Source organism: Gavia stellata, chromosome 11, assembly GCF_030936135.1.
Source record: "Gavia stellata isolate bGavSte3 chromosome 11, bGavSte3.hap2, whole genome shotgun sequence".
In the NCBI taxonomy this organism is placed as follows: Eukaryota; Metazoa; Chordata; class Aves; order Gaviiformes; family Gaviidae; genus Gavia; species Gavia stellata.
In genome coordinates this window covers 10,539,169-10,643,532 of record NC_082604.1, presented here as the reverse complement: position 1 = coordinate 10,643,532, position 104,364 = coordinate 10,539,169, and the positions used below count along the sequence as shown (strand labels likewise).

General features: G+C 42.4%; 2 protein-coding genes across 3 annotated transcripts; both read left to right on the top strand.

The window, feature by feature from the left end:
* The first annotated feature begins 2,694 nt into the window (after positions 1–2,694).
* Positions 2,695–60,276, top strand: CUL3 (cullin 3). Of its 2 annotated transcripts, XM_059822373.1 has the most exons (16): positions 2,695–2,788; positions 22,164–22,361; positions 29,687–29,800; positions 36,841–37,001; positions 38,251–38,365; positions 39,670–39,898; positions 41,516–41,661; positions 44,089–44,265; positions 45,339–45,509; positions 46,968–47,075; positions 50,444–50,568; positions 50,908–51,004; positions 52,043–52,177; positions 57,243–57,429; positions 58,967–59,112; positions 59,795–60,276. In XM_059822373.1, exons 1-16 carry the CDS (start codon positions 2,723–2,725, stop codon positions 59,924–59,926), a joined length of 2,307 nt encoding a protein of 768 aa, XP_059678356.1. In that variant the 5' UTR covers positions 2,695–2,722; the 3' UTR covers positions 59,927–60,276. The 2 variants fall into 2 exon arrangements, with proteins under 2 accessions (XP_059678356.1, XP_059678357.1); XM_059822374.1 differs by lacking the exon at positions 22,164–22,361.
* Positions 60,277–75,675: 15,399 nt separating this feature from the next.
* Positions 75,676–80,390, top strand: FAM124B (family with sequence similarity 124 member B). The gene is made up of 2 exons (XM_009819301.2): positions 75,676–76,420; positions 79,466–80,390. The coding sequence occupies exons 1-2, from the start codon at positions 75,692–75,694 to the stop codon at positions 80,090–80,092; spliced, it is 1,356 nt and encodes a 451-aa protein (XP_009817603.1). The 5' UTR covers positions 75,676–75,691; the 3' UTR covers positions 80,093–80,390.
* Positions 80,391–104,364: the final 23,974 nt, after the last annotated feature.

Sequence of the window (104,364 nt, the reverse complement as noted above, 5' to 3'; positions counted from 1 at the left end):
ACAGACCTCAGACATGAAGGGAGGAGCTATGGGTGAATTTCTATACAGCAAATATCCCCACTGGGTCATAAATCTGCACAAAAAGAACGCTCAGGCTGCAAATTCAGCTTTTAGTAATAAAGTTAGAACTAGCAATTATGCTGGTATTATGCTAGTGTTTTGCAGCTGTAAGCTCACAGTGTAAAATAAAGCTACCTGACATGAGAATTGAGATCACTTGGTAGGAGAGTAATTTTATTTTTTGTTGAGCATACTGTGCCGGACCGAACAGCAACTAAGAGTGAGTCAGCAATTTTCCAACTTTTAGATAAAAATGTGCATTAGTAGCAACTTAGATGAAGAGAAGGCAAGAGGCTGGTGGTCCAGGGCTGCCGTAAGTATAAAGTCAGTATCAGAGGAAGCGCAAAAGCAGTAATTAGAGAAGTTAAGCTAGAGCTATCTGCAGTAATGGATACAGTAAAAGTTGTTCTTTTTCTTCTTTCTTGAAAGAAGAAATGCCAGTTCCTCAAAAACAGTCTGTGGGGAAAGTTTTGGTTTTTGAAAATAGCACTAAATTTGGTGAAAAGGACTCTTGTAACATTTTCAAAATTAAAACTGTGTTTCAGTATAAAGTTACTTTTTACTTTAGTTCTGCAAACTGTTTTTACAAGAGTCAAATCTAAACCTTTTCAAACAACTTAAACTTAACTGTCATGAAATGAAAAAAATCCCTATTAACATAAGAGGTTGCCCTCATTTGGCAAAGGAAGTACTTAGGAGGAGAAATAAGATTGAAATTATATTGAAACAATGTGGAAGCCATATTCTTCATATTAACAAATGGCAATCTTTCCCTTCTCATCTCATCTTTGTTTCATCTGCATTTTGACTATACTGTAATTTTGAAAAGGACTGGTTTGCATTGCACAGTCATGTTGCAAGCATTGTTTATTGTGTCGCTGTTATATAACATCTTCTCTAGGCGTATATACTTAATTCTGATCCGGAGATTAAAAAAATATGTCATACATGAACATGCATAGTTGGTTGTATGGAAGCGGTTGTAACAAATGCAAAGAGACAAAACCGGTGAAATTACTCTTGCAGAAGGTAAACTAGCTCAGAGAAGGTATGTTGCTTCTGTGCCCTGAGGACATGTGCTGTGCAGAGGCACCTGTAGGAAAACAGTAGTGACGGAGGTGAGTGGAGCTGGATGCAAAACGGACATCACAAGATGCCCTGGTATTCAGAGTCCAGTTTGAGAGTCACCTGAAAGAAATTCTCTTCCCGGCTATGCCACATACTTCCTCTGGGGGATCTTGAGCAAGGCATGTTTTGACCCAGATTTCCATTTCATCCACTAACTTTTCAGTTAGTCCCCTGGCAACTGGGACCTAGATTTTTTCTGGCTGACCAGCCTGACTTTCAGAGGTACTACACTACTACTAACTTACAGAATCTGACATTTTCAAAACATTTTACAGCAACTGCCCTTTCCTGAATGACCTATACTTAACTCTGGGCTCATGCGAGTGTTGCCTCAGGTGGCACCCTCATCTCTCCGGCATGCATTGCGACAAAAACACAAGACATAAATAAAAAAGCCTTGCACCATGCCATGCTGTGAGCCTCCGCAGAGGGATATGCCTACCGGTGACATGATTCAGAGGGGCAGAATTGGCATCCGGGCAACTTCCAAGGGTAAGGAAGAGGAAAAGGAAGAAACTGCCTTTGCTGTCTTAGGTGTGCACAGCAAGGTTAATACCAGGTAGCCAAAACACGGGGTAGGTGCTGTCGGGCTGGGGACAGGGCCAGGGCGATGCCCCGTTTTCCACAGGCCGGTGAGGCTGCAGCAGCGCTCCCGCCGCACTTAACGCTGCGAGGCCCGCTCGCGCTTGCCTGTATGGCTGCCAAAACCTGCACTTTGACATAATGAAACATCTGCCACAAGCCCGAGAAGTGGGATATCGACGGGGCGGGAAACCCTGCCAAAAAAACCCCAAATAAAGCCAGCCGTGGCCCGCACCACGCGCCCTGCGCACAGGCCCGCGGCCCACAGCAGCCCCGCCGCCCCCGACCGGACGTGCCGCCCGCCTGGCTTCGCCCCGCCCCGCGTCGCTCTCCGCCAATCAGCGGCGGCCTCTCCTCCCGCGCGCATTGCCCGCCCTCCCCTCTCCGCCCGCCGCGACGGTGACAGCTCGGAGCCGCCTGGCCCCGCCCGCCGCAGAGGGGGCTGACCGGTCGTCTCGCGAGAGCGGCCGAAGCCTCGCGAGAGCGGCGAGGCAACCCCCGCCTCACCCCCCGCAGGCGGCGCTCCGCCCCGCGGCCCTCCCGCCGCCACCGCCCCCGCCCGCCGCCGCGGCCGGATCTGTCTCTCGCTGGCTGCTGGCTGGGCGGTGGGAAGGGAAGGGAGAGGAAGGGGGGGTGCTCGGCCCTGCGCACTGAGCGATGTTTGTCCGCCATCGCGGCGGAGGAGGAGGGTGAAGGAAGCGCCGCCGCCGGAGCGAGGGGCCTGCGCCGCCGCCTCGCCCCTCGCCGCCGCCTCCCTCGCCGCTCCCCCCCTCGGGCCGGCCCGGCCCGGCCTTCCCGCCCTCCGCGCAGCCCCGGGGGCCGCAGCCTGGAGTGAAGGTCGCCAGCGGCCTCCCCCGCCCGGCCCCCGGTCCCGCTCCCGGGGTCTGCCGCCCCGCCGCGCGTCCCCCGGCGCCCCTCCGGACGGGAGGCGCTGCCGCCGCCGGGCCCGAAGATGTCGAACCTGAGCAAGGGGACGGGCAGCCGGAAGGACACCAAGATGCGGATCCGAGCCTTCCCTGTGAGTACCGGGCCTAGGCCGGGCTGAGCGGCTGCGCCAGGCCCCGGCCTCCGCCTGCCCGCAGGCCCCGCGGCCTCGCCGCCCTGTCAGCCGCGCCGTGTGCGCGGAGCGGCGAGCCGGGCCGGCCCCGGGCAGAGGCGGCCTCGGAGCGGGCCGCGGGTGCGAGCGGTGCGGGGTGAGCTGTCAGGTGGCCGGCGACCTCGGGCACCCCCCGTGCGAGTTGCGGGGCGGGATGGACGTGCGGGAGCTGCATCTCGGGGGAGCAGTGCTACCTGCCGCACGGCGAGTGGGAGGTGGAGGAACTGGTCCCCGCGGTTATCCTCTCCCTCATCAGTCAAGCAAATCAATTATGAAAATCCACGTACGGCATTGGGGAGGGGGGCCTGCTTTCTTTGTTTTCAAGGAAAAGGCCTCAAAGAAGGAGTCGAAGATTATACGCCTACATCAACAAAATTAGTTAACCCCGGAAGGGGGGGGGGGGCAGTATTTATTTATGTCTTCTGGAGAGTTTCCTCCTGGTGAATTTATTTCACCTCTGGTGCATAAAAGAGGCTGTAAGTCGTGTGATTATAAGATTTAGGTGGCACAATGCCAGCTGTTCAGAAGATGTTACTGTAAACATCTAGGCATAGGTAACTTTCATGCATGTTCAGTAGAGCCATGAGCATGCCATCCCTTTGAGTTACAGAGGGCAGTGAGCCAGATTATTAATTTACACTGCCATAAAGCTTGCTTGTTTTGACAGTTGGTTCAATTAAAGCTTACAACAGAGTAACAACTACAGTGCTATTAATGGTGTTGAGGAACGAGAGAAATAGAAAAGCTTCAGTATGCCAGAGGATGGCCAGGAAGTGTGTGTGTTCACCGGTGTGTACGTTAAATAGAAGATACTTGGTTGAGTCACTGGCTTTTAAAGTTTAGCACTAACTGTTTGATGCTACGTCTGATCCCAGTAGGCAGTAGTGTAGAACTAATGCGCCTTGCCTTTATAGAGAAACTGGACATACCTGTTTATCTTATTTCACTGGCAAGGAATATATCAATATATTTGCTTCATCAAAACTCTCACTGATGAAATTAGAGAATTCTTTATAGTCTCAGCAGCTGGCTTAATCATAGCAATCTGATTTATACTGTTTTCCTTTTACTCTTTCCTCTACTTTTAATCATTGACTGTTGCGTTTAGTGGTAAAAGTCAAAATAAAAAAATGAGCTATGAAATTATTAATTTTTGCTGATGAAAGTTTTTTGATCTTCAAATTGCATTTATTTCTTTAAACAGCCTTTTTCAAGAATGTCAATTTTGTTAGGACATGTTGGATTATAGGAGTAAAGAAAAAGACTTACTGCAATGTGGCCAGGGCTTTACTAACAAGTAGTAGGAAAACCTGTACAAAAATAAACCATGACAAAAACAATAGATATGTTTTATAACAAACTACACAAAAAAATAGCAGTCTTTTAATTTGATAAACAGATTTATGTATTCAAACCATCAATATGTAGATATGGGTCAGCCAACAAAGGCAGACTTACCAATGGGGTAAACTTTAGTTTTTGTTTTACGTTTTTCACCACTTTTGTAAATAAGCATATGAAATTAGTTTGGGGGGTGAAGAAGGCTCTTACAGAGCCCTGCTCTTACATAAAGTTAAACGGTGTCATCAGGTTTTTTTTCTTCTGAAACTGTTTTTGCTAGCATTGTCTTTCTTTTCAGCTGCTCTTAAAGAATGTCTAGGTTAAAAGTTTAAAAAAAAAAAACAACTCCCTAAAATAATTCAATAAGTAAATAGGCATCAAGGCCTACAGATCCCAAATGTTTGGTGACATCTGTTGACGGCAATTTTTCAGGTGTTTCCTTCAACAGATTTTCTTTCCTAAGACATTTTGTTGACGGTCCTGTTGATAAAGCATTTATAGAAAAGAAGCGTATACTGATTGAGAGATTTGGAGGGGTTTCTTTTTCATAACTGCAGAAGGCAATAGCCGTAGTTCATGTAAAAATCTTAACGCAAATTTTGTGGAGGCCTAAGTGGTTGTATAGCTTTGGTCCTGCAACTAGTGCCAGTGACTGCAGTGGGATTATTCATGTCAATGAGGTTGCATATTTGTGGGAGATAGAGTCTATATTTAGAAAGTGTACTATTCATACTTCAGCTACTGATCTTCACTCTTTTATCTCAAATTTGGTGGTTCTACTCTTCAGCTCTGAATTAAGAGTGCTTCCAGAGGTGACTTTTTAGGCTGCTTTGATTTGTCTTCTTATTGATCATCTTTCCTCAGCAGGTCTACCTGTTTTAGATTAGTTTGCTTCTTGCATGCAGGTAGCTATTTACTATTTTATTAAACTAGAAGTAGACAGATTGGAGAGGTACAGTTCTTGGAACATAGCAATGTTATGGTAACTCCCACCATGTACGTTCTGTCTCTTTAATATTTTCTGGGTTTCATAGTATTTTTTTTGTATTTGTTATTGTTATATTTTACAGTAGCTAAAGGAAAGGAGAAACAGTTAATTTGCAAAATATTACTACTCCAAAGTTTTCTTTTTCTACCTTTCTAGAAATTAAGTAGACCAAAACATTTGAAAACCACTAACGTTGTACTTAGAGATCTTAATGTTTTGGAATTAGTTTTAGTCTAGATTCTTTCATTATTATTTCTTGTAATTGGTGGGAGATTATCTGTCATCCCAAGTCCATTAATGTTTGCTGCTTCTGGGATGTGCTCTGATGTGCTTTTTCTTACCTCAAGGGTAATAACTTTGAGTATGGGATGTACTGTTTTGCTGAAGTGGGTTGTAGAGCAATCAAAAGTAGTTGAGGAAAATAGTTTTCTATACATTTAACCAATTTTTCTGTTCACAATAGAAAAAAATGCATTTCTTTTCCTAATTTAAAAACTAATTTACTAAAAAGAAGTTTCTTGTGTTCTCTTGTTGGGGTTGACCTAAAACCAGTGATAATCTTTGCATCAGAAGTAGTCCAGATGAGGATGCATTTTTTTTTTTGAGACTTCAGACTTGGGCATTTTTTTAAATCTAGATAGAGTAATAGAAATAAATTTTTTATGAAAGTTTACTGTATATTCAGTAGAACAAACTGATGAGGTTAAGCTTTTGCAGTTAAGTAACCTTATGTACTGCTGTAGAAGACTTCCATTGTGCTACTTTCAATAACCGCTTATGGTGCTTTTAACACCTTCATAATATATAGCTGTTGTATATTTGTATAAGGTCTATCCAGAGTAGTGTTAGAGTTAAAGCGAGAGGTGGAATAGTGTAAGAGGGCTTTTGAGTGAGTGTAGGTTCTTTTTTCTTAAGCAATCTTTAAAATTTCGTGTTTCAAAGTTGTACACACTGCAACAAATAGGAATATGTTGTGGTTGGACACTAAAAATAACAAAATAATTTCTGAAATGTCGAGCAATTGTAGTGATGTAAGTTGGATATAGTTTGTAAGTATTTTTTTCATTATTTGGAGGAGTGCAATAGTATTTTTGCTGAATACACAGTATGTGCATTATGTGAAAATGCAGATTTGATACTTTAACAAAACATGAATTAATTGCACCTGTTTTGGAGAAGTGTTGGGGGTTGTTTTCTTCCCTTCCCTGATTTAGTTTAAAGTACTCTCAGGGTCTCAAATTGGCTCTCATTGCTTAACTTTCAGTGACCCTGTTAATGCTGGCTAAAGGAATACTTTAAAAGCTCTCAAACAAGCTTGCAACAAATCTAATTTTAAGATGATTTAGTTGATGTGTGAAAAGTGGTGCCAAAGAATGCTAGATTTGCACTTAAAATTTTTGGAGAGCTGTGATGTCTATAATAGAGATCTAACATGCATAAATTATGTTTCCTGTAAGTGTATTTGAGCTGTTTTGTTGTGACTGTTTAGGTAGTGGAAAATAGTAGCCTTAAATGTGTTTTGATGGAAAAGTTGTACAAAGTAAAAAATGCACATTTCTTACAGAAATAAACAGTATGTGCGAATTCAGAAAGCATTTTGGGAATTCATTTCCAAAATTTATACAAGTACCGTCAAGCTGTGTTGCATGAACTTTTTTTGCAAGAACTCATCCTTCTTTCAATGCAATGTGTCAGTTGTCACCATAAAATTGGTTGGACAGGTCTTTCTGAAAACCAGCATGACCCGATGTAGGTTATTGGGTTTGATCTTTATAGTTGAGGGGGTTTTTTTAGTGCTTTTAATAATTTTCATTTCCTGCAGAGCGATCTTCCTGTTTAGAGCAAGGCTACAAAATAGTGTTTTGCCAGTTCTCAGAACTATTCTGGTGGATCAGTATTATATGGTTACGTTATGAATTCTGGAAAGCATTTAGAGAGGTCCTACAATGAGTCTTTCAAGTATGCGTATATATGTATGTGTGTGTGTATATGCATATATAAAAGAGGTTCACTGATTCATTTTATTTGAAATACTTGTGCCCAAGAAAATTCTCAATTCATCCAGTCTTGTCCAAAAAGGCAGACAGCCTTTTGTTTCAACCCCATTTAGCAATTGATGTTACTTATTCCTCAGAGAAAGTTCTGTAAACTTAGAAATAAATGGCTTCAACTCTTCCATGGGAAAGTATTAAGGCTCATATTTTCATTGCCATTGGTCCTTTCTCCTCAGATCTAACAGCCACTTGTTTTAGGCTTTGTATAGGCAGAAGGCTTTTTTTTTTTTCTCAGGGAATGCTGACTGCTTCTGTGGTTTGTTTTGAATCTTGGGGAATTGATGATGCAAGTTGAGATGAGGTTTGTTGAATCTGTGCTTCAACCTATAATGTGCAGGTGTATCAATTAAAAAAGTTGATGTAAATTTTGTCTTACTTGAGCATCTTACAGCAGATAGACCATAGAAAACACATTGAACTGCAGTTAAAATTTTAAGTGTTCAGATTATGTAAGCAGTATGTGTATTTCTGCTTTGGCTTATAACCTTTAGAGCATGCATGCTATATTGGTGAGTGAATGGAGGGACATGGAGGATGGGATGAGGATAGAATTGGAGGATGGTTTACTGCAGGCTTTTTCAGCTCTGATTAAAATAATGTAAACCCACTGAGTGCTGCAAGACCACCTAGTTAACTTAATATTTTACATGGTTGGCTCTGTGAATCTTGATTGCTTTGTATTCTCAAACAAATTTATAAGAGCATCTTAGCTATTAACCCATATAGTGTAACATATTAATGTTCACAACTAAAATTGTAGTAGGTTTAAAACAGATCACAAAACTAAAACACTGTTTACCTTATTCGAAGGAAAAATGTGTTGTTTTGGTGTAAATTACGGAAAAATATATAAATACTTGCTGTTCACTGGACAGTTAATCTTATGAAGGTCTTCCAGTTTTCATAGAATTTTCTTTAATGAGATGCTATGAGCAGACTGAATGCCATAATATTACATTTCAAATTTTTAAGAGATGATAACGCTATAATTTCAGGGTAGACTTTGAATAGTTGTAGGTGTTTTTTGTTTGTTTTGGGTTTTTGACATACTGTAGATATTATCTTTTAGTTGTGGTCTAACCTAATCTCATTAGAATTCCCGTGTTCTGTAGATGTTCAGGCTTCAGTTGCAAATTTTCTTGGTTTTCCTTGTTAATTGGGTCTTAAGTTCTGAGCAATCATCATTCCAGTTGGCCTGAGTTTTGAGTAAGTGCCTCTGCATGGCATTGGAAGGAGTACTGCTGTTTATGGATCTTGCCTGTATTTGAAATTAGCTTGATTTTTGTGCAAGAGTATAAAGTAACATCACTAGCATTCGGTTAAGATTTTTATACTGGCTAATTCAATCTGAGTTTTTTCAAATGGCTTGGTAGGTTTCTCCACCCCCTCATTCCTGTGTTGTATAGTAGTGCGTTATTAATTACTATTTTTCTCTGGTAGTGGTAGATAAAAGGGCTTTATAGGAGTTGCTATAAAACTGATCAAGAGTTTTTGGTATTCTACATGAAGAGTTATAATAATAGTAACATAAAATTACATTTTTCTAGAAAAAATGTTACCATTTTTCAAAACGTTTCTTTTTTTAATCTCTCTGGTCAGGTGTACAGGGCATAAGTGGCAACATTTCTCAGAATTTCAAGTATGTATGCTGAAGTCTTTGGCTTTGATCTGCAGGTCAGGTGGTCTTAGTGCAGGTCTTTTAAATTTTCATTACCACGACTGATCTGCAGTGTCTCATAATCTCTCTTTATGTGGTGAAAACACTTGTGATAGACTGGGACAGATTTTCTTAAGATAGTTTGATTGAGTCCATTCATAAAATGCACAGTGATTCTGTTACAGTCCAAAATGGGTTTTTGACCTTGTGTGTATGATCACTGGATGTTATATTTGGTTTCTAGTAGCTATACATGTGGAAAAACAACTCTTGAGAAGAAGTGAGCTCGTATTTCTGATTCTGAGCCAGTTTTTGTGGAAACAAAGAGTAGGAAATACTGTAGTAGAAAACTATAGCATGGCCCAACATACTTCTACAATACGATTATTTTATTTTTCTGAGGTTCAGTTAAAGCCAGTAGAATTTTTAAATCACTAATGATTCTTTTGTGAAGGTGCAAGTACTGGTATATCAGCAGAAGTAAATACTGTTACATGACTTAACAAAAGAACTTCCGTATCGCCGTTTTTAACATATGCATTTTAGGGAAGGAAGAATGTGCGTTTAATACCAGAGTACAGCAAGGAGGACAAAACTGTAATAAATATTTACATTTGGATGGTGCTTGCTGTGGAGTTGCCTAGATTCTTTAATTAGTTGTGCATAAAATTAGTGTTTGAGGCCTGAAACTGTCTTGCTTATAGTTTAAATAAGGTATAATAGTATGCAAAATGTACACAGATAACTTGCTTTATTTGTTTATGGTTATGGATGAGGTGCATTTGTGGAAATGCCAATTTTTGGTTTAATACTAATAAGAATAAACATAAATTAAGACAACAATAATTTAAATTACACAGGTGAATGATATAAAATTGGACTAGCTTATATCATAAAAAATTCATAACATTCATTTCTTATGCTACATGTAGTCTGAGTACAGGCTGTGTGTGTCTGTTTCTTACATTTTTGTGTGTGAAGAACCTTTATTGAAATAAATACTTAATTTTTACTTTTGCAGTACTTTAGTTTTTAAAGTATCGGTAGCATCTGAGTGGACCTATTGTTTTTTATATTATATAGGTGGATATAATTTCTATGTGTAGTTCTGGATTTGTTTTTTGGTTGCACTCATTTCAGTGTTAGTCTTGTTCTTCCAGGCACTGATGATTTGTGCATCCGATCATGGTGTATGCACTATACGGTGCAAAAATCCCCCAGAGAAAGGTTATTGTCAGCATGCAGCGGTATTGATTATCTGTAAATTGTACAAGTGATTTATAATGTGTATCTTCCTTCCCCTCCCCAAAGTAAGCTGAGGAAAAAAATTACCCTCTGGCCTCTGTTTACCATAAAATTTTATCTTTTATTTACTGTAAAAGTTCTCAAATCGTTATGCTGTTATCATTATGGAGGAGGAGTTGTCATCAAGCCTCTAAAGGCCCTTCACACACACACACACACACATATACCCCCCCTTCTTGCTTCATCCCCCTCAAATCGTTTGTTGTGTTCCTTGTTTTGAAATGGCTTCAGGAAATGTCTACAGTCTGTATAAATTGGTGTGTATTTCACAGATTTCTTCTTTAAATAGTGTTGATTTTTGAACAACTGTCAAATATTGAACTACTTGTAGGTTAATTGAAAAAACCCAGAAGTAATTCTTGTGGGATTTGCATTGAAGTTGAGTGGGCGAGGAATGGGCCATTTGTGGTTCGGGCAAGCTTTCTGAATCCAGGTCATTGAGGCTGGGAAGTTAATGAACTAATGGATTTTTTCACTTGGAGAGATGATACCCCTGAGGAGACTCGGTGCCTTCTACAGAAGGTATGGATGTGCAGAACAGCATTGCTCTTTCCCCTGACTGTTCTTAACTGGGATTGAGGCATGCAGCATCTCCGTTACGCTTTAAAGTCATTACAATGTTAATATTATACAAGTCATCAATGTAAAAGATTTGCCCAAAACCCCCGTGAATTTGCCTCTTATTAAATTAGTGCTATTTATTTCTACTTTGTAGTGTTGCAATGATGGTTTTTAATACAGAAGTATGATCGCATACTGAATCAAAGTTTTAAACCGTTTTGAAGTAGGTTAAAAAAAAAAAAAAGAAATATTTCTGTTGGTTTAGAGTTAGGAGTGATATGAGTAGCAGGCCGGGGTGTAATAGTGCTGCTTCTGCAGACAGTGGCCCGTTGTCTGTTACAGCAGTTTCAAGACAACCTACTGTACATTATCTGGAATGTTGCAGTCCCACAGCTGGGTTTTAAAGAGAGATGAAGAGAGTCAGGGACCTAAATACCATTGAAATTTGAGAGTTCCAGCAGTTTTTAATCCTTGTTAGTAAATCTTGTTAGATTATAGGTAAACAAACAACTTTCCTTTCTGCTCTTAAGTCTTTAGTAAATTGGAAGTAATTCCAGTGGAAGAGGAATGAGCCACCTTCCTTCTACTGCAGCCTAAGAGCCTACGCATGGCCAGCTGTCCCAAGTAAGCTGCTTTGAGGAAATTTGCAGTCAAACTTACTTTGTGGTAGTTTGCTTGTAGTCATATCGTCCTCAGGTTTTGAAAAGCATGTCCTTGGCTGTTCTAAGATTTTATTGCAGTGGAATGATAAATTACTTGAATGAAATTTTTAGGTTCTGGCCCTTGTTTGTAAATGGGGAAAGGCATGCCCAGTAGTTTACAAAATTTTGTGCCACTGTTTCCACTGTCTGTCATCTCACCTTTGACAAGAGCCTGTTTGACAGCTACGGACACACAGCTAAGCTCTTGAAGTGCAGAACTACCTGTCACTCCCTGCGCCTTCTAGACCTCCAGGATCCTGCTGACAGATGAGAGGGATGGATGATTCACTCCCAGAAATTCAGGTCTTCTTCATTCCATTTCTGCTGTTCTAATTAGGTTCAAATATTTTCTTTCAACACTAACTTTGTTTAGGATAGAAACCTTAAAGCTATTGTATTTCTTTCAGGAACGTATTTCCTGCTGTTACATAAGCCTTTCACAGTTTTTTTTCCAGAACTTTAATTTGAGGAAACTTGTCTTAGGATTGCTACTTCTGAAGTGAGTCAAGAGGACTCTGAACTTCTCATTAGTCTTCAAAATACTGATACTCATCTTTATTCTTTTGGGCAGGAGAGAGGAAGTAGGCAGATTTTTTTGATGTCAAAGCTCTGTATTTATTCCTTAATTTCATTCAGAATGGATTTTTTTTAAATTAAGTAATCTTGACCTGATATATTCTCTTTCCCCCACAAGTGTATTTGCACCTTAAGTAATCGATAGAACTACTGAAATAAGCCAAAAACTTACTTCATGTCTGAAAATGCTTGTTACCTTGCAAAGTTGAACATGAAAGATCAGACGTCTTGAAGTGTAAACTTAGATCTAGACTTCAGCTCTAACAGTTTCCGAATTAGTAAGAGAAGTTTCAGAAGCATAGACAGTTCGTCCTTACTATTGTTAGGTTAAAGAGTCCTTAGGAAATAAGTAGTTTCATTATAGGTGTTTTGTAATCCTCCTCCATTTTCAGGCAGTATAGTAATGAGTGCTGTAGAAATGTCATTGTTTTTAAAAGGACTTTGGTTAATAGTACAGGCAATGTTGCTATTTTGGCTGTATAAGCACTTCCATTCTATAGCAGCGACAACTACCTTTCGAACTAGAACTTCCTATATTTAGCCTCTTATCAATTCAGTTCTTCTAGAAGCTTGAACAAAACCAGTTAATTGTTATCTTTTAAATACAACTTTTTTAAAATTAGTTTCATAACCTGATGGCAGGTGGGCAGAAGCTTGCGCTGTGGCAGCGGGCAATTTACTCATTTCCAGATAATGCTATTCTGCTGTCCTCTTTGGGCAAAGCATGTAATTCTAGGATAAAGTCCCAGTGTAATTAGTAGCATCTTTGAAAGTTAATTTTGGTCTGTGTTCTTTGTTTTTCCCCAGTATCCAACCCTGCTGGAGGATAACATCCTTCAGTCCTTGCTGACTAAAGCATATGTGTGTTTCAAGGGGTTTGAGTCTTACGGAAAATAAATCGTAAGACAGATGAGTGCATAAGAAGCAGAGTTAAGTTTTGTATGAGTGATCTTAAATACAATATTTACTGACTTTGATTATCCTATGTTGTTACTTAACTTACTGACGTAGGTTTTTATACAGAACCTTAAAGACTGGTCTGTGTGAATCCATATATACTCCTAAGTGAATGAAAAATGAGGCTGGTGAGCTATCATTCATTTTTCACTGTCCGACTCAGACAGGTAATATTCTGCTTTTATCTATATTAATGAGAGTTCTGGTTTTATCTGTATTAATGAGAGTGACTGTTTGAAGGTGCATTTTGTAAGCTGAGCATCATAAATTGCAAATTGAACCCATAAGTTGATTTTTAGACAGTATAACATGGTTTGTGGACTACCCTTAACGGACCTACAGGAGAGGAAAAAAGATAGGTAAGCCTTGTCCACGGACTTAAATGTGTCATGTAAGAGTCTGCACCTCTAATAGAAAAATAGAAAGAATTGGCAAATCAGAGAGTCTCAGTGGTATTAGAGAGTAGTGAATACACATGGATCTTATTGTGAGTTAAATAGGTGCTGTTACATACTACGCTTCTGCTATTTACTGCTGACTAAATATGTTGTCTTTTACAGTTGGGATATGCTGTGAAACCGTTCTAAGAAAGACTGTTGGCCTTAGCCTTTGTGCATATGACACATTCTTATAGTTGCTCATTAATAGTTACAAACACTTAGTATGAGTTAAGTGTTGGGAAAGTGTGCAAAGGTCTGTAAATGAAAAGATGTCTATGTTCGCAGAATCAGCACTGTGTAATTTTGTATTTCAGTTTAGATTTAGTTGTCTGCCTCTCCAGATTGTCTCCATTGGTTTTGCATTTTTTTTTAAAAGGAATGAAACAAAAAGTTTTAGACTATCTTTTGCCTTGTGTTTATTCAGTAACTGATGGTTGCTCAAATTTACATAGTTCACAGTCATAGTTCAGATGAAACAGGTGTTTGGGATGAGTTGTTTTTTCTCATTTTTTGCCCTTTATTCCAGGATATTATGTTCCACAGATTTGTAAGACTGAAGTTGAGGAGGGGCATTTGGGAAAAATGAAGAAATTATATTGAATAAAAATTGAAATCTAGAATAACTGAGGTATGTTGACAGTTCAGGATTAGTCTCATTCTTCTGAATCGGTTCCTAAAATATGAAAGATAAATGAGTCTCTGATCTTTCTTTAAATTTGTTCTGTCTCCTAAACATGTCAAAACTGTTGCTGCAGTATGACACTTTCTATTAAAGACTTGCTTTAAACTTTTCATATAGAGTGTTAAATTGCTATTGTGTGGTGAAGCTCCTGTCAGGTCTATCTATAATGCGGACAAATGCTACCTTTTGAGAGGAGGAACAAATCTTTTTTTCCTGGGCCTTAGGTTTACTAGAAAAGGAAATTCTTGGATGATATTACAGTTTGCTGTAAAGCTTATCAAAACCAACCAGCCAAACCCCTTCCTCTTCAAGCCCCCACCCCAAAGCAGCACGCATTTTGTGATGAGACCAGCAGTGCTCTGAGACAATGTCTTGGAGGTAGACCAAATTTGTCAATCATTGCGCAGGAGGTACAACTCCATCTTTTAAGGAACAATCACTTTTTAATCTACTTACCTCTTCCGCTCTACGCTGGCAGAATAGCTTTTCATTGCTGCAGGACCCATTTAAGCAAAGTGGAGAAGGAGAGGGTTTTGCCTAAAATCCTGCAGTTCTTGGGTGTTTCAATTGACAAAGAGGATTCCCTTTTTTGACATAATTGCATGTTCTGTTTGCTTTGGCTGAGTAAAGCCTGACAGAGGTGGGAAGGAGAGGTGGATATTGCAATTCCTGCATTTCTACTACTGACTGAGTATTGTCGTGTAGCCCTGCCTATTCTACAGAGGCTCGAGCCTTTTTTGGGGTCATTCTGTAGCTGATTTTTCTCTTGGCCTTTGTGGGATTACTCTCAGCACTGGTTACTCAGCTCATCTTCTGAGTCTGGAATGGAATAGAGTGCAGGACATGAATATTGCTTGCAGGAGGAATCAGGAGAAGTTTAGTGTAGAGATTGCCCACCCAAACAAGGGTAAGGTTTGGGTGTCAAGGGATGAGTGAAGAACAAATCACAGATATTAAAAATGGTGTCAGTATTTAATGTTGTAGATGGTAACCGGCAGATGCCATAAGCAAACTATAGGCATAGATTACCCACAACCACGCACACCCTCTGAGGGAGTATAATAGTGTAGTAGGCATTTCCTGACACTCCTAGGAGATGTGGGTAACAACTGGAGATGACGATCCAGTATTGTTATAGGTCACATAGGAGCAAAAGCTTAGTTATTAGGACCAGTTTTGGTAGCGCATTGCTGTGACTTCCCTATGGCTCTTTCAGCAGACGGCCAAAGTGGAGTAATAGTCCAGATGCAGGAGAACACCAGTAGGTCAGGGTGCCCCTTACTTCTTCATGCTCCTTCTCTTACCTTCCAGTCATGTGTTTTGTGGTGTAACAGTCAACCTATTCAGATAACACTGTTGTGGAATTTTGTGCCTGGTGTTTTTGGTTGTTCAGGGTTTAGCTGTTTTCATTTGTGAGTGTGTGTTACAGAGTTGTTCGCTTCTTGACATACCGACGTTTCTTAGGCAGTGAGGTGTAGCCAATCAGCCTCTTCCAGATACACTCATTGCTACACGGTGGTGAAAACTTCAGAATTCAGAGAAGTGTGACTATTGAGCTCTCCATTTGTCATTAATAGGAGTACATTTTATCTGCTCTGTAGTTGAAGAATATGTAGTTCCAGATCTTAATATGCCATTTTTCAGAGATATTCTTGGAGCAAACACTAGACAATATATCTCTGTCATTGTAAATTCCTGTCTTCTAAATTAAGAGTATTGGAAGGGTTTATAAAAATTCAAGTAGTGATTAGGTTCTGAGGCAGGACATGTGCTGCTCTTGCCCTTTTCTGGATAACCTCAGCCAAGCTTCAACCAGAAGGAAGGATCCAGGCTAAGAATGCTGAGTTATTGTGTAACAGACTATTTAATACCATCTTGATGAATGACCCGCCTTGAAATGGAAGTGAAGACTGTTAGTCTTGACAGCCTCCCTTGTCTCTTGGACCGTGGGTCAGGACCCCTGTGGTGGCAGTTTTAGGTGGCAGCAGTCAGCTGCTGCTCGTTTTGTCTGCTGAGGGATAGGAAACGGGGGAGTGAGAACAGGCTGCAATTACTAGGTGCAAATGTTTACTCCCAGAGCTGCTAACTAACTTTAATTGTCGGTATCTGCTCACTTCCTTCAAGGTAGACAGTGTAAACACTTGGATTCTGTCATTTCAGTCGGTTCTAACTCCAGTGCTCTGGGGTATTAGACCTAAAGGATGTCATGGAAAGGAATGAGGCAGGTGATGGTTGCATTTTTTGAAGATTTTGAGAAACATTGCTCTGCAGTAATCAATTCCAGATTGATCTGTTTCACCTGGTAGTGTGTAGAATTGTGATAAACATTCTGTAGCTAGTCTGTAGAAAAACTGTGTAGTAATGTTTGTGACTTTTTAAAAGTAAAAATGTGCTCCAAGTGTGTTTACAGTCTGTTAAAAATTCTGAGAATTAATAATGGCCTGTTTGGTCTGAGATCTTTGTGAGAACTTTATAGAACTTGTCTAGAAACTTCTTCTGTAAGAAGCATGAGAAGCTGTGTCTAGTCACTAGTCTTGTGAGTACTAGTTCATGTGCCTCCTGTTTCTGCTGGTTGATAAACCTCTGTGGATGCTCCTGACGAGATTCTGTAGGACATCTATGACCTCTTCCTCACTTCTTTCTTAGTCTTCTTAAACAAGAGGTGGTTAAGTAGCTACTTCCAGTAAAAGTAAGCTGGTGTAAACTGTCAAGAATTCAGCAGGTTCTTAACAGTTTACTCCTTAACTGCCTTTCCTTACAATTCACAGCACTTCAAGCATGGTTATCTAAGAGGAGCGGGTTCTGTAGTGTTAAGGGCAAAATGGCCAATTGACAAGACTACGAAATGAAGTTGCGTTCAAAGGAAACAGTGTTGTAAAAGCTAAATTGTATAGAATGGAAATGACACCCCAAAGCATTTATTTCTATGCAAAGTAAGCTGGATTTCCAGCAGTAGATCTGTTTGTTCTGCATGAATCTGGGAGTTTTAGTGTTGTTCTTTGACTGTAGTTGGTATAAGCTAGGGAACAAGTGCCTGGTTCCACTGGTGACCACAAGCATTTTGTTGCTTACTTTTGTTATCCTGCGATGCATTTCAGTTGGAAGACTGGTACTGGCAATTTTAATAGGTCATACCTACTGAGGGAGCCCTGGTTTTCTGGCTTCCTCGGTGTACAGCTGTAATGTGTAGCACCAAATCACAGAATGGTTGAGGTTGGAAGGCACCTCTGGAGGTCATCTTGTCCAACCCTCCACTCAAGCAGGGTCACGCAGAGCCAGTTGCTCAGGACCATATCCAGGTGGCTTTTGAATATCTCAAAGGATGGAGACTCTGCAACCTCTCTGGGCAACCTGTGCCAGTGCTTGGTCACCCTCACAGTAAAGAAAGTTCTCCTGAAGTTCAGAGGGAATCCCCTGTGTTTCAGTTTGTGCCCATTGCCACTGGTCCTGTCTGGATATAATTTATATATGTTGATTTGGTCCCTCCGAGGGTTCTCCAAGCTAAACAGACCTGACTCTCTCAGCCTTTCCTCATACAAGAGGTGCTCCAGTCAGTTACCTTAGTGGCCCTTCACTGGACTCTCTCCAGTGTGTCAATGCGTCTCTTGTACTGGGGAGCCCAGAGCTGAACACAGTACTCCACATGTGTATCAGCAGTGTTGAGTAGAGCCCTCGACCTGCAGGCAACACTCCTTCAAATGCAGCCCAGAATACCATTAACCTTTTTTGCCTCAAGGGCCCATTGGCTTGTCATCATCTTGATGTCCACCAAGAGCCCCGGGTTCTTTTCTGCCAAGCTGCTTTCTAGCCATTTGGCCCCAGAGTGTATTAATGCATGGCGTTGTTCCTCCCCAGGGACAGCATGTTGCACTTCCCTTTGAACTACATGACTGGAAGGGAGATGATAATATTTCGTGTGAAGTTATACGTTAATACTGAAATTACTGGAGTTTAGCTGTTTGCCCCTTTTGATTTAAGGAATGCTGATAAAGTTATTCAAAAGAGGTGGTGTCTGTAGTGTTAGCTTTTAGGAGGGAGGCACTGAGAAGTATATTGAGGACTGTTAACTAGCTTTACCTGCTGCTGTCATGCTCTTCAGGTGATAATGGCAATAGATTGCTGACAGTGATTGTTTATTTGGTCTTGGAGATTTTAATAGGGTGGACAAACATTGTTGAAGAAAGGGCTTGCATGTATCTGATCTGCACTGTGGCAGTGTTGTGGAATAAAGGACCTTTTGAGTTCTTTGCAGACTTTTTTTGTTTCTGGTGAAACAATTGCATTTTCATGTACACTGATATTTTAGTCTAATTTCCTCAAGATGTACTTCTGCTACACTTTGAGTTCAGATGTTTGTGTTCGAGTTGCATCTTTGAATCATTAGCATTTGGGCAGCGGTTTGTGGAAGCTTTCCAACTAGCGGCTTCTAATAAACAGCTATCTCTCCTGCCAATAACAGACTTGATCTCTCTCCCATTCCCCAAGAAAGGTAATGTTCAGATAAACTGGAGTACATTAACACATTTCCTCTCTTTGGACACTGGCTTCTCACTATCCTGGTGAATCTGGGTGTAAACACTACTGAAATTACTGGGATTTTGTTTCTGAAAGCTTTTCTGAACCTGGGTGGTGTGGTTTTTTTTTTTCAAAGCACCAGCACAAGCAGTACTCTAGTTTCTGCTTAAATCTGCAAGAATAGAAGGCACAAGCAAGGCAACTGTATTACAACTGTGGAGTTCACTTTTAAAATACAACCATTAGAAGAAATCTGGGAATGAGCGTGGAAACACATTTGGTTTCTGATCCTGTATCATATTTGTGGAAGTGGATCACTTACAGGCTTTGTTGATAGGGATCTAGAGAGTTGCATAAACCTTCACTGTTGGGTCAGACTGGGGGATTAGGATCACATTTCTCTATTAGTGGTTTTAGAGATGCTTTTGTACAGAATTCTGAAACATGCCAAAATGTTCTAATAGCATCATAAACTTATTTATTGCTTAGTTGCTTGGTTTTTTTAAAAATCTGCATAGAAGCCTTCCTTAAGGAAGGGGAATGAAAAGAGGTGAACCTGTGGGTTAAATAATCCAAGGGTAGATTTAGTTATTGCAATTCTTACATAACTTTGACGATAAGGGAGGAAGACCTCTTTTCAAAAGCTAAACAACTTTTCAGCAGTGGACAAGAAATAATTTTTGCTCAAGCTTTATTGCCAGTGACTTACTGTCCGATAGAGTGGAGTTATTTAAAGCATTAGGAGTCTTTGCATTGTTAGAAAACACTGCTGCAAACAAGCTAGCTACGCTAGATCTTTTTCGGAAGACAGTGCTCTTCTAACTTGATATCCTAGAACTTTTGCAAACCTGTTCCCACACAACCTCACAGATACTAATCTAAAGTAAGTCAGTAGTAGAATAGGAAGCTGCACTGAGAAGCAGAGTCCTTCATGCTTAATCTTAAAAGGTAATAAGTTTATAATACTATTTCAAATATTTCTGTACATTGATCCCGTGGAGATGTGTACTCCTTGAAATTACCTTTTATGGATCTTTCTTGTGCTTCCAGAGCAACTTGCGGTGTATCAATTGTTAAGTGGCAGAAAGCTCTGTGTTGATGTTTGTATTCAGTGAGTTTGGAGCAAATAATGTTGCAATCATTCCTTCGTTTTTATACATTTGGATTAAAAGTAGAAGAATTAACAGTTCACTTGTAGCTTTTTCTTGAACAGATCCAAATTATTAGATGTACTGCTTATCTGTAACCCACACAAATGTTTACCAGCTGACCAACCTAGAAACAGCAATGCTGTAATACCTCTTCAAACTAGTGGCTGGTGATTTGCGTGTTTTATATGGATCATACTTTTTTTTTTAAATATGGTGAGCAATTAAATTGAAGTTGAGATAAAAAGGTTGTCGTGTTGGCTGGGAGATTTTTGATTAGCAAGGGGAGAAAATGGCATTGGGAAGTGTTGGTTTGAGTCTATGCTTTGTTTGAAAACAAAACCTCTTTTTTTTTTTTAAAAGGAAAACTGAAAAGCTTTTACTTGGATTGCTGACTGCAATTCTAAATGGTTGCCTTCATTATCAGTACTTGTAAAATTGCTTGTTCAGGAAGGCTTTACAAAATAATTTCCCTGAAGAGGCACCAATGTAGCAAATGCAAATTAAAAGAAAATAACTGACCTTTCGATATTATACATGGCAGAATAAGCAAAAGGCAGAGGGGATGCTATTCCACCATTTCTCTGTTACTTTGAGGTTTTGGTTTTGGGAGATAGGGAGCTAAGAATTTTTGAATGTATTTGTGATTTGTTTGTTTGTTTGTTTGTTTCAGATATGCAATGACATATCTCTTAAGTTTTGTGTACATACAGATTAGTTGGCTAGTGGATCTGGTATCTGGGGTGGAAAAAGTAGTGATAGGATTATTTTTATCATGAAAAACTTTGTATTTAACCAAAACTCCAAAAGACAAGGAGGATGGAGGAGGATGTGTCTAGTTTTGGTTTTGTTCAGCAGCCCATTCCCTCTCCAGGCAGTGAATGGCTTATCCTTATTAGGAGCTGTACTTCTATTTATAATGCCTAGAAAACTTGATACTTTGAAATTGCATGTAAAAATGTACTTCTAATGAAAAAATTTCTGCTAATCATTGTGTTTGATTACACACACAGGTAAATCTAGTCTTCCGTGTCTTTCCTCTATTCACTTAGTGGGGTTTGGGTGGAGGGGGAGGGAGAAGAGAGGTAGATCAGGGCTGGTCATGATTTTCCTCTATGATGCCATACCATTATTCTTTATTCTCTTACTACTTTCAGCTCTTATTTTCAAGGCTGCTTTGACAATATTGGTAGACTCAGGGATATTTTCTTTCTCCACAGTAATTCTGGGAATAGTAGCTTTTTTCCTCTCTTCAGATGTAAAATGCTAGATCAGTTCCTTTTTGTATAAACTAAACCAAACTTAACTTTAAACATTGCATTTTAAATTTGGTTCAATTAAAAAGTGCGTTTTTTCAGTTGGGTGATGAAACTTGGCTAAGTCACAAACTTTAAGCAATACTGACATCTGATGTTTTGTTGCTACACTTATTTGCCATCCCAGGTACTGCTTTATCTATAAAGCATCATATTTTGAAGCACCTTTGCGTTGGTGAAGCGTAATTGTAAACTAAGCACTGGATAGTAGAGGACAAAAGTTGGTTTGCTGTTATATTGAGACGATTTCTTATACGAGTTTCTCTCTCTGAATCTTTCTTTATTGCTGTAGTTTTTATTTGGTGTATTTACTGAAGTGTATATAGTGTCTGAATAACAGATAAGCGGATGCATATTCTGCTTAATGCTTGATGCATATCCTGTGGCAAGTTATTTAACCATATTAGTGCAATGGAAATATGTGCAATACAGATATTCATTTTGGACATTTGTGGGGGTTTTAAACAACACCTGTAAGTATTTAAATTGTAGGCACAATATTGTAGGCACGTAATTCTTTGGCCATTAGTACATTGCTGTAAATAAAGAATACCTAGTTAGCTCAAGCAGATGACTAAGTTTGCTAACTCTGCGTCAGACATTATCATCTTTTATCGTACAAGTTGATTTGGGGTCTCGTTAAGCAAATCAGTGTTGTGGTACAATTTATGAGGTGCCAAGTTACATGTTAGCATGGGAGGAAAGTTAACTGACTGTTCTCCTGTGGAGGAAAAGCAGGGAAGAGACTCATGTCCACGATTACCTGCCTTCCCAACTGCACAGGCTCTGGAGTTGGGTTCTGTGGATTTGCAGCTCTGAAGGAGAAAAGCATTAAACTTTTATAAATTATCATTTTCATAACTGTTTATTGAAATCCCTACCAGTTTAATAAATACTATTTTTCTTTTGATAAAGTTTGAGAAACCTTGTGATAATGGAATCAGCAAAACGTGGCAGAAGCAATTACTGCTCCTGGAGTTACAACTTATAACAAGATAACTTTCTGTAGTGATCTTTCTTGATTCTAAACAATAATATATTGTTCTATTTTTACAGATGACTATGGATGAGAAATATGTGAACAGCATTTGGGATCTCCTAAAAAATGCAATCCAAGAGATCCAGCGTAAGAACAATAGTGGTCTCAGTTTTGAGGAGCTGTATAGGAATGCATATACAATGGTGTTGCATAAACATGGCGAAAAACTCTACACTGGACTAAGAGAAGTGGTCACTGAGCATCTGATAAACAAGGTGTGTCATTTTATGAATTAAAATTGAAGTGTATTATATGAAAGAATTCTGAATAGTTACTTAAATGACAAAAATCTAACTTTATTATGTAATTATGTTGCTTTATGTTGAAATTGTATTGCTACCCTCAAAAATGGTAGCTTAGAGCTAACATCAAGCTTAAATGACTTCATATTCCAGATACTGTTTTTTGTAAGTTACCGACGGAGGGTGGACCATAGGAAGTATTTGAAAGTGTGTCACAGGAAACAATTTTAGCTGAAGCGTAACTGTTGAGAGCTGGCAATCTTTTAAAAAAGGTTTATGGCCTTTTGGTGGCATTTTGTGACTTTCTTAGAACAAATTTTGGTTTCTTTTCCAGTCAGTTTTTTCATCTGTGGAACAAAATAAGTACCAATGTAAGAACCTGTTTGTTATGGGCTAATGAACTAATTCACAAGTTAATGAGAGTTGTGCTAGGATTAGGCTATTTAGAGAGGCACTAGGCAATGTGCAAAAACATCAGCTCAGCAACAGCGAAAGTCCTGAGTAGTCTGCATTCTATCATTTCAGCCTTTTCAAAACCATATAATTCAGTGAAAACAACATGCAGAAACTTCTTGTTTCTGAAGATGTATCATCTGAGAAAAGGGCTCTTCACATTTTGTGTTAAGCCAGGGAACCACCTCTTCAGTCTTTGTGAGGAAAGTTTAGGGTTGATTAATAAGTATGTCATTGGGGAAAAAAAAGTTAAAACTCACCTTTTATGAGTCCAGATAATACTTAGGGGTAATAAGATCCTAAGTCTAGGGAAGATGCCTTATTTACTCCTTGCAGTAACATCCGTAGCTGCTTATCTTTGAAAAGAAATGCATGTCTACTTTGATCCCATATACTGGCTGTGGGTCCAGATGGAGTATTAGATTTTTGTCATGTTATTACAGCATTTGAAAAGGAAAGTTATACACCGTGTTTTGGATGATTACTTCTGGCTGAATTACAGAGGCTGGATGGGAGGTTTATGTCTAAATAATGCATAATGCTTGGGGAACTTTTTGCGCATTCTAACTGGAGTTACTGCTGTGGCAGAGAAGTGTGTTACTTCTTTACTAAAATCTTAGTTTTCAAAGGTGTAGTCCAGACAAGCATAGCCTAAAACTGCTTTGAATATGGGGCTTTTTTACTGTTTGCACGAGAGGAAACATCAGGTATGAAGTGGCTAAATAATTTATGGCTTTATTCTATAATTGTAGCACATCTGTGACTCTCAAACACTTCTGTTTTCATAATCAATGCATTCATAATCTGTACTACTCATATACAGTGTGGCAAATGGCTGAGGCTTTTTGTGCCTTGTTCTTGTATATGCCTATATTTACAGTCTATACTTAATAATCATGACACTAAACTTTTATTTTTCCTAGGCTTGAGTTTATCCTGGTTTAATCTGAGGAAAGCTTCTTATCTTTGTTCCTAGCTATTCTGCATATTAAAAATTATCCATATGCAAAATTAATTATTCTGAAGTGCTGATTGTGGCAAACTGACAAAAGAGCAAAAGATCCTATGAGTTTGTACTGTCAGTGCACTGGCTGAGAGGGTTGCACAGATACCAGTGTAGAGAAGTGCCTTTCTGACACTTAATGCTATTGTATTTGATGATTTAAAAAAAAATCTTCTCCAGTGATCTAGTATTCTGATCTTTAACGTGATTCATCAAATTATATCTATGTGTATGCGTAACATAAAAATAGATGACCAAAAGTGGTGGGTTTTTTAGATAAAAAGACTAACTACTGAGTTTTAGTAGTGAAATGCTATAAAGTTAAAAAGGCTAAATTATTCAGATGTCTGATGATGCCCTCCTATAAATTAAATAATCCCAGGAAAAGATTAAAAAAGAAAATGTGACTTCCGTCAAAAAGTTCTGAACAACAAATAAAACTTCTGTGGGCTCAAAACTACTCCTTGCCTTTTTTGGTGGTTTGCTTAAGGATGTTATGTTGAGGCAGTTATAGATGGAAGTATGGGAAAAATAGTGCATTGTTTATTAGGAGTAGGATCAGTTCTGTAATGGCATCTTATGATTGTGCCATTAGTACTTGTTGTAAGCTAAATAAAAAGAAGTTTTTGTTTAACCTCACACTTTATGTAACAGAAATTTTAGAGGAATCTTGTATTTTCAGTGTGTCTTTCCAAGAGCAGTTCTCTGTTAAATGTTAAGTAGCTAATTAACAATAAATGCTCTCATCACAAGTCTTTGTAAACTTTTACCCAGAGAATCAATGGTGGATGCTAGAGTTTAGAAGAGGGGGGATTTTGCCAACTGAAATGTTGTTCATGAAATCTGTTAACTTTTATAAAAATGAGACTGTGCAGAAATGAATAAAGGACTACACTCAGATCAGGGAGTGCTTCTGAGGAGCCAAACACAAATTTTGAATTGCTAGAATCCTTGAAACAGAACTGCCATTTGCTGTCCACATCTGCTGGTTATCTTTCTACAAAAAAGTTACATTCCTGTAGTATTCCAGTCATGCTGGTTAATTAAGAATAGATGAAGAGACTAGGTAGAGGCAATGTATTTGTTCAGATGTTTTTACAAATAGTTTTCAAGCTTGGAAAGCAAAAGTTTTTATTTTTGGTGTGGCACAGTTAAGAGCTATATATGTGCCTTCTGCTTACTTAATTGCTAGATGAAAGTTGTGCTTACTCAGCGTTTTTATTAGAAAGAAACCAAACACTTTAAAGAAGAAAATCATTTAACTTCTCAACAAGAAAACATAATACCATGTACTATCTTTACAGCCTGTTTAATTGTAAATAAAATGATAGGTGCAGACATGATCAGTACAAGATACAAGCATGCAAGCAAGTTACTATAAAGCATGCTTAGGTTTGAACTTGCAGACCCTAATGGCTTGTAGTTACAGTCACCAGGTTCTGGCTGCTTGATCAAGGCAGTAGTAAGCCAGGTAGCTTACTGTACATCATTAACAGGAGTCAGCTGTCTTAAACTACCTTGTTTTTACTACAAGGTAAGGACATGCTAAAACTTGTCTTTGCCTGTGTATTGACATAATTATTAAAGTACAGTACACGTAGAGTTGAATTTATACCATTGAATAAAAAATACTGAAACCTTTCATCTTAATTCAAGCATTTAATTCTTGTGCATCTGGCACTTCATTGATTTCTCCCTTTCTTGTCCTTCAGCAATCTTGTAGCTTGATGTGGACGCTCTTCCTTCACAATTCTCAAGCCTAGTCTGTTACTTCTTCACACAAATGTTGTAAAAGTATATTTAAAAAGCAAACATACAAAGCATAGTTTACAGCTCTAAACCATTTGATGATAAGCAACATCACTTGTATTAGAATAAAAAAAACCTTGAAGTTAAAAAGTTTGCAGGATAATATTTTTAAAATTTCCTTCATTTTTATCAATACTTCATAGTCTAGTGAATTCTAAGCCCATGACATGCAATATATCATATACATTCCGTAAATTGTGTGTGTGTGACAAAAGAATTGATTGATTTGTTGGCAAGCCCAATACAGTTTTGTTGGCTTTTCTGTGCAGTGTATGTCAGAGATTCAGAGATGTAAAGGACTGTCCTAAACTTAAATGGGCTGAAATGTGCTGGTTTGGGGAGATACTAGAACATTACTGAAAAGGAAGAGATGCTTGGGATATTCTCATGTCCTGTAAGATTTCTTGATCTTACCAAACATTTCTGTGACTGACTGTTGCTGGCATGCCAGAATGCGTTACGACAGGGTGGTCTTTGCTGATACAACTGGTGGAGTTCGGTAGTGACAGTGCATGCTATTTCAGAATAATAATTCAGGCATGCAAGAAGGCCTTCGGTAAGGGGGGCACAGAGCCAGTCATCGTGGCAGTGATGTTAAGTGCGGAAGGAATTGTATAAGGTGCTGGTGCAGAAGGTGTGGGGTGAAGGAAGCATGTCTACTCTGGGGCTTATAAAGGTATGTCTGGGATGCTTGGCAAGCTTTAGAATTTGCTATCGTGGTGTCGCAGAGAGAAGGGAAGAGAGAAGATAGGAATCTCTTATGGGGGTTGGAAATTATTTCCATAATGTCTATGAAATAGGGAGGAATGACATGAGGAATTGTGTAGGAAACAAATTAATTAGTGAGCGTTAGGGTGTACTGTAAGCCTGACTGACAATCTGTGAAGTGTTATGTGCCTTTATCTTTCCTTAGTGATGTTTTAAGATGATCTTCTGCAAGTCTGCAATTATATGGAGGGCAAAAGGATGTGAGGGAATTGCCAGAAAGTAAACGCAATTCAGAATCATCAATATTCTTCAGTGGTTTTTTGTTTGTTGTTTTTTTTCAGCAGAAGGATAGCTGCTGCAGGGGTGAACAGACATTTCTGGTAAAGTCATAGTTAATCTGTTAAATTAGTTGGAACTCTAAGATTTTAGAATACTGTCTTTTGGACTACTTGGGCTTTTGTAGAAGATGAAGAAACTCCATAACAAAAGTTCTGAGACCTCGAGGCCTTAGTTCAGAAAGTGCCGTTCTATACTGCTGCTCCCCACAGAAGGTTCTGGCTGTCCTTACAGTAGTCAAAATTACATAAATGAGCTATTCATGCTGCTGTGTCAGGCCAGACACTGTAAGAGAGAAAATACTGGGCCATAAGTCTGCTTTGTGTACACTTAGTGGAAAGTTATTTAAAGGTATTGAAAGCTTATGCCAACAAACTATTCTTAAGAGATTGGAGGGGGAGGGTGCTATATTTCCTTAAGAGCTATATCCAGTATAAAATACAGTTGAGCCTGCAGTTGTATAGAAGATTTCATCCTTGCAAATAGAAGAAGACCTTACGTAGATTATGAAGCTGCTAATTTATTTTTGAGACTGTATGGACAGTCCTATTTAAGCTGGATATGCCTGCCAATTTACTGCATAACTGCAAAGATTGTCACAGAAATCACTACAAGCTCAGCTAATTGAAAGTAACATTCTGCTGGTAAAAATCTTGGAGTTGGAAATTTTCTTAAGGCTTTGGAAGAGCAGCAGCTGTGTCTCTGGAGGGCTTCCTTCTCTATAGAAGAGTGTGGCTATCCAGTTTTTTTTACAAGTCATTTATTCCACCAAAGTGGTTCGACTCTGTGCCTTTGCATGGCTAAGATGTTTTGTGCATTATAGTGGTTTTCCTGTAATAATGTTGTATTCATGGCCCATACAAGGAATGCTTATCAACTAGACAGCTGTTGTAAGCCATAATTTGGTTGGCTTTTGTAGCAACTAAAAGAACGGCTTCCCAAACCTGTCTGCAGCTTAAAATAAACCTAGGAGAATGTCACTGAGAAGCTTCACAGAGAGACTCTTTGAGTAGTTTTATTGTACAGCACTCATTCCTGGATTTAAAACACATTTCCAGAAAGCCTCATGGCGTACTGTATGGAGCAGAGGTGGCATAGATCTGAGTGTTCCTGTGTCTGCTTGGAAGCAAGTCATCATTGCTACTTGGTGGCAAGCACCCGCTTTTGTGACCAGTTGGTATGTGATTTGGCACTGGCTGGTCTAGTAGAATTATTGTGATGGATGTGTGTAATTACAAAGGCACACTGCCTCTGTGTTGTTTAAAAAAAAAAATAAATCTTTGATCCTTGAAGAGTTCTGTGATGGCCTCGTATACTTGGGTAAAATTGATTAATCCCTACCCTGGTTATCTTTGCTTTTAGTTTTGCTTTTTTAAATTTTATTAGTGTGGGTGATCCACCAAATGTTTCCAATGTTTTTCCATGTTGACTAAAGAAGAGAAAGCAACCATGTCATGTTTGTTTCTCTTGTTCTGGGAGATTCTGTGTGCTCTTTACAAGGATGGCTGGTGTAGTTTTTAATGCATTTTACATTTTAGCCAAAAACTACATAGATTGGATGACAACAAGGCACCCATTTGGGAGACCAAAGGGTAAATGATCACTGTCAGAGAGAATGAGGCAGCTAAGCAGTGCTGGTTGTGACTTACACCTGCATATTGTGTTTTCCAAAAGCAAGAGGGAGAGGCCTTGCTCAGGTCTGGGGAGTAGGTGTTTGAAGATTTCAGAAAGCTTTGAACGAGCTACAAGCATACATGTATTACCTAGATTCAATAACAAGGTGAATATTATGGGGATGTTTCTACATCTTCTTGAGAAGAGACCATTGTGTTTGTATGACAGGAGATGTTACAGTTTTGGTTTGCTCATCTAAGTTTATGGAGCATATGTAGTGGTGTGGTAGACTGTGATTTTATTTTTTTTTAATGCTGGTTTTGCCTAATAACTTCGTAAAACTTAAATGACTGAATGAAGTCTGTCAGGTGGTTGCATCTGATGTTGGTGCAGCTTGTGACTGATTGTCATGAGTGTTTTGTTTTCCTGTTTGAATTCTCTATACTGAAATTTACACTATTGCACAAGTATAAATGAAGATCTATAAATGTAAAAATTTGTTCTGTTCGGTCACAACAGAGGGCAGAATGTATTCTGCATGTTATGTCAAGTCAATTCACACATTTTGTTAACTCCAGAATAATTTTTTTACATTCTCTCAGGTTTCTCTTCTACACGAGTTTAAAGCTGGAGCACTGTAGTATATGCCTACTGCATGAAAATCAAAATATGAAACTGGATGGTTTTTAGTAGGTTTATTAGTAGGGAGTAGTAGTGTCAAAAAGAAATAAAGCCTGAAGTTGATGGGGCAAATGAATCAACTAGCAAATACATTTGTAAAAACAATGAATACTTTCTTTTTTTTTCTCCAGAGTCTTGTTGTTGGAGAGTATGAATGATTAGTATAAGAGTCTCGTCTTTACCAAGTGATTGTTTCCTTTCAGAACTGTTTTTGCTGTAACTTTATGCTATCTCAGCATGTCTTTCTAAATGTCATCATGGCCCATTTTCCATCTGTACTTGTTCCTGTTTGTAACACTTACTGGTACTACCCAATATTCTGAAATTACTTGTGATAGTGTTTCCATTAATGTTAACTTTACTACAGCATAGGAAATTAAACCTTTGAGGAGTTGTAAAAAAGTATTTTTAACATTTGAGATTTCAGGTATTTCTTTGAAATTAAATATCCATGTTTATTTTGTTGCTCTTTTTTTAGCCTGATTTTTCTTACTTGTGTGAAGTCTTTTTTTCCACAGAAGTGAAATACAAGGTAGGGATGGTCAGCATTCAGGAAAAGCAAGAACTTGTTCATAATATTCAAGTCCATAGAGGAGCAAGAATTTTTTGTTTGAAGCAAGGTTTGTTAAGATTTAAATGATGCAGGAGAAACTGACTTGTATTTATGACAATTTTACTTTTTTTTTTGCTTCAGGTGCGAGAAGATGTGTTGAACTCTTTGAATAACAACTTTCTACAAACGCTAAACCAAGCATGGAATGATCACCAAACAGCGATGGTGATGATTAGAGACATTCTGATGTATATGGTGGGTATTCTGCTTTTTCACACATTTAACTTGATGCAGTAAATTGTCTTTGACAAATGTAAACAAATGAGCTGGAGGGGTAAAAAGCAAGACATGCTTACCAGTCTTCTTCCTCAGACTGTCTGTCCCTTGTTTTGAATTCCTTGTGTGCTTGCAAGACTATTACAGGTGTATGATAAATTATAATTGGATTCTTCTTTCAGGTTATCTCACTATTACTTGAAAAATGCATGTGAAAAATGTTTGAATTTTACAATTCTTAAAAAATAAGCTAGTCAGACCTATTCGGGCAGGTTATAGATGTTGCTTGCATCTTTTAGTTCGTGTAGTGGTGGTTTCTTACTGTGGAAAGCGTGATGGTGTAAAGCTTCCTCAAACTCCCAATGTAGTAATTGTTCTTTAAGCTTAAGGGTTTGAAGAGGGTAACTTTGCTTAGGTACAGTCTGTGTCCTTGAATGTTAAATTCTGATTGAATTAATAAGGTTAAGCAGTGCACGTAGATGAGAATTTCATGTTTGGTTACATGGTTATAATTTTAAAAGAAAAAAGAAAAGCATTCCTTACATGATAGTTAACAGAAAAGGCCTTTTTTGAAGAGAGAGGGCCTTACATTTTTGTGTCTGGATTGTGTTATGCTTTAGGTAGTTGGTATGTGTTTAAATGACCAGAATGGTGGGCATGCTCTGAGGATGCAGGAGAGTATATTTTTTGCATAGCTCCTAGCCAAAGGCTTTAACTTCAGAAGGAAAAGAAATATGTGTTGAGACACTGTGGGGATTTTTTTATGTAAAATCTTCTTTTTCCAAAATATCATTCTGCAAATAGTACTCTATGCAGTATTAGACAGTGAAGGACAGGTAATGGTAGCGCTTTTTTGTCAAAAAAGGTGATTAACTGAGATTGTACTATATCTGCTGAACAACTGATGTTAAGATCTTGTCATGTAGCTGTTAAAGATCTCATGCTATGAAATTGAACCTGTTTGTATTAGCTATGAAGAAATCCTACTTGGTTAATAAGCTACTAAAAGATAAAGAATTTAGAGTAATTATTGTAGCCACATAGCTTAATTTTTTATTATTTTTAAAAATAATTTAAGTATTTTTTAAAATGGATTTACGGGCTGTTGCGTTGTGGGTTTTGTGTGGTGGGGTTTTTTTTTTGTTTGTTTGTCTTTTTTGAATTGGGAAAAGACCACATGTCTAAAGATAGAGGGCTGGATTAAATGCCTTCAGTGACACTTAATGATCTCTGTATCTTGTCTTGCCAAAAGGAAGATTGAGAGGTTGTTTTGAAGATGTACTATCTTCATTATGAGAAATCCTGTAATCTCTAATCTGCTGGGAAGGACAAATACAAATCAATTGCTCCTAGCTGCATCTGAACAATTAGAATAATCTACCAAAGCTAGTGCTGAATTTTCAGAAACGTTGGAAGGTGGAATCCAGAGCTTCCTAGGGAAGTAGCTGTTGGTTTTAGCCAAATACTATATATTATTTCAGTACAGGAGGTGCTGGATGCTCCTGGTACATAGGTGGTCGGAGTGGATAAGGCAATGTTATCTGCTGCTTTTAAATTCAGTAAAACTTTGATCTCTTGGTGTCAGAGGAAGCTGTTTTATCAGCTCTTCCTGTTTTAGTGTATTGACCAGTATATTGAGGACCAAGAAGTTACCTCTTTGGGGAAGGTTTATATGCTTCAGTTAGCACTTTTGGGAGGAGATGAGAGCTGTTTCCTAAGTATTTTTTGTGCTCAGGAGGGCAATGTCTTGACTTTTGTTTGAAGCTTGGAAGTGCTGTTACAACAGCCAGCCAGCCTTCTCTTTTCCACCAAAACTTCAGAAGATAGAGACCTGCAGCATTCCTACAAGTGCAAATCGGACTTCGTTGGGTTGTATTTTAGATTCAGAACAGAATAATAAACAAATAAATTTGAATACCTCTGGAATATATAGTCTTTCATGTGCTGTTTGACAGTTCCTAATTATTTCAAGTGGATGTTCAGTTGAGGCCTTCACTTGACTAATTATTTGCCTCCTGTAGGCTTTTTTCCTTGTACCAAAATGAGACCCAAATAAACAGAAAAGACACATCTACAATAAAATATTTTTATAGTATAATAGTAAACATACAATTTTATCTTTCAAAATGCTTTTATAAACTTCTCAAACTTCAGGAGCACTGATGTCTGTCTGTTAAACATCTGTAATATAACATGGTTTTTATGATTATAAATTTAATCTTTATTAGCTACAACTATCTAATGCGATGAACTGATACAATGAGCAGACTCCCTCCTTTTCTTTGACTTGGAAGGGCATAAGACAAATTGTCATTAGAAAACACATGCTTTGATTACAAATTAAAGCATAAGCTGTGCTTTAAAATGGGACTAGTCTCAAAGAATGGCAGTTTCACCTTTGTTCCTGGGGTGTCCTGTGGAGTAAAACATAATTCTGTTCATTGAAAAGAGACTAAGAGCGGGAAACTTCCAGTCTTAAGTATGTGTTCATTCAAAAAGCTTGGAAAAGCTGCTAGTACCACAAAGTTATAAAGTGGAGGAGCATCTGTCAAATATAAGACCTGACTGCCCTTCAAAGAAACAGTTTTGAAGAGCGGTATAAAATGAGTGATTTGTTCTTCTTTTATGGTGTTGAGTCTGAATTAAATGTAGTTTCATAGTGATATGCTTATGTCAGAAGTTGTTTATACCTTTTTATTCAAGCACAGCTAATGTAATGTACATAATATTTTATCTTAAAAATACAAATACTGTATAAAATCAGTCAGCAGGCATTGTTAACTGATATGCTTGTGTTCCAGCAGGAGCAGTATATGCAATTATAGTATGTTATAAATAAAGGATGACCCAATCCTTCTCTTATTTTGTAGGCCATCCCAATTACTTACTCATCAGTTTCAGGAAATGTACCTATTGGTACCCAACAAGCCACAGTCTGATGTCAGTGAAAGTAAACATCCTCTTGAATTCTCATCTTACTCTCTTAAATTCTTGCTTCAGCCTAGTGATTGTACATCTTAAATTCGACTATATCTGTTTTAATGCCGTTTTTGTTTTCCAGCTTATTTTCACGCATTAACTCCCATGTGATCTAAGTCAAAACAAACACCTCTCCAACCCACCTTAATCTCTTTCCTCTGTTTACTTTCACCATTTTTAAAATAAAAATTAATTCAATAGGATCTTTTTTGGAAAGATATATATTTTGTACAATGGGGTTTGTGCATTGTTATACTTAATGCCTAGGTTACTTGCTGTTTGAAGTTTATGGCAGGATTTCATTTTATGTGCACAAGACACTGTGTAAAGTTTACCTTATAGTTGCATTTTTAAAAAAGCATATTACCTTGTCTTTTGTATCATGGTGCTGTCTGGTAAAAGTACTTGGTTTCAGGTCTGTTGTGTTATGTAGTTCTAGTGTAAGGTTTGGCAACCGGGAATTGCACAATAATGGCAAATCTAACTTTCTTGAGATATTCCAGTTTCCCCAATTGAATTTCAGGTTTGCGTAGTTCTACTGTATTTTTGTAGTATATGTGCACTAGCTCTCCTCCTTTTGTTTTACATGTTTAGGCTACAGTAATCAGTGCCAGAATAGATGTAATACTCCCTGTAAATTCATGGCATTGTCTACAGCAAGCGATGAGGCACTGAAGCAGTGAAGTCATGTCCTAAATAGCATCTTCACTAAGTCAGGTCATGTACTTAAGACATGTTCAAGTAGTGAAGTAACATACTGTGTTCGGGCATATCTGAAATTCAGTGTCGCTTATGGCTGCAGTGTAGGTAAGCGTACCTACAATAGTTTTTATTTAGCTCCTGTATGTAACAGTAGCAGTGGAGGTGCAGTAGTTCGGTCTTCCCTTCAAGCTACATGAGCGTGAGTATTCTTGGAACATCTTATGGAAACTGGGCTAAACTGGATTCTGTGGTGTCCCTTCCTCACTACTTGTACTTGCTAAATTGAAAGCAATTTCAGGTATGCAAGTGCAGCAGACACACCCCTTGGCTGCCTTATAGGCATATGGGTAGTGCCAGTTAAATGCTGTCAGAAATGAACAATTACTCCTGTGAATACAGCTGTGTATTTTGCAGAGGGCAGAGCATTCCCTTCTCATCTGTGTGGTGCACAAAGCCAGTGTCTTGATTTAGGCCAGCACTGACAGATCAGCTATCTGAGATTTGACATTGGGGCACATGACTGTCATTGTTCATGGCTTACGCATAGTGTAGTAGGGAGAACTGTTGTTTTTATTTTCAGAACTAGGATCAAAGACACTTGCTATATATACACACAATGGTGTCTGAAGGCTACATCATCCAGGTAGTGCATCCATGCAGAGATGGGCAAAATGTGGCGGGTGGTATTTTACAGTAGGTAACTTGCTTTAGTTGAGATCAGAATTATTCTGCAGTGTAAGCAGCATTGTAGTTTGTGAATAATTGTTGGGTGAAACTCCACCCTTGTCTCCTGAGACTTACTCTTACCTTTTAAGCACCTGCTGCTTCTCCCCGTGGGAAGTGATTGCTGTTCAGTAGCATGTAGCCTTGTCAGTCAAACCTGTTCCCAAATGGGGCCTCCTGTCTCTAAGATTGTTCTTTTTAGATTCGGAGAGCGTCCAGTAAACAGTAAAAGTGATCTGTTACCAAGGGTAAGCAAATCAGCAGTATCAGGAACATTGATGCTGCTACTCTAATTTGGGTGTTGCAGGGTGGTCTGACTTACTAAAGAGGCATTGCTGTTGCATTGAGAAGCGTTTCTAGCACAGTTACTACTTCATTTCATAATGGCAGTGTTCAGCACTGCCACAACAGAAACTGTGCAGATGAGTCATGACCGTCCGTGGCTTTAATCCATTTTGATACCCTGCTGCCTGTGTTTCAGAGGCCTGAATATTCTTTGGAAATAATACATATATTCTTTTCTCCTCAAGATATATAGTGTATTAGACATTACTTCTTAATTTTCTTTCATCTCTTCGAAAGTATATTTTAAGCTTGTCTCACTTAGACACATTTACTTACTTACACACTTGCATCAAGAACATAAGGGAGTGAAATAAATAACCCTGTTTCTAAATAACAGAAAAAAACAGAGTAACATTTTCCAAAGATCTAGACCACCATGTGTTGCTAAACTGACTCATGAGACCAATTAGTAAACTTTTTGGTTTGAGGCAGAACTGAGCTTGCTTCATGAGCCACAGAGTAGGCATATCTGACCTGTTCCCATCTTGTTTTTTCATTTAAATTAGGTGCTGCCTGTCTGAAGAGAGTAAGTGGGAAGTTATTCCTGAATTGTGGAACCTGGTGTTTTGCTTTCCTCTGGTCTTCAAGTGGCAATCTGGCATATAATTAGTATATGAATAATTTTGCCATGTAAATTCAGCTGCTAAAATACTAAAGGGTGTGGTGTCTGTTCCTTCTGATTTCTTCTAATTGTGGAATTTATATAAACTTACAATTTTGTAATCTCTTTTCTGTAGTCTGAAGCATGATTCTTTTTTAAATAGTTTTGTTCTTCTAGGTGTTTGAGTAACTTTACACTTCAATTCTGAGTGTGGTAAAGCACTTAAGATAATTCATGGAACCAGTGGAGAAGCTAATCTTTATACTCAATTTCAAACATTGACCTTCATTCTTTACAGAATTTGACTATTTTTTAAAATTTTGTTATAATTATCTAAACTATGTAAAAAAAAAAAAAAAAAACTTATCACAATCAGATTTGTGAGTGGGTACAAAACTCTTAACTTTTTCTAATAATATCATCCTGAGGTTTAAATGGTAGTAAAGCAGTATTTTTAGTAATTACCCAAACTGTTACAATAGAGGAATAGATTATGCCCTGACAGAAATGAAAAAAATAATCATTGCTCATCTCTAAATAAGTTGGTAAAAACTCAGAATTTTTCAGTTCTTAATGTTGTTTTAAATGGTCTGGTCTTAACTGGATATTAAGTGAATACACTAATTTTTCTGCCTGCTAGTAACTTAATTTAATAGTCTTTCTTTTCTAGAGAGTTGATAAGTTGGGAGAGAGGAATAGAAAAGGGGAGAAAAAATTCTGGAGCATTTCTGCAAGTAGCAGTAGGAAACTCAGGGTGTCTGCTCAGCAGTGTCTCAGTCAACTCTGTATGGTGGTGTTTGGGCTATATGGACTTGGAATACTGTTCTGAGGATTAGCCTCAATTTGTAAATGTAGGTAGCACAGGGCTAGTGGATAGTTTAGGAAGGATCAATCTCCTCTAGACTGACATTATATAGGGAGATAGAATTTAAACCCATATTGAAACATAAAAATTATTCTTTCGTCTCTCACCCTTTTTTTTGGGGGGGGGGGGGTGTATGTGTGTAATTTTAATGGAACATAACAAGGTTCAAGATACGTGCTCAAGTTGAAAGAAAGTGAATTGGATTTTTGTGGGGGGATTCAACAGAAATCCTATGTACAATTTTGCAGCACCAATCCATAAACATTTTGATTGTAACTATCTCATTTTGGCTTTACTTTCTCTTCTGTTCATCTAATGATGTTATTTCAGGAAATTACACTGAATACTAAGGGCAAACTGTCTGCCTAAAAGGAATGGTAGGAAGATGCATGGGAGATGGGGAAAAATTCATTAATTTTTCTTAAAGAACAAAAAGGGCTGGATGGAAGGGGTTTGAGTAGATAAGTAAAACCACTTTCAGATTGTGCCATGAATTTTGTCAGTATTTGGAGATCCCCCTGCCCCCAAAATAAAAAGTGGCAAGGCTGTAGATTTGTTCTGGCAAGCTTTAGTCATAAATGTTGTGCTTACACTCTTAAGTAAAGTAGACTTTCTATGCAAATGAAGCTTTGGAAAATGGGACTGATTTTGAATTTTGAGGATATTCATAATTTCTTTGAAGAAAGGAGAGAAGATTAATTTGATTATTTCTGTACAGTGCAAATATGACCATTCTCTTGCAATTTTGAATAGCACGGGTGTACTGAATTTAAACTTCTATTACTGTGTATGCCTTCATTGTAGGACCGTGTGTATGTGCAACAAAATAACGTGGAGAATGTCTACAATTTGGGCTTGATTATTTTTCGAGATCAAGTTGTACGCTATGGCTGTATTAGGGATCACCTGCGGCAAACTCTGCTGGATATGATTGCAAGAGAAAGGAAAGGAGAAGTTGTAGACAGGTAAGATGTTTGTAAGTGACTGTCTTTTATTGTAAATAATTTAAGAGTGAATCAAGAACATACATAAATAAATCATTACTTAAGCCCACATTTCTGATTACAAGTAAAATTTCTCCATAATCTGGAATAACATACTTCTTTGTACATTAATGTTTAGCATAATGGTAAATGGGGAAGCTCTTTAATATATTTTTTAATATTTATCTTGTGCTTTTTATTAAAACTTTCGTTAAACCTCTCCATTACCGCCTTGTGCCAGAGCATTCGTTTCTTGTTGCCCTGTATTTCCTCTGTACTGAGAGGTTGTTTAATTTTCTTGTACCTGTTTTTTTTAAATTTATTTTTGAGGATTTCTTTTTTTAAATATATTTTCCTTCCTCATGTTTTGATCCTTCTGTTTCTTGGTAGTTCAGTTGCATCTCTGAGCTTTTAAATCTGTTCCTCGTGCTCTCCAGCCAGTTTGGTAGATGTGGAGTTTTATGCCACGCACTGCAGATACTGCAGCTGCAGTAACTTCAAATTTGCAAGTTTTCTTGTGCTTCTCCAGTTTCAGAGCAGCTGTTGGGTGTGGAGATATGTAAACTTCATGCTACTTTGGCTGCAGTTCTGTGATTGAGATTGCCCAATATGCAATTTATGAAGAGAAAAAATATTCCCTGGCAACAGCTGTGTATTGTCCCCTACTGCCAGAAAGTGGAATTTTTTTCCTAGATGCAGTTCTTTTTGTTTTCACGCTTTATTGATGTGTTTCTGTGCCTAACCAAATGCTTAACTTGCTGATACGTTTTCATTTTGTGTTGTTTTGAGGAAAAAAACCAAACCAAAACAACCAAACAAAAACCCCAGACTTTGCACAGCAACTTCGATCTGTGCAGTTGTTTTGAATTGCTCAATTCCAACCTATACGTGCAGTTTCCAGTTTTCTTTGAAGTAATATTTTTGGTTATTTTCTTGTATGTTGAAATACATTCTTAAGTGTTTTCCAAGTTAGTAGAACTTGAGACCTCCTTCCCTATCATTGTATTTAAAATATTTAATAAACATTGTCAGCTCCTTAGTTTAGAACAGAAACAAACAGTCTTGCTCTGTAATCTTCTTGAAAACCTGTCATGTACCAAACAGACTAGGATGGACTTTCTATTACTATATTTTATTTAAGTTGATACTTGTTCTGAGTTGTTATTCTGCTGTGTACTTTGTCTTAGAGGATGTAGGTTTCTCAAGTTGTTAACAACTTACTTTTTGGCAGAGGCGCAATAAGAAATGCTTGCCAGATGTTAATGATTCTAGGTCTTGAAGGAAGGTCAGTCTATGAAGAAGACTTTGAGGCTCCATTTTTGGAGATGTCTGCAGAATTTTTTCAGGTACAGCAATGTTGTAGTATCATATTGGGAATGTTGTTATAACTGCTTGGAATTGTGAGAATTGGTGGTACTCTAAGTGATTGCTACTTACTTGATGAGTATGTCCATCTCTGTTAAAAAAGTAACACAAATTTTACAGAATTACCATAATTTGAATGTAGTTTCGAAATATGGGTACTGATAGCATGTAAAGTAATCACTATGCTAATCTCATGTCTGCACTGGATTATTTCATGCAACTTAGTCTATCCCTGCGTTGCAGCCACAGTCTTTTTGAAATACCAGTAGCATGAAAGGTTCAAACTGTTTCAGGCTGGGAGTGGAGAGGGGAGACTACTTGTCAAACTGTCTTTGAGTAAGCTTTGTTTCCTTCGTAGTTTCTACATTCATGAGTTATATTTTGTAATGAAATGAACCGAGTCAAGGAATTAAGTGTATCCAAGTGGCTATCTGGTTGTTGACCAGCCACTGAATAACATATTTTAAATATTTCCTGAGGGTTTTTGTGAGATAGCTTCAGGAAAAAAGCCAGTTGAATGGTTGTTGAGTGTAATCGTGTTCCTCTATTGTTGGAAATTGTAAAAATTGTTAAAAGATACCTAGGTAAGATAATTCGTCATTCTCCCAATTCTTACAAAGGATCGACTGTCTGTCATATCCTCTGATCTCCAAACTTCTTTGAAAATCAGAAGCATATGTTGCACAACCTTTTAGAAGTCACTGCATTCTGTTTTTCATCGGTGCTACATAAAATTAAGAAAAATAATTACTTTCTTTTAAGTTTTATTTCTTAGCTCTGCCTTAAAAAAGAATAAAATCTTTCCTCTAGAAGGCTGTGCTGACCAGTATGGATAAAATCAGTTTGACATGAAATAATGTGCTCAGCGTTGTCATTAACAAGAATAATGAGAACTGCTGATCCTCACAACTCATAAATATGCCATAAAATGTGATTTTGAAAGGAATCTTTGCCTCTTCCCTCTCCCTGTCCTTCTATTTTCTTTGGACCTGTGGCTAAAACTCTAGTTGATAACTGGAAACTATGTTCACTTAGGTTGTTTTAGTATGAAAAAGACCAGGTTCATATTGCATGTACCCCCTTATGTATGTAACACAATTAGTGTAATAGAACCTTTATTTTGTATTAAGCATGTATGTAAATCTTGGGGGTATAATGATGTCATTTGCTGGACATGCTGGGTTTGATTTGAACTTGCTTATCAATGCTGATCTGAAATAACCAGTATGTTTCCTTTTTCCCCTTTAAAAAAAAAGTCTAAAGTATTAATTTGTGTTAATCACAGATGGAAAGTCAGAAATTTTTAGCTGAAAACAGTGCTTCTGTATATATAAAGAAAGTAGAAGCTAGAATTAATGAAGAAATAGAACGGGTGATGCATTGTCTGGATAAATCAACAGAAGAACCAATTGTGAAAGTTGTTGAGAGGGAGCTTATTTCCAAGCATATGAAAACTATAGTGGAAATGGAGAACTCTGGGCTAGTTCATATGCTGAAAAATGGGAAGACAGAAGGTAAGACTGCATCATATGGCAGACAGAAATGCTTACGGTACTGCTTGTTGTTCTTACACATAGGATAAGTCAAGCTTAACGTTTGTGTTCCTGCGTAATTGTAAAAACACTTTGGTGGCTCTGTTTTGCAAGCATCTGAAAATACTACTTCAGAGGTCTTTTAAAACGGAGCCCATATGTATAACTTGTTTCTATTTAGTACCAGATACAGGTACTTTTTTGGTAAGCCAAATATCTCTTAAGAAAAGTCCAAATCTACTGTAGTGGTCTTTGTTACCTGTTTTCCATGAGCCATTTTATTACTGTAATTCCTGTAGTATTTAGCTGTCAAAATGCATCGAAGTTTTTTGGCCCACAGGCAGTTACTTAGAAAGTGCTAGTATAAGTTACTTATTTAATAGAAGTATTGCAGGACCAATTCTTGGGGAGAGGGCTTTGTTGCAGAAAAAAAGTTGGCTGTTTTTAAAGGATAAGAAGCAGCTTACATAAGTGGTTGAAAAAGAAGGGCTTGGCTTGATTTGGTTTACCCTGATAGAGGTTAATGTGGGACAGAATGACTGAATGAAAGTTATTCTATGGAAAGAGGTAGAACATAAGTTTCTACAGCAGCATAATGAAGAGAGTGATTGCAGTATCTATATTTAGAAATCGGTGCTCATGCTAAGCCATGAGAATGGGGAACATGCTGCTTAGATTAATGGCCTTTGTTCATTTAAGCAGCTTCACAATTACTAGGTGATTGTCAGTGACAAAGTTAGCAAATTTCTTAGCTGTAAGAAAAGAGAGTTACTGTATTGAAAAGGAAAGTGATGATACTATACTTAACCTTTTTTTGTTAATATCCAGTTAAGATAGCCTTTAGGCTGAGGGTACAACGATATTGAAGGGTATTCATGAGATACAGGAATTAGTTTAACTTTCATATGCCTTGGTTTGATTTAGTTAAATGCTAGAGAGGAAATGGTTGCTGCATTGTGAAGATAAGATTTCACATAAACGTACAAGGATGGATTGCACTTTTGGAAAGCCATGTTTAAGCTAAGCCACTTGTCATGATTTTAGATGGATGATGAAACTAAGTAGTGTAAAATTATATGACTGACTTTAAGACAAAAATGAATTAAACTCCAATTTTTACCAGTTTCTGCTTTTAATACAGAAACAAGCATCTCATTAGTGTTGTCCTATTTGCTTTAGCTTAGATTTTTCTTAGAACTTTTAATACAGTATTTGATTTTTGGGATGATGATCTTGGAAGCTACGTTCTTAAATATCACTGGAAAACATAATCTTACTGAAGCTTTAAGTGCACTATCCTTTAGTGCAGGCATCAACTTTTGCTGGCCTGGGGATCACCAATAGCAGCTTCTACGCTATAGACAACCTAGAATAATTGAATACAACCTTTGTTTTTAATTTTGTGGCTGCGGTCAGCATGTTGTCAGGGGTGGAGAAAAAGGGGACATCAGAAGATTCCAGTGCCTGAGCTGTTACAGGATGCTTTTTGTGGCTCAAGTGGCTGAACTTTTACTGTTGTCTTTTGCTATGAAATGAATGAATTAACAGAAGTATAACAGACAGAGGGTGTCCTGCATAATACCTCATTCTTGTTTCCAGACCTTGCTTGCATGTACAAGTTGTTTAGCCGTGTGCCAAATGGTCTGAAGACGATGTGCGAGTGCATGAGCTCATACCTGAGAGAGCAAGGCAAAGCCCTAGTTTCTGAAGAGGGAGAAGGAAAGAATCCAGTTGACTACATTCAGGTAGTTAAAATATTTTAACTTTCTTTTCTTCCATCTTTCCCACATTCACCAGAGTAGCAGTTAACTACATGATTGATAAGGTAAACCTTAATATTGATTCAGAAGGGATTATTATTAACAAGCTACCTTTATAATTTTGTTTAAAATGTACAGTTTCTAAATTTTCTGACATATTTAGAACTCTTCTTTTACGTAAGGTGCTTGGAAAGTACATGCTCGGTTTTTGTGCTTTTCGTAGCTGCTTTTATTAAACAACTTATTCAGGCTAATTATATAACTGCTGGGAACTTTTTGGATTATCCTAAATGATATTTGCCTGCAAAGTGAGTTGTATGTCTGCTGGCAAATAGCTTTATAGAGTCTGTTTTGTTTAATTTTATGTAATGTTAGCTATCAGTGTTTATTGAGACAAAAATCACATGACAGTATTTCATGGCAAGATTAACTGTGACTGAGAGGTGAATGTGTTTATAAATCGTAACAAATTACTTGCTTCATTCTCTGTCTCCCTCAGAAACAGAACACTTCTGCATGTTAGAAAACACAAGTGTTCTTTCTTGTTCTCCATCTCTCACTAAGAAGTGATGTGTACCATTAATTTATCAAGATCACAAAATATGCTTCAGGAGCATTTGTCATCTTTTCTCTCCCATTGTCTCTGAGGAAGACAGTTTTAAATTCGCCCATAAAGAATTTAGAGTTCATTGAACTTTAAGCAAATGTTTTTATAGCTGGAAGATGTTTTATACTTAATGTGAAAATGTGTTTTCATTAAATGTTGTTATGGGTTTTTTTAATTGTGTAGTTGAAGTCCTTGTGTCTGGTCTTTATGAGAAACATTTAATGCTGTATGTCTATTATCATCTCTGCTGTTTTGTTTGAAATCAATAACTTTGCTAGAACTGGTTACTATTATAAGAAGCCATTTGAGTATAAACACATTTTTTGATTGGATTATTGATTTTCTGGCAGTGCTGAAGCAAACTTCTTACCAAGCTTGGACAAGAATCACCTCTCCAAGCATTGTTAAAAAGAAGAGAGAATGCCCTTTGAAATTTATTAGGTTTAATGATTAAGGACTGTTAGGTTTCCTGTGGTGGTATGATTTAAAAAAAAAAAAGGCAAGTGAGGTGGAAAATAAGTGTCTGAAGTACTTGGAAGTAATTTTCACTCCTTTTAAATCCTGGTGGACCCAAAGGGGTGTCATAAAAAATTTAACTGAGAGTTAAAAACTTAATTATAAAGATGCTATTGATGTTGCATGCTACGAAGGCGAATAGCATAATGAAGCCGAAGAAGACTTACAGCCATACTGCATGTGCTTTGGCAGAGCTCATCCTCAGCCCATTAGTATGTACCCCAGCCACCTCATGAAGATGTCCTAGGGAAGGGATTGATATTTGATTACCGCTAAACCCTGAAACAGGTTTATCCTCCACTTCCATTGACACAATGGAAGAAGAGAAAAATGCCTGTGAATTGAGAAACCACCTCACTCTTTTCATCTCAGCCATGTTCATCTGAATCTTTCAAGGACTTAAATAGCAGTAAGAAGACAGACAAGGAAGCTACATTATACCATCAAGAAAAAAACTTCATAGTCCAGCACTGCTTCTGCAACATGAGATCACCAAACCCTGAGCATAATTGGTGAGATGATTGCAAAAGCATTGCCAGGGGATTAGACTTAAAACTTCTTATAATAATTTGAAGGGATGTTGAAATGCTGTTGTAATTTAAGGTACTAACAGTTTCTCCTGTTTAACACCAGGTTGTTCAGATGGTGTACTCCTGGAGAGGAGGCATAAGCTAACCTTGGTAAACAGAGAGATAGTGGGATTTACTTTGAATTTAAAATTTCTAATACGAATTAATTAGCCTGTCTAAAGACCATTCCTTTTAAGTGAGATGGTGAGTTCCTAAGAAACATTACTACTTCCTTGAGTAATTCTTGAATGGCTTCTTTGCGTAACCACATATAAATAATTTCTTAAGAAACTGAGGATTTTAAGATAATTTAACCCTGAACAGTTTGTGGGTAGTGGTTATCCATGATAAAATTAACTCTAGACTGAAATTTTCTTTCCCCCCTCCCTTGAATGCTGTGGTAGTTATGTCTAAATCCTGTGTGTATCATCTATACTTAGGGTGCTCAGGTGATTTTTAAGATACTTCCCCCTTCTGCACCCAGTTGTTTTAATCCTGGGTGAAGATGGTGCAAACCCTAAAAATTATGTCAAGAATCTAATGGTTTTTAGGTATTTAAAAATGGAAATGAAATTTCAGATACTTTCTAACAATGCCAAACATAGAAAGTTTTGCAGAATCTCTGACTGTAGATGTGGTCTTCACTACAACTTCGTCTGTTATTACTGTTTTACAGCTTGCAACTTCAAATCGATGAAAATGTTTGTGCTTTTTTTAAAGGGTTTACTGGATTTGAAGAGTAGGTTTGACCGCTTTCTTCAAGAATCTTTCAATAATGATCGACTCTTCAAACAGACTATTGCGGGTGACTTTGAGTACTTCCTCAACCTCAACTCTAGGTCTCCAGAGTACCTCTCATTATTTATTGATGATAAGCTGAAAAAAGGAGTCAAGGGAGTAAGTATAAATTAAGTTAAAAGATCATTCTCTTTGTTAACTTAGATCAGATTAAACTAAGCTACTTCTCTAAGGATGATTTTTATATTAAGATAAATGGCAATACTGCCTTAAAAAAAGTATATGTAATACATCTGAGCTCATAACACTTTAGATCTAAACTTACAGAAATATAAGGCACAAGGACATCTCAAGATGTTGTGTGGCTTGTCCCCCATCTCTGAAGCAGTATACCTGGATTACTTCTGGCAGATACCCCGTCAAAAAAAAAAAAAAAGATTGTCGTAGATTCTGCAGCTCCCTTCCTTCGAAACGTTAAATATCAGTTCCTTAAATGTCTTTATAGTTTGGCAGTTATTCTCAATATCTAATAATTTCTTGAATGTTAAGTCACTTGGGTAGGGGAAGCAGTTTGCTTCTTTTTACTGCTTTTACATAACGTAGGACTATTACCACATCTGTCTCTTCTAGCTTAAGTACAGCTGTTTCCTTCAGTCTTACCTCATAGCTTCTTTCATGAAATTTTTTGAGGTACAGCACACAGAACTGGATAGGATGGTTCAGCTGAGGCTTCAGTGGCTCTGAATAAAGCTGAATATTATTGCATGCATCTTATGCTGTAGGAATCAAATAGCAAATTCTATTTATTTATAAAATAAATAATCATTTTATTTGTTGTGGCACTAGACAGGCTTTGCAAAAGGAGTCTTAGCATTTAAAAGCTTTCATTCCAAGCTAACTCTTCATATTCCTAATATGGGCTTCCATCTGTGCTTTTTTAAAAATACTTATCCAAGAACTTCTACTACATTTGCCAGGCATTCTACCTATCCATTGTCTCCCTTCTCCCTCACAATTGCTTTTCCCTCCATTTTAGATATGTTTCTTTCTCCGCTCTGTTGAGTTTGTGCGCTGTTCTTCCAGCTCTATCGTTCATGTGTTGGACCAGTTTTGCTGGCTTCTTTATTAGGCTTCTGTTAGACCATATGCTTGCTGTGAATTACTTTAAGTATTTAGGTTGTATAAGGCACTCCTACTGGAAGGCTAAAAGCAGCAAATTATTTCTTTTACAGCTAACAGAGCAAGAAGTAGAAACCATATTGGATAAGGCAATGGTTTTATTTAGGTTTATGCAAGAGAAAGATGTTTTTGAACGCTATTACAAGCAGCACTTGGCAAGGAGACTTCTCACAAACAAGAGTGTTTCAGATGACTCTGAGAAAAATATGATATCTAAATTAAAGGTAAGACAGTATCTGCATATTTCATTTTTTCATAAATACAATTTCTTTTGTTTTTACATAAGGGATATATAGATAACATACATCTTGATTGCTGTTAAATACAGATTTGATTTTAAAGCTCCAACAGAAAATATGAAAGGCTTTTCTGAATAATTTTGTGGAAATAAAAGGAAGGAAATACTGGAAAGCACCTGTGATGGGAGCACAATCTAGAAAACAAAAGTAATTTTTTTCAGAATTTGTTAAGACTTTCCAAATGTGAGGACAACTCCTGTTATCTAGTGACTGGATTTGAAGACAAGACTGTGTTTTATCCTAGATTTTCTGTTACCCACAGTAGACTTTTTAATTGCATGCGTTGGGTTTTTTTTTTAGTTGCCTCCATCTGCAGACTGGTGATAATGCTCAATTCCTTTTTGATTAAGCAGTTTGAGATAGACTAAAAAAAAAAAATGTTCATATCAGTGTCTGGAAACACGTTTTCCTTAGTTGGTTCAATTTACTGATTAAGTAGGCCCAGAGGTGGAGAAGAAAGTAAAGCCCAAAGGTGAACAGTCCTTGAAGCAAGTTCTAATGCAGCTTTTTCCTAAGTGGCATGATAAATGGCTAGGGAACATCTGAACCCAACTGATTTGATCCTAAAATCAAACTTTACTGATTCTCATTTTTGACCATCATATTCTATCAGTGAGCAAAGCCTGTTTGCATCAAATTACCAGTATTAATTCCAAATTATTAGTGTTAATTCCTTCCCAACTACCTCTCCACCTCTTCTAGCCTGGTGATTTAGAAGGCCCAGGGCATACATTTGCAAGATGAATCAGTGGATTGGAACTGCCCTCTTTTCTTACGGATTTGCCCAATGATTAGGATGCTGAAGCTAATGTGCTTGCCTTTAACCATGTATGTCAAAGTATGTGTTAGAAATAGGCACAAAGTCCTGTATGTCAACTGAAATGCATGTGTTTGTGCACATGAATCTATATATGCATATGTCCCTGATTCTCAAAAGGTCTAGTAATCTCACTTCGTAATCCGCAGTATGCCTTCAAAATTATACACTCAGGACAACAGGTTTTTTTCTGATAGAAATAAAGATTTTTATTTCCCTTTACAGTATCATGCTAAAAAGCAGGTGAAAGTGTATGCCTTGGTCTGAGAAGCTTTCAGAGGTGTTTTTTTTTTTTTTTAAGATGAGCTAGGAAGCTAAAAAGAAACCAGAAATACAATAATGGAGAAAAGAGAAGGGAAGCAAGTTGTGGTATGTGTAGGGTTAGATCCTTATACGAAAAATGATAGTCTTATGTTCTGAAGGTAATGCAAATGGGAATCCCAGTAACCAAATGTACAGATATGTAATTTTTTGGTATTTATAAACTAACTCTTAGCGTTGCGTTTCACATCTCAGAAGCTCTGTTTTCATAGTGCTGGCACAACAAGTTATTTTGTGTATTTTAGACTGAATGTGGGTGTCAGTTCACATCTAAACTGGAAGGAATGTTCAGGGACATGAGCATCTCAAACACGACGATGGATGAGTTCAGGCAACATCTTCAGGCAACCGGGGTAAGAGTGCGGGTGTCTGTGTGGCCGTCGTTTCACTTAAGTACAAACCCTAGACCTTTATCAAGGCTTGTGGGTTTTAGTTTGTTAGTATACGCCTGCGGAAAGAACGATTTTGTTCACATCCTCAAACTATGTTTCTTTTACCGTGTTTCCACCTTACAAACTTTGTTAGTATGTCCCGAAATACAAAAGTCAGTTCGAAGCCTGGTCCGCAGCTTGAGCAGTGCCAATTTCATTCCATAAAATCCTGTTTCAACTTCCACTGTACCCGCGTTCTTCCGAGAGGGCTCTGCAGCAGGCGCCCGGGTGCGGGCCCGCTGCCCAGCCCAGCGCAGCTGAGCGGCTCCTCCCGCTCGCGGCCGGCAGGGGGCGGGCGGCGCCCGCCCAGCTGTGCCCGCCCAGCTGTGCCCGCGCTCCTGGGGCCGGCTGCCCGCTGCCATCTGCGTTCCAGAAACGCCGTGTCACCAGCACAGTCTTCCCTTTCTCATTATTTAAAGGTAATCTTCGGTGCGACCCGTCTTTTATGCTAGCAGCAAGAAAAATACTGCATGCTGCAGGTATTCGACAAACACCATCTCGTATTTAACTTTCTTGATGCAGTTAATGCATTTATTAAAAGCAGAAGTACCATTTTATTCAAATTGCCAAATATGGACTTAATTATTCAATCAAGAAGCATTACACCTTGTTGTACACCTTCTAGAATATTGCATAATGGAGAGTTCGCTTCTATTTTGAGGTATCAGTTTACTTGCTCTAAACATTTTTTTTCCTATACTGATACTCAGTAGCAATTAATAATATATAATAAACAGCCAAGTAGTTCCCTGTCTGCTGGTAAGTAAGTCAGTATATCAAGCATGTTTGAATCAGTTTCAGAAATGTGAATGCCAGGAATATGTTCATGTTCTGTCTGATGTCCCTGGTTGTGCAGGGTGGTGTGAAATCTTTGCTGTCTTGAAGCAGTCAGCTGAAATCTTCTTCATCAGCATACTGTGAATCATCATGAATGAAAGAACGGGATGTTCTCAAAGTGTTTTCAGAAAATGTTGTAGAGGCACATACCAATAAATATAAAGGTGTTTATGGACAGGCAGTTTTACTACTGCTTTTCTTCTTTAGAGGCTAATCATGTTTTCTTTCTAGAATGCTTGGAATATTAATTTCAAGAACAATTTGTTAGAGCATTCCCATTTTTTAGGTAGCATGCGGGACTTGGACTTTTTTTGTGTTAAAGATTCATGTACTTTACGTGACAGTTTCACATTAAGTGAGTTAAATGATGTCTCTGTCTTCTTTTTAGCTATGTACAGCAAATAAAATGAATTTAAAATGTTAACAGATATTCTGCTAGGTCTTATTTGAAACTTCATCTTTTTCTTGGCAAGGAACCAGCAGTTCGCCTGATGATTGCCTTTTGGTCAGTCTAATGGCCTTTTAATGAAATTTCTAGAGTACTTATTTATGATGGAAGCATATGTATTTCTATTAGTGTCAGTAATATTTGAGAAGAAATACAAACAGGAAGATTTTTGGGTTTTTATGTTACTGTTAACTTGCTGGTGATACTGTGTTTTATGTGAAATAGTCCATTCTACTCCTTTTTAAACAATTTGTGTACCTTGAATATGTATGGTGCCTCTTAGAGGAGGCAGGCATCTGTTCTTCTCTAAATAATCCTACCTGCAAAGTCTCCTGCTAGATCCTATATCCTGAGATACAGGTAGTGCCAAGGACTGCGTAGATGATTATTGGTTTGCTATCAGTAAGTGGAAAGCTCAGCACTAGGGAAAGTCCATGCTAATTACTACAACTATGATCCTGAAACTTCAGTTTGTTGGAGTTTTGTAAAGATTAGATCACTTCAGGGCACTTTCCATGAGTTCATACCACTTTTATGCTGAAAAGACATCTTGTAAAATAAAGTGCTTCCAAAACTTTTTCAAGTCACAAACTTCTTAGTGCTCTGTATAATGTATAATGACATAATGTATGACAGCATTCTAAATTAATGCTGTGTTCTGGTCTGGCTAAGACCAAAAAAAAAAAATCAGGAAACTGTTGCCATCTCAACTAAGAAGGTTCAGTTCCAGACAAAGGTATTTTCTGTATCTTTCTGTCTGCAGTGATGGCCTTTCCCTACATTTTGGCTGGAGGGAGAAAACTGTTGAAGCTTTTTTTTTTTAGGTGATTCACAGATTAACTAGTTTTCTGTGTCTAAATGGCTGTTTTAATTTCTCTTGTGAGCCTCATGACATTGGTGATACGAAATTAGAAGCATGGCACTACTGTTGGCTACAGAACAACCTTTATATGGGTCTTTAAATACTTTTGCAAATGGTTCCTCTTGAACAGTAATGAAATTCAGTCAACGGGATTTCTCCGAGTAGCCTGTCACCAGTCTGTATAGATTTTTCAGAAGTTCCCTAGGTAGAAGGCACAAAGGCATTCAACACACACAATACAAAAACTCTTCCGTAGTGCCTGGAAATGCTGCGCTGCTACTTAATAGTAGGCATTTCTGAGTTCATATGACAGTTTTTGACCTTCTAAAATATCATGTGCTCTATTTTTATGTAGTAGGTTTATAACAAGTTGGGTGTAGTACGCTTTGTTTTTTCTTGTCCATAATGTGTGTTCTTTGAAGGTATTAGTTATACCTCCTGGAGCTGAAAGTAGTCAGTTTTAAGTTTAGTAATATTCAGCTCAGTTGAGATACCTAGTGAGAATTATGTCTCACTGGTAGCCAGGTGTTTATCGTCTACTAACACAACTACTTTATAGATCAGCACTTCAGTTGTAGAATGTTTCCTAGCAAGCGATGACTATTTATGGTAATGGTTGTCTTTAGGGAAAGTGGCTAGATTGTGTGTGTAAAAGTGAGTAACTGTTTACATTGCAGTCCAGAAGTAAATTGCAGGAAAGGCTCCCTATGGTTTAACATAAGATATTCAGTATTTACTCTCTGCTTCCAGAGAGTAAACTTATAAACAGTTATTTTATAACTGATATGTTTATCAACCTGGTTTTACTGTTTGTCATCAAAAACCTGTTGAGAAAGAATTGTTACATGTATTACAAGTTCTGTTTATGATCACAGACATTTCATTCTTGGTTAAGGATTTATTTTGTTAAATTCTGTACACTCTTAAATGCCGCAGGGGAATAATGTGGAGGATTTTTGCTGTACCATTTACTCTGATAGTGATCAATTCATTTATCTAGCTTTGTAAAAATAATGTTTATAGATATGTGTCTAATTTTTTTCTTAGTCTGTGAAAATTCTATGCATTCTACACTAATACAGAAAAATGGTGAAACACGATCCTGTTTTAAAATAGTGGATGTTTTCTTCCAATTGTCCTTAGGTCTCATTAGGTGGTGTTGATCTTACAGTGCGGGTCCTCACAACAGGTTACTGGCCTACTCAGTCAGCCACACCAAAGTGCAACATTCCTCCAGCTCCCAGACATGCTTTTGAAATATTTAGAAGGTACGTATTAAAACAGATTTTTAGGTAGAGGTTTTAAGAAGAAACTTTCTAAACTTAACTTACAGATAGGGTTTACCATTAGAGTTAAAGACATGCTAGCATACTGCTCTTCTTCAGTTCATGTGAAAATTAGAGAATGCAATCATCATATTATGAGGCTTGAGTTTTTGGGAGCTTTAAATTAGAATTCTAACGAGAGTTAATGTTTTGGAAAAGCAAAAGTTACAAATTTCTCAGTGTCTTTAACAGCTGTGAAAAGTCTATGTAACTGTTTAAAGCAATTTCCTCTTAGATACAAAATGTGAACTGTATTAAGTTTTTAATTCAATTATGTTACAGATTTTATTTAGCCAAACATAGTGGGCGACAGCTGACACTCCAGCATCATATGGGTTCTGCAGATCTCAATGCCACTTTCTACGGGCCTGTTAAAAAGGTAAAGTATCAAGATTGTGAAAATACTGTATTTTTTTAAAAATAAGCAAATGCACATTTATAATAACTTCAGATTTTTGTAAAATAAAAGCTTACCCATTGATAATACAAGAATAAGATGCCTTCCATCGGCTTTATAGTCTGATTATTCCTTTGTAGGAGTTTTGACTTTTTTTTCACCTCTAAATCTAATTTGAATGCATTGCTCATCGTTATCTCTTTGTTACCTCATAGAAAAATAGTAATTTTGATCTTGAAGGGACCTCAATGGTTTGAGTGTTTTGGGTTTTTTTGACTGCAGATCAGTCAAAAGTGAAATGAAACTTCTTTCTTTTTAGAGTAGTTTTTGTTAATGTGAAAAAGTGTTGTTAAGCCAAGTTCAGCCTGCTTTTCATATGCAGAGTGCTAGCAACGTAGACAACATTTTTTCAAACATGAGAATCTTTGTAGAGTTTATAGAAGTACGGTGTTTATGTATACAATAAAATAATTTGCTAGTGATTTAGACCAGTTGTAAAATGCTAAGCTAGAGGTAGTAATGGCATGATGTTTTGGAACATAGCCTTCTATGCTATGCAAAATGAAACCAAAATTTTTATAACACAAAGTATTAATAATGTGAGGATGTTAAAATTGTATTACTGTAGGATAAATATTTTGATAACTTTAAATATAAGAGGAAGAAAACTGGAGGATAGGCAAGTAGTGGAACAGGGGCCTGAGAGGTGGTGGAGTCTCCATCCTTGGAGATGCTGAGTATTTGACTGGACACAGCCCTGAGCATTCTGCTCTAGGTGGCCTGGCTTTGAGTGGTGGCTGGACTGTGGGACTTAGAGGTGCCCCCAACCTCAGTCACCCCGTGATTCTAAGACAGCTACTGGAGAGACACTCTGTTCATGCCACCAGGCATATGCTACTCTATCACTTGTCTAGACTGATCTCCTAGACAATTATTTCATCATATAACTTTCATCTTACCAAGGTAAAAATATTTTGCAGTGGAAAATAATCTAATAGTAGTTTTGTAATTTTAAAATAGGAAGATGGCTCAGAGGTTGGCGTAGGAGGTGCCCAAGTAACTGGCTCAAATACGCGGAAGCATATATTGCAAGTCTCCACTTTCCAGATGACTATATTAATGCTCTTTAACAACAGAGAAAAATATACATTTGAGGTAAGCATTGTGGTTTTCTCACCTGATTTTAAATAACTGTTTTAGGCACTCTCTTATAGTCTTGAATAGACCTTTGAAGATCGGGTGCCTCTCATTCTATTTGAGTGTGGATCAGGCCAATAAATACAGGAAGCAGATCATTAGCAATGCACTGGAGAAGGGGGAGGAAATTATTTGGGAACAAAAGTTTTCAGAAATTTTGAAGAGAGTTGTGAGTGTGGTTATTCCTAGGCCATAGAGCTATAGAAAAGCTGAAGTTGGAATGCAGCAGGTGGCTCCATTTGCTCATTTTATTTTTGAGAAACTGGATTTAGAGGCCAAAGGGTGGAGAAGGGTTTGTATCCTGGCTTCATAAACACTGAAGTGCTTAAATTGGCAGGCTGGAGTGAGCTGTGGGATGAATCAAAGAACTTTCATCCCTTCTCTGAGCTGGTGAGACAGAAAGGACAATGAAGAAGGTCCAGATAGATTCTTAACAAGGGGACTTAGAGGGGCATTTCTAGGAAAGGTTGAAGTGATCAGCTGATAGAGGATGATGAAGACAACTTTGGGAGTGGAGGAGGATCCTGTGCTATGAGGTTTGAGCATTGTATTGTTAATGTCAATTAGTAGTTTCGTTTTAGACACTATCTTCTGTCTGAGAGAGCACTAGCAGCCTTGAAAAACAGTATGGGTGCAGTTTGAAATGGAGTGGATTTCCAGGTTTTCTCATCTACTTTTGACTGTGCTATGCACAGTAATCATTTGCCTTTTTGTTTGGATTTTGTTTTCAGCTTATTTAGCATACTTCTAGCCTGTTAATAAAGAATGTTTCTTTGAAACTGTCTCAGTTGGGATTAAGGAAGGCAGGGTTTGATAAGAGGCTCTTAATAAACTACTCATAGTTCAAAAAAAGATTGTTTTAGAGCACAGAAAGTCCTGTGTGTTGTGAAATCTATTGCAGGAGCATTACAGCTAGTAGTACTTCCTCTGCAGAATACCTGGTGGGGGGAAGAGGGGGACTTAACAGCTTATTTTTTCTTAAAGTTGGTGTTGAAACTGGGCTGATGGCTACCGCATTCCACAAAATTGTAAGTTTCATGAGTAGTAGAGCCTCACCCATATATAAATAAATAATACTTGGTACAGCAGTGAAAAATACAATATTTAACACTTGCTCTAAATTATAGTTTATTTTACTAAGACCAGACGATAGAGAAGTATGTCCCTGTGCTTTTAAGTTGTGTATGTTTTGTTTATTTCTGGTTTGGGAGTTCTTAAACTCTTACGTTGTGTCCCACTGTAACTAAAACATTAAGAAGGCATATTTGTTTTGTTTGGTTTCTTTGGTGAAGTGTGTGGGAGTTGTCTTTAACTCCAGCCAGGAAAGCTTATGAAAACTTAAGAGAAGAATGAATTTTATCTTTGTTCATTGATTATTGAACATTGTGACTAATTGCTGAGTGCTGGGCAACTGTTATTTCTATGTCATATCAAATTAGTGCTTTTACTGCAACATAGCACGAGAGGTGACTTGTGGTGTGTGCTTGTATAAGCATAAAACTGATACACAAGTGTTTCTGCAGATTCACAGCTGAAAAGATTAATTTAAAGTTGCCTTCACAGCTGAACAGTCTTTGCTGTTTTGTTCTGCATTCAGTGTGATTATTAATTGCAAACTTGACAAGGTCCTCACAATAATCCTAATAGCCATTAAGCCATGCGATTGAGAGAAAAATGGGATAACGACGATGCAAAAATTATGCATAAGATGCTACAGAAACTTAAAGGATTATTGCATAGCAAAATTCCTTCACAAAAATGTATTAATATATTGTATTCCTATACAGCAATGCTTTATTTATATATGCAAAAGAACTGGAGGCCATATGGGTCTAGGTTAATGCTACTTGAATCTAAGAGGAAGGATCTTCATGTAAGCCTTCAAAGAATGCTAACTTTTTCAAAGAATTCCATTTCTTCTAATCAAGTCTCATCTAATACTCAACATATTTTTCTGTTAGTTTACAGTACATCTCAGTATTTTAGAAGGTGAAATGCAGTATTTTTTAATGATGACATCAAAAATAAGGGGAAAATCTTGGTTTCTTTAGCTTTAACAAACAAGAAATACAAATGCAACTGTAGTAGCAGTAAAGTTGTTGAATAGTTCCACAAAAATGAGAGATTAGAACTTAAACCTGGCTTATCTGTTTTCTCTTTTGCTGATCTGTGCTTTGGAAGATGTACAAGTTGAAGTCTGTAAATAAAAATAAAATTATTTTTTTTTTGTCATTTCAACAAAATGACATAATGGTTTTTCCTTCTAATTAATTACCTTCTGCACATTTTCCTTCTAACAAACTCTTTTCTTGTGTAGAATGGGACAGAGGCAGTTCCATGCCTAGAATCATCTCTTTTGTAGCCTCCAGATAGAGCTCACCTGGTAATATTTTTAGAACTAAGATTGTGTCATCGGTACTGCTCTTGTACATCAGTCTAGTGTGGTCTTTAAAATAAGGCATTTCTGGAGATGGGGAAAAAACGTATACATTTTTCACTGTTACGTCAAATGTCTATATAAAAATATGTTTTAAAAAAATTATATCCTACAGACTGAAGGAAAAAGAGAGCACAGGAACATCTGTTATCCCCATTTACATTCATAGCTACACTTTTTTTATCCAACTTGAAGTTTTTGCCTTCTGAGGCAACATATTGCAGTGCAATTCTTTCTGTGGTTCTTATTTTAATGCTAGCTTGTAAATTCTGAAACCCAAATGGTTTGCATACATTAGTGGCTGAATTGGAATGCTACAGAGCGAAGTAAAATGAACACAGAAATACATAGTAGTTAGTATAAGGATGTTTAGCATCAAAAACCCCTCCAATTTCATTTCAGCTATTTGTTTCACTTTCATCAAAAGCAGAGTAAATATATTTCCTTGTAGAAGTGATTTAGTTTTGAAAGGATTAATTTCAGGTGTTGATCAAAAAATCAAAGTTTGGGAGCCTGCATGTGACAGGCATTACAACATTAATAAGCTGGATTTGGTTTGTAGCCTCAAGGCTTTACATTTGCCTAAGTCCTAAAATCTAAGTGTCAACTTCCTCTGGTTTGTTAAATTTATGCTGATCAATCCATTTCAGTAAGACTTTTTGTTTGTGGCCATGTAAAGGATTATAGCGTTTAGGTGTTTTTTTAATACCACTCTGTGCTAGATCTGGACAAAATGTGTGAAGGTGACAATTGCTTTTTAAATAAAGCAACAAATGAAGAAATAGTAACTTTCTGTGAGCTGCTTGGGAAGGCGCATTTTGATACTAGCAAATAGTTAGAATATGTGGATACATGTCACTTATTTCAAATACTGTGAATATTTCCGAATGCATTATGCTAAGAATAGTCTTAAGTTTAAGAACGTTTTATTGTTTCCCAATCATCCATAAGCAATAGGTATAAAATTCTTAAGCAATAGGTATCAAATTCTGATTTTTTTTTTTATTTTAGACTTACTTATTATTTTTTTTAATTTACCTCATGCAAATGAATTTGAACTCATGTCAAAAACACAATTTCACATGATTTCACATAAAGTCAACATTGTACATGTAATGTTGGGTCTATAGATGAAGAGTAAGGCATATTCTGTCTGAGCCTTGGCATCACAGAGACCTGGTAGTGAGATGTATATGAGATGCACTGTAATTAATGATAGTCCAAGTAGAGGCCAGTACATCCAAATTCTTTTTATTGCATGTTGTCAGTGGTGGATGACCACAGAAAAGTGGCATTTTTTCCTGGCTTGATTTAAAAAACTTGGGTACACTCAAGAAATAACATCATTTAATAGAGCTTAGTTGTACTCTGAAGTCTGACTTTTCTGGTCACTGTTTAAAGAATTTTTAACAAGGTCTTTATAGTTTTTTTATAGATCTTAACGTTTTGATCACTGAGAGTTGTTACTGCTGCTTTTAGCCTGAAGGTCATCAGTTTGACTTGTGTGCCATGAGCATCAGGGATTTATGGGGACAGTGGAAGAGCTTGATACTGCTCTTGGAACTGGCAGTGGGGAAGCTGGGAAGGTGACAGCTTTTGTGGACAGTTGCGTGTCTGTGAGATTTATTTTTTCTATTTGGTAGTTTAATCTTTAGCTGCTAGAGGTCCCTCAAGAGTCTGAGTGGGAAGGTGAAATCAGAGATGTCTACAGTTTCCTCAAACTAGAAAAAGGAAGAAAATAAAGATAAGGTTAAAATGAACTTCTAATGAATGGGAGCTCAGTAAACAAGTTAGGTTTGAGGAAGCAGTAGTAGTTGGCCTACTCCTAGAGCATGTTAAGACATCATTCTGCATCCAGTATAATTTGCTTACTGACTCGTGATCACTGGTGACTTACCTAACATACGGCTCTCAGCTGAACTCTTAACTTGTTGCACCTCTGTCAGTATTCTTATATATGTGTTTTTACAAACATTCTTTTTTTATTTCACCTGGAGAAGTCCTAGCCAAGGGCTTCTGGGCTGTAAATAAATTGTTTCAGGTTATTCAGAAAGGAGGTGTAATTAATCTAGAGTATTTCTATGTTACGGTGAAACTAGACCTTGTTTGCTTCCATTTGTAAAGATCTTTAATTTTCGACAGTGCTGCTGAATGCAAAAGCATTTACGCAGTTGTCAGGAATGCTCAGGAACATCATGGATGTTTTCCATCACTGAGTGAGTTAGAAGGTTCAGTTTCACTCTTCAGCAGATGTTGGAGACAGTGAACAAATCCTTTCAGCCTTCTCAAAAATTACAGTGAAACAAAACAGCTGATTATTCATTCTTCTATTTTTCAGCTCATGGTGACTATTTACTTGACAGACTTTGCTGTCTGTGCATTGACCCAGGTGGATCACTTTGCTATTGAGACTATATTGAGACTTTGCTACTGAATGAATTCTAATCTTTCAAACTTCACAACTGTCATAGTAGTGTTATTTTGCATGCTTGAAGGTGGACATTTCAAGCAATCAGTGCTGTTGTTTGCAAAACATGATACTTACTTCTGCCATAGCTGTAAACTAATAAAGATATTTTTCTTTAGGAAATTCAACAAGAAACAGATATCCCCGAAAGAGAACTGGTTAGAGCCCTACAGTCCCTTGCATGTGGCAAACCAACACAACGTGTTCTTACAAAAGAGCCTAAATCAAAAGAAATAGAAAATGGTCATATATTTACAGTGAATGATCAGTTCACATCTAAACTACACAGAGTCAAGATTCAGACGGGTAAGTGAGATTTATATTCTGCTGTCTTGCAGACCCAAAACTGCCTTAAAATGTCAAATTATCTTTTGCAGGGTTGATGTCCATACAAGTAAAAGGAAGAGAGTAATACCTTTTTTGTTGATGATTGGTTGCATCAAAATGAAAATTTAAATACTGAGAAAAAATGTGGAAGTCCATAGTTAAACCTTTCACTTTACAAAATTTGTAATTATCTCTTAAAAGGAAATTCTGAAAAAGAAATAAAATTCAAATAGTAAAATTATAATATGCTACTGATAGATTCAGAAATAGGAAAATTGCCTCGTAAGTTGCTGTACTGCTGTGAAATTGAGTGATGTTTTATCCCATGATACAAAAGCCATTTCCAAGTGCGAGGTAGCTATAATGTTTTTGGGCAATGATTTGGGTTTAACAAATAAGAGAAGCTGATTGATATGATACCACTTCATTAGCTCATCAAAGTGCTGGTTTGTGTTATGCATAAGTAATGTTGTCTAGAAAGCTCCCTGGAAATCATTTCTGAGTTGTAGTATTGCTGTGGATACACTTCATAGAGTGTTTTGGAAGATTAGTTCTTAGTTTTAGCACATCTAAAAGTATTTTCTGACCACAGATCTCTATGTAAAATATACAGCATCATTGGCAGTGTTTTAAGTGCAACATTGGTAATTCACATGCTCTTTGTTGTGTGTAATATAAATTGTTGGGCTTCTGTGCAGTACGCTGTGTCCAGGGATGTAAGCGTGTAAAACCCAGTAATACCTACATACATTACACTACATGTATCCCTCTGCATAAGCCATAGCTAGACTGGCTTCGTGCGCATGCGGAGTGCTGTGGTGTCAACACATTTGCTATATCTGGAGAATTTTTCTGGTGAGCAGGAGCGCAGCAGCCAAATGAGGATGTTGAGAACCCTCTGATCAGGGCCCAAGGCACTTCCTTGGCATAATTAAAGTAAATTCTGTGACAACTGTTTGAGCTTTAGTGGCATTCTGCTTTTTCATTTCCACTCCACAAATGTCTGTGAATGGGGGCAGAATAAAAGGGCAGAAATAAAGCATAAATAGAAGAGGAGAACAGAGTACAAAGAGCATAATTGAGTTGGAGAGGATAAAGTTGGACTACTTCTGACTGGTGAACTTCTAAAGTATTTAACTCGTTTGTGAAGTAAATTTTCAGTCTTTTTTCTGTTTTAATTAAGGGATTATTTGCTATATTAAAGCGATTAATGGGATCGCGTGGGGGTTGGTGCCTGTAAGCAAGCGGATTTGAGTACTGTTCAAATTTTAACATAGCAATAATTAACAGATTGTTACCTTGTCAGTTGCTATGAAAATATGCCAGAAAGTGTTAATATGTTCCTGTGGCTGCTTTTCCGAAAAAAAAAAAAAAAAACCAAAACCCACAGGTTTGAGAATGTCAAAACTCAGGAAAACATAATTTCATGTCTAGATGAAATAAATAGTGAAGCTAACACTTACACAATGAAATTAATTTTGCTAACATACTTGACATTCTCTTTCTTTTCTTTAAGTTGCTGCCAAACAAGGAGAATCTGATCCAGAAAGGAAAGAAACAAGGCAGAAAGTAGATGATGACAGAAAACATGAGATAGAAGCTGCTATAGTTCGGATAATGAAATCTAGGAAGAAGATGCAACACAATGTGCTAGTAGCAGAGGTATACTTGTACACAGTTTTGATATGGGCTTGGGAATTCTTTTTGCTTTTCCTATTAATTCATGAAAGTTACACAGCTCTCACTAACATGATTCTGAACGGCTTTTGAGGGATGCTGTATTTAATCCATCCTTTTTTTTTTTCCTCCCTGTCTATCTGAAGACATCTAAATCCTTACCCTTCAGTTTAGGATGTAGTCATGGGTATATCTAATTTTCCTTCCTCCTTTTAGTGCTATTATGATTTTATCAAGGTCCTTGAAATAACAGTTGGCAACAAAAAACACTGTACTTAACATCATTTTCTGCTTTGATCTTGTTACTGACTGTTGGGTCCAGGTTTGAGAGAGAAGAAGTCCTGCTGCTCTTAACTCCTAAATTCTGACAGCTTCGGGAGTAGTACGCATTTTCTACCCTTGAACTCCCTTAGGGCTGTGAAATTGAGAGGATTTTCAGGTTGTGACCATGCCTCTGTAGAGGGTCAGTACTTTGAATCATACCCAAAAAATAAGCAAGCAACTGATGGGGGAAAAAACTGTCAGTTTGCAGACTGCTTCTTATGCTTCATGGTTGTAGCCAGCCCTGTCTAAATATATTTTTCTGATTGTTTTGGGTACTTAGGATACTTAATGATCTTACTTGCCCCTGTGATCTTATATTATTGGTTTTGATTTTATGTTTTAGGTAACTCAGCAGCTGAAGGCCCGATTCTTACCAAGTCCAGTTGTTATTAAAAAACGTATTGAAGGACTTATTGAGAGAGAATATTTGGCACGAACACCTGAGGATCGCAAAGTATACACTTACGTAGCATAAAATGCGTTCAGAAAATTTGATTTATTCTTGGACTATACTCTTCGCATGAACTGGGAAGTTCTTTTAAATCATTAATATTAAGACGACCATCTCTTCTATTAAATTACAATACATGTTCTAGACCATTCAGATCAAGCCTTTTACTCCTTTTGAGAGTTTTCAACATCAATTGATTGAGCTTCAGGCTTTTCAACGTTATCCCTGTAGAGATCATCCTTACAATTCTTCGGGAAAATGTGAATGTGCCGCGTTTGTTTTCAATACTGTATGAAAACAGAAAAATAAAAACAAATTTAGAAAATACAGCTCATTTAAAAAAAATAAAATTGTTGGAATTTCATTTCCCCAGATCTTCAGTGTTGATGTAAATGTGTTTCTGTAGTGTTGCTTAGCACTTCGCGCATTGTATAAGTTGGGTTTAAAAAAAACCACAACTGGTAAGGCAAATTCCCAGTTATATTGCTCTGCTTCACATGTTTCTTTAACTAGACATGTTTAATTTAAATATTTGGTAATTTTTTGAAGACCCAAGAAGACAACTTGAGCATGTTTCACTCTTCCAGCTGCACTCACTGTTCCAGCACCATGAATTGGGAACTTCTCGGGGCTCAGAAAAGACCGTAACAATTTTCGCTTTCCCTTCTGTATTTTGAGTTCTTCTAAATTAAACTCTATATTGATTAGGTTTGTTCTGGTTTCTTTATAGGAAAAAGGAAAAAAGATTTTAGTGTGTATAAACTGTATAATAATTTTTGCTGTTGTACTCACTGCTGATGGTGGATTGTACAGGGCGATGTTTTTATTTCACTAAATGTAGACAAAATAAATTTAAAATAAATGGATTTAGTGTACACAACCAACTAATTCAAGTGTGTTAGAGTACAGGGTTGACAATCTTTTTGGCACTAAATACTGTCCCCTGGGGAAACATACTGGGATTATATTTTGTTAATAAACATCATAGATGGATCTGTAGCCCCAGGGCTTCTCAACATAAGTGCATATTTCAGGAGATTAAAGTGAAGCCAGTGTGCACTATTTATTTTTAAAAATGCATTTTAAACATGCAATAAAAAATTGTTACTGTAATGAAATTTTTAGTTCTTACCCTGGAACTTTTTTCTTCTTGTCAGTGTGCTGCAAAAATAGATTAAAAATTGCAGGTTAGTGGCATCGTTATTCTCATAGTTAGAAATTGTTTGAAGTATGCATTGTACTGCAGAGTTTTTATTAAACAGTATTTCTGACATTCCAGTGCACCTATTACATGGTTTCTCTGCCATAGCTATTTTTCTGTTTTAATTCAAGACAGTATATTATTTTTTTCCTTGGTTCACATTGCTTTCATCCATAGATAGTGAAAAATATAGCTGGGATGGGCTTCCCAATATGTAAGGCTGGAGTTGAAACAAAAAGAAAAATTTGGTTGTAGAGCATTAGGATACTGCCAGAGCATTTCTTGATTAGCTGTATTAAACAAATATGTGGTGGTGGTGTAATGTAGCAATGCGATTAGAGAGTATTTTTCATAACATGTCCCCAATTTCACCCCTTTCCAGCCTGTTAAGTTACAAATCCTGGCTATTGTTCAGTAGTAGGATATTCCTTCTAAAGAGAGGGACTGGAATTGGGGTGATATTTTGGTTTGACTATTATGAAGCTTTTTTTCCTAAGAAGATTTGCTTAAGTTTCTGCACACCCTCAACACACACACGATTAGCTTTTCAGTTGTCAGAGGGGAGGTGGCTGGGACTTTCCTGTCATTGTTCATCAAGAATTTAGCCCTGAAAGAAAACAGCTTGGCCATCAGCCATTCTAAAAATGTATTTGCTGGCTGACCATTACTAAAACATCTGTATGTCTCCGTACAGTATATGCAAAACTTCAGTAGAAATGTAATCATTGTTTAGCCATAGAACAATACTAAATATGGTTGGATGAGAGTCCGGGTTTAAGAAATTGGGAACATCTTCCTCAAAATGTAACTTGCTCTTCTGTGTATCAGTATGAAGGTTTTCTTTTACGCATATCTTATTCTTTAATAGCATGAATGTTGTGATTAATTGCATGTTAATGCTTTCCCATGTGCTTTTTGGGGAGAAATGGGTTCATGTCCTTCCCTGTGAAGCTTACAGAGGTATCAATGTTCCTATCCGTGACAGGAGGACTTTGTCCTTAGCGTTGCTATTGTACTTTTGTTGTGCATCAGCTGAAGCCTTCTACCTCTGGTGGCTTTTGGAAGTGCTGAGCCTGAATGTTACACGAATGACTGTATAATTATGTGTTTAAGAGTGGTCTTTTTTTTTTTAATAAGCTATGTGGGCAAGAGTGTTTGCTAAAAGAATAACAGGTGGTGATGGCTATCTTCCGTAACAAATACTAAGTATAGTTTCCATTTTAAGTGTAATAGAATTTTGAAGACACTAATTATTCAGGAAGGGACTTTTGCTGAAGTCAAATGTGCCCTTTACCATTGAACAACTCATGATACTGAGGATTTAAAGATGGAGAATGTGAAAACTCTGGTCAGAGAGGACATCACTAGGACTCTGCTTAAGGTGAGTTTGCTCGCTTGTTTACGCTGTTTGTGTACATTACTGATATTTCTTTTACAGTCCATAGTAGAATTCCTCTATGCCTTATCTAATTTCATTTTTGCTTCCTTTCTTAATTTCCACTTAAAACTTCCTTGTAATTTTGTTAACATTTCATCAGTAGGACTGTAGTTACATGTATGAGTGTAACTATTAGTAAGTTTGGTTTCTTTGCATTAATGTGTAGTTAAATGCGGTTAACCATCATAAATGCGTTTACCATCATAACAAATAAGATTATCCTGTGTATCCCTGATTTAGTTCTTGCTCTTTTCAATGTTAGCTACATTTACAGCTTTGACTTGCTCTTTTTGTCTCCTAGAATTAATCCGTACAATTTCCCCATTTGCTACAGAGCAAGTGAATGTTAAGCGTGTCTGCAAAGCAGACTGAGTCTTGGATGCTAAGCCACTCCTGAATGAAATGTCTCTCCTCACCCCCTTTCCTATAAATAAGCTTTGCCCTGTCGACCCTAAAGCTTTTAATATAATACTGTCTGTTCTTGTTACCTTTTGCTCATGGAGAATTGGCAGCTGCCATAAGATTTACTTTTCTGGACCTGTAAAAACACAAGTATTGCACTAAATATTCTGGATGACTGAAGTACTTTTATTCACATTTATTGTAATCAAATTGTACAGTACCTGATAGGTGGCACATATAAATATGGTAATAGAGCCTGTCGTGATGCATGGTTTTAGGGGACAAGCTTGCACAGAGATGGGGTTCCCATTTTGTCAAAAGTAGCAAAAACTGGAACTACTTGTGGCCTCCAGTTGAATGTCCAAAACTGGCCAGAACTTTATAGCTGAATCGAAAACTCCTTCACCCTGCTTCGTTTATCACGATGGTTAGAGGCGAGGTGGGCTCTGATTAGCTCCCAGTTCCTCTGAGCCCCAGTGGATTAGAGCGAGGATTTCGCAGTCTAGAGCTAGGCTCACAGTAGTGTGTAGAGCTCGAAGAGGCGGTATCTTGTTTATGTCTGTACTGAAGTCCAATTTCTGTTAATACTCATTTTGATATCTTGAATAGTAAATGAGATAACCAATGTGCTCAGTCTGAAGGAGGAGTTTAATGGCTCCTCTGTCTTCTGGAATGTGTCATGTGAAAAGTCTGTAAAATGCAGAACTTTTTCCAGCTTTCAGTTCGATATCTATAAAAGAACAGGAGAATAATTCACCTAGCATTCTGTCCTTCAGTATGTAGGGAAGTGTAGAGTGTGCCCACAAACTGGATTGAATATTCTGAATCTTTCAGCTGGCTTTATCCATGTTTTAACTCTGTATCTGGCATGGCAGAAGTCAATGGTAATGCAAAAACATAAAGATGCTGTTCTAAATGAAAATAGTGGCACACCTGTAACAAACAGCTGCCATAAACAGGCAGCATGCAACACCCCCCATATCAGTGCAACCTGCTCCCATTTTGTGGGTACAGCGGTCTCCATCAGAGCAGCAGGTCTCCCCCGATGCGCTGCGGTTCATACGTTTGGTGTAACCTTACTGACATGACCAGACGTATCGCTGCAGGAAGGTGCTGCTGTGTTGGTGTTAGTACGTGCCAAGTTCATAGATTGGTGTCACTTCTGTCAGGGTCTCGCTCTTCATTTCTCCTCCAAAACTGGAACTTGGATGGGGAGTGAGTCTGTGGGAGCTAATATGTTTAATATCATTGAGATGAACGTGAAGTTTATGGATAGGAAAACAAATAGGATTTGAACTTAGAGCAGTGATGTTTTATTAATTATTCCTTCTCCTGCAGTTCAAAACTTAGCTTTTATTCCAGGTACAACAGACGCTGAGGAACCCTCCAGTCTTAGTGACTGCGATTCTGTTCCTCCTCTTTCAACAACGTACCGCTGCGGTTCATTTAATTTGTATGCCTTACCCTTCAATGCTGGCAAAGCGTTGATGGTTGATCTGTTGGAAGCTGAAGCTAAAGCGAAGGTGGTGCAGCGTACTGTGCGCGCTCGGGAAAGAAAGGTTTAGGCAGCGGGGTGATGTGTGTCTGCGGTGAGGGGCTGTTCGGCTGTCATCGCGGCACGTCGGCTGTGTGCAGGGAGGAAGGCGCATCTCTGGGGAGAGCCAGGGAGCTGCGTGGAGCAAAACTTCTTCTGAGATTGCGGTGGGTATTGTCAAAGCTTGTGCAAAACGCGGTTTTCAGTAACTTGCATTCATCACGTATTAAGATGGAAACCAAAAAAGCAGAGTCTGCAGTACAAAGGTGCTTTGGACGTCAGAAGTTGTGACAGCGATAGAACAGTGCCCACAACGCGGCCGAGACGCTGCCGGCGCCTTGGTCGTGTCACAGGGCGAGTGAAGCGCCCCTGGGGGGGCTGCAGGGCGTCCCCCAGGCGCGGCTGCGAACGCCGGAGCGTGGCACCCGCCGGCGCGGGCGAAGCGTGGCCCCGGGAGCGGCCGGTCCGGCGCGGACGGGCTCAGTCCGCGCTCCCGCAGCGGGGCGAGGGGAAAGGGCCGAAGCCCCCAGCCCGGCCGGCCTCGGGGCGGGGCGGGGCGGGGGTGGCGCTGGGGCCCGGCCCGCTCGCTCGGGCTGCGGGAGATGGCGGGAGCCCCCTCCTCCCCTCCTGCCGCCCTGCGCCGTGGCGGGGCCGCCCCGCGGGCGGAGGCGGTGGGCCGCGGGCTGCAGGAGGGGGCCGGGGGCCCCCCCCGCCCCGGTAACCGCCGTGCGGGAGCGGGGCGCTCCGTGCGCCGGGAGGGAGCGGCACCGACGGGCCGGTGCTCAGGTGGCGGCTGCTCCGCTGTCCTCTGCGCAGCGCTGCTCCACAAGCTTCCCTCTTTTCCTGCCTTTTTTTTTCCCTTCCTTTCTTTTCCTTGCCCTGAGCCAGGCCCCGCTGAACGTCCAGGAACGTCTTCAACCAGCCGCCTCTGCGGGTTCTGACTCGCAGCTTCCAAGAATGGGTTTTGGAATAGGGTGGAGCGGGGCGGGAAAAGGAACCTCTCTGCCCATTTAGCGTGACATGTTTAAGGACGAGACGAGCGAGGACTGGGAGTTACAACATCAGGTGGTGCCACACAATAGTGTTAGGTCTGTAAATTGAGTCTGAAAACAGTGAGTTTCAATCTAGTCATGGGACGGCTTCTTTTTAACTTACAATGCCAGATTTTATTTTTTTACTATGTTTCTTACAAGCTGAACAAACTTCGAGACTTCCAAAGACCACAGAAAGTGTGTGGATTAGTTGGCAATGTATTTGTTATCCCAAGAGGCGGTAGATAATAAGCATAAGTGTTATGGAGTTGGGGTAACCTATGAGGTGTAGCACGTACTGTGAGTCTTCTGCATCGTGAACTTGGGATGGGTTTTAGGGGAATGAATAGAAAAATACTAACAAACCCTGTCCAGACTGGAATCCCAGTGTCTCGAGCTCTGTTGTCCAGCAGTTGGTCTGCAGGTACATGATACGACAGCACTTGGGCTCACTTGTTATTGCCTTCATAAAGAAACATGTATTAGGGAAATCAGGGAGGGATTTAGCTCTCCCAAAAGGAGTATTTCCTGAGCTCTTGGAAACGCACGGTATCTCCTGTGCATGTTTCGTGTTCTTTGAGTGATGCGTTTTAATAATGAACTGCAATTTTGCAGTTGATAGAGGCTCTTAATGTCAACCACTGCAGTGGGCAGAATCACACTGATGGTGCGGTTTTCTTGAACCGCCTTTGTGATACTCACTGGCTGGTGTGTGAAAGGTAGGGCAGCACTTAAACGCTAAATGAAGGTGCTGAGAACAAAGGTATGCACTGGTTTCTTAACACTGAGCTTTTGTAAGAGCCTTGTTACATGCGTATTCGCTGTGGGTGCTTTTCTCCTGCTGACACTGTGCAACACTGAAGTTTCACATGAGCAGTGCTACAATAAAGGCATGTTGACCAACACCATTGCGGTGGTTCAATTTCTGTCTCATAGCCTTAACTGGGAAAAATGCCTGTTGGGAAAAATGCCTGTTGAAATCTACAGGAATTCATCCCAAGTCCCAGGTTGCATGATTTAGTGCTGGGTGCTTGGCGAAGAGAGAGATCTCAGTTGCTTGTTCCCTTGAAGCAATTGCTACTCATTCCACTCTTGGGTGAAGCTGGGAACTGCATTCCTTGAGGGAAGCAGAGTTCACAAAGAAGCGAGTATAAACTCTAGTTCTAGGAAGTCTTGATTCAAATTAAGCCTACGGTTAGTCTTGTCTGAGCTGGAACCCAGGTGAGGGAGTAATGTCTGAAACGGCACTGCGCTTGTCGGTTTGGTCCATGTGTTGTGATATAGAGTAATATCAACATGGAGTAATATTTTACACTCAATCTGCTCAGATAATAATGGCATCAGAAAATGAAGAGCAAAATAAAAATTAGGTTTTAGCTAGTAATTGATGAATAATAGATAGAAAATAGTGAAAATATTATCCCAAAGTGTAGGAAATACACTCCAGGTTCTCAAATCACTGTACTTCTGCACTTTAAGCATCTTTAGCTGCTTTGGCATCTTCTGCGCTTTAGCTGCAGAAACAATTGTGCTCTGAAAATCCAGTGTAGATGTGGTCTTATTATCTGGGGACAACTGTGCTTTCTCTCTAGTGGGCTGTTAGGGTCATCTTTGGTCTGGTGGGGTTTTTACCCTCTTGTTTTTAATCTTAGTTATTTATTATTCTCATTAGGTTAGTACCTGGAGCCTCAGTTGTGACCACATTGTATTTATCCTGTATGTGGAAAGACACAGCATTGGTTCTTGCTTTAAGGAGCTTATCATTGTATTTACATCTAACGTGAATTTCTTTATTTTTACAACCTTTGAAATTAAGCCCGGTTTTTCAAGGACAGCCTGGCTGTTTTAAGTAAGTGCACTCACAAAGTGTGGTTCTGGAGCACAGTATTTCTGCCTCATGCCACACTAAGGCCATGAGGTTTGGGCGGGTATTTCTGGTCCTTGAGTCTTCTGATACCAAACACAACCCTGCCTTTGTTCTCATAGTTTTTTCTTGCAAAGAAGATCTTGCAAGTGTGATGTGACTGTAACTAACACAGCAGTATCTGCCTGGGTCTCCAGAGAGCCCCACATAGCTGCCTGCCCTCAGCAGCTGTTTATTCTAAAGCAAGAAGGCGCGTTGCTGTTTAGGAGAGATGGGCTTGTTTCACCTCCTTGTCCTGGTACTGCTGGCCTGGATTAGCTGTGGCCAAGATGAGGAAATTTTCTGGAGAGATGACGGTCTGGAGCCATGTGTTCCGGTTTGCCTGAAGAGAAACTGGGAGGGAAGGGGGGTCCACCAGTAGCTCCAACTTCCTTTCACTGTTTATGAATACCCTTTAGCAGCCCTGTTCTTGAGAGGAAAAAATCGCAGTGGGAAGGGAAGTCCTGAAGTCCTCAAAGTGAAGCCACGTTAGAGCTTGATAGTGCCTTACTGTGGCCTTTGAGTTCCTGTGCAGCTTTTTCTTTGCAAAGTTTGCTAGGGCATGCCCCAACCCCAGTAACGCCCGCGTTTCTTAGACCTTGTGAGCCACTTCTGCTAATACTTGTTTGATGTTTGGATATTGCTTCTTTTGAAATTCTGTTAAAGATGAGGCTAATAATCTCCTGCAGCTTGTCCCTCACAGCATTTGTTATCAACTTAATTATGCAAATCTGCAATTCCAACATAATGTGGGGTCCAGGCCAAGACGTTTTTTAATTGGAATTTGGGGTGTGTTATTCTGTATCCCTGAGGGTTGCCCTCAGGAAAGGGAGTAATTAGAAGCCTTCACACCGCGTAGGTCTGACTTGTTCCTTAAGCTGGAGCTTGGACTCATTGGCGAACTCACCATCTCCTGGTGACTTGCTTTTATTAACGCTCGGTAGGGTGCAGTTTCTCTCAGCATCTGCTGCTGGCCTTCCAAGAATTTTGCCTTGAGTTGTCTTCAACAATGCTAAATGTAAGCTGATTAAACAAACACTTCACTGGGCCCTGCAAGTCTCGGTTTTGTTTAGATGTGCCTGTTTTCTTTTTCTGGAAGGTTTTTAACTGAAGTGTGATTTTTATATAAATTGCTAGGTTAAGTCTTTCAGAAATGAGTCCCTGAAGCTAGGCACGTAAATTCACATGTAGGCCAGCTGACTCCCCCCTCGTCCCACACTGACCTGGGTGGGAGTGGGGCTGGTGCTGGGGATGTGGGCAGAGGGCTCCCAAAGACACCATCTCGGGTCGGTGCTAGGTTGTGGCTCTGTGCAGTCAAGTCAACAGACTTGACTTGTTTTCTAATACTAATTTCTGATATAACCTCCTATTGGCTCATGATGTTTAGTGGATCTTGGTTTGTGTGTATGAATTGCTTTGGGGTTTTTTTTGAAATATTTTAACCAAACTGAAAACTGAGGAAGAATCTATCTGTCTGGAAGTGCCCCATAACTTGCTGAGGACACGTACCCCAGATTTGGTTGGAGCTGAATACAAAAGCTGCCTCAGTCAGGTTGTATAAATCCAAACCTCACAAACTTTGTGTTTGTGGCTGCCATGGGATGTCTGTAGCCAGGCAAGGACACGCTGTGCCTTTTTAAGACGTATTTGTTACTAATAGGAAGCTCTAAAGGGCAAAGCATATTTCACAGCTTTTTGGGGCACGCAGTGTGTGCCCATTGCTGCGAGCCAAGGCACGCTGCCGGTAGCAGTCAGTACGGGAACCCGACTGCCGAGGCCTCAACCGTATAGGAGCTTCTGCGAAGAAACTTGTGCATCTTTGGTTACATGCGCTTATTTGGAAGGCTTTCTGCTTTTCCCTGTGTCCAAACTGCTTGGGAAGTGCAGCTCAAGAAGGTAGTCCATTTGAATGACCTTCTGCTGTTCGTGCTTTCGTTGAGATTTCCCTTGCGTGTGGCTGTAGTGGCCGTCAGCTGTGTAACTGGAGGGAGGCCAGCGTATGTCAAAGGCATCTATGTAACCACATGTCTCGGGCATCAGGACTGGGAAAGCTTTCTCAGGCTTCAGGTACACAGAGGTTCTTTGTTCCTCTCCCTGACCCTTGTCTTGCCGCTGGATCTCGTGCACCCCATAGAGCACAGAAGAGGGGCTTGAGGGCGGGTGGCGTTGCTGCACAGTCGGTGCTGTGAGCGGACCGGCTCTCGCCCCACGCTTACGGAGTGCAGCACATCCTCATCCTCTCTCCCCGTTGCCTTTTCCTTTGCTTAAGCAGAACAGGAGCTTGTTTGGGGTTGGCAGCTGTGATACCAGCCTGCAATTTGGATCACTGCAATAACTCCGGTTTAATACCAGGTTTCCAAGACCCTGTTGAAGTCAGTATGTATTTGAAAACTCAGTCCTCAGTCTAGGCTCTCCTTGTCCTGAGAGATCATTCAGGTACCAATGGTAAAAGCTTGATTGCCTCAAAGTCTACGGCAGTTTTAACATGGGCTTTGGTAGGTCATGGTTTGGTCCGTTGCCAGCGATCTCCCCCGTCTCTGTGTCTCAGTGCTGCCCTCTTGGCCTTGCACTCGCGCTAAAGTCCGTGTAGCTTGAGGATAACTTACTTGCTTTACTTCCATAAATACAGTCACTAAGTGTACAGGGAAAACGTGGTTTGATCCTCGCTGTCCTTCTGACGGTGCACCGCACTGCCGTGTGGATGCCTGTTTCCCCAACCGCTGCCGCCGAGTGTCAGGAGGAACCTCTCTCGTTCTAGTTTGCGTTTTATCTCCTGTGAGTCTTGAAACCCTACCTTGCCTGTGCATCTGCTAGCATAGTGTTTCTCACGGCAGGAGTCTCAAGTCGCTGGGTCCCGTCAACGGGAGGAGTTGCAGCCTGCCCCGCCGACGCTGCTGCCAGGTCGGAGCTGCGACTCCCAGCAGCAGCCGAGGGTCAGCCCTCCTGGTAGCTCTGCGAGGTAAGACAGGCTGCAGCCTGCAGCGAGCTTCCCCCTCCTTCTCCTCTTTCTAACTGTATTTTTTTCATTTTTTTCTTCCTTTTTTTTTGTTTGTTTTGGGTGTGCGTGTGCTTGGATCCTGATTTGCTGTGTGTGGCAGAGCCCTCTGTATTTTCTGTGTCTGGTGACAGACCCTTGCTGGATTCCTGCTCCTTGTTAGCTTGTTAAAAAGAAGAAACAAGAACCATTGGGGAGAGAAGTCTACTTAAATAAATGCAACAGGTTAGATGATTCCCCCCCCCCCCCCTTTTGGTCATTGGGGTTTTACTTCCCTCTGAAGTGATGATGAATTGGAGTCACAAGGTTTGGAGCAAGAGACAAACTCTTTGAAAAGTTTATCGTATTCAAGTAAGATCTTAATCTTGATTTTTGTCTCAGTACTGTCTATGCTGGTGTGTAGCAGGTTAATTTAGTATTTTTGTCCTTGTTATAGGAAGAGCTTGAGACTGGTGTTAAACAAAAAAAGTCTATTAGAAGTTAGTAAGCCCAAGACATTGCATGGATTTAATGAGGTCTGCTCCCGCGATGCTTAGGCAATTCACACCCAGTCTCTCTGAGGTTAATTATGTGCTAGTATACAAAGCCTAAATCCTTATAAAGTAACTTCCTTACAGATGTTACCATGAACTTATTAAATCCTGTGATGCATCATCAGTCGTCTTGGTGTCAGCTAGAGCGAAGGGCTCTGAGCACCACAGAGGACCAGGCCCATCTTAAGAGTTCATTATGAAAAGGAATTTTTAACTGTTTTGCTGTGCCTTTCCACTGTAAGATTTTAACCATATAGCAGATAATGCTCTCTGAGGCTTCATACAATAAAGTGTTTGTTAGCTGTTTATGTTTGGACTTTATTTTATGCGGGTCTTACTCTAGTGTATGTATTGGTGGTCGATACAAATATTCATATTTCAGATGCTCTTACACACAGCTGGACTACCCCAGCAGCCTGCTGTACGGTCTGCTGTGTGACCAGTCACTATCACATAGGAATGGTGCTCTGATGTATTTTTTTGAGTACCATATCAGAATATTTTCTTTCCCCTCCCTTCAGCAGAGTGACTTTTCACATACGATTGAACTGCTATTTTTCTAATCTCTTAAGGAAATCTTTTTTGGTGTGTTCAGTAGGTCATTATGAATAATGCGCTTTTCCGTTTGGCAGCCAGACTGGAAAGCTGGGGGAAGGGGAAGCAGAGAGGAAGGTAAGGACTTGTTAGTTTGGGGCTCAGAGTGAAACCAGCACTTCCTTTTTCTTATAAGATCCAGCAAAAGCCAGCACTTTGTTCTGATGACAGCCATCCCTTTCCAACCCGAGAACTTCTTGGTGCCTCCGAGAATAGCAGTGGATGAGGAGTTCTAAACTCACCAGGCTGCAGCAGTGAGGGAACGGATGGTCACGGCATCCTGGCTTTACCCCAGGGTTTAGGGGGGCAATAGACTGGAGACAAAGTGAGGGCATGAAAATACCCTTGTCTGAGGGCGGGGAGGCTGGGGGAGCCCTTCCCCGTGGACATTTAGATGTCAAAGCAAAGCGGAAGAGGAGCAGAGCGCTCCTCTACTGGGCAGTGCTTAGCCAGGGTGGTGGGGCTGCCCTCCCCAGGAGGGCTTCGGGCAAGGCTGACGTTCAGTTCATCTCATGCTCCTGGAGGTAGGAGGGGTGCGTACCCCTGACCTGGAGCTGCCAGAGAGCTTACGGGTCCGAGAGCCAGGCCTAAAACTGTTCTCCAGGCAGCTCCACCAGGTAGAGCCCACAGGTGAGAGTGCTTCCCCGTCCCACCCCAGCAAGCACGCTGCTCACGGAGGAAACACGGCATGGTGGCAGGGTTCAGGATTTGGCCCTTTTTGTGCCTAGACTCAGTTTCTTGGCTGTTGTAAGACCTGGTGATGCTTGAAATGGATAGCAGCTATGTCAGATCCCAGCTCTGCACGGGAGAGATGCTGGTCACCGTCAGCAGTCTCTGTGGGAGGCACCTGCCTATCAGGAAACCAGTTTCACTCTCACTGGCTACAGTGGGAGCTGGAGGGAGATGTGGTATCTGCATCACTTCCTAACCCCCATTACTCCCGGCCCACCAGCCCTTGCTCTGTACAGCTGCTTTAGGAGGCTTCGCGTTACTGGTACTTTATCTTCATCACTACAGTGCTGCTGCTCCCACGGGATTTTAAACAGCCGGACTGATGCAATTCAAGTGGGGATGGGGGGCCGAGAGCTGCACAAGCCTGTAGTGATCGATGGGACTGCACAAGGAAAGCAGTGCCAGCCTGCGCTCGCTCCCTCGTCACGCTCGTGAAAATGAATGGTTTACTGGTGGAGGAGTGACCGGGTCCCCTGATCCGTCCGTGGGAGAGGGGGAAACAGAGGGCAGGTACTGGGACTGTGGTGTAGGAGCAGCCCAAGGGGGTGATGATCGAGGGAGGGAGGGAGTGTGCAGGGAGCGAGCACAGTGCACAGGGCGAGCGTTTGGGTGGGGTGAGCCTGCTCGTGGGGGGGAGGCATGGTGGGGCGAGCGCTGGCAGGCGAAGGGGTGGCTGGTCCAGGTAGCTCCACAGTTGAGAAAATGCACGTGCCCTGCATCCCTGAACTCATCACTCAGCCCCTAGCAGTCTGGTAAATCCGTGTACTGAGTCACCTTCTGAATCCCTAAAAACTGCTGTCGTGTTGCCTTGTGGCCAGCTTAAGGACACACTGTGTGGAGAAGTGCTGCTAGCTGCTCTTTATCCCCCTGCGGCTTTTTTGGAGAGTACTTTAGCCTAGGACTGCCCTTTTACCCTCCTAATGCCATTCATAACCTTATGGATCTATAGCGTATTCTGCCACGGTTCCTTCTCCAGGCTGAAGGTCCTCATCTGCTGCTCCTCTCACTGAAGTGGTTCTTTCGTTACTCATCTTCCTCCTCCTGCTTTCTCCCTAAATCTCCACATCTGTTTTACTAAAGGACTGCTGGAACAGCACACACTACTCCAGATACAGATGTGCTGTGGATTTGTATGTTGCCATACAATATTCTGTTTCCTTCCCTATTCCTTCCCTAGTAACACTGTTGTTTTGGGTTTCTCCTGGCCGCAAAGGTGCCACTTTCACCCAACTGCCTGCTCAGCCCCTGGTAGCGTTGCTGGGCCGTACGCCAGCCCGCGGTCCCGCTGCTGCGCGCGCAGGGTGAGGATTGCTTCCCCCCTGCCCCCCCCGCCCCGTGTTTATGTTTGCTCATATTTATTCTCTTTGACTCTTACCAGTCTCTGCTCGTTTGCCTGACCCGAAGGCGGTACTGAGGGGTGATGCCTTGCTTCGGCATGCTGCCGCCACGGCTGTGCCGGGCATCTCTGCCGTGGCCAGCGGCATTGCCTCCTACCAGAACAGGGACCCTGAAATGCAGCTCGTGCTTCCAGCTACAAACCGAGCCCCAGTGACCTTTCTTAGTTTCCGTGTTTTCTTGTACAGGCAAAATTCCCTTTTTCCTCACATGCAGGAAGGCAGATGACTGCTTGCCCCTGCCCCGTATCAAAGAGTTGATACATCATTTCCTTTTCCATATTTTAGTAAAATTGTGTTGTTCAGAGCTCACCTAGAGTGTTTTAATGTTTTGAGCACTTGCACTCTTCAATCTCTTCCTGCAATTGTCCGAAGGCTGGATTTTTTTTGCCTCCCTCCCAACAGCTGTTGTTACTTGCTTGGAAGTGTTGCGGGTGGGTTTGTCTCTATCAGTGCAAATGGATTTTTTCCTCATTTTCTAGTTAGCCTTTTGATTTTTATTGTATGTTGGTATCAGTGGGGTTTTAAACGTGTATTTCTATCAAGAGTCATCTCCTATGTAAAGGAAACCAAGGCACCGCTACTTGCACCTTTGGACCTTGGAGATTTTGCTCCATTGACTGTAACGCTAGGGTTGTATTTAAAAAAAAAAGGTTCAGAGTTCTAAATAACAGATTCTTATTAATGCTGGGATTTCTGCACGGTGAACCAGTGCTTTGTGTGCTTGGCTGTTTGAGAGGGAAATTGGTATGTCAGCAGAGAGTTGCGTCGCTCTTCATTAGATGGAGCGGGATATATTGTTGGAGGCCCCAGTTTTGATTTAAATACTGGCTGTGGTGGGGGCAGTTCTGTATAGAAAAGGGTGTTGGCTTGACTTGTATGTATTGCTCCTGGGTTGGCAAAATAAGAAGATGAAGGGACAGTGTGGTTTATTGTCTAGACACTAGGAGAGGCCTGGAAAGAGGTGTATTTTCAGCATTCCTGTTGCAGTCTACACAATAAGCTAAATTAAGTACCAATATGTAAACCCAAGGAGCAAGGAGAAAAAAATGGAATTTGCTTACGGGTGCTGGTTACATGGGTATCTCAGCATTAAAAAAAAAAAAGAAGAGGAGGAAAAAGAGGTAACCAGGGCACTGAAAGGGTGAAGCCTGGTACCCAGCTTTTATGGGCTATGTATAATAACCCAAGACCTGGTTTCCAGCTAGGCAGTGAGGTACCTGTGTTGTGAGGCGCGTAACTAGGAGTCGAGGTTTTTTCCCAAAGCTCCTCTTTCCTGAGGCTGATTCATATCTGCCCTTATTGTTATCTGTTGTGTTCACACGGGTTTTTTTCTTTTGTTAGTCTGTTTTCCTTCCTTGTTTTCAAAGAATAGCTTATCTATATGCCCCAGAAGGGTGTGACTCACAAAGATCACAAGCTTTTTACAACGAGCTAAATCCCAGCCTGCTGACTACAAGAAAATATGCTGAGGTTTTCAAACACGAGTGCCACATTGCCTTTGCAAAAGGTGGTGATCACACAGAGATGTACGCCGGTGGGACTTGGCTGGATCTGGAGCACGCATTTCCACTGCTGACAGGCAAGTGTACTTAAAAAGTCATCTTATCTTGAGGAATTACTGCTTTTGTGCTTCAGTGCTCTTCACCTCTGCTGCCTTGTGCTGCGAAGGACAGGAGCAGTCGGACACAGAGGTGTTTCTGGACACATCGGTCGCAGGTACGCGGTGACTAGGGCTCAAGTTTTGGAGTCGGAAAATGAGCCTTCAGCTGAGCTCTGCTGTGATGTGAGTGACCTGGGACCGGTCACATACTGCCTTGTCACTCTTTGCCTGCCTCGTGTACACTAACTGTGCAGACCTGCGTATTTCATCGGGCTATTGCAAAGCTTGTAGAAGACTGAATTCATTCTGTCGAAGTCTTACAGTACACCCCCCATGTTACTGAGGCTCCAATAGTAGGAGAAGGAAAGGGAAGGCAACAGTTTGTCTCTCTTTTTTTTTTTTTTTTTTTTTGTGTCAGGAACCTTTGCAATGGATGACAGAGCAGACTCTCTGATGACTGTGCATCTTCTCACCAATTTGGGACGCTCCTCGCTTCTGCAGCAAACTCTGGATCGGCTTTTGGAGTGGATCTGCCCAGACGTTCGACTTTTCCTGGTGTCTGAGCGAGTTACTCCATTGAAATACTACGAGAGATACTGTAAGAGAAGCTGCGGCTTTCCCGGAATATCTGTTCTCCTTTTCCTACACGAGGACCTGGGAGAAGAACGGATTTTCCAGGTCCATGAGCTCTTCCAGCATCCACCCTGGCGCTACCAGTGTGCCCAGATTGCTGACAGGCGAAGCCACAGCTATGCCCCAGCTCACCAGGACTTCTATGGCCTGGACGACCAGATGCCCGTGTGGGGCATCAGACGGGTGCACTGTGGCCCCGAAATCCTGCGTGTCACCCTCTACTGCAGTTTCGATAACTATGAGGATGCAGTGAGACTCTACGAGATGATCCTACAGAAAGAAGCAACTATGCAGAAAAGTAACTTCTGTGTCTTCGTGCTGTACGCAACCCGAAATATTGCCGTGCAGCTCTGCTTGAAGCAGCTGCCCATCGGGGTGGCTGCCGAGCCGAAGGAGGCATCAGCCTTGCAGTTCAGGGTGCAAGAAATTGGGCAGCTGGTGCCTCTCCTGCCTAACCCATGCATTCCTATCAGTAGCACCAGGTGGCAAACGCAAGACTACGAAGGAAATACAATTCTGCTTCAGGTATGCGTCTGAGAGGCAGTTTGGTTTTTTGGTTGTGTGGGGTTTTTTGGTGGTTTTTTTTGTTTGTTTCGTTTTTTTTTAAGGAAATCAAGACTGGTTCAAAATGGAAATTTTTTGGTTGTTTATGTCTTCTTTTGAATTTGTGAATGCAGTAATCGGTATCTGCCAGTGCTGTGATGCTGTTGATAAATATAAGCACAGATCCTTGGAATGTTTCTATATTGTTAAATTAACATCATCACTGCTTGCCTGAATTGAAAGTATTAATGCTTTTTTGAGCAGGCTAGTTTAACACCTTCCCTTCCCTGTCTGAATCAAATGATTGTAGCAGCCTATTCTTTTGCTGATAAGTCATTAAGTTATGTTTTTTGAAAGCAGATTTTTAGCATCCAAACCCAGATGTATTCTAAGTATGGTGTTGATACAACATCACCTGCAATAGATTTTGTGAGCTCTTGAGTGAGTTGCAGTTGGGCAAAACTGCCAAAGAAATGTGTCGTAGGAAATCTCTGCCTTTTCTGTTCAAGTGTGCAGTCCAGAGGTTGTATGAATACAAATAAATAAAAAATGACAAAAAAGACTGTGCCGAGATGATACATAGTGGGAATTACACATGTGAGCAGGAGGGCAGTTTAGTTCAGTGTGCTTTTTCATTGTAACAACCCTTCCCACCTCTGATTATTTTTTCTTGTAATTTGGATATTTAAATAATGTGCCCATCCTGTATTTTTTCTTTTTCCTTCCAGAGCTCATTTGTTACATATCAAGTTAATTATTCTGTACAGCCTATTTTTATGCTACTCTGAACACTAATCCTTGGGGCAGCCTCTGTGTACTTCTCATTCAGTATCACTTTATAAACTGGTTTGCTACCCACTTGGACTGGACAAGGCCCTGAGCACATTCACATACCTTTGAAGTCGGTCCTGCTTGGAGCAGGGGACTGGGCCAGGTGACCTCCAGAGGTCCCTTCCTAAATCACTCTGTGGTTCTTCCTGCTGTAGATACAAGGTCTTTAAGCTGACAGATGTACATTAATTCACTGGCAGGAAATTCGGAAGCTTTTTTGGAGGTGTAGCCGTGCTGCACTGTCCTCCTGGTGAAGGAAACTGGAGTCTATTTGAATTTGAGGATGCGTATCTTGTGTCCATCCTCCACGCAGCATGCTGACAGCCGAGCACGCGGTGCTTTGTTCTGCAACTCTTTGCTTCATGCTGCAAATCTTTAGTCTAAGTACCTGCAAATTATTTGTATTCCCCCCAACTTTCTGCGTTATTGCAAACCAAATCAAAGGGTCTGCTCGTGGACTGCCACCCGCAAGGAGTTGTCATTCCCCCCTGAGCCTGCAAGAACTCTTGGTGTTACTGGGGAAGAGATAACCCGAGCCACTTAGTTTGATAAAGAAGTAAATAAACCACATCCTCTCCTTTTTTGCTGAGGTTGCTCACTAAGTACTGTTGTATTCCATGTCCTTTCTCTGAGCGTTTACAGGAGATCCCTGTTGCTCAAATTTTACAAGTTTAGCCTTAAGACTCAAGTAGGAGTCTTAAGTAGGAGAGTAGGACCATCTCCATGTGCTGTTTTGTAAATAAAGACATGAAAAGTGTCTCTAGTCTTGCAGAGGATTGGTGAGGCGGGTGCCTGGCTCTGGGCTGGTGTCCCCAGGGGCGGCATGCTCCACGGGAACAAGCGGGATGTGCTCAGCAGGTCCCGGTCCCCTTGGCCTTGCTGGTCTGACGGGTGTCTCCTCCCTGGATTAGTGTTGGTCCAGGTGTTACCCGGCCATCAAAGGAATGCCCTTTGATCCAGAGCTTCCTGAACAAGTGTCTTTTCAAAAACAGCCGGTCAGGATTTGCAGATGTGAAGGAGCTCCAGTAGATCTGATGCCTCTAAGAAGGTTTTGGGACAGGCACAGCTATTTGTGTGCTGTGTTTAAGTCACCTGCAGCAAATCTGTCGTGTGTGTGCCCTCGGCCTGAGAGCCCTCTGAAAGCTGCCCACAAGCACCACAGCGTGTGCGTGCTGCCATCATGAAAACCCAAAACCGGTGTAAGAGCTTGATAGATACTACGTGGTGATTCAGATTTTTTGTCTGGAGTGGGTTTCAGCCACAGCTGTCTGTCCACAGCTGGCCATAGGTGGCTGCCTTGGCAGGAACAGCAAGAGGACAAGTGCATGTGTTGCACCCCACCAATGCACTCCTGAGCTGCCTGTTTTAAACTCGAGGGTCATCTGAAGCCAGCTGTGGTAACTTGCAGTGACTCTCTAAGTGTTTATCTAGTCTCCCCTTGAATCCATGTGAACTTTTTCTATCCACAATATACTTTGGCAGGGACTTCCCCAGGTCTTCTGCCACCTTCCTTTAACTGAAACTGGCTCCAGCTGGCTTCATTTGATGGCCTCTGCTACTTGCATTGCAGATGGCAGGGAATGGACAAAACCTATCTGTTTCTCCAGGTGGCTCATGGTGTTTTAGCCTTTTATCCTCTCCCTCCCAAACTGTGGGGGTTTTTCCAGGCTTAAAATTGCCAGCGTATATGAATGTTCCTTTACTGTACTTGCAGTTATCCTTGTTGTCCATTTCTGAGCATTTCCAGCTCCATGATACTGTGTGTGCTGCCGGTGAGGGACAGGCACCATGGCCCAGCTTTGGGACCAGAGCTGCGCCGTGCGTAACAATGTACTCCGTTTTGTTTGGAATAATTCTTAAGATTTCATTTGCTTTCTAGACTGCTGTCAGGCACTGAACTGATGCTAACACGGTGCTGTCTGTCACAGAAATGAGACCGTGGGTTACAGTCAACTCACAACCTAGCATTTTGTATGTGAAGCCAGGATTGTTTCTCCCCATGTGCATCACATTACCTACATTAAGTTTCATCTGCCATCGCTCAGGCTTGTAAGACTCCTGTGCTGTTCTCTAGTGGGGCTCTGACTGACTCACGCTGCAGGTGATTTCAGCACAGTGAGGCTGGGTGAGAGCATTGTCACTTGGTCAAGCTAGAATGATGTGTTAATGGGGTTCTCTCCAAATTCTCTTCAACAGGTTCAAGACAGCTCCAAGCCCCGTGAAGCAAATGTTGGGCTTTTCCATCAGCATAATACAGGCAATGAAAAAATCCTGCAGAACTCTGTCCAAGCCCCTCTCCCTGTAAAGCAGGGTAATCCTGGGTGGAGAAGCCAGGAGATCAGATCAACAAAGGGTAAAACAAAATCTGACCGAAGTGAAGCCCTTACTCCTGAGCAAGCCAGGGGTGACCTCCACAGGTACTTGTCTTCTCACAGTGGCCCAGCAGCCCCGTCGTGGTGGGATGCCACCTCCCTCCGCAGACGGGCGAGCAGCAAGCTGCGGGCTTCTCTCCAGGAAAGAGATGTTCGTCGGCAGGCAGCGGAGACCAATGTCGACACTGGGCTCGCTGTGGCGAATGCTGCGAGCAGCCGCTGCCCACTGAACTGCTTCTCCAGGGACCTGCGGAGCAGCCTCCTCCAGCCGCGAGCACCCACAGATGGGGCCAGCAATGCCGTGCCCTCCCAGGACAGGACCCAGCTGCCATTCGCTGCAGCCAAGAGGAGTAAAGGAGCAGGGCAAAGAGCTGTGGGCTTCCACTCACAAACACCACGGGCCAGCCCTGCAAGCGGGACAGAGGAGGAGGAGGAGGAGTTTTTTATATGACTGAAAACAAATGTGTCAGATGGACTCATTTCCAAATGACAGCACAGCGGCTTTTTGTGTATTGTGCCTTCTCGTGCTGTGGCCACTGACGCTTGCTTGCCATGGAGCGATGCTGAGGAGACTGAGGGCAAAGCAGGAAAAATAACACTGTATTTACAGAAAGTTTTATTTTTTTAATGCAGAATAGATTGGAGGATTATTGTGCCATGCATAGGAATAAGCCATATGACTCCTAGAACTGTTCCGAGATCTTAAAAATAATAGCCAGTGACATGTTCAGATGGGGTTAGAAAGTGGAACTTGACTGAGCTGCCCGAGCAGCAGGGTGGCCCCAGCCGTGGGGGCTCACCCATTCCTCGCCGGGGTGCGTTGGCATGGTCACAGTGGCAATGCCGATTTTCCTCTGTGTTCCTTCTCTCTTCCCCTGTTGTTGGTATTTAAAAGCTATTGATGTTGCCAATTTTATGCAAGATGTGAAACATAAGAATGCTCTTTTAAAATATTTTTGAAGAAAAAAAAAATCTCTAGAGAGACCTTTTCCCCAAATTAGCACAGTACATGCAAAAAGCAAACACTTGCGGAGAATAGTTTGAGCTGTTTATGCTCCAGTAAGACCTGCTGTTGCTTATTTGTATGACACTTAACAAAATAAACCCAGCAACAAGCCAGGCTTTGTTAGACCAGTGTGCAGTTATCAGCAGGCAATCCTAATTGGGTTTTAATTAACCGAAGACAAGATAAGTTAAGAGTCTTGGAGGGAAATGCTGAAGAGTAAAAAGGACAGGAGAAATGAAGTAATGTTTCAGCAGCAGATGCTGAAATAACTCCCAACTTGATCAGCAGCTTTCTTTTCTCAAGTAGGATTAAGCAAATCTCAAAGGGAAAGAGATGGGAAGGGCATGATAGAGGAATGAAATTATTAAAAGAAAAGCCAAATATGATCATACCTCTTTGTTTCTGCTGCTTGGAAGGTAAGTATTTTCTCCTTAAATAGATCTGAACTCTGCTTTGCACAAAAGTGTGAATTTGTTTGGAGAGTGCCTTCTCATTGCCTCTTCTTAGTTCATAACTCAAATTCGACAGGCGATGGCTTCTGGCAGCCCAAGGGGAGGCAGAGGGTGATGAGCAGCAGCAGCAGAGCCTTCCTGCGGAGGGGCTCTGCTCAATTTTATGGGTGTTCAGCACTTGTACGTTTGCCAGCTGAACACAGCCCCCGCTGCACTGCCACAGCCGCAAAATCCAAACCCACGCCTCTGCTGCTGGGGGGCTGTGCAGCCCAGCGGGGCTGGGGAGCGGTGCCATGGCTGGAGGTTAGCTCGGGCTTCGGGAAGGCCCAGCTTTTCAGGGAAGTTTGAAGGTGCAGCCAAGTTGGTCTGAAGAGCTGCAGGTTGGGAATAGGGCAGTCCCTGCTCTGTGGCCCCCGTGCCCTTACAGCTGGTGTTGCCCTGGAAGTGATGCTCATGTACCTGCCGATTCAGGGACCTAAACCTGCAGAAAGCTGAACAGGATACTCATTTCACAGGACATTTAACATCCCCCCACACCACACACACAGACACCCCCTGCAGTGTTTTCATAAGCTCCATAAAATTTTGGACTTAATAAATCATGCTGTGACATTTTACATCTACGAGGGTGATTATTTAATCTTACCTAGCATGCTAGAAACTTAGCCAGGGCTTTTCAGAGCTGGAGAAAACATTTGGTCAGCTAGGAAAGCAGCAAGGAGGAGAGCTTGTAGGTGGGTTGGCTCTCCGGGTTCGCTGTGGTGTGTGCGACGGTGGGCTGGGAGGGACAAGGAGAGAGGAGGGGGATCGGGGTAGGGCAGCGGTCTGTAAACACGGGCTTACAGCCCTGGCAGTGGGCATGGGCAGGATAGTCATGAACCTAGGAGTAAAGCCAGAAGTGGGATCCCTGGGAGAAACAGCTTTAAGGAGAGATTTCATGGCCTTCTCTCTACTCTCTCATGCCAAAGGTACTTGAGTGTGACTATTTAGCATAATTTCATTTTACCTAAGAGAAAGAGGGTGCTTAAGAGGTAGAAGGTCAGTATCTAGCATGGGGGAAATGCTACATCGTTTAAAACAAAAAAGACAAGACAATGATAACATGAGGTTCACCTGCCTGCAATAGAGCACTGAAGATAAAGGACTTCAAGCCAAAGGAAAACGGCTCTGAAAATACTGCTTGTAACAGTAAGTATATAAAATCCATCTATTTTAAGTGCAGGATACACCTAGCGTAAATGCTGTATTACACAGGCAGCTGTTGGGTCAGAGGGCGCAGTTTCTCCTTGGATGGATTCAATAGTGGAAGAGCAAAGAGACATTTTCCATAGAGTCTTCGTATCTCTGCAACCTTTACTTTATGTTTCTTCCTTGCATACTGTGCCATTTTGTTCAAGTTTTTGAAAAAAGGCTAATAAGAGAGAGCACTGGTTGAGGGGGGTCTGCTGAAGCTCTGTGCCCCAAACGACACATGAGGAGCTCACAGGCAAGCAGCCAGACCCAGTGGCCTCTGGGGAATGGGTGGACGTGTGAGGTGTGTGAGGTTGGCAAGGCTGGCAGCGAGCTGAGCCAGGGGCTCCTCTCTCTCCCACCTCTCGGCCCGTGTGCTGCTCCCAGCAAAGCACACAGGGAAAAACAGTCTTGGTGGAAAACTCAAGAGGGAGTTTTGAAAAGTTATGCTTAGAGGTATCATGGCATTGCAACCCCGAATGAAGGGAAATGGGGGTGTGTGTCTGTGTTCACCATTTGTATATGTCACACTTGACATAAATGATTTAGTCTGGAAATGGTTCTGACCTAGCTGTGACCATCGGGGATGGTGCTGTGGGTACCGAGCTGTTGATTCCTCTGACGGACACCTTGATAGACAACAGCTGAGGTGGTCAGCATGGGTTGGCACCCACTAACCAAGATTTTAATTTTGAGATGTGCACTTTCTGAGAGTGGTGGGCATCCTGTGTTGTGCCGGTCTGTCTGTCAGGTGGTGTCACACCCGGGAGCAGGAGCGCGACCCTGGGACTCCAGCAAGCCATGCTGTTGGGTGACCCCATTCCCAGAGGGAGCAGAGATGCTGCTGTGGCTGTGCTTGCAAGGGATGACAGTGAACAGTCCCAGCCCAAAGGGGGAAAGGCTTTTCTCCTGGGCTGGTTGCACAGTCTGGGTGATGGATGGGGGAAATCTGTTCTTGCGGGAGCAGGGTGCGTGCTGAGAGCGGGAGCTGCTGGCAGTGGGAGTTGGGCAAAGCAGGAGAGCTCGCTCTGGAGTTGCCTTAACACAACCTGCAGAGGCGGCTGCTGTTGCTCGTGTTGTTTTAGCCCCTGGATACTGAAATGGTGTCTTTTGTCTCCTCTGAAGCAAGCACAGAGGTATTTCTGAGGGATGAGTTGCCCTGGAGGAGTGGGAGCACTCCCCGATGCCTGGATACAGGCACAAAGGCAGGGGTGCTCCCCCCGCTCCCCACGCCTGGCACCCTGCCGCAGCACAGGCGGGCACCCAGGCAACCCCAGCCTTGGCCCGCGGCCGCTGGAGTCAGTAGTGATGCCGCAGGCTTGGCCTCTGGTATTAAGGAGGAGTTGGCAAGCTTGATTCTTTCGGGGAAGCAAATGCTGAATGCATTCTTCTTTCCTGAGTTTTGGGCCAAATTCAGCTTTCGTGAATGCCTTGGTAAATCCTGAGGTAGTCGGGTGAGCACAGCTGAGCTTTCCAGACTTACACTGGTGGGTCTGGGGTGGGAGTGTTTCTTCTCTCAGCTCGGATGGGATGTTCTTCACCTGTGTTGGTGCTGTGCTCTGTGCCCAGGACAGACAAATGTTGCACGTATCGGAAACCCTGCGTTTGTAACAGGGACACAAACCAGAAATGGTCTCTTTAGCCAAAGGCGAGTGCGGCAGCTCCAGCTCCTCCGCGGGCTGCGCCGTGGTGTGCCCCGGGCCCCTTCGCACCGCGCACCCGCAGCCCGCGCGTCGGGCCTCTGTGCCGTAAGTGGCACGGGACGGGCGCGGGGCGGCCACGGACGCGTCCCTCCGTTCGTCTGCGCGGAGCTGTGGCAGCAACGTGCACTTTCCTCCATTGCCTCTCCGCTGAGTCGCTGGAGTCCAGTCAGGTGCCCTGTCCCCTCACCCCTTGGTCTTTGCAGAGTTTGCCAGACACACACCCCCTTCCTGCTTTTTCTTTTTGATTATTCTTTTGGTTGTTTCTCCCCTCCTGTTGCCGGGCTGGCGCGGCTGGGCTGCCCGGCCGGGGCGCGCCGGGTGGCTTCCCGCGGGGCGGGGGGCGGCGGCGGGGCCCAGCGCCGCCCGCCCCCGGTGCACCGGCCCCGCCTGGTGCCCGCGGGCGGCATCGCGCCTCCCGCCGGTCCCGCGCCCTTGGGAGCGGCCTGCCCCGGGTCCGCCCCTCCCGCCGTGGCCCCCCCCCGCCGCGGGAGCAGCCGCGGGAGCACGGGGCCGGGGGCATGCCGCGGCTGCCGTCCCAGCTCAGGCTCTTCGTAGCCTTTCAGTCTCGGCCCCGCGTCGGTCCGCCTTCCGCCCCTGCCCCCTACCGCACGGGCCTTCGCGAAGCCGCCGGGAGCAGCCGCCCCCCGCCATCCCCCCGGCGGCGGCTGCTGGGGGCGCACCGCCGCGTCGAGCGGGAGGCGGGCAGCCGCCTGCGGCCCGCCCGGCCCGGGCTCCCCCAGCAGGCTTTGCCTTCTGCGGCGTCAGGCCTGCGGGCCCCGCGCTGGTCCAGCGCAGCTGAGCTCCTTACGGAGCCCCTGCAAGCCTCTTCGGTCCCCCCGTCTTCCAGGAACTGCGGCTTTTAATCCCGACTTTCATTAACGTTAAATTAACCTGATCTGTAGGAAAACAACAGAGGCACTAATAACAAAGAAAGCCAATTTATCTCTCGTTCCTTCATTTTCTCTGCCAGCAAACTAGTTAATAAAGGACCTCTCTCATGTAAGTGACGGGAAAATAGAGTCCTTCCTTTACGTGCTGTATTGTTTTGATGGCAGCCGCGGACATTGATGCTCTGCAATTTCATACGCAGTTGTTAACTGTGTGTCTGCTGAGTGTACAGAAAAATTAAGATATGTTACTGACATACTTGTTACAAAGAGGTTTTGCTAAAAAATGCCACAGCAGATCAACTTTTTACCTGCAATAACACAAAAAAGTAAATCATTAGTTTTAACTGTGGGTAATTTCATTTCAAAGGCTAAAAAACCAGAGTTGTCCCTTTTCATCAATAGTCAAGCACCAAACCCAGCTCTTGGGTTGTCGTGAATTAATCCTGCTCCCCTTGACGGAGGCGATAGGCCGTGTGCGACGGGGCGGGACGCAGGACCTTTGCTTCGGTGGGGCAGAGCGGGAGGAGATGCAGAGCGCTCCAGGGTGGTGGCTGCGGTCGGCCTGTGCCCCGCGGCTCGCTTGCAAAGTGAATTATGAAGCTCAAAGACCCTTAGGCTGTGCTTTTCTCTAATAACGAGGAACAGGAAACTTCTGCTGAAACCAAAGCGAAGCCAAGGAGAGGTCTGGGCTGTGAGAGGGAGCCAGAGGGCTCGGGGGGTCCCCGTGGAACCCTCTGCGTGTGGCACTTGTCCTTCTCTCCCCCCACCACACCATGCAGGTCGGTGGTTCACCCCTTTCAGCACAGGAAGGGGTGTTTCGGGATCAGGGGGATTCTCTGTGGCCCCTTTTGCCCTCTGTGCTGCAGACACTGCCCGGGGGGAGGAAGGCTACTGCCCTTGTGCACGTTGGCATCTCCCTGCCCATCCCTCCTGGCACCTCCTGCAGACAGGCCCGGCTTTGCGGCAGCTGCTTGGGCCTGCGTGGCGGAGGTGGGAGGTCTGCTGGTGAACCCTGAGTAAACCTCCGAATATTAGTCATGTCGGTCTGACAGGCTGGCTGGCATGGGACATGCGGGAGTGGAGTGGGAGTGTGCACGCGTCAGGGCTGTGGGCTCGGCTGGTGCAGAGCTGCCCAGCCTGCGTGTGTTCCTAATGAGGTGTCGCTTTTGTCCTCTTCTGTAAGCGTTTTCATGCAAGGCTCGCCAGGACCTTTCGTTTGCCCTCAGGGAGGTGTGCAGGAGGCGCATCCTTGCCTTGGGGCGCTGCTCGCTGCTAGCAGGCATCCGGGACTTGGCAGCAGGAGCTTCCCGAGGATGGGGTGGGATGTACGGGAATGACCTGCATGACCTGAGTGTCCCATCTGGGCCTCGGTGAGAAACCTGGAGAGAGTACGGTTTGTTCCCATTCAGCAAAGCGCCGATCTGGCAGTGGACTTTCTCCCAGTACGAGGCTGGTTCATGCCTGCGGTGGGTCAGTGCCGCGGAGGTGCTCTGCTGCTTTGTAACCCCTGCGGCCAAACACACGGTGGAGGGAAAAACTAACAAGAGAGAACAAAACGCCTTTTAAAAGACCTATCTGACACCTGCAGTATATTCCTCAGGGTGATAACTCATAGTCGGGCCCCTCTTTTGCCAAAGACTTCAGCAGCAAGTGGCGTCCTGGATCTGTCCCCTTCTCGGCATCAGGTGTTCCCCATCAGCTTTGTTTCTAGGAAGAGCTGCTCGTTTTCAGTGCCGTATCTCAAGCTGAACACCCAAATCCTTCATACCTCATTGAAGAGAAGTGTCAGAGGTATTTCCCTGCCCCCAAAACATAACAGTTGTTATATAGAATAACAAAATACAACAACTGTCACAGTAAAATTTCTTTCCTGTTCCCATGTAGTGGGTTTCACTAAGCACAGAGGATGCACCTGATCAACCCAGGATTAAAAATTCAGTTATCTCTTTTACAGGAGGAACAGGGATCGCACCCAGGTTTGGAGGGGTGTCTGGAGGGAAGAATTGATGTGTTGGGCAGTGGTCAGTAGGGGTCTGTGGTCCTGGGCATTACCAGGAGGCAGTGGTACTTCCACTGAATTTCTCAACCTCCTCCTTCAGCAGGCTCCTCCCGACACCACAGCTGCATTGCAGTTTGCTGTGCTGCTCTTCTAATGCATAATTCTCATAATTTGAGAGAGGTTTTGAGAGGCTTCCATCTCCCATGGAGCACTTGCATTAATATTCCAGCTCAGGATCTCAGTTCTGCTGCTGATTACAGGCAAGGACAGATCCGATTCCCATTAGCGTGAATTAATATTCTTTAAGAGTCCCAAAAGCTTTCTTCTCCCCTGTCACCCTCCTTCAGGCACTGGCAGCCTGGCTATGCTGGGAGGTGATTAGGTTTGTAAATTTGTTCCTGCAGACACTCGGTGACACTATTAGTTTTCTCATCTCACTTGTGCAGCTGAAATTGTGACAGCCTTGCTTCTTTAATTGGGATCATCTCAAGTTGCATCTCAGCATCAGAAGGAGCCTTGTAGCAAGCAGGCCTGGGGAGGCACGAAGCAGACAGGAGCCGCTGGGGCTTTTAGCTGTCACAGCTGGTAAAAGATTGATCTTTGCTTTCCAAAACTTGAAGATAGGGTGAAAGATGCCCTGACAACTGACTGGAGGTGGGAAGATGTCCCTTGCTCTGAAGCACCCCCCCCTCCTGTTGGCATAGCTGGGATTCAGTGCCTTGGTGTGGAAAAGAAGAGAAAATCCCTCCTCCTCTTCTTGGCTAAGGTTTGGCTCACTGCTGCTCCCCTGGGAGTGGCAGGAGAGACGGAGGGCAGAGGTAGTGTCCAGGGAAATTCCAGCCCTTGTGCACGTAACTGGCTGTGACGTGCTGGTGGCTGGGATCATCCCTGGTGGGTGTGGTGATGGGGACAAGTGCAGGTCCTGCATCATGCGTTTGGGGTGGGAAGGGACGTAGTTGGAGCTGTGACTCCTTGACGGTGTCTTGCCCTGTGCCTGGGCTACCCTTGTCTCTTCACGTGGTGGCAGCAAGTGCTCCTCCTGGGCTGGGGGGACCAAAGGTCTCTGCGGAGCTCCACGCAGCCTCGAGTCACCCTCGGTCCCTGCGCGGCAGGGAAACACCCTGCCACCGCTACAGGAAGCACCCGTCAGCCAAGCGGCTGCCTTTGCTCTGCTGGCTCCTGAGTCTGCCTCAGGAGAGGGTTCTTGTGCAATGCTGGGCTGCCCTCACCGCTGCCCAAGAGTGAGTGCTAACAGAGCATCTCTTCTTGGCCCCAACTTCGTATGCCAGCATCACCACTTCTCCTTCCCTCTTCCCTCCTGCGCTGCCCCGCAGATGATGCTCATCAGGTCTCGCAGCTGGTGTGCAGAAGGGTCCAACTGGGACCTGTGGCATAGGGGCAGGAGGGCGCACGGGCAGCTCTATGCCTCTGCTGTGGGCAAAGGGCTGTGCCTGAGTTGTTCCCAGGAGGAGGGAACGGGGTGTTGTGCTGCTTGGTCAGAGGCTGCAGAGACAGGAGGGCTGTCATCAGCCTCCAGCTGGAGTCCACCATGCTCATGGCCCTTACAGGAGTGACTGAACCGGGTGCCTGGGCCATAAATGCTCATCTGTGATCCTTTCTCTGGACTGGCTGGGAACCCCATCCTACCGCTGGCCTCCCCGAGGGCTGCCCCCGGCTGTCACCTGCTCTGAGCTGCCCTACCACGGCCGGAGCCTCCCTGTGCTATCTGTCCCCCAAGTCCGTTGGCTGCAGGGAGAGTCAAGGCTGCTTTGGGGGAAAGAGGGGCAGTTTTGAGGGCTGGGAGCGGGGAGGCTGCGGAGGACAGCCCCAGGGTGACGGCAGCAGGGCTGCTGGAGGGTGGGCTCCTCCGGAGACGCAGCCGCTGGTGAGCTGGGGCGAGCACACCGGGTCTCATGGGCGCAGCGCGTGTGCCCGACGGCTCGTTGATCCTGCTGGCAGCGTGCGTCAGTCCTGGGCCTGGGTGCGCGGCTGCTGTCATTGAACACCTGCCTGTTCCTGTGGCCCCGTCTTTCACCTCGCCAGGGAGGGAAGGCTTTCCTCCTCTGCATTTATTGTTGCTGAAAACCAGAGCTGGGAGAGCATGTATCAGGGTTAGAGTGGCCGGGACGCAGTAGTGGTTATTGCCTGCCCTAGATTTTGGCAATGAGCCTACCTGGCTTGTTGGACTTCCCTTTTCAGCTAGATACCGCGGCTGCGCCAACGCCACTGCCAGCCATGTGCCGTGTGCCGGGCTATTGCCCACAGCGGTGCCCCGAGCCGGGGAGCACCAACCCGGGCGGGCCCCGGGGAGCACGGCTGCGTGCTCTGCCCTGCCTCCCTGCGCGGGCAGCTGCCCTCTCCCAGCTGGCAAAGCAGCAGAGCAGCACATGATGGTGATGGAGAGAGCTACCTGAGCCATGGTGTTCCCGTGTAGTTTTTTGAATCCGAAGCTTTGCCGGAGTATGGTTGGAGGGGAAGCATGGTTTGTGGTTTTGCTTTTGCTTTACCAGAATTGGCTTAAAACGCCCCAGGGATTCTCAATTAAAACAAACAAAGGAGATTATATTCAAGGAAACTCCCAGGATAACATGAGAGGTGGAATTCTGAATGTGCAGTGAGTACAAAGGGAACAAGTTTTGGCCATCCCAGCAGCTGGAAGTTCTGTTTCCAGCCTGGCAGTGGATGTAAGCAAGCGGATCTTGGTTATGTTCCCCTCCCTCCCTTATTTATTGGTCATGTTAGATGGAAGCATCCTCGCAGGGCGACCACGCGTGTTAAGAATGGTACCAAGAGCAACTTCCTTCAAATGCAACTGTGGGAAAACCGCTGATGGTTGCTGGGATGGGTGTAAGTAACTGGGATGAAGTAAATGAGTGTTATGAAACCTTGTGCTGTAGATCAAATGCAGCATTTCACGGCATTGATACCCCACTTCCCAGGGGCTTCCTTACCCGTTGGGTATGGTGGTTGTTGTGTGGGCCTACATGGCCTCCTGCCAGTCCAGCCAGTGCTTAAAAATGTAGATGCACTTTCCAGAAGCGAGTTGAGTTGTTGGAAGATGACTAATCAAATTGGTTCCAGCACCACCAGAAGTGTCTCGGTGGATCGGATGCCAAATGCCGATGCCTGGGCTCCGCTGAGGGTACTGCTGGGGTCCTGCTGGCCTCGGTGGGGGTGGTTTGGTCACCAGCTGGTTTCACTTGTAGGTTCAGCAGCTTCACACTGAGGAGGGCACTGGGCTCCCAGCCCCGCAGCCCGGTTCCCCAAAACCTCCAACCCTGACCTGAGCCAGGCTGTGAGGGTTTCCAGCCTGTCCGTGTGAGCAGGGCGAGCCGGGGAAGAGGTGGGATGGGAGCAGAGGTTCTCTGACAATTTCACTGTGGTTTTTCATCTTTATTTAATGGAGAGCTACTGGGCTTTGTGGAGGGAATAGTGATTGCAGAAATGCTTCATGCTGATGTTTACCAGATATTCTTTGTAGATGGGAAATCATTCTGTGTCACGAGAAGTTTTGCAAATGTTAGTTTTTGTTGCAAATCAGAATGAAACCAGATTTCAAGAGGTTTAGACTTCTCACAGACTTGGAGTTTCGGCCACCCTTAGCTGCAGGGCTCTGACAGCCTGCTTGTGCTGCTGAGCCACCTCATTCTGTAGCTCGTGGTACAAGGTGTTAAAAGAGTTGAGGCAAGATACGTGCCGTGGGAAGCCAAGCATTTTCTGTTAAGGAAGAGCAAAACTTCTACTTCCTGTAGATGTTTTGATTCAGCAGTTGTTTTAGCGGAGACTTTTTTTTCCAGTTTCATTGTTCGAACTCTGTTCACTGTTGTGTTTGCAAGTTTTAAGTGATGACAGGCCAAATGCCTCCCCAGCATTTAATTTCTTCCTGTGTCAGTGTGCTGGCTTTGCCTGCCTTCATCAGCACCAAGGGCTTTCCCTCCCTTGCTCTGCTTGACATGTAACCGAGCTGTGGACAAGCCTTATCTTGTACCATGCTGGCACGGGATACGCAGTCCCTGTGCCTTCCCAAATGATCAATGTCTTGAGGTGCCTCTCATTCAAAGAGATGACATTTGGTCTGCCATTTGCTGGCATCAGTAAGGTGGGTACTTGAAGTGCGGGTCCTTAATGGCCTTCATGCTCTTTCTGTGTCCTGTGGTGTATTTGGTTCCTGGGTTTAGTTTGGAAAAAAAGAAGTGCTGCCAGGGTGCCGGTGGGAGCAGGAGGTGTGCGGGTGTCAGAGGTGCAGTAGGCTTGGCAGGCGGGCTGATGCGGAGGGGTGACCAGGAGCAGGGATGGTGGTGGGAGGACATGCTGGGGGCTGAATTTGGCCCCTCTCCATGCACCAGGGCAGGCTGGCCATGGCACGTGTCAGGAATGGCTCCTTCTTGTCCTCGTTGTCCACATGTGCTGCCGGCACAGCCTGTCCCCACCAAATCTGGCCGGAGGAGTACAGCACAAACAAACCCAGCCGCAGCAGCCAGCGCGACCCAAGAGGCAGCACACATGGTAGCTGGGAGCAGAGAGCTCCCGGGATTTGGGTTTCAGGGTGGGAGCTGCCAAGTCCTGGGCTGACATCAGCCCAGCAGCCCCCCGCAATACCAGACAGCCCTGTCACAGCAAGGCGTGCGGCCGCTTGCGCAAGCGGGGTTACTTAAGCTCACGAGTGATGTGGAAAGCCATGTCCCAAAGAGAACCTTGTGCATTTAGCCCAAAAAAAAAAAGGGAGAGGAAAGAAGGAGGACCCATAAAACACTTTCCTCCAACGTATCGCTGATTCACAGCCCTTGCCCCACTTATCTGGCCGCTGGGTTTTATTTTCAGCTGTTTGATTCATGAGAACGTCTCTCGGAGCGTTTGGAAGTGTGCGGACTACTTCCGTCCCCTCTGGTGACTCACACAGTCTGCGGTGAGCCAGCCAGGTAGCGCTTCCACAGCCTTGTTCCCCGGGGAGGGCAGGAAGGGGTGTTGGGAACGTGGGGGCTGCCTGTGCCCTGGGGCTGCTGCAGCGCTGCCTGGCGAGGCACCCGTGCAGTTTGCTGCAGTTGGACAGCATGCAACTTAGCAAAAACAGAGCAGGATGGGAATTTTTCCAGGTTTAATTTGAGCTTTTCTTGATTCTGCTGTAACTGTGAGATTTGATGGACTCCTGTGTTTTTCATGTTCTACTGTGCTTTTATGGCAGGAGCAATGGCAAGCCTCAGACCATCATCAAAACCTGGTTTTGAGTAGTTTGTGACGGAAACTGTATTGACAATGAAAATACTTGGGAAGTTTTGTGAGGCCAAGGTTGAATGGAGATCTCCTTCTTCCACACCCACCACAGAGATCTTGGACTTCTGAGAGGCGGGTGAAGACGGCAGTGGTGGCAGCCCAGGAGCAGCTGACCCACAGTACATGGAGCGGGTGGCCTCCTGCATACTTGTCTGGATTTCTCAGTTGCTATTCTGGGTAGGATTTGTCTGCAAGACAGTCTATCATGGTTTTGATTGGATATGCAGTTACTGCTTGGAGGGTGATTATTTGAGAGCATTTGTTCTATATGTTTCTCCTTTGTTCCGTCTTGCTTGACCTACACACAGAAATGCACATTGGCAACCTCAGCCTATCCAGCTATTATCATTAATGCTCCAGCATGTGTTTTTACTTTACGGAGCTTTGCATGGTGTTGCTGATGGTAATAGGAAAGGAGATGTTATGGGCATGCAGCAGCCCCTCTTAAGATCTACAACATCTTGGCCATTTTTTAAAAGCCAAAGCAGTCACCCATTGTATGTTCTAAAAGCTATTTGTCTGTAATCTTAAATTGTAATAATAATAATAATAACCTTGCTGATGCAGAGGATGTGTGGGAGAAACAGGCCTCCTTGAAAATTTCCTATGAGGCTTTGCCAAGCTTGAAGTGCTTTTTTTTTTTTCCCTTCTTTTTTTATGACTGAAAGCCATTTCTCACAGTGGTGGGTAGCAGTTCCAGCTGCGACATGTCAGAGCTGAGCACAGGATCAGGTTCTGGAGGCAGTGCGGCTCTATGCTATATTCTTTTGCAAAGCGTGTAGGAGGCAGCACAGTAATTTCCTCAGAAATGTGGGAAACAAAGCCCTGGATGGAGTCGCCCTTCAGTCCAGCAAGGCGTCATCAGAGTGGTCCTGTCCCCTCCCAGCCCAGCTGTGCCCAGCTCCTGCACATCTGCAGCTTGCAGAGCTCAGACTTGGGCTCAGCCCTTTCCTCAGAAACCCCTAGTTCATCCAGCATCGAGTCTGAAAAGCCGCTCATCTCGCTGGAAAGGATGCAACCCACCAGCTTGCTCCAAAGAAACGGTGGGTTAAAACTTGGTTACCTCTGCGGGACCACGGAGGTCTCAGCTGCATAAATGCAATTTAATGCCTTGAAACCCAGTATGCGCGTGGGTGTGCAGGGCAGGAGCGTGAGAGCTGGTGGGGGTTCAGAGCGCGCCCCGGGCTCCAGCCACCCCTGGGACGCTGTGCCGCGGCGCAAAATTGATGAGATTGTCATAGGCACAGGCGTGCAGTCACGGTTGAGGAGGTGCTCTCGTCCCCAGCTCCTCTCCCGGGGCTTCCAGCCTCTCCAGAAAATTACCCTGTAGAGTATAATTTCTCATGCTTATTCTTAGCCTAATGGTGTGTAGTCTGTTTGGGTTTTGGAAGTTGGATGAAAGTCAATTCATTCGAGTTTAAAAATTCACTCAATTGGATGTGGTTGATTGAGTTGTTTTTTTTCTTTCACCTCGTGCTTCATAGACATTTTGGTGGTGGGCATTGTGAGCATTAGGGCCAAAGTGATATAAACTTCTCCACCGGGTAGGAAAATAGTATTATTCCCATTTTATTCAGAGGGAAATGAAAATAAAGGGATTTTATACAGCTTGCCCAACATCACAGGGAGAGTCCCTTTAATAAAAACCAGATCTCTCATCTCTTAATCTTACACATTAACTGTAACAACATCCTTCTTCCTTAATCCTCCCTTCATACACTTCAAAACTTTGCACTAACAGTTTGTTTTTATTGGGCATGGCCTTGATAAGTGATTTCTTTGAACAATAGCCAATTCACTGGCTATTGTTCAGTGGTAATGGGCTGGCTTAACATAAATTCAACAGTATGCCAAGACTTTATACCTGAATAGGCATCCAGAGGTCGAAACCCTATGTCTGATATTTGAAAAAAAATCCCCATTATTGTTTGGAAAGAAGGATGAGAACAATTAGGAAGAGGATGAATGCAGATGTACGGCATAAATGCAAACTGCAGTGATCTTAGGTACTCAGGCTGGTTTCTCTGTTTTCTTATGCCGTACCATCACTCCCCTTTTCAGTCTTTATAATTCCTCTTTGTCAGAGGGATGGTGAGACAATGATGTTGCCTTTAATCAGGGATGCCAGGGAGGAGAACATCTCCACGAAGGCTGGTCAGTGGTGGGCCGAAGGGAAGGAACATCTGTAGGAGAAGATGCTTTCGGATGACAGTGAAGAAGTCCTTCTCTCTGCTTGGAGGAACCATCAGCTATTTAGTGTATCTTTCTTCTATCTAAAGCAGGAGTTGGGAGGCCAGCTAGACTACAGTTAAGGCACTTGTTGGTGAATCTGGGTGTTCCCAGACAACAGGGTATCTCAGAGGGTTGTGAATGGTGGGATCAGAAATAACTCACGAATGTTTTTATCTCCATGTTCCTTATGTGTTTACATGTGCTAATGGAACTACTTCTGTCTTTTTCCTGCCTTTGGAGGTGCTTATTACTACTGGCTGCTGAAAGATCCTGGGGAGCAGATGGTCCTACTTTGGCAGGAGCATTGATTGTGCTTGGAAATTAAGTTCTAGCAGCGCTTAGAGTTTTCATCCTTCCCCTAGTCAAGAAGCGCTTGTTACAGTTGTGTAGTGTACAGTGATTTGGATACTAGGGAGGTAGATCCTAAGGTATCTTTGCTGTGCTCGTCTCTTATGGGTTTAGGTCAGTCAGCTAATGTATTGTTGACGTTGCCTTTTAGAAGTTATACAACTGCAGTAGGCTTGCCTCCTCCTTCAGGTGCTCTGGTGCTGAGAAAGCCCCATGTCCACCCGTGGGAAGTGCTCATTCCCAGGCTCCTACCTGCTGGTGGCAGAAAACAGATGCTGATCCAGCAGCACTGGGTATTGGGAGTATTGGGGCTGCCCCCGCTCACGTGTTGCCCTGCAGAGTTGTGTTGCACTGCTGGTTCTGCAAAGCATTACTGTAACTGATTTTGTTTGTTGTTCGCAATAATTTTCTGCTGGTGTCATAGATTAGGCAGTTTTTGTTTGCTCTTTTTCCAGTTTGGTTTTAATTACTATTAGACCTCCTTGCTGCTGGTTCTCTTCTGCACTTGCTATATTGTAGTTATTTTGCTGTGGGCTGTGTTCTGAGAAAAACTAGGACATACTCAGTGCCTTTGGTAGATGTTATGCCTGGAAGGTGGCCCAGTGCTGTAAGAAATGCTCCTGACTGAGTAATAGAAGCCAAGAAATAAAAAGTTATGATAGCATTCCAATTAAAACATGGGAGTACCTCATACAATTTCAAAGTGGCTTAGCCTGTGTCATCACAGTACCAAAAGAAAGGTGGGTCCAGAGTACTGCTGTTCCCAGGAGGTTGTTGGTTGTATAAACATTCACTTGAATTAGGAGTTTTTAAGCTATTAGGCTATTTAGGCTATTAGGATAGCCTAAAACCACACATTCTGTCTTGCCTGTGTCCTTTGCTAGTCTAGCTGGCAGACAGGCCATCCCTCCTCTATAGGACTTCCGTGCAAAGGCCATTGCTGCAGGCTCAGTATTTATCAAGAAAGAAGGCATTGCCAGAGTTTTTCTAATGGGTGTAGTTTTAGATCTAATGTTCTGCTCTGCTTTCTGTGTCCGTGTTTGTTTAAATCTCTTCCATGTGTGTTTCCCAGAGTGACAAGATCTCAGTGGCACAACCTCAGCAACAACAAATGAATCTAGCCCATCATCTTTCAAATGCCTCTGCTGTCAGCAGCAGCCAGCGGTTCCTCCTTGCTGGGTGGAGGAGCTCCCTGGGAGAGCTGCCCACAGCGACGTGCTCCGTAGGGATCGCGCTCAAGCAGCGAAGCTGGAATGGGCCATCCGTGATGTTGAACAGCTGAGAGCAAGTGATGGAAATTTTAATTGAGGTATGGTTGTGCCTTTTAAACCCTCATCTGGGTTACATAGAAGGTGAATTGTTTGTAAAAGGTAAACAAATACCATTTCTCTTAGCCCACGTTCAGAGGGTGTGATGGTCATTACCTCCAAATCAGAGTTATGGGATATGCAGCAACTTACTCCAAAGCTCTTGGTTTGACACAAGAGCTGGAAATACCCACCTGGAATAACAGGGATCTAGGTGGGTAAAGGCAATGGTGAGAGAACCTTTGGTGGAGATGCCTAGTTTAATTGGGACTTGCTATAGGTGACTTTATTGTCTGAATCAGCCAGGCTCCAGTGTGCTTTCATCAGTGTGACTTCTCTTGACCAGAACTGGGTCTTTTGCTATATGTTTGTGAAGTTCTTCATTTAACAGGGCTCTGACTTGCTGGTGATATTGCTATGTGATGGGTGAATATTGAAATTTTATTGTCTAGTGCTGAACAGGCATAAACTTGCTATTTTATCATCCCTACTGAATTATTCTTAGAATGTTGTTGAATAAAATCCTAACTTGTCAGAACAACTTCATTTTTATTGTATTTGTGCATTGAATCTAACCTACAGACAATGGTGAACTTAGCTCTGTGCTGTGGAAATGCTCCTATTCTTTGTCCTGTGCTCTTTTAAACAAAGCAATCTGTGAAGTGTTTATCTAGAGGCATAAAAGCCCCCCTATAAATTGATGCATATCCCAACTTTATAAGACTTGCGTATTAATTTGCTTATTTTCCATCTGAACAAAGGATCTCAGGAACCCACAAACATGGTCAGAATCATCTTGATCCAATTTGCTACATAGTTTTGCTTGACTGCACAGATGTTTTCTGTGTGTTTGGCAAAAGTAGGGTCAACCCCTGTATCTGGGCCTACTATTTCTGGCAAAAACCCTCATGTTTTTAATCCTTTTTGAACACGAATCTTCTGAGAGCTTATTTTGATTTATTAACCTGATTGTTTGAACACAGAGAAACAATCTGGAGCTGCGACCTTCGTGCAGGAAAGTGCATGCTCAAGTATTTCTGTTCTGAATCCCTCCAAGCTCAGTGCAAAGTGTGTGAAGGACCCTGATGTGCACAGCAAGGCTCCTCAGAGACGCAGGTAAGTGCATCCATCTCCCTCTGCACGATTTGGGTATGGTTGGCTCTTATGCGCTGCAAGGGGTAGTGGGACTTGCAGAATGCAGTTACCCAAACGAGGTCTGATGGAGGGCTCTGGTTGTATCGACAGACCTCTCCATGGCTGAGGAACCCCAGCCCGGCCAGCATTGTGTGGGGCTCTCTGCTCTGGATCAACACTGGCATGGGCTGAGCTCACCTGGAGACCACGACGGGGCACTGTGCTGCACGTACGCACCAGCCATTGGTGGGGTTGCTGTCTTATCGAGAACAGCTGGGTTCCAGGGGATGTCACCCCACGCAGTTTCATTAAATAATCCTCTCTACCTCTCCAAAGAAGACCCAGAGATAGCCTCTTCCTACGTGCTTTGGGAATGTGTGGTTGCACAGCATCAGTATAGCTCCCACTTCCCATTTGTCCCGTGGCGGTATTTGGGGGGTCCCCAGCATGGGCACTATATGGACAGAGCACAGAGAGGTGGACACCGTCCCGCAGAGCCTTGCTGTGAAAGTCTATTTCCCCAGTGAGTGGCAGGATGAATAATGCTCTTAACATTTTCTGCGGAGCTCCGCAGCCTGTATGACGAGGCAGCAGTTATCTGGATCGTTATACCTCCCTTCCTGTTACTCACAGTGGTACTGACTAATTCACACATTTCTGGCCAGCGTTTTTCCAACTTGGCTGCCTAGAAGAAGGCACCTCTGACAAGAGTGGCTGGGTTTCAGAAGGTGCTGGGGAGTCCCTGCTGCCAAGCAGAGTCAAATTTGCAATCGCTGGCCTACATTTTCTTTAGAATTGCAAATTCTGTAAGTGTTATCATTGCAATTGGAACCGGGTATTTTTTTTTAGTCTCATGGAGCTGATCTGAGCATGCTGCAAACAGCCCAGACAGACCGAGGATCAGCGCGGCTGCACGGCAGGATGGTTCCCAGCCCATGGCGGAGCTGTCTCTGCGGTGCAGACTGCAGTGCAACTGCTGCTGACAGTGTAAAGTACGCGGTGAATGTCTGGGGAGGTGTCTGCTGGATGTGATTAGTGCTTCTTCTGCAAGCTGGGTGTTGGAAAAGGAAACCGATGGAAACAATAACGGAAGCCAATAAACAGCCTTGTATACAGCAAACTTTTAAATTCTCCATTTTGTAAGGAATAGCAATTGCCCAAGGCCAATATCATAAACGCCCAGCTTGGAGTGCTGCTCTCCACACTGACGATGACCAGATGTTTAGTCAAATCTGACTAACCTCTGTTTCACAAGTTCAGGCTTTTCCTGTGCTCTGGGCCAAATCCAAAGCTCACGGGTATGATGGAGGGCCTCCGTGGGAAGCGAGGGCTTTGAGATGTTTTCAAAGCTCCAACGTTGTTCATATAAATATTGGAAAGCGGTCCCCAAGCAGCTCTCGCTGTGTTTTGAGCACTGTTCACTTCTGGGCTTTGAAAATGTGTCAGATGTAGACATCAGTAAAAACCCGGCATTGTGAGTGACACTGGAGTGAAACCTGGGGATGGGGAAAAAGGGAATTAAAAAAGATTAGCTCACGCTACTTGCATTACGTCTTGAATACATTTCTCTCCCTCTCTTCTCCAGAGAAATCTCCATGGGCATCACGGAGGCAGCTGTGTTTCAGACATTAGCCAATGATTTTATGTGCTGACTTAAGGAAAATTAAATTTTGGCCCTCTGTGCTCTTTCCCAAAGCACATGCTGTAACTGTATCTTTGATTTAGGGATGAATTTTCCATGGCTTTTAATTATCAGTCTTGACTGATCCTGATGTGACTTTGTTACCTCAAGAAAGCCCTTTTCATCACGAAAGCTGTCTCCAAGGTGAGATCCATGGGCCTGCTGGTGCAGTTCAGAGAGGCAGCAGGTCTCGTGGTCTTTCTTTCTCATTTCTAACCGAGAAGAGTGGAGCCGGCGGGATGGCGGCACGGGGACAATCGCCGCCTTTGGCTCCCAGTGACAATGAGTTATTATCATGCAGGTAAGGGTTTCTGAAAATCTCTTTTCACCCAGCAGTGCTCTGAAGGAGGATCTGTACCCAGACTTGGATTCATCTCTGTTACAGTCTGATCTGCCTAATGGCCAGGACTGAGATCCTCAGCTGGATCGAGACTGAAAAGGTCTGGGACAGGTGTTGCACTTCATGCCTCGGTTGCCTCCTAGTCAGCATACAGCAGCACAGCACGGTGGGCTTGGGCTCAGAGTTTGTCAGGGAAATATCTCTTTTAATCCATAAATGTAGGGCATCTGTCAGATATATTCTGTTTTCACTTATGCCGTAGTACCTACTGTGGCCTCTTTGAAGTGATAGTGTGGCTTGATGTCCCTTTGACAATTGTCCACTGTACCGGCGCCTCCGGGACACACACAGTGAAAGCCCAGGATATTTTAGCGCAAAACTCCAGTGCATAAATTTCTCCTGTAACTCCCCTAAATCACATACTCATCTATAAAATCCTTAAATATTTCCACTTTATTCTACCCCCTCTCCTACCTACCACATTTGCATCTTTTGCCCCATATTGTAACAAGGCTCAGAAGAGGCAGTGGAAGGCTTGTCTGTAGCCTCTGCAAGGTCTGGGTCTGTAAGCGTACCTGAATTATTCTTCACCCATCTAGGGAGTCCTTAAACTCTTAGGCATTGTATATGCACACCAAACAGCACCTTAAATTACTTCCTTTTCCAGTAAGCTCTGGTAGAGACAGTTTTGGAGGTGGGATGTATGTGCTTTTCTGAACCACCATGTGTTTTCCAGAATTGCAGCCTTCATGGCCACAGTTCGTTTCCAACACAGGAGAGAGCCACATCCAGGAGATTGAACTGTGAAGTGATGAGCAGAACCCTCAGCTGCCCCATGTGTTTCTCCCTATAGATGAAGATCAGCACAATGAAGCTGGCTGGTGTCTCCAGGTAAGCTAAGAAAAGGTTTAGCAGGTCAATAAAGAGCTGTCTGTTAGAGACACTTGGGGTGGAGATCTTTGTGGTGGAGGATGAATCACGAACTTGTGGACTACCCGGTGTTCTTGTCTAGGAAAACAAACAATTTGTTGCCAATCTGGACAAACAGTGATTTTTTTTTTTTTTTTTTTTTTTTTTTTTAGCAGGACTTGTTCTAAGCCAATGATGACAGCATGTCTCATCCCAGGTTGTTATAAGAAATCCTACATTCAATTCAACTCTCTTAATAGACGGCCTACTCATCTGCTAGGAACAGAAATGGTAGTAAATGCTTTCTACTGTTTTCCCCCCCCCAGTATTTCACATAACAGTACCAGCTCTGATGGCTTGCACTGGTGCGTCCTAAATCCCAACCGTAGAAGCAATGTGCTGTTGTTGACAGTGATGCTAGCAGGATTTAAAAGGCTGGTTGTTGCTTTCCTGGCAAGCTCTTTCAGGTCCCTTGGTCTCTCTGTACCACCCTGTCCCCGAAAGGCCAGGTGATGCCTCTTGGACACGGAGGGCTGTACCTGACGCAGGGACCCAAGGGGACCAGAGCTATGGCCCCTGCCTCCTTCCTCTGCAGCACCCAGCCTGTGCACTGAGCCACGGCAGGGCAGGGGAAAGCCGACCTCAGTAGCATCAGGGGCCGCTCTTGTTCTCAGGCAGTGATTCGATGTGGACCAAAACACCCGCACTGTGCAAAACCAAAGCTTGCAGACAGCACGTACTTGATCTGTCAATTGATCAAATATTCCTCTGGGACAGATAAAGCTGTCTCGTAGGTCTGGCCCAGCCTCTCGCCTGCTCCTAGCAGAGGGGAATGGAGCCATCAGTATCTGGTTTTCATGGCTTTTATAAAACTGCTCTTCGACTCTGAATTTATCTGTATCCTATGGAGAAGGAGCCCTTTGTGCATCCCTGAAGTTAACCATGGTAGGATGAGGCATTAGTTTTACTCGTCTCTCTACTTCCAGGCAAAGTTTCTGTGCGCGGGCAGAAGGAAAGCAGGTTTGGGGAGTGCTCTTCCCTCCTCAGACCTGCGCGCTAGGATGCACACTGCTCCCTCGTCCCTGTTAGCAGGCGATGTATGAGCTGGTGTCACACATAGATCTCCATTTCTGTCAGTGTACATTCCCTAAGAAGAAGGATCTCTGTCTTAACACTGCCTGTAAAAATTAGGAAATGTTGTTTTATAGCTTGGCAGGCCTGGAAGCTGGGGCTTGACCACTGCACTGTGAGGGGACAGCATGTCCTCCCTTTCACTGTTTAAAATAGGCTGATTTAAACACTATAACAGATTAAGGCACTGTGGGTGTTTAAACTTTCAGGATGATTGATCACCTCTCGGAGAGAGGCAGATGGTACCGTGATGAGTTCCAGATCCTTTCAATTGAGCATCTCCAGGGAAAGCTTTATGGACCAGGCTGGGGGGAGGGTGCTCTTAATTTAATTATTTTTTTTAAAAACAATGTAGGATTTCAAATTAAATCCTCTTGACTCATACACAGCAACTCTAAAAATTAACTCGGATTAAAATAAACTGCCTGAGCCACTCTAGGATGTGTGCCAGGCGAAAGGGCCTCGGTTCACAGCCCCCCGAAGGCTTTGGGAAGGCTTGGAGTGGGTCGGACTTTGTGCCGTCGTCTCACCCGAGTGCTGCTGCATGACCCTTGAAGGGAGCCCAGGTCTCCTCCCAGCCACGTGGCCTTGGACGGTGACCACTGCCAGCTCCCGGGCTCTGCCAAAGGCATCCACGTTAATGCCCCTGTTTGGATTACCCTACTTAGGGGCTTTTGATCCCTGGAGCAGGAACAAGCTTTCAGACCCACTTAAAATATTCCGGTGGCTGTACTGATGCTGTTAGCCCAGTAACCCCATAACGGGGTTGATGCGCAATGAGCCATCATTGATCTTCGTTAGTGAAAAGCAATGAGCAACTAACAAGCAAAGCTCAGCAGCTTCCCAAACACGTCCCACCCCTCTGCTAGCCTCGGTTGTCTGAGGAGGGGGAGAATGGATTAGGAAAAGTCATTTGCCTTCTTGCTTTCTGGCATAGCTTTTAACACTTTTCAGCAAGTGTGCCGTGCTTGATCTGAAGCAGGGTCCCCCCGCGCATCCCCTGTGGCTTGGAGCAGAAGTGCCTTTCTCCGTGTCGGGGGCTGCACCTCCAAGTTCCCCTTGGTCCCCCCTGTTTGCCGGGGAGACTGGGAAATCACACATTGGCTTCCATTCACAAACTATTAACTGTATGGACGCTGAAGGAGCCGATTAGTTTTTCAAAGGCAGTTTCTGGGCTTTACGGTGATGTGAAGTTTCTCCGTAAGCCAGTTGGCAGCACCGCCTGGGTAAAAGCCCGTGCTGTGTCACTCTTCCTTGAAGTGCACTTCCAGCCTGCCCAAACCCCAGCTCTGTGCCTGTTTGAGCTGTCTGGCTTGACTTCTGCAATTAGTTAAAGGTTATTGTAGGTTTAAAACGTTGCCTGCTTTGGCAGTATCTGCAGTCCCTTAAGGCAAAGATGCCTGTTTATTGTTATAACACCATTAAGCACAACACAGAGAAGTCCCTGTAGAAAAGAGTATTTCAGTGAAGCAGATTTTTACAAAAAGATGTCTTGGCTGGCCGCTGAAACTTAAATGCCATTGGAAACTAATACTAAGTTTGCTTTTTTCTCCATAAATCACGTCTCAGAGCTTTTGTTATTCTGCTCTCATCCTGCCGTATCTTCCCAGAGCTGATAAAGAGCACTTAGCTGCTGTCCTGGATCCCCAAGGAGTAAGCAGAGCTCCCGGGGCTGCTGGCAGGTTTCCTGGGGGCCGAGCGAGGCCGTGCTGTGGCCCCCAGGCATCGCGTGAGATCGGCAATGCTGCCCATGAGACTACTGTCAGCCCGTGCCGTGGCAGCAGCCCGGTGCGCGGTGGTGGTTTACCAGCGCTGATGGCTCCACCTCTGCGAGCATGTTTATTCAGCCGCGGCGCTTCTGCCGCACAAGCCTGCTTGCAAACAAACATTGCCAGCACTGTGCTAGGCTGAGAAAAATGCTGGCGAGTAACCAAATGAGTTTCCACTAGCTGCCAGCCAGTCTTTACTGGGGTCCATCAGCTGTGTTTTGTGCTTTGTCCGAGCACCAGTGGTGTTAGGACAGTGTGCCCGTCCGGTCTTGTTTCTCTGTGCTGGAAAATGGAGGAAAAAAACCCCAATAATCTCTCTTTCCCGCTGGCCTTGGGTCTCTTCAGCACAGCTGCCGGGCGGCCAGGGCTGCGCATGTGCAGGGCTGGGTGGTGGCATGGCTCTTCGCCCATAAGGCCACGAGCTATGCGGGCTGCCTATGGCTACTCGGCATGTATAGGAGGTGGAGGAGACAGCATTGCTCCCCGTGTGCTGGGGCTGGCCTGCCACCCAGCCTGCTCGGGGCTCCCAGGGGTGCCTCTGCCACCGCATCCCAGACCTTTGGGAACAGCTCCTCCGGGGATCAGTCTTTATAGCCAGCCACCAGATAAGCCATCTCCAAAAGGAGGAAATCCCATTGTGGGATGGGCTTGCATAAGAATTAAAATAAGCAAATGTCCTGAAATCTTTTTGGGCTTATCTTCAGAGGAACTGGAATATCCAGTTCAGTATGAAAATCCCTGCATCCTTCAGAGTGTGAAGTGAGGGATGGCTGGGGAAACTAGAGTCTGTCTGTTGAGCTGTTTCAAGGGCTTGAATGCTTGTGCATTTTTATATGGCAGAGCAAAACCATATATCTATATATCTATATATCTGTACATGTATGGGGGGGTTGTGTTTTGGGGTTTTTTTTTCCCTCCAGCACCCATCTTTGAAGCTTTCCCCACACTCCACTGGGGCCGTGCAGAGGAGCAGCCAGCCCAGCATTACCGTGTGCCTTCATTTCACACACATTGATGGGAAGATGCTAAATGACAGGAGAATTCAGTCCTCCTCTTGCTTGCGCCTGGGTGGGTGCAGGTGGCGGTCCTGCTGCTCAGACAGAGGAATTGCGCTTTGCCGGGCCCCGAAGTGTTTGCTCGTTTCTGATTACTCTAAGCCAGGTAATTCTGGATCGTTGCAATAATGTGGAATAAATACTGAGGTCTTTTTAATTCTCCAGCTCGCTAGAGAAGACACTGATGCGTCACTCTGATCCTTTGCTACTATTAACCAGCAGGGCAGTCGCAAGTGAAATGGAAATATCTGTATATATAATGCCTG

What these genes read in the sequence shown, in the direction of transcription:
- CUL3 (XM_059822373.1), top strand. Translation starts at nt 2,723, where the DNA reads ATGTCGAACCTGAGCAAGGGGACGGGCAGCCGGAAGGACACCAAGATG. An exon ending in GAGACATTCTGATGTATATG is followed by an intron (nt 29,801 to 36,840) that starts GTGGGTATTCTG and finishes CCTTCATTGTAG; the next exon opens with GACCGTGTGTATGTGCAACA. An exon ending in CAGAGTCAAGATTCAGACGG is followed by an intron (nt 57,430 to 58,966) that starts GTAAGTGAGATT and finishes CTTTTCTTTAAG; the next exon opens with TTGCTGCCAAACAAGGAGAA.
- FAM124B (XM_009819301.2), top strand. Translation starts at nt 75,692, where the DNA reads ATGGATGACAGAGCAGACTCTCTGATGACTGTGCATCTTCTCACCAAT. An exon ending in GAAATACAATTCTGCTTCAG is followed by an intron (nt 76,421 to 79,465) that starts GTATGCGTCTGA and finishes TCTCTTCAACAG; the next exon opens with GTTCAAGACAGCTCCAAGCC.